This window comes from Xenopus laevis, chromosome 2S (assembly GCF_017654675.1).
Source record: "Xenopus laevis strain J_2021 chromosome 2S, Xenopus_laevis_v10.1, whole genome shotgun sequence".
In the NCBI taxonomy this organism is placed as follows: domain Eukaryota; kingdom Metazoa; phylum Chordata; class Amphibia; order Anura; family Pipidae; genus Xenopus; species Xenopus laevis.
Genome location: NC_054374.1, coordinates 134,401,792 through 134,545,970, shown reverse-complemented (window position 1 = coordinate 134,545,970; position 144,179 = coordinate 134,401,792). Strand labels below are relative to the sequence as shown.

At 38.9% G+C, this 144,179-nt stretch overlaps 1 protein-coding gene across 2 annotated transcripts; it reads left to right on the top strand.

Moving 5' to 3' along the window:
* Positions 1–55,614: 55,614 nt before the first annotated feature.
* fignl2.S (fidgetin like2 S homeolog) lies at positions 55,615–122,349 on the top strand. Of its 2 annotated transcripts, XM_018250111.2 has the most exons (3): positions 55,616–56,067; positions 112,895–112,993; positions 116,512–122,349. In XM_018250111.2, exons 2-3 carry the CDS (start codon positions 112,990–112,992, stop codon positions 118,692–118,694), a joined length of 2,187 nt encoding a protein of 728 aa, XP_018105600.1. In that variant the 5' UTR covers positions 55,616–56,067; positions 112,895–112,989; the 3' UTR covers positions 118,695–122,349. The 2 variants fall into 2 exon arrangements, with proteins under 2 accessions (XP_041440381.1, XP_018105600.1); XM_041584447.1 differs by lacking the exon at positions 112,895–112,993 and having other exon boundaries at positions 55,615–56,067.
* The last annotated feature ends 21,830 nt before the right edge of the window (positions 122,350–144,179 follow it).

Below are 144,179 nucleotides of genomic sequence, written 5' to 3'. Positions count from 1 at the left end.
CCAAAAAAACTGGGCAAACAATGCCTACAAGGTCAACGTATGGCAGTTGTTTAAAGAGAACAGTAGATTACTAGCCAGCAAAGCTACCTAAGCTAAAATGTCCCTCAAATCCCTGCAGACTTCTGTCCCTCCAATACAGAGCAGTATCAAGCAGATTACTAGCCAGCAAACTTACTATCATCTGTCCCTGAAATCACTAACAGCTCTCCCCCTACACTATCTCTTCCAAGCACACACAGGCAGATTTTTCAGATACATTTTTGCCCTTGATCCCCCTCTGGCATGCCACTGTCCAGGTCGTTGCACCCTTTAAACAACTTTAAAATCATTTTTCTGGCCAGAAATGTCTTTTCTAGATGTTAAAGTTCGCCTTCCCATTGAAGTCTATGGGGTTCGCGAACCGTTCGCGAACCGCTCGCATTTTTGCGCAAGTTCGCGAATATGTTCGCGAACTTTTTTTCCGACGTTCGCTACATCCCTACTCATTTCATAATATAATTATGTTTTCATTTATTTATATAGCGCCAACGAATTACGTAGTGCTTTACATTAGATTCTTATAAGGCTTGAACCTTTCCAATTTCCCCACAGCTAGACCTTTTTTGTTCTTCAGTCAAATGCTACTTGTTTCTTTTTATAAAAGCCAGCATTAACTTTTCCAGACTATGGGTACCTTCCTCTGCTGTGGCATCTGGATGCATCCCTTAAACCAGATACTGTATATCAGATATATGACTGCTCAGAGACAATGTAACCACTGACCAGATAGTTGTAGGTGGTGCTGGTTTACTAGATGAAGAGGGAATTTACAGATCCAGGATTTAGAAGAATAATTGGTTACACATCAGCATTGAGTTTCTCTCTGTCTCTTTGCTAAAAGTGTGGCATCTGGTTCTAAATTGCCATTCTGATCAGAAGACTACATACATACTACTTCTGACAAAATCCAAAACCACCAACCTCCCGTGCTTCCCCCCTACGTGTTCACAATATGGCCACAACGTGCCCCTTTGATTAGAATGATACCTAGTGGGTATAGAAGAAAGAAGAATATACCATAGTGATTACCTCAGACATAGGTGTTTCCTAACTGTTAATGACAAACAAATTAATGAGAGAAGCTGACATGGCATCATCAATAAAACAATGCAGAAGATGGGAGGGGTAAGACACCGTTGCTAGGCAGTAATTCGGTTCACTAGATCAAATGAAATCCTGAATTCCATCAACCTTGATATGTTCTTCGGGGAATTTGCCTTTAAAAAAAACCCAAAAAACCCTATGCTTTTTAGAATACATTCAGAAAAATGACAAGGGTCCTTCATTGGAGCCTTATCCTACATGAGTACTGGACTACTCTAAATAATTATACAGATTCCTAACAAACACTATAGATTAATTTGTACTCCAGTCCATTAAAGAATATTTTTCCTTCCAATATTTTCATTTGGCACAAACCAAGCAAGTTCATTGCACTAAAACCTTTGCAGATGTCCAGAAGGACAGTCCATGACTGGAAGTGATCCTCAGGTCTTAAAAATAGACAAGGGAAACAGGGATAGATTCAGTTAAATTAAGATTCACGCATATCTGGCCCATTATGTACTTTCACCATAGTTTATCAGCTAAGCCTCACTGATAACTCTCTTTCCAAGCAAATTTCTTTGTGTCCTGCTTCTCCATTTATCTCTATCACATTTCCTTTGAGGAAACTCAGAATCCTTCCCCCACAGGAAAAATATTGTAAGAGAACACAAGCATTTGTTCTTTTTTTTTTTAAATTTATGTTTACTGTATTTTATAATGTATTTGTATAATTTATAATGTATTAGATAGAATTTAAAAATATAAATATAGGTTTTATTGATTTCCATGAATTCCATAATACAGCTGAAGCCCTCATAAATCCTCCTGATGTATGGTTATAGCTACAAGCCTAATGCCTAATGCTTATACTTCTGAAATGGACTCAGCATACTGAAGTTGCAACAAATTCACTGCTAATTATATTTTTTATATTTAAAATGTTATGTAAAAATACATGCAGATACATGGTTGATTAAAAAATAGATATAGACACTCATTCACAAAATAGGTCAAACTGCAAAAAATTGGTAGTACTTGAAATGACTCAATGCAGTGTATTGCCCAAGAATTTCAGCTGCACACCACTAGGGGCAGTCAATGGTAGAAAATGGTTGCAACACCTGTGCCCATTATTTTCCCTTCCCCATCAGTGTGCAGAAAAGACACTAAACTTGATCCCTGGTCAAAGACAGGCATAAAGTACAAGGCTTTCCTGTGTCCTTCATCAAAGCTGCGCTAAATATGAAACATTGCTGATCCAAAATGACACAACATAGACATATTTTTAGCAGTCTGAAACTTCACACTTCTCTAAATGAAAAGATATTTGTTTTTAAATATCTTCTGCTTTGAAGATTTTAGAAAACATTAAATTTGGCCAATAACCCATAGCAACCAATCTGCAAGAGAAAGAGTAGTGATGAGTGAATCTGTCCCATTTCGCTTCGCCAAAAATTTTTTGAAACGTATTGAAGTCAATGGGTGTTTACGAGCAACAAATTTTAAAATTTTTCTCTCTCCAAGGCATTTTTTCTTGTGGAGACTTTATTGTCCTAATGCATTAAAGTCAATGGGCGTTTTTTCTTATGGACGACTTTTTTTCTCCTTAGGGCAGAGACACACTGGCAGATTAGGGTCGATTAGTCGCCTGGCGACAAATCTCCTCTTCTTTGGGGTGACTAATCTCCCCAAACTGCCTTCCACCGGCTATAATGAAAATCTCTGGCTGGAAAGCACTCGGAATGCTTCAATTTCCAAAGTCGCCTCACGAGGAAACTTCGGGCGACTTTGGAAAACAAAGCACTCCGAGTCCCCGGGCGACTAATCTCCCCAAATCTACCAGTGTGTCTTTGCTCCAATGCATTAGTCAATGGGAGTTTTTTCTTATGGTGACCTTTTTTCCTCCAAATGCATTAAAGTCAATGGGCGTTTTTTCTTATGACGACTTTTTTGTTCTGATGCATTAAAGTAAATGGGCATTTTTTTTGTCGACGAATTTTCCCGTGGTGAATTTTAGCAGCAGTTTTGCGGAAAAAAATTTGCACATGGCGAAATTCGGAATTTCGCCGTAAATCCATGGTTGGTGAATAAATTCGCTCATCACTGAGGAAGAGGAGTGAAAGAAAACCTTTAATTGGTCACTCTGGATTAGTGAACTAAAGCTTTGCCTAATGTTCGTAAATAAATACAAATGTCCTACTGGGTGACAATCAATTTCTGTGCAGCTGTAATGTAACTTCAACCCTTGTGTTTCTTATCACTGCATGCTGGGATTTGTAAGTAGACAATAGCTTCATAGATACAGGTTGGGTTTGTTTAATGTAAAGATTGGAACTGGCATCTCCATTTCTGCTGTTCATTGACATCTGAAGCTTTATTCTTATTTCCTTTCACCTACAAGGATACGAGCAAGGATACTGAAATCTTGTTGAAAAAGACTGGCTTCTGTCACTTGTTCAAGCAATCTATCCTAGGAATTATATCATCGGCCTTAGAAAGTAACATGTAGACTGCTACTGAATCGGTTTTTCCAAACCCTGAGCACATAAGAGGGAGACAGGAGACACAAGTATGCAAGTGATGAAAGAAGGCAGCACTTCCTTTCTGGGTGCCGAATGACAAGACACAGACAAAAAACAAAGATGCTTTATCTGGAATTATCCATATGGAAGAGCACCCTATAGTATTGGTTCAAGACAGATGGAACTTTTACAGCCCAATGTATTTGATTTTTTTTTTTCATTTTAATTTTGTAAAATATTCCCAAACATTATATTTGCATATAAAGTTAGTATTATGTCTGAGTATTTGGATGCTCTGATAGTAGCACTAATCCATGGCAAGCTATCATATCTTCATAGCATTTCCACTTACCCCACAAGGGCACAGGAAGGTCAGGATCTTCTGCGTCACATTGATGCTGATTATGTTGACAGGGTGTTTTATGTCCTGGTGCTGTAATTTCTATTTCTATTGTACAGCAGACCAAAACATTGTGTGTTTGCCAGGGTAGCATGTGCTTCTCTACTTACTGTGCCCATGGGGTTAAAATGGAAGTCTTAAATAAAAATCTCAATTTATGAATAAGACTACATAAATATGAGTTCCAAAATGGAAATTAAAGTAGAAATTGGCACAAAGGCAGAGTGGTTTTGATGTGTAAACACAAATTATGGTTTGTTTTTGAGAAAAATCAATTTAGAAAACGATATTGCTTTTATTCCAGTATACTAAATATTCAATATTTAAAGGCCCACCGCATCAAAATTCTGACTTGCTTGGTTTTAGAGATTTTAGAGAATCATGAAAAAATGATTTTCACTAAAGCCACTAAAGAATGTCAAGTGATTTTTTAAACTGTCCTAAAACAAAAATACATACAGAAAAAAAGAACCAATCCTCGAAATCCTGGTTGTCGTAATGATTTTTGTGTGACTACAAGCCTCTAAAAATACGAAGCAAAGAAAGAATTTACAATTGACAAAGGACAGCTCCCATTGACTTCTACATCTCCTCGGCAGCTTTTAGATGACAATGTTTTATATTACAGGTATGGGACCTGTTATTCAGAATGTTCTAGCCCTGGGGTTTTCCAGATAATGGATCTTTCCATAATTTGGATCTTCGTACCTTACGTCTACTTGAAAATCATGTAAATATTAAATAAACCCAAAAGGCTTCCAATAAGGATAAATTATATATTCGTTTGGATCAAGTACAAGCTGCTGTTATATTATTACAGAGAAAAGAAAATCTTTGTTAACCTTTTGGACTATTTCATAAGTCTATGGGAGATGGCCTTTCCATAATTTGGCACCTTCTGGATAACTGTATTGATTTTTTTAGGTTTTTACGATTCATAAATTATTATTTTTTTGTGGTTTAAAGTTAATGATTTTTTCAATTAAAAGTTAGACAATAATATTTTGAGATATATTTTTTTTATCAGCTGAATGATTGTGATTTTATTTGGATTGCAAGTTCTTGTGAGCAGGGACCTCTAGTCCTCAGGTTGGTTAAATGACCTTAATCATTTAAATTTAAAATTGTGCAAATAAATGATGATGATGATGATGATGACGACGATGATGAGAAATTAAAACCCATGCACAAGCTCCAATCAAAACTGCCCTCTTCTTCTCTAATGATATCAAGCCCCTTTCTATCAACGATTGCTGGAATCCATTGTCTCTATTTTTTTTAACCTTTAAAGGGCAAATATATCAAGCACAAAAAAATCATGCACAGATTTGCTGCAGATTAAACCAGCAACATAGTGGTACATTTTCTCCACCCCGCTGGCTCGTGAATTATGTTTTGCTGTAAATCACGGGATGCTGTTAAATCTATGCAATATGGTTGTCGTGTTTAACTTGTAGTGAAAGCAAGAGATTTATAACTTTACTACAGGGGACAGCGGGTTTCCACCGGCCTGCAGGAAGCTATGACACTGTCTATTTTAAGGGAAGACCTAATCAGTACAGGAAGATGTGTGACTCCTTACGCACAGCAAGGGAAGGTATGGACCAGTGCCAAATGCATTTTTAACAGAGGTAACGGTTATCTGGGACACAAGTAGGTGCCTGACCCCATTAGTGTCAAGGGCAGCCTTTCCACTGTGTGAGGAGAGCTCCCTTCCTACTGTAACATCACTCACGGGATCACGTTCTGTCTTCTAGGATAAGTTATGGGAATTCCTTGCTGTAAAAGAAGATCTCCAGTGTTTGCAAGTGAAGCGTATAGGCAATAATAGGATTTGGAATAAAGCTTGTGCACCACTCATTTGCTAACATAGGCGCTAAACTGCTTAGGTAGAATTGTCAACAGCAGCCACCAGAAATTTGCCTTCAAAAGTCTAAGAAATGAAAGCAGCTGCCTATATGTAACTGCACTGGTGTCAATTAGTAGGGATGTCGCGGACTGTTCGCCGGCGAACTTGTTTGCGCGAACATCGGCTGTTCGCGTCCGCCGCAAGTTCGCGAACGTCGAGCGACGTTCGCCAATAGGCGTTCGCGTCAAAATCGTTCGACCATTCGACCATTCGATCGCTAAAATCGAAGGATTTTCGTTCGAATCGAACGATCGAAGCCATTGGATTGAATGAAATCATTCGATCGAATCGAACGATTTTCGGATGTTCGAAGTTCGCGAACTGTTCGCGAACTGTTCGCATTTTTTGCCGGTGTTCGCGAACGGCGTTCGCGAACACATTATCGGCGGTTCGCTACATCCCTATCAATTAGTAACTATAATTAGGCCCTATTGGTACTTTCTATGTACTATATATAAAATTGTTTTCTGGAAACCTGTTATCAAGAGCAGGGCCGGGCCAAGCCAACAGGGTGCCCTTGGTCAGCTACACCCCCCCATCCTATGTGTGCGCACGTGCTTGTGAGTGCACGCATGCGCGCAAGTGCACAGTCACCATTATAGAAGAGAAGGGAGGAGAGAGCAATGATGGGGAAGGGCAAGGGAGGGAGGGAGGAAGGGGGGAGTGATGGAGGTGGGGGAGTGACAGAGGGAGGCAGAAAACCTTTGAACGGGTACCTGCCCAGCGCCCCCACACATAATTGTGCCCTAGGCAGCTGCCTCTTCTGCCGACCCATAGTTCCGGCCTTGATCCAGAGAGCTCCGATTTGTGAGAGGTTCATCTCCTCACTCCGTTTAAATGAAAAAATTTTTTTTTTAAAAAAAGCTCTCTTTAATAATAAAACAGTAACGTGTACTTGATCCTAGCAAAGATAAAATGAATCCTTATTGGAAACAGAATAATTCTACTGGGTGTAATTAATGTTTAAATATATTTTTTTTAGTAGACTTAACATATGGAAATCCAAATTACAGAAAGACCCCCTTATCTGGAAACCCCCAAGTTCTGAGCATTCTAGATAACAGATCCCATACCTGTACTGTAAGTAGCTCCCAGGAAATATTTCCACAATAAACTGTCAGGAAAGATAATGCCAAAGAGGGCCACGGCTGCTCAACTGCCTCCTTGTTGTTTTCATAATAGATGGAGGTAGGTCCATAGGTAGGCAAACTTGTTGCAAATGGCCACCCGTCAGGTAAACCAAAGAAGCCATGTCATTAATATAAAACAATATATATATATAAACAGTGAAATAAGCATAAGTACATTTCACTTAGAAAGAGAAAAGAAGTAGTAATGGTTAGATATGGAGAGCTCAGGGAGACCCAAACAGTATAAAATATTCTTTTTCATGGGGGGCCCAGGGTGGGCAAGTTATATATATATATATAAATTGCCTAATAAAAATCCTATATATATGTTCAAGGAACATTGTAGCTTGCAAACTCCACTGCCGACTACATTGAAGTCGCAGTGAAATATAAGAGTTGGCAAGCATTTCCAGATAGTTGCATTGGCAGTTAGGGAGGCTAAAAGCCACATATTTACATTCCCTATTGTTTTACAAAAAAGACACAAATTAATTTTAACTTTGATGATTTACCAGGAGGATGGTCTATATTTCCCATGTAAAGTGGTCACTGCATGGCCTGTACCCTGTCAGTGAGACCCAAAGACAGTGGCCTACTACCCTATTTGACTGGATTGGTTAGAGTGGCATTGGGATAGCAGCCATATGTAACTTTTTTAAGAACAACAGAACATGTTATAATACTTTATCTTCAGACCCCTGGTCTTAATAAGGGCCAGGAACTCCCTGGTCCAGAATAAGGGACATGATGTGTGCTGGCCACTGCTTCTCCAGGTTGAGCCACAGGAGGCAGTTTGGTTTTTCCCTGGTAGTTTATGGCAATGACGTTATCTCCTGTCTGTATTCTCTGGCTGACACCACCTATGACCCAGCTGCAGGCCCAATTAAGGGACTATTTAAGCCTGCCTCCTCCTATACTCTGTGCTGTCTTTGCTGTGACCAAACCTCCAGTTTGTGTCTGAGTATTCAGAGAGTTCATTAAGTCCATTCCTGCCCTTGCTGACTCTCTGGTTTTTATGACCCCATGCCTATTATTTGGATTTCTGCTTGTCTGCCACCTGCCCTGACCTTTCTGTCTGAACTTGCACTTTTTTTGTCTGACACCTATTAAAACCATTAACTATATTAGGACTTTTTTGCCTGCCCACTCCTAATATACAAAGTGCTGGACTAAGGCATCAGGGCCCACTGGGGCTGCAACTTCAAGGGCCCTTGATGTAGAGTCCTTGCACCCCCCTCCTCATTTGTGAGTGCAGGTTGACACCTACTTCTGTCTGTGGCTGTGATCAAGGAAAAGGGGATAGTGTGAGAGGTTGACCCATGAAGGCTGTTTTTTTTCCTGGTGTCCACCCAGCCCATCTGATACTGAAAAACACTGGATGGCAGAGCAGATTTATCCTTTGTCCCCCCCCACCACCACCACCGTTGCCAGTGGCCTGCAGGCCTGGCCACTTGTTTGTTTGCCGTTCATGGTAAAGTAAACAGCAGAATGGGCGACAGAAACTACTGCTGCAGCTCCCTTGTGTTTTGGGCCCCTTCTGCGATATAGTAGTTACATTTTCATTCCCTTAAACTGTTAAAACAGTTTAAAGACCAATTTAGCTGAGCCGACTAAAAACCTTCTAAATCATTGCTTGTTCCTTGGCCTCTCCACTGATATAGGAGAAGGTTCGAAGAGACGAGATCTGCATATATTTTGCCTCACACATCATAGTGTAATCTGTGGTTTTCTAAGCAGTAGGCAGATGTCTTTCCACTTGAGAATTCTGCTTTCTGTCAGTACAAATACAGCAGGAGTATAATATGATCTCTTCCTGTTCAAGGCGGGTGGCATGCTGCTTTTTAATTGTGATCCCAGATTTGCAAAGAAAATGATATGAAGCAAAGTACACGACTATTATGTACCTATTAATAGTTACACTAACATGTGTTTTTTTTATTTATGTTTTTTCCCATCCTCTAAAAATAAAATACTATATAGTAAATATAGAACGGTATGAGCACTTGCACCTTTACTTGGATTATTAGTGAAATGGTACCCCAACTGGAAAATCTCTCAACTTTCTCTCTCTGAAACCTCCATCAAAATATCTTAAATGGATATGATCAGTTATAGCTGACTCTGCAGCCATCAATTGATGCTTACTTATTGGCCCACAGCAGCAGAGTATAAATTTCAATATATAGCGTTAAGAACTCATCACTGACCTTCTTGGCTTTCTCACTCACCTCAACACTCCAATCAGCACTTGATCTCTGTGTCAGTCCATATTGCTCCTTCACAAAAGTCTCATTATATTTCACATATAATGGAAGTACCTACTAAGCACCTTGCCCAGAGCCAAAACCTTCCACACAAAAGACCAGAGCAGCTGTTGATCCTACTGACCCTGGGCTTTCTCTTTATTCACTGAGCTTCCTATCTATCATTCATTCCAGGTTCCTTCACACGTCCCACCATTTTGTCTTCATCATTATTACAAATTTTGTTTAGTTCTCAATTTAGTAATATAGTAATCCCCTGTCATTTATTATGAGCCTACATGGAAGGGTCTGGAGAAAATTGTAGTATTTTTCACAGCTTTTCATGCATTACAACAATGTAAGAGTGTTTGCATTCTCAGAGCAAAGGAACACCTGCTATTATGAGCACTGCTTAGGAGTGTAACTGTAGAAGAAACAGGCCCTGCAACTGCTTGGGGGGGGGGGGAACTCACTGGTGTACAGATTGATAATCAATTTACATAAATATCTTAGTGCCAGGACTATATTTATATATAGGGCCTGTGTCCTTTAAGGGGTTGCCTATACTATATTGGCTATTTTAGGCTATATATATACTGTGTATATATATATATATATATATATATATATATATATATATATATATATATATATATATATATTTCTTTATTTATTTTTTCATGAAAATCAAAAACCTTTCCTGCTGCGGCACTGGGGGGGATCAGCTGGAGAAAAGGCATGATGTCACATGTAGCAGTAGTGATGTCACTCGTAGTGGAAGTAAGGCTATGCCTGTACATGCGTGCATGTGATGTAACTTTCGTAAACTGGGGGCGCAGATACAGTAGCTACAGTGCCTATGGAAGCGCCGGACCTAAACACAGCACTGCTTATTGCCAACATTTTGTAGAGCCCAAGAGATTCTAATTACACCACTATCGCTGCAATAAGTATCAACAAAGTTATAAATTGGGTAAACGCGGCCTGATTTTTGCACTTTGTGTGATACCACATCTTGCAACCCGAGGTGCAGCTCTTTGCACTCCTTGTGTCCTTCGCAATTGTATCTGATTTGGGAAAAATGAACACAACTGTGCCTGCATTTCATAGCAAATTGGATGTAATTGTATGGAAGTCCACCTGGTGTAATATTGGGTGTTCAGCACCACTATTAACTGTCCGTGTGGCAATTGGCACAGAAGTGCTTGATTTGGAACAAAGGACTGGAAGAACTAAGGGGGTTATTTATTAAAGTCCATTTTTTCTGGTTGGACTTTTAAATGGTAAAAAATGAAACAAAAACTCTAATTTTTCGAGATTTATTAAACCCCATTGGTGTTAAAAGACTGAATAAAAAAATACTCCATCTCAGACCTGCCCAGTTCAAGTCAATGGCAGATGTCCCATTGACATTTTGAAGATACCCTGATCTGCACTGGCTTTCATTTAATAATCTGAAGATTTTGTCGATTTGGGCATCAAATTTAAAAACTTCACAGGTGTCGGGAGTCAAATCCGAAAAAGTTGCAGTTTTCGGCGACAATTTTATTGAGTCTTTTCCTGCACAAGAAATTTTCGTGAAAATATATTGATAAATAGGGGGGGGGGGAAGTCTGTGCTGATTTGGTTGGTGTGGTTTTCATAAAACAGTGAATTTGGGATTTTGATAAATAACCCCCTAAGTGTCACCTAGTGCAGCTAGATGGAAGTGTAAAGAGTACATTTTGAAGAAAGTACTTCTAATGCAGGGAAAGGTGTGGAGGCTACACTGTGCTTGCTGTGATAAAAGATCCCAAATGTCAAAACTCAGGAGTATGCTGTATATATTTTGGTAAAAGTGCACACAGCCTTTGCAATAGTTTACTTATGCCTCACTGCCCTACAGACAGTTTTGCTGGTAGGCACAACTCTACATTTCCTTTTCAAGTTATAGGGAAGTGGCTGTCATTGTCAATGAAGAAGTATGGGGTTCTCCCAGTGAGGACGACAGAGCGGCTCCCTGCCACATCTGTTCAGAAAGGCCAAACAAGCAGGCAAGTGCTATCTGCCAACCTATGTGCCATGGCATATTATTCTATTGTTTATTTTATATATTTATTATTATTTACAAAGCCAATTAAAATATATTAAAACAATTCTATAGAATTTTTTTTTCTTTTGGCACTCTGTGTATCTGTATACCAAAACATAAACAAACTACAGTAAGGTTACTACCTATAATGGCTGCTTCCAAGCCAGCCAAACCTAAATTATTTTTTTTTGCTGACTATTTCCTTTTGTTCCGTGACAGTTTGGGTTGCTGCTGCCTTCCATGCAATTTCTAATGGCTTTTTAACATTTGCCATACTCAACAGCAATGCTTCCTTACAGCCTAATCATCCCCTCGATCAACCTCTTTCTATTAAACTGATTTAGATTAATTGCTAGTCCATCCATATTTGCCCATATGCCTTCTCCTTTTGATTGCCCTATGACAGAGATTAATTGGAGTTGCTGTAGTTAGAAAGGTGGGGGCCACAATACATTGGAAAAGGCGGGGTCAACAAAATACCTTCCCCCCCCTTTATTTTCTTTTACCACCAGGCTTGGGAATTGCAAAACATATAGGCTTTTTCGTTCTGTTCCTTGTTCTAATAGTGTTGTGCCCCTTTATCCTCTATTCAGTCACCTTTTGACTAGTGGACACTGGATGTGCATCACAAAGGGATGTGAAATCTTACAAAAGCCGAGAAAATTAATTCTAAGGCAGCCTTACTACAGAGTATACGTGTCTCACTATAAATACACTATTTACTCTGCTATCTTCTAAGAAATCTAAGTATATAGAAGTATATATTCACTATACATTTTACACATGAAAGTTTTTGTGGTTTTGTGGATTTTTCATGTTTTAGGACAAAAGCTGTGAGACTTATTTACTGCATGTGGGAAACATAGATTTGACTCTGGCTGCCTTAAATTTATTGATGTTCTGCACATTTTTATACACATTTTTCAGAAAATAATACTGCAACATGGGCATGTCCTGGGTAAAATAAAATAACTAAAAATGTCAATACAGGCATGGGATCAGTTATCTGGAAAGCAAAATAACCCTTTTTAGTTAAATTGATGTTTACATTGCTATTCTAGTAGATTTAAGGGATGAAGATCCAAATTATAGAAAGATCGCTTATCTGGAAAAGGTTCTGAGCATTCTGGATAAAAGGTCCCAACATATATTTGTTTCTATTTGAGCCCCTACTTTGGTTACCTGATCTCTTCCAGTTTCTCATGGCTGGATAGACACAAAGTAGAGAGGACTGGGTTTGATACCACATCAAGCTTGAATGATTATTCTCACCTTTATTTTTACATTTAGAGCCCTTTTAATAAAGTTCGTAAAAATTATCTATAGCCCATCGGCCATTATCACTGAGAATATTCTTGCAACAAAATTATGTCATTTATTGGCCCTGAATTTGCAAAATCTCCTGGATTTCCCAAACTCGCAGATGAAGGGGCACATTTACTAAGGGTCGAATATCGAGGGTTACTAAACCCTCGAATTTGACCCTCGAGGTAAAACCCTATGAATTCGAATATCGAAATCGGTAGGATTTACTGCAAATCGAAGGAAAAATCGAACGATGAAATCCTTCGAATCGAACGATTCTAAGGATTTTAATCGATTGATCGAAGGATTTTTCTTCGATCAAAAAAAACCTTAGAAAAGTAATGGGGAAGGTCCCCATAGTCTAACATTGTACCTCGGTAGTTTAAACTACCGAAGTATGTAGTTTTTTTTAAAGAGACAGTACTTCGACTATCGAATGGTCGAATAGTCGAACGATTTTTAGTTCTAATCGTTCGATTCGAAGTCAAAGTTGTAATCGAAGGTCGTAGTAGCCTATTTTAAGTTTTTTTACTTTGAATCCTTTACTCGAGCTTAGTAAATGTGCCCCGAAGAGACTCTCAAAAGATACACTCATCACTACTCCTTCTTTATTTCGTTTTTATAATTATTTTCCTATTCTGCCCATTTTGAACCTGCAGGTGGGGCAACTAAAAAAAACATATTGAGTGTGAAGGTTTACTTTTATTGTCATCGTTATATTTAATTGCTGAATTGCCATAGAACACTTTCAGAATAAACTAAAATGTCTGATGTAGATAAGTGCAGTGCACATATCTCTGAGGCTTGTTCTGTAATGAGGGTCTCAAAGGTCCTCAGCTCCACAGATAGAGGTAGAGAATACAAAACAGAGGATAATGTACAGTTACAACACATCTAATTATATGTGACTGCTGTCAAATGTAATAGACGGTTTGTACATGCAGACTGTTGAAAGAAAGGATTAGGGAGAATTTTAAAAAGAAAAGTTAAGACCTTATGTCACCTGTGGGCAAATATTTTGAAGCCTGTTGTAAGATTCAGCAGAGCACTGAAACAAAAATACACTTCAACTCTGTTTGAGATATAAAATTACATTAACATTATTATGTTATAGAATCCCCATTGCACCTCCTTAGATTCCTCCCCTCCTTGGAGAAGCGCTGGAGCAGTAGGTTTGCGTATTGCAAGGCAAGATGGGATCAGAATCTGTGGCTTAACATTTAGGAGGTTATTTATCAAAATCCAAAAATTTTGTGACTTTTTCAGATCTGACACCCAAATATTGCACCTTTTTTGGATTTCACGCTCACATACCGCAATTTATTTTACAAACCCAGCGCAGATCAGGATATCTACAGGACATCTCCCATCGACTTCTACATGAACTCAGTAGATCTGACTTGGAGTACATTTTTATTCAGACTTAACAAATCCCCAAATCCCATCTTGTGTTTTTCCCCTTTAAAGGGAGAATGAGAAAAAAATCGGACTTTAATAAATAACCCCCTTATAGTCACAAGGTGCCATTAATGGGTAATGTAATGGAAGTAGCAAAGTTTAGTAACCAATATCAGTGAGTAACATTCTTTGGATCTGGTAGCAATTCATTATTAGACCTGGAACAGGCATGGGAACTGATGTCCAGAATGCGCAGGGTCTAGGGCTTTCTGGATAATGGGTCTTTCCAGAATTTGGCTCTCCATACCTTATGTCTTCTAAAAAATAATTTAAACCCAATTGTTTTTCCTCCAGTAAGGATTCATAATATCTTATTTGGGACCAATTACAAGATACTGTCTTCTTATTACAGGGAAAAAGAAAATTGTTTGGTTAAAATGCAGTCTATGGGAGATGGCCTTCCTGTAATTCGTAATTATTGGATAACACTGCCAGATAACAGATCCCATACCTGTATAGTATTTCTTACCTTAGCCCCTGTATCAGAGTTGCCCAGTCTGCTGACTTGTGAAACTACAACTCCCTATTGTATATATATATATATATAGAGAGAGAGAGAGAGAGAGAGAGAGAGAGAGAGAGAGAGAGAGAGAGAGAGAGAGAGAGAGAGAGAGAGAGAGAGAGAGAGAGAGAGAGAGAGAGAGAGAGAGAGAGAGAGAGAGAGAGAGAGAGAGAGAGAGAGAGAGAGAGAGAGAGAGAGAGAGATATAGATATATATATACCAATTATTTTCAGACCAGCACTCCCTGTTATAAAAACTCAATTATTTATTGTTGCATAGTATCAATGCCCGACATTTCGGTCCCCATTAGGACCTTTTTCAAGGATGAAAAGGTCCTAATGGGGACCGAAACGTCGGGCATTGATACTATGCAACAATAAATTATATATATACTGTGTATATATATATATATATATATATATATATATATATATATATATATATATATATATATACACATAATTTTTTATTTTTTAGAACTATTGGAGCAGCCCATTGAACTTTGTTGTCCTTTCTTAATTGCAGATGAAGGCTTGGGCTCTGCAGCGTCTTTCTTCTTCCTTATCTCCTACTCCGGCTGCTCCACTTTAGCTACCAGCAGGATATCTTGTCTGTTCTGGGCCGTGCAGATGTCTGGGTTATATTCTGTTGCTTGAAGCTGGGAAAAATATGATGTTTTTTGTCCTATCTGAGGAACAGAGACAATTTATGACAGTTGCTGTCCATGCTGTAAGGGCAAAACCACTTTCTTTTATTGAAACTATGCTTTACATTTATTACATATTCTTTTCTATCGGCCTCTGGAGACAATTACATTAATGCTCCTTCTGCTAACCTCCAGGAACAGAGGTTTAAGGAGGCTTTGTCAGGGGACAATAAAGAAAACATAAAAAAGGACATAAATATAAGCCAAGGCTGTTGAGTCTGATTTCAAGTGAAAAGTGTCATTTCTTGTTTAATTTATATCAATGTTATTTTATTCATATATACAACTAGTACTTTTATACTTGAGATTAATATATGTGTAACAGCATAGATTTATATATCTGTACAAAAATATAATTTAAGGAGAATAAAGAAATCAGAAGTGATGGTCAATGTCAACAGTTTTTTTTTATTTTCTAATAGAGTACACTGTATTCTGAGCCTAATCTAAAAAAAAAAGGGCTTTTGTGAAATAAAATGATGTCCACAAAATAGGTTTGTACAATCTTTATTCAGACTCTAGTCGAGTGTCCCTATTCTGTCAAAAGCCATTCGCTGAAGCCACAGAGACGGCACCGAGAGTGACTTTCCTATAATGTATAATGCTGGTTAATATTAGCTTCTCCTTTTTCTATGATTGTTCTCATCATGAAGGGTTTTATAGAACCATAACATTTATTATATTTCTTAGTGTTTAGAATTCAATCTGTAAGCAATTTTAAACCAAAAAAGGTTTTTCCTTCTCCTGAGAGAACATGAATATCCCCTGGATTCTGTTGATGAAGAGTTCATGATTTTCTGTAGGACCCACCTCAAGTTCTACCTGTTCTTAAAAGTCTTGTAAATCCTTATACAACAAAAGACATCATATTTTTGTTTTTAATTAACAGTACAAAAGATGATTAGAGGCATCACTGATTATGCTACATGGAAAATCACTAAAAATATCTCTTGGAGTGCCACATCAGGCCCAGGATAAATACAATTGGATCCGTTATCTGGAAACTAGTTATCCAGAAAACTCCAAATTATGGGAAGACCATCTCCCATAGACTCCATTTTATTCAAATCATCCAAATTTTTAAAAATGATTTCCTTTTTCTCTGTAATCATAAAACAGTACCTTGTGCTTGATCCCAACTCAGATATTATTAATTCTTATTGGAGGCAAAACAATCTTATTTTATTTTAGTAGACAAAGTATAATCATCCAAATTATGGAAATATCTCTTACCTGCAAAACCCTAGATCCAAGCATTCTGGATAACAAGTCTCATACTATATTAGCATGGAAGAGCACCCACAACCCCCTTTCTATGTTTGTTCCATTTCTTTTTCACCTACTGTAGCTCACAGGGCCGAGCATGCATACACATCTTATTTTATGTAAGATAGTTTCCAGGACCACCAACTGGGCAGTCTCCCAATACATGAATTTCTAGTGTTGTGACCATAGCAAGGCAATGCATAACAATCATTTAGACTGGCTTAGATTGAACACTTTAATATTCCATTTGTTCTTCTGAACATTAGCAGCAACATTTGGGATCTTTGTTTTCAAGTTTTACAGGTGCCATTTAGCTTAATGAGGTCACAACCCTGATTAGGGAAAAATGAAAGGCAAAATGTTTGATTCATTCAAAAAAAAAAAATTGGCATATGCATAAAACAATGGAAAATTGCATGTAAAGCGCTGAGTGAAAGGAAATACCTATTATACATTACCAGTATTAAGGCATTAAGTAGACATTTGGCTAGAACTTGACATTTGCATATATATGATGGCTGGCTATAGCCACTAAATGCCTCATTGGTTTTAAGATCTCTTTAAGACTTGCAGCAGTGTTTAATATTAGTACAATTAGGGTGCATGTCTTGCATATATTACAGGCTTGAAGGAAATAAACTGTTCTAGCCTGGCACTTAAATTAAGGACATAAATAAACTGGCAATAGTAAAGCTTTATACAATGTAAAACGTTTGGTTGCCTCATTTTAGTACTAAATAGGCATTGTAGTTACCACTAAATCACTGGTAACCTGCAGAGGGTTGTTTCTAATAATAGTATGAAGTATGCTAATACAACCCCAATTATTGCCCACCAATGTACCAATGTGTGTTCGTTCTCATGCAATAATCACAGATCACTCCATTGTGTTTCACATTGATATCAGGCCATACCTAAAGTGGAAATGGAAACCAATACAGGCCATTTTAGATTAGCCTTACAATTCTTCCTACAGTGGTCCCCAATAAGTGTCTGGCGAGCAACATGTTGCTCACCAACCCCTTGGATGTTGCTCCCAGTGGCCTCAAAGCAGATGTTTATTTTTGGATTCCTGACTTGGAGGCAAGTTTTAGTTGCATAAAAACCATGTGCACTGCCAAACAGAGCCTCCTGTAGGCTGACAGGCCACACAAGGGCTACCAAATAGCCATCACAGCCCTTATTTGGCCCCCCAGGGACTTTTTCATGCTTTTGTTGCTCCCCAACTCTTTTTATATTTGAATGTTGCTCATGGGTATAAAAGGTTGGGGTCCCTGCTATATACCAAAGAAATTTGAAGCAGGAACAGATAATGTATGCTCCTTTACTGTACAAGGTAAGGTGGATACATCTGTATTTCATAACAGTTAATATGCATTAAATCCATATGTAGATAATATTTCTGTTTGTTTTTTAACCATTGATATGGAAATGTGTCCCAATTGCTAACAGAATACTGTTTTCCTATAAGATAATGATCTGAGCGTGCATGCAGAATATGTTTTCTACTAAAGTGTTTTAACTTTACTGTCAATTTGAGCCGAATGGCACAAGTAACGGAACCTTCTGAGATTATCATTTATTTATTCATAATGTCCTAACATAGTCCTCTGTCTAACAGGCTGGGGATAAACACACACATATTTTCCAAGCATAGAGGAGTAAAGCCCACAGTGTTTTACAATGTAAAAAAGTACTAAATGTAAAAAAAATATAGGAGCAACAATCATTTACTAAACGTGTCTTACACAATTCCTCTATTAATTATTCATGGAATGAAAGGCATGGCAACCAAAATATTAAAGAAGCCAGTGCTGATACCTGTTAGTGGCAAAAGTTCTAATTAATATAAGTCACACAGATTAATGCTAATGTTAGTAATAAGCAGCTACTCACAGAAGAGCCAACCTTCAATAGCCAATGAGTCAATGATCTGCAATTATTAGTACAACCAATATATTTATTACATTTTGTTAAAAGTCACTTGCTTTTGATACTTTAAGGGGCACATTTACGAAGGGTCGGATTTCGAAGTGCTAAAACTTCAAAATTCGACCATCGAATTAAAAAAATTCGATAGTCGAAGTTTTTTTATTGATTAAATTTTTGATCTAATTCAAATCGTTCGATCGAACGTAGAAATTAGTGATGGGCGTCAAAATTTTTTTTTGAAAAAACGGACGCTGGCGTCAAGAACGGTCGCCGTTTCGCAAATTTTTCGCCGTTTTGCAAATTTCGCAAATTCGCCCATCACTAGTAGAAATCATTTGAATTGAACGGTTTAATTGATTGGTTGAGCGATTTTAAACAGACAGTACTTCGATTTTCGAATGGTCGAATATTCATCGTTTTTATAATTTGAATCGAATTTTGGCCTATTCAATGGTCGAAGTACCCAAAAATTACTTAGAAATTCTAAGTTTTTGAATTCGAAAATCAACTTCGAATTCACTTTGACCGTTAGTAAATGTGCCCCTTACTGTTGTTTGACTTCTCTGTGTCTCGCAAGAAACAAGTACATTTTTATTTCTTTGTGGTAAGTAATGCGAAAACTGTGCAGTTATTGTGGCACATATTTTTGGCTGAGGCACAGTAAACTGCTTTAACCAGTGAATAAGAGCTGCAGCGGCTAAAGCAGCGTGACCAGATGATTTGAAGTATCAGGGATACAGCTAATAAATGAATGTGGCAGGGTTTCCTTTAACGTAAATTGCAATCAGTGCAGCCCTTCTAGATGGATTTTCTAGACGTTTCCTTGAATTTTTAAGTGATCTTGGAACCCTTAACTAAAGTCACCATTACCATCATCAGCCCATCACTCTCTGGTCGTATGTGGGGATATAGTTTTGAATAATTACCCTGTGAGATCAATTGTGCTATTTTTATATCAAGGATTTTCTTAATAGGCCTGGACTAATCTGGATGCACTTTCTTCGTTAGGCAGCATATTTTATTTATGGGCTATATATATCCAGAAAACAGGTTTAATACACAAAAGCAGGTGTGATTGTTTTGCAAACCATATAGCACCCTGTATCCCTGTATTCAGCCGCATCTGCTTTCTGCTCACTTTCGTTTGTTCTTTCTGACACCTGAGTGAGCAGGAGAATTTCAAAGTTGTTTGAAACTCCCATGCACCTTGTTTTCTGAGTGTCAGAAGAATGAGCTCTAGCCAATTAAAATAGTGGATGGCATATAGCAGAAATGGCAAGGAGTTTTTTTTTAACCAAAACAATTCTTTTCCATTAAATCTGCACCACAGTGTGGACATATAATATAATATAATATAATGTAATATATATGGCATTTCTCCAGTCGAGAAGTTTCTAGAAAGCAACTTGCATGAGTCCCTATCACTCACTAGCTTTGTATTTTTGTGTGCTAAACCAAATTATTTTTAAAACTTTCTTGGTGCATGTTTCTAATCCAGTTGTGCTTTAGCAAAAGTGTTGATCAATGCGATTGATTATCTCTTCAATTACCTTGATTACATGACTACTCATATAACCTACACAAAACACTTGATTATATGAGTAAAATGCACCGTAAATATGCTGCCTTGTAATTAACTAGAGTGTTGGTTGTACCTAATAAACCAGCAAAAATCTTGGAAGTGTTATTTTACTAAAAGGGCTTGTGGTTCATTGGAGGCTTGTTGACCAGATCTAGATGTTTCCTAAAATACAGGTCATGTTTGAGAACCTGATAATGCATGAACTAAATAGGTGTAGTATGGAAGATTTGTACTACATTAAGGGGTAGATTTATCAAGGGTCGAATTTCGAACTGGAAAATACTTCGAAATTCGACCATCGAATAGAATCCTCCGACACTCGAATTCGAAGTCGGAGGATTTTATTCAATGTATAATCATATTCTGATCGTAGTACAATCGTACTCCGGTCGTACTTCGAATCATACGATATCGTACGATTTTCCTTCGAAACCCAAAAATTTAGAAATATGCTCTGGCATGTCCCCATAGGCTAACATAGCACTTTGGCAGGTTTAAGTTGGCGAAGTATTGAAGTCGAAGTTTTTTTAAAGAGACAGTACTTCGATTATCGAATGGTCGAATAGTCGAAAGATTTTTACATTGAATCGAAGTAAATTCAAAGTCGTAGTATCCTATTCGATGCTCGAAGTATCCAAAAAATTACTTCGAAATTTTACTTAGAAAATTCCCTTGAATTCACTTCGACCCTTGATAAATCTGCCCCTAAGTAAAGAGGAGCCAGTCTCTATTATTAAGAAAAGTATCCGTATGACTTGACAGTGGGTTCCATATTTACAGCAGCAAGTGTTGCATCTACTGGAGTCAAGAAACAAGGTCCGGCTACTATGTAAAGCATAAATCAGGCCACTGTATTATGTAAAGCATAAATCATGCACATGCACAATCATGATTTTTATGGAGTTTTCATCAAGTATGTCAAGTACAGCCAATGCGCAGCAATTTAGATATCACTGACCTATGTTCGAGACTGAGATATGTAGACTAGTGCTGAGGAAACTGACTTGCTCGGCTTTGCTGAAAATTCTGTGTAAAAATGTGTAAAATCGATGGGTGTTTTTTGGCTACTTATTTTTTCATGCACCAAATGCTTTGGAGGCATTGGCCATTTGCTAGCTTTTCCACTCAAGAAACCGCAAATTTCAACGCAAATCGGTATCAGGCAAAAACAGGGTTGGATGGCCCAGTGATCATATTCGTACCACTCCCCCCTTTACCCCTCACACATGTGTGTGCTGCTGTGTACTTCCATCCAGTTGTCATCAGACGAGAGGGGTGGTGCAGTTGGGGTCGCGGGCCTCTGTTGGCGAAAATTCACTCATCCCTAATATGGACTAATAAAATCAACTGGATCACTAATTACTGTATATGTCAAAGTAATATGAAATTGTGTGCTTGGTTCTACAGATATTGGGGTCATTTTCTATACATTACTCATAAGGTATATACAGGGCTGGTCCTATCACATGTGGGGCCCAATTGGGACCATGTTGGCGGGGCCCCTAGACAAAGTGTTGCTGGCTACTGACACACCAAGTATTTAGGAAAATAAGGGCATACAGGCACAAAATAGAAAGGAAAGGGGCAGACAAGGTAACATAATAGGGGCACACAGGGTAAGAGAGAGAGGGAGGAAATAGGAGAGTGGACTGGGCCAATTAGTTTGGGGCTGGGCCGATTCAGCTTGGGAGCAGGCTTGGTTGGATTGGGGGCAGGCAGGGCCTATCAAGGTTGGAGGAAAGCTGGGCCTATGAGAGTTGGGGGCAGGCTAGACCTATGGATTTGGGGATGGGCTGGACTCTCAAAGTTGGGGGCAGGCCAGGCAGCATCATGTGCTGAGGGAAATATTATCTGTGCTGCCCTGTGGTGCGGGGCCCCCCAGAGGTGCGGGGCCCAATTGGGCCCAATTGGTCCAATTGGCCTAAGGCCGGCCCTGGGTATATAGAATAAAACCTTCTTTCTTTTCTTTTGATTTAAAAGACAATTACTATTACTTCTCATCTCCCATATTTGTAATTCACATCCAGTATCCTTTGGCAAACAGTCAGTAGGGTTTTCAATAATAAGATACAATTGGACTGTACTATGCCATCAGAACTATTTTCTCATTACATAAATAGGGTGCTTTTTATTCCAAGTCTATCCATATGTTCTGCCCTGTATGCATGAAAATTCAGAAGATTATTATTATTATTCTTTATTTCAAATTCTGCAGCATTTCAGATACATTATTCACGAGTCTCTGTCCCAGTGGGGTTTACAAGACAAGTTGTCTATTAAAGACACACACATTGGAGGGTATCTCATTAAAGAAACTGTACTTAGTTAACTGAATTATTTATAAAATGTATACAGTTCTGCATACAATGAATACCTCAGTGTAAAAAACTTGCAAATTTGAGACTAATTAGATCTTGTGATGCTAAGACTCATATGTGCAAGCCCTACAACTCTATATGTGCTCATAATGATCAAAGGTTTGTTGTGGGCTGGAGGAGGAGGAATAAGCCAAAAGTTGTGATTCATTTGAAATCATGTTCATTGTGGCATCCTGAAGGATTTGTACAAATGGGGAGAGAAGCTTTATGTTCTTGTCAATCTGATCATAAATATAAAATAGATAATGAATTGGGACCAAGTAGTCAACACCTGAAGGCAAGACATGGGGAGGTTCATGCTGCCGAACAACAGATTTCTAAGCATCATCTTCTTCTCTGGCTCCAATATCAAGGCATCAAGTAGTGTGACTTTTGTGTTGTCCTTCCATTTGCGCTGGTATTAGGGATGTCGCGGACTGTTCGCCCGCGAACTAGTTCGCGCGAACATCGGGTGTTCGCGTCCGCCGAATGTTCGCGAACGTCGCGCAACGTTCTCCAATTTGGGTTCGCCTTAGCTGGCGCTTATTTTTGCCCTCTCACCCCAGACCAGCAGATACATGGCAGCCAATCAGGAAGCTCTCCCTCCTGGACCACCCCCACACCCCCTGGACCACTCCCCTTCCATATATAAACTGAAGCCCTGCAGCGTTTTTTCATTCTGCCTGTGTGTGCTTGGAAGAGCTAGTGTAGGGAGAGAGCTGTTAGTGATTTGAGGGACAGTTGATAGCAACTTTGCTGGCTAGTAATCTACTTGATACTGCTCTGTATTGTAGGGACAGAACTCTGCAGGGATTTGAGGGACATTTTAGGTTAGGTAGCTTTGCTGGCTAGTAATCTACCTTCTACTGCAGTGCTCTGTATGTAGCTGCTGTGGGCACTGCTGCTGATCTCTCATCTGCTGACTGCTGCCTGTAACCCAATAGTCCTTGTAAGGACTGCTTTTATTTTCTTTTTTGTTTTTTTACTTTGCTACTATAAGAGCCCAGTGCTATTAGTCTAGCTGTGTTGGGGAGTGGGACTGGTGTGCTGCTCCTAGTAGTTCAGCACCAACCAGAGTAATTTTTTTTTAATATACATATACATATTTTTTTATTTTACTTATCTTACTGTTCTTTAACGTGTCCAGTGCTGTTTGCTGTTCTTCATAGTAGTGCACCAATAGTAGTGCACTTGCAGGCATTATTTGCCCAGTGTGTTCTTCAAACAACTGCCACCTAGCTGTGTGAGCTTGTTCACATTCTGTCTAAATATCAATAATAATACCGTCTCCAGAAACACCACCTGAGTGAAGTTTTTCAAGCAGCAATAATATATTCCGTATCCACTGCTGTAGTGTATACGTTGACCTTGCAGGCATTGTTTCAATTTGTTTGCCCAGTGTGTTCTTCATTTTCAAACAACTGCCACCTAGCTGTGTGAGCTTTTTCACATTCTGTCTAAATATCAATAATAATACCGTCTCCAGAAACACCACCCGAGTGACGTTTTTCAAGCAGCAATAATATATTCTGTATCCACTGCTGTAGTGTATACGTTGACCTTGCGGGCATTATTTGCCCAGTGTGTTCTTCAAACAACTGCCACCTAGCTGTGTGAGCTTGTTCACATTCTGTCTAAATATCAATAATAATACCGTCTCCAGAAACACCACCTGAGTGACGTTTTTCAAGCAGCAATAATATATTCCGTATCCACTGCTGTAGTGTATACGTTGACCTTGCAGGCATTGTTTCAATTTGTTTGCCCAGTGTGTTCTTCATTTTCAAACAACTGCCACCTAGCTGTGTGAGCTTTTTCACATTCCGTGTCCAGAAACATCATCTGAGTGACGTAGTGTGATTTCTGCCCTTTACAGCACAAAACGCAGCGCTGTGTCAACAATGTATTTTTCAGAAACATTTTTGCCCTTGATCCCCCTCTGGCATGCCACTGTCCAGGTCGTTGCACCCTTTAACCAACTTTAAAATCATTTTTCTGGCCAGAAATGTCTTTTCTAGCTTTTAAAATTCTCCTTCCCATTGAAGTCTATGGGGTTCGCGATGTTGGCGAACCCTTCGCATTTTTTCCCTGAAGTTCGCGAACATGTTTGCGAACATTTTTTCCGACGTTCGCTACATCCCTAGCTGGTATTGCTCTTTATTGCATTCGCCTCAGAGGCTCGTGTTCCCATAGGGTGAATGCCTTGACTTGCAGGGTTCCCGGAAATGGAACGTTCCAAACATTTTATTTATTAAATAAAACCAACAAATCTTCATTCCTTCATTCCACACGACTCTTTGCAAACGTTTACATCATGAGAGCAAACTAAAAATACCGCAGAGATAGAGAAGACGGTACTATCAAAAATAGGTTTTGGCACCTTTTTAAGCAAGGATTTTTTTTCATGGGTAAGAGATGACGTTACAAACAAAAACTCATTAAGGGACATCAGGAGATTGAATGCAGGGATGACACTAGCGGAAGATATCATGCTGACGTCTGCCCGGTATTACAGCTTACATTCTGTACTATTTATAAAGTATGAGATCAGCTTTTGAGTGCTACACTGACATTTGTATTGGATATGAGCACTGAAAGATATGATAATGATGTGGGGTGTTTGTATAGGTGTGTATTTAGTTATTTAATTTTACTGCAAGTTACAATTTCTATATTTATGGTGCTATATAGATAATAGAAAATTACACAACCAACAAAAACTAGAAGCATTTCATGACAGATTGTTCATCATTCCAATCAGTGCGGAAAAACACATGGGACGAATTCACTAAGATCCGAAGTTGCGCCAGCGCCAGCTTCGCCGCACTTCGCCAGGCATAGTTTCGCCGGCGTTACGCAAATTCACAAAAATGCGAAGTTGCGCTTAGAGAGGCGAACGGTAGCGAAGTTGCACTACCGTTACTTTGTCAGGCAAAGTAAAATTATGCTAGCGATGCCTAATTTGCATACGGCGCAAAGTTAAAATATAATGGACGCATATGCTGCAGCAACTACATTACACTACACAAGCCCAGGAAAGCTTTAAAAAATAAAGGTGTTCTATTGCCCTACACATGTGCCCACTGTATCGTTAAGTTGCCACATGTTAGGAAATGTAGGGGGGAAGGAGGGTACCCCCAAAAAAAATTACGCTATTTTTCATACTATCACCCTTAAAAAAGTAAAAGACACCAGCGTTTTTTGGGACTTAGAAAAAATTTCAACTATTTTTGGACAAACTCCTATCTATTGTATTGAACTTAGCCTGGTCTGACTTGGTGAAGTAAAGTCTGGCGCAAGAGGTAATGTTTAGTTAAATGCACAAGTTAGTGAATTAGCTTAGTAGCGTCCCTTCGCCATAGCGCAACTTCGCATGGCGTAAGGGTGCGAAGTAGCGCTAGAGTAGGTCCACTTCGCTAGGGAATTTACGCCAGCACCCATTAGTAAATCGGCGAAGTAACAAAATGACGTCACTCTGGCGAATTTGCGCTAGCGTTAGCCGATTCGCGCTTTAGTAAATTTGCCCCATATAGAGAAGACTTCACGCACTGTAAAAACTCAAATAGGAGAACATTGTGGTTACATATGAATTTCTTTACCCTGAAAAACCTTCACATTCTCAAATCCAAATATTTGAACGAGACAACAAACGAGACAAAACACAACTTGACCCAACTAAAATGGAGGGTGCTAGATGTAGTTCAGCAACACCCTAGAGGCAGCGATTGCAAACACAGTTGGTTTTTATATGGATTTCAAGAACACATTGGATAATGGATCGAACCTTGAACTTTGGTTATACATTGTAAGTTTCAGGTTACCTGAGCACTAACAGGAAGGTTGGACTTGAGAATACCTACACCAATGTGTATGATGTTCACTTGATAAAGGGAGGTGTCCTGAAACATGGTGTGACTCTCAAAATAAAGGTGATTGCAGGTTAACCACATTATGTCAACAGTCCTTTAACTGTGTATACATCTGTATCCCCACTCCAAAGTACACTGACAGTGTAGGAAATAGGAACTGTACTAGGCCATAATATTTGAGAATCATCTCTTCCCCAGTGACGTTTACAATCTACAGTACATCAGAGTACCTGGAGGAAACCCTCACAGACATGGGGAGAGCATTCAATCTCCGTGCTGGGATTGAACCTAGGCTCCCAATGCCACAAAGCAGCAATGCTAATTAGTATACTATCATACTGCCAATATGGATTTTTATTTATTCTAACTTTAGCTGCTCAAATATACATTTTCTGGTAATAATCCTCCTGTCACCAGTGGTTTCCTCTGACAATAATGACAAGGTCCTTCAACAGCTTTGGGTATCTCTCTTCTGGCTGCAATTGCTGGCAGAAAATCTGTCCCATGTACCATTTGCCTTACACAGTACAACATTCCTGGGACCATACCACATGCCTGCTAATTGTACTTGCACAGGGGACCTTGACTGTCCTAATTTATCGGTAATACTGTTGCCAATACTGTGAGCAACTTGATAAAGCCCTTGATAATTGTTGGATCTGTGGGGCCACATGGTTGCCACCTGGAGAAGGTAGTGGCTGCCAAACTGACACCCAATTCCCTTTAATGTGCTCTCACATTTATTGCACTGTAACAGTTCAATACTGCAGTGATCACTGCCTTCAAATACTGTACAGATACTGTACTGATTCTTACCTGTAACTGGTATTAAATTTGTCACAGTAGAAGCTAAAATGATTCGCAAACGATATTATTTCTGTTATACGTTCAACACACGATAACAAGGGCATTGTGTTACACCGATCTTGCTGTTGCAAAGCAAAATCCTATCTTATCCTGGTTTCCTAAATTCCTTCCACCCCACTCTCACAACACATATATATATATATCTTTGGATATCGCATTACTAGATTTTTTTTTAATAAAACTTTTTTGAACCTGCTTGCCACATGCTACCAGATTCCCTTTCCCAAATGAATAGTTCAGGCAGTCTACAAATTCCCACTTATCCATGCATTTAATTACTAGCTTATGTCTAAAAGAGCCTTGGGGGACAATCCAATGTTTTTAAATAGCAAAATTAACTTTCTACGTTGTCTTTTATTTTTCTGGCCCCTTAGCCTGCAATAATTGTTTGAGCCAAAAACAATGACGCTGTTACATACATATTATAAAAAAAATAAGGAAAACAAAAGTGATCTGTCAATATCTTCCAAACAGAAAAAGAGAAAAATCAATCCCGGGAATGCTGGAGACTGGATCCTGCATTCCACAGTATAAATATCCAGCATTGTAGTGCTCAGGAATGCAGCATCTTGAAGTCTAAAATTAAAGAGTAGAGGAGCTTCTCAGGTTACCAGAAACAAGACGCCATTGTGACTCCCATTGGGCTTTGGAGTAGCAGAGAGAAGTGTTAGTTTTTTGGGATGGTTAGACCTTGTGGACAGATTTAGTCACAGGGGAGGAAATTTGTAGTTTTAATTTGAAGGAAAATCTTTTGGAATTTTCCTTTAGTGTGGTGTCAATGTCATTATATGTAAGTATCAAAAAATCCATTTACATGGGGGTCTATTTCAATGAATCAAGAACCTACATTTCTAGATTGAAGATGATTTGAAATTTACATTTTAGGCTTTCATTATTTTACCTTCTATTTAAAATATTGTGTAATATTTAACAGTGTAACAGGAACATCTGCATAATTTGTAGCTTTGTCAGAGGGGTGGTTCACCTTGAAGCTAACTTATAGGATGTTATAGATTGTCCTATTCTTCATTTATGTTTTTTATATTATTTGTATTATTATAGCTTTCAGACTAAAACAATTGCTCTCCAAGGCTACAATTTTATTGTTAGTGTTGCATTTTATCACCTATCTTAATATTCAGTCCTTTGCCTGTTCATATTCTAGTCTTTCACTCAAAACCCAATGCCAAGCAAAAATCTTAATAACTGAGCTTAATACCTGAAAAAACACAGAAAATAAAAAATGAAGACCAATTTCACATTGTCTCATTGTCTAATTAAAATTGAATGTAAAGGTGAACCACCCTTTAAAGGAGAAGGAAAGATCTTCTAACTTGGGGCTCCAAACCACAGGCCAGTGCTCCTATCAGAAGAAAACTGCACCGGCCCAGGATTCTTCCAGCAAGCACCATGGAGCGATCGTCTTCTGGCTTCTTCTATCTGCAAATTTCCCAGGGTAGATGCTTGTGCAGTATAATGGAATAGCAGACTTTTCCGTTAAAGTTTGGCTTTTCACGATACTGTGCATGCACAGCCACAAAAAAACGAAGAAACCAGAAGCCGATCGATCCGTGGTGCTTGCTGGAAGAATCCTGGGCCAGTGTAGTTTTCTTCTGATAGGAGCACTGACCCGGGGTTTTAGTTAAGTATGTGTAATCACTTTTGCCTCTCCCAAGTTAGAAGACCTTTCCTTCATCTTTAACAAATAAAATAGCACAAAATATATGGCATCCCTTTCCCAATAAACAATTTCATTACAAATATTCATCCTATAAAGAAAGTAAAATGAGTAAATGTTTATAAGTCTGCTATATAAGTATATATATTGTTTATTATAAGAATATTTGGACGCACCGAATATCCCCAAATCAAAATAAAGGCACAAGGCCAAAGGGTGAAAGCTTCTATATAGATATCAAATCTCAATTGACATGCACTGGATATGTTTGGCTGCATATGTCTGTTATAAAAGGTAATTCTGGTATCAGCATTTTAGTTTGCAGTAGAGATTATATAAATGCAGTTTTTTGAAAAGAATGGCAACCAAAAAAAGGTTGAAACAGAACATTCTAACCTACTTACCCATATATGTTAATTATATAATTTTATTTCAGTCAATGATATCATTTTATTTAGTCAGTTATACAATGTATTGCAATTGAGAGTTCTATTTGCTAATCCCTTTTATAAAATATAGCAGAAGTCAGTTCTGGTAAAGCTGGCTGGCTTCTGCCATTATCAGAATATAACCAAAAAGACTGACAAGGCTTTTAATAGCAATTACATTCACAAATATCTTTAAAAGTTCTGAAAATCTGTAATTCATACATACAGAGTATATATAAAGTTGCTAAGAATTCAATTTCTTTCATTATCCAAAAATAGTGGAATTCTCCTTTTAAAAAAAAAAAACTTGCAAATTGGAAAAATAACTTGCAAACGGAAATATTTTCATTAATATAAAAAAGGGAAAAGGGGAAAACGTTTTTACATGTTCAAAACAGAAACATGTAACTATGTAGTAAAACGGGGTGTTTGCAGCTGAACATTATAGTCAACAAACTGTAATGTCCTTAATTTTAAGTCCTGGAACTATATCATGGCACAAAGCTGCAGATAGAATTCCGACATGACTTGTATTTACCTTCACTGTTTTCAGCAAAGGGTGGCTTATATCCTATTATATATAAGTGGTAGTTTTTGGCAAAGCATTCTAGTCTTTGTCTTAAATAATGTATTATATTATTTTTTTGTCAGAGATATCCAACCTAAAGGATCCCTGCTGTAGTTAAGCTACAGCTCACACAAGCTGATACTGTGCTCCTTAGTTTCATAATGGGAGCTCCAGGCAAGTCATTTCTCATAAAACTGTTGGATTGTTGGTAGAGCACCCTTGGCATCTCACAACTGTTTTTTGAAAGGAGATTAATCTCCAATGTTTTGGCATGAAAAGATAAAACACCAATGGCAGTATTAGACTTTTGCCACTGCATTTTGTTTTGCTAGCAAAAACACCAGAAAAAACATCAACAGCATTTTTAGACTTTCTCCACGCATTTTTAATGCCAAAAAAGCGCCCATTGACTCCAATGCCTTTGCCCTGCAACAAATTATACAGAAAAGAAATGCTCATTGACTCCAATGTACTTGATGCAAAAAGAAAGAACAAGGGGAAGAAATCCTCATTGACCGTTTGGCAATGTTTTCAGAATAACGTGATGTCTTGCTTTTTTTTCCTGTAATGGATTTGTATTTTAATTAGGTATGCACCTTATATGTTTTATTAATTTAAATATAAATATATACATATAAAATATAATTTATTGATTTGGCTGAATAGGCAAGTCCCAAACCATGGATCAAACGGGTGTGGCATATATGAAAAAGGGTTGAGTGGATGGGCATGTTAAAGCAGAAGTAGAGATGGCCTGGGTGCACCTTTTTTTTAAATAAAATGATGAGAAAAATTATAATAACTAATCCATAGTTTACCTATAGCAGTCACAAATTAAAATGTAAGAAAATATTTGCACATGGAAATGAGAACATTACAATATTGAGTATCTCGAGGGAATGAGAAAGCATTAATATCTGGTTCTTTGTTTAAATATGAATGATTTTTTGGGGTTAATTTTTGTGGGAATCTCTACACAATAAAAGACATTTTATAGCCACTAACTGCGCACTTACGACATTAATTGAACTTCAGAAAAAAAGGGATAACATCTATTTGAGGACCACAAATGGCCCACAGTTTTTCCAGTTACACAACTCTGCACTTGTATAAGAATGGCCATTTTGCAACGTGGGAAAGTTTTATGGTGAGATGAGACCACAGCAGAACTTTTTTGGCTAAAGTTGAAAGTAAAATGTGTAGCTCAAGAACAAAAAGTCCTACAATAGCCAATAGCTCGGTGCAGTAGGAAATCAGGGAAATTAGTGACACCATACTGATGTGAGCAAGAATGATCTGCCTACCATGAGCAACCTGGACCAAATCTGATTGAAAGAATGGGCCAAAATCACACCTGGACACTGTGCGAAGTGGGTCCATATTTATCTACAAAATATTATAATGTTGGGAACAAATACCTTTGGAACACTACAGGGAATTAAGTCAGTGGATATAACAGTGAACAGGAACTTGCACATCAACATAATTCAAATTAGTGTGTGTAGATTGTATGGACTGTATCTAAATTACTTCTGGTTAATGTTCAGCCTCCTTCCTTAACCCTTATTATAGATGCAACTATAGCGAAACAAATCATTATTCAATTTAAGGCTTGATAGTTTAGCTCCTATACCACTTGTTAATATGTGCTAAGCTGCTAACCCAGTCTTCCTTAAGGCTATGTTTTGAAAAAAGTATTGAAGAATACTATGTAGGTTCTATCCCCTTTACTATGGATAAACATATTGCATACAGGGGCAGTGCAGGGTCGGATTGGGCCGTCTGACCCAGGTCCACTGTCTTGATTAGCCGCTCCCTCACGGTTTAGGAGTAGGAAGATGGTACAGACACAACATTGCATGTGCACACATGGAGGACTGCTGAGTATCAACTAACTGTATCAACTAATGTAGCAAATTGTAACAGTTCAGAATCTACACCTGGATCACTGAGTTGCCAGACTGAAATACTAGACAGGAACATTAAACTTCAATCTTAAATTTTGGGAAAATGGTAAAAAATTAAATATGGAAATTAATTTTAAAAAGTCTTTGTTTATGGTGAACTTAAAAAAAGTGTTTGGAAGGTGAACAGCCCCTTTAATGAGTTGGGATGAAGTATTAGGTCTTTTTAATCTCCTTTCCTGGAGTATGATTAAGGGAACAAGGAGACACCACAAGGCTGGAAGAACAGAGGAGGAGAGTTAGATAGTGGCGATTCGTCTAGGCTGTAGGATGAACTGGATGGATGTAAAGAATCTTAAATTTGCCCTTTGTTATGGATAATTTAAAGAAGAGACAGCAGGATATCAATCAAAGTGATGGCATGAACTTTTTTCCTGGACTATGGCTGAAAGTTTGCTACAGAGAAGGATTTAGATCCCTTAATAACTTGTTCCATGTGTGGGGAAGTGTGTTGGAAGGAATATTACCGTTTGCTTCTACCTTACTAAGGGTTTAGTTAAAGCAGCTTTCTCAGTACTCTACCAACAAAGGGTATTATTTACCTTGGAATAAATATATAAATATACAGTAGGGTGGGTGTCTGGCAGGAATAATATAATTGCTATTTACTGTTACTCATATATATCTATATGTTTATTATATTGTCTTGAGGAAGCTTAAACTCATGGCAATAAATTTCTTGCAACTATTTATGGTTTGGTGATTTGCACATTTAGGGGGTTATTTATCAAGGGCCGAATTTTTCTAAGTATTTGTAACATGAAAATCTGATCAACTCCGACTGCCCGAATGGACCTTTTTTTATCATTAAAAAGTCCGAAAAAATTGGGTTGGGCCAAAATCCGATCACTTCGGAGCCGTGCCAGAAAAAGTACGAATTTTTCATACTTTTCCGCAAATACTACAAATTTTTCTGACTTTTCTGACTTTTTATTCCAAAATCCCCGAAATTATTAGATATCAGTACAAGACAGCAGCACTGACACTGGGACCTTCCCCATTAACTTATACAGGACCTTGAGAGCTTTGAGATGCCGGATTTTCGGACCTTTTAAGACCATCAGGCTTTAATAAATTTCACATTTTATTTTTAGTCTGAAAACCACAAATTATTAGAATTTTGGATGTTCGGAGCATAATAAATAACCCCCTAAATCTAAACTTCAACATTCCTCAAACATTGCAACATGACTGAGGAACCGAGGAGACACAGGCTCATTGATGGCCACAATGTAAGTTCCTCAGTGGAAGTATAAAGGACACAAAGGTTGTGTGTATTGATGGTATCCATTATAGGTACACAATATGTTCTTATTGTGGAGCTAAGCACAATTGCATCTATCCAGTCTGTTTTCTGATAAATTGTATACCTTGAGGCTAGGGAACCCTGGCACTACCATCAACCTGGATGTAGCTGTAATTGCATGGATCCAACAATGGGTTGCACCAATAGCTGCAACAGACTTGCTCCAAAAGAATCACCTGATAATGTTGTTTTAGTGCTACACATTGAAACGGACTCAATCCTACAACCTGCACATGATTTGCAAAAAATGCACATGGGTAATCGGTGCATAACTATAGAAAAAGCAGAACCCACTGTCGTGGGGGACCTGGGGACAGGGGTGCCTGGGCCACTGCTTCCTCTATAGCTCAAGAGAATGGAGATGGCCAGGGAGGGAGGTAATGGGTGGGGAGGAGGGTAGGGGCTGCGTTGTGCACCAGGCCCCTCCAAACATTTTTTTCTAGAGGGGCTTGGTCCACTGTGGTTGCACAACTGATTGTGATGCACTTTGTGCAATGATTTTTAAATGCTGGGAAATTGTGTGAAAAAGATTGATTTGCCTGATTGAATTTTCACTTCACACACTGCACTGCATTCGTAAATTCTGAACGTCTTATAGAATATACAATGCTAGCATGATGGCAATTTTATGCTGGCAATATAAACTCTACAGCGGGTGTCATTTAAAGGGTTTAATCCCATGACCTATCTGTACTCTTTATATAAACGCACTTTGTATTTGTTAAGCCACCACCCAATTATGAAGATGCATGTACAGTGGCAACAGCGTGCAAATGAGGTCTGAGTTACTGTCTAATGGTGGCCATACACGGATAGATCCGCTCGTTTGGCGATGTCGCCAAACGAGCGGATCTCCCTCCGATATGCCCACCTTGAGGTGGGCAATATCGGGCTGATCCGATCGTGGGCCCTAGGGCCCAACGATCGGATCCTAGCGTTCGCCAAACGGGCGGTCGGATCGCGGGACCGCATCAACGAACAGATGCGGCCGCGATCCGACGGGATTTTTAATCCCATCCGATCGAGATCTGGCCGACTTTCGGCCAGATCTCGATCGGGGAAGCCCGTCGGGGGCCCCCATACACGGGCCAATAAGCTGCCGACACGGTCTGTCGGCAGCTTTTATCGGCCCGTGTATGGCCACCTTAACTCCATGTATAATATACACTGGCTCTCATGCCCAACAGATCATTTTGTTTCTGGCTAGTAAGGCTGGATGCTGGTGCAGTGTTCTAATGACATCCGATTCCATTGTTATCTGTCTGCTTACACCAGCAGGATGGTCACTAACCAAACAAAGCTTTAATAAATAGAAAGCAATTTATAATGCCCCAGAAACATAATACCTTCCAGTAGTTCCTCTGTAGTCAATTAGTATATAATAAACTTCAGGAAACCACAGGAAGAGGCTAAAGTATCCTGTTATGTGACACTCCATCATGCGTCTTTATTATTATATTTTGCACGTGTGGCGTGTGCTGCGCTGATACCATGTGATGATGTATTTGTGCTGAAGAACAATGCATTGTTTCAATGTTTTCTTGTATTTCCATGTTGCTCGGCTCTTTCCCTTTCCTGTCTGCATTACGGCAACTGGCTTAAATCCTAACTAATTGTTGACATTTTCTGTAAATAAGAAAGAAGTTAATGTCCCTTGACAATTTGTGTGTGTAGGGTGAGAGAGAGGGTGATAGAGATTTTTATTGCCTTAAAAAAATTATTTTACAATAAAGTCCCTGGGAAAAAAAAAAAAAACTGTCCGGCATCAGCCTGCTGATTTATATCCAGAATGCTTGGCACATGGGGTTTTCCGAATAATGAATCTTTCCAAATTTGGATCTTCATACCTTAAGTCTACTAGAAAATCGTGTAAACATTACATAAACCCAACAGGCTTAAGGATTAATTATATCTTTGGATTTTGAATCAAGTACAAGGTACTGTTTTTTATTACAGAGAAAAGGGATTTTTGGATTATTTGGATAAAACAGAGTCTATGGGAGATGAACTTTCCATAATTCCGAGCTTTCTGGATAACAGGTTTCTGGTTAAGAGATCCCATACCTTTATTTGTGACTTGATAGTCTTCCTTATTCTCATTTATTATTTCATTATTATAATGAGGGCTATCTTCACCTACATAAACAAATGTACTTTTAGTTCTGAGGTTTAAGAGTTTGGTGAGAAAAGTGGGGAAAATATTTTTTTAATATTGTATATACTATATTTAACATTTAAACTTAGTTTTTACTGCAGTGTGATTGGTTGAAGTGTTTTACTAGAACTGGATCAAAGTTTTATGGACTTGTTCATTGTAAGCATTTTTGGTAGGGCCCTCTTTACCCCTAATGTCAGTTATTGGTTGATGTTCAGTGTATATACCCATTTATTGTACAGCACTGTGGTATATGTTGGCACTTTCTAAATATGTGTTAATAATAACACAACAACAATAATACTACAACTACTACAATATTATTATGAATTGATAATAATACAGGTATGGGATCTGTTATCCGGAAACACATTATTCAGAAAGCTCCAAATTACAGAAAGGCTGTCTACCATAGACCCCCATTATAATCAAATAATCCAAATTTTTTGCCTTTTCTCTGTAATACAAAACAGTACCTTGTACTTGATCCAAACTAAGATATAATTAATCAAAACCAAAGGACCGCTCAAAGCTCGCCTTCCCTATAACTGGTCCAATTTTCCCTATCGGGTGCTCTGCGTCCCCACTGCTGAAATCCACATCAAAACCAAAGAATTGGACGGCACTCCAATCAAAAGCGAAGCAGATTTATTGCATACTCCTGCAGGGATCCTACGCCCTACGCGTTTCGGGATTCAATCCCTTAATCATAGGCCTGCAGGAGTATGCAATAAATCTGCTTCCCTTTTGATCGGAGTGCCGTCCAATTCTAAGATATAATTAATCCTTATTGGAAGCAAACCCAAGTTTATTTAATATGTACATGATTTTCTAGTAGACATAAGGTATGAAGATCCAAATTAGGGAAAGATGAAAAACATGGTCCTGAACATTCTGGATAACAGGTCCCATACCTGTAATAATATTCATCCCATTAGCAACCTCCACAACCAAAAGCTAAAGCTCTTACCAGTGTCCCTTGCATGTATTTAATACACAGAGCTTTAAAGCAGATGGTGTAAAATAGTTCTACTTTTGGACCCCCTCATTAAGGTATAATATACAGATTAATCCTCACCTGGTCTTTCCTATTTATATGTCAGCCTCTGATTCAAATCAATGCATGGTTGCTAGAGTAATTTGGACCCTAGCAACCAAAAATTGCAAACTGAAGAGCTGCTAGATAAAAAGCTGAATAAAGCAAAAACCACAAACAGAGAATGAAACCCCATTGCAAATTATCTCAAAATATCACTTTCTACATCATACTGAAAGTTAACTCAAAGTTGAACAAGCACTTTAAAAAGGGAGTCTGCAGTATATTTCCCAAATAGAAGTTAGAGAATGACCCACTGGGATTTTATCTACAAAGTCATGGTATATCTAGTATACTGTAGGTAAATCTAAAAACAACTGGACTTGCTGATTAATCAATGAAGACGTTTCACTACTCATTCGAGCAGCTTCTTCAGTTCAACTGACTGGTGTGGGAAGTTCTCGGCATATAAACTCTTCCACTAATCCAATCACAATGGCACATTGTAACTCTTCAAAGAGGTGACATCTGAAGAAATTCACAGAGGTGTAGATTCTGTGTAGTTAATGTGATAGGATTATCCAATGTGTCATGCAACTCCTAGAAACAGGTGTTACTTGAAGACGGAAAGTATACAGGAAACCCACTCATATGGATCAATAATTGTTGTTTGATTCCCACCATCCACTGGAACACAAACTGGGTGTCATTAGAAAAACATCTCGGAGGAGTTTTGAAAGTGTGTGGCTACCCAGACTGGACTTTTGTGAAAACAGCAGCAACCAAGCCCAACAGGAACACCAATAGAAATAACCGCCCGGAGACACATAGTAGGCGAAACATAGTCATCCCATATGTAGCTGGAGTGTCAGAGAAACTCAGGAGGATTTTCAACAAACACCATGGCCCTGTGTTTTTCAAACCTAGCAACAAACTAAAGACAAAAACTGGTACACCCAAAGGATCCAACACCAAAAGAAAAACAAAGCGATGTGGTATACGGAGTCCAGTGTAGCGAGGAGTGCACAGATCTATACATTGGGGAGACAAAACAACTGCTCTCCAAGCGAATGGCTCAGCATAGGAGGGAGAACTCTACAGGGCAAAACTCAGCTGTCTTTCTACACTTAAAAGACAAGGGACACTCCTTTGAAGACAGCAAGGTCCAAATCTTGGATAAAGAAGACCGCTGGTTTGAACGAGGCGTGAAAGAGGCGATTCATGTCAAGGTGGAGAAACCATCCCTGAACAGAGGCGGGGGCCTTTAACACCACCTGTCTGCTACATACAATGTTGTTCTAACATCTGTACCCCCAGAACACTTCACATTCATGCAACTCTCACTCTCACAAGTAACACCTGTATCTAGGAGTTGCATGACATATTGGATAATCCTATCACAGTAACTACACAGAATCTACACCTTTGTGAATTTCTTCAGATGTCACCTCTTTGAAGAGTTACAATGTGCCATTGTGATTGGATTAGTGGACTTCCCACACCAGTCAGTTGAACTGAAGAAGCTGCTCGGATGAGTAGTGAAACGTCTTCATTGATTACTCAGCAAGTCCAGTTGTTTTTAAAGTTACCTATACTAGATATTAATCTGAAAACATCATTTCATTTTAACATGCACATAGCAAAAGTGTCAATAACTGGATACATTAGTGCAAGCAAATTATTGTGTTATTTTTTATATTAGAAATGTCATTAATGACTACTTTAAAATTTCAGTGCATAAATATATCTATAATAGTACATTTACAATATACAATTCTGTACTATATATATATATATATATATATATATATATATATATATATATATATATATATATATATATATATATATATATATGCAATTAGGAGCACTCACGGTTGTAGTGATAAAGGAATGTCTTTTTATTGGAGTGTTACAAACTACCCCACATCAACGCGTTTCGGTTCTCTACAACCGTGAGTGCTCCTAATTGCATCTATTTGTTCTCCTTTGAGGAGCACCCGGGATTCGATTTACTGAGGGTTAGTGCCGGTGAAGCATCTGTCTATATATATATATATATATATATATATATACAAAAATGCAGATATTTACTACACTTTATTCTTCTTATACAGTAGTTAAATACCTTTGTATGAAAAAACATGTAAATATTATTCTGGAGAGTATTCATAAAGGCAGATGGAACATTCACAGATCTAAGCATTATTAATGATTTGAAAGCCACATACAACCACTGGTGGCTCCAATTTACTTAAAAGAAGAAGGAAAGTTACAATCACTGGGGGCATGCCAAAAGTTAGGGCCCCCCAAATGATTGCAATTACAGATATGGGATCCATTATCATGAAAGCCTTTATCCAGAAAGTTACGAATTACGGAAAGGCCATCTCCCGTAGACTCCTTTTTATCCAAATAATCCACATTTTTAAAAATAATTTCCTATTTCTTTGTAATATTTAAACAGTAGGTTTTACTTGATCAAAACTAAGATATAGTTAATCCTTATTGGAAGCAAAACCAGCTCATTGGGTTTATTTACTGTTTTCATGATTTTTTAGTAGCCTTAAGGCATGAAGTTCCATTATCCAGTAAGCCCAAGGTCCCGAGCATTCTGGATAACAGGTCCCATACCTGTACTAACATTCAGGAGAACACACAAAAAATCCAGGCGTTATTGAGTAGCCTTAATTCACACTGGTGCTCCGTCGCTGGCAACCACTGGGTTAAATTCAAATGTAGAGTATGTGAATTAAAAGGCTACCTGCTAATTATTGTTTATTGTGCATCCACACAACATGTTTCGGGCAGCCATACCTGTACTTACCTGGTAGCCCCGGCTGGTGCTCCTAATTGCAGAAAATTGCCCTGACCTCACAATCACAGAGTGATCCTCTATCTCTGCTTCTCCTTTCTACAAAACCCCAAGACCAGAAGAATGAAATGGTCGTTTTTTTTGTTAAAGTTCAGCTTTTCATTCTACTGCCCATGCACACCTGCGAGAAGAAAAAGGAAGCAGAAAAAGGATCAATCAGTGGTGCTCACTGGAAAACCCCCCAGGCTGGGACAGTTATCGACTGATAGAAGCACCAGTCCGGGGTATCAGGTATGTGAAAACAAGCACTGGGGGTGCCTAACTTTTGGCATCCCCCAGGCAGGCCCGGACTGGCAATCTGTGGGTTCTGGCAAATGCCAGAGGGGCTGCTGTATGGTTCCATAGAAAGTTACCATATAGTGGGCTGGTAGGGGGCTGTTTGGGCTGGTAAGGGGCTGTTTGGGCCTCTATGTACTTAGAATGGCAGGGCCTATTTTGACTCCCAGTCCAGGCCTGCCCCCAGGGATTGTTGTCTTTCCTTCTCCTTTAATAAGGAATGCCACATTTAAGTGAGATGGAACAGCCAAAGATGTGATAGAGAGATGAGATGCGACAGGCGATTTTTACAAGTGTGATAGGTAGGGTTGCCACCTGGCCAGTATTTTGCAGGCCTAGAATATCAGCCTACGCCTGGCCGTATTGAAAATTTACTGGCAATCTAACTGCTGGTAAATAACAACTAGTCCTCTGGCCCGGTCCCTAATCCACTCCTGCCCACCTCCAATTCCCTTTTCCAGCTCATGCCTCTACTCACTCAATTAGCGTGCTGTAGGCAGTGATGCCATGACTATAGGCCACCTAAATGATAATATTGTCTGAAAAGAAATACATTTTTTTTTTCTTGTTTTGTTTTTTACATTTATTAGAAAAAATTACATGATCTGGGTAAAAATGGGAATGTGTAAAAGTCGGGTCAGTACAGGTTTCATTTAAAATCCAATGGATAGTAAAATACTTGAATCAATGCTAGGATACTATATTTATCATGTACTATCTTTGTGCTCTTTAAACAGGTTTTTATGTTGTTCTTTCATGTCTCCATTGTAAGCCCTTGACTTTTAATAGTGTACATTGTACCCTGGGAATTAATTTTAATCTTGTAGATCACAGAAGCAGTTCATTTTGGGGCCCTGCCTATATTTCTTCCTCTTCCGTGACATAAAAATGAGTCGAGCCACAGAGAATATTTATGGCTCCTGAGATTTCTGCTAGGAAAAATAACTTTTTTTTTTCTCCTTTACCCACAGTGACAGTACAGGTTGTGTGATTTAGGGAATGGGCTAAATAACAAGGTGACCTCATCCTTGTGGTTCTTATCTTAATCAAGATTTCGCAGTTTATATAAATTGCTGCTCTACCCCTCAAGCTTCATTACATTTCTAATATTTGACCTGCTTTTGTACTTATATTTATATTGGTGTTGTCTTAGATTGTTTGCAGCAAATTTTTGCTCTGCTGTCCAAATGGACTTAAAAACAGTGATGTGCATTTATCATGCCATTAACTGAAATTATATCCATATTATCATGCGTAGTATACATATCATGCTGACGCAGAGGCTGACGTAAATGGAAGGAGCTGGATAAATGCTCTATAACGCATAGTAATAATAATTTAGGTCAGAGCCTTAATTTAAGTCCAACAAATTCAATTCTCTATATTCATGCTATTAAAAAAGTATATATTTATTACATCATTTAAAAGTATATATCAATTTCCTGACATGGAGCCTAACGCGTTTCATGCTTCCCAGCAATTAATCATAGGCAATTCATTTACTCTTGTAAAGCCTTCATTTACTCTTGTATCAGACTCTCCTTTTGTACAGCTCTGCTGGAAATCCATTCCATGGATTTGAGGTGACCATGACAAAACCCTAAATTTCATAGGAAAAATTCTAAAAATCCTTTTTGCGTTCACCAAATATTAAGAAGCCAGATGTGGTAGTACTATGGTTAGGGAAGCAGAGAACAATGAAGAATAAAGGTCATCATGTTCTGGAAATGTCCTTTTACACTTGGCAGAACCTCGAGCATAAGAAGTGTATTATGTGTAAAATGAATGCCCACTATGGCTTTAAAATGTATATTTTCAACTTATTTCTTCTGATCTTGAATAAAATCTTCCCCCCCCATTCTATTTAGTTTAGGTGGCTTGATCAGTTTGAAGACAATTGTATATTTATGCACCTTTTTTGCATAAGCCCCACTGAATGAACCTATTGCAAAAAGCTATAAAATACCTGGATTTGTACAACGACATAAATCCAATTTGGTTGAAAGTTATCTAACCCCTCTCAGGTTAAATTCTCATATTAGCCTTGCCTTCTACTCTCTTATGCAGAATATGGGGCTGTTCCTCAGGGCCAGACTGGTGGTCAGGACCCAACATAAAACTAAAAAAAATTGGTGGTCAGGTCCCCTCATAAAGCTAAAAAGAACATTGGTGGTTAGGTCCCCCCTATAGATGTTAAAATAAAAACATTGGTGAGCAGCCCTCCAAGTTAAAAAAAAATTGGCGGCCAGGGTCTCCCCCATAAAAGTGAAAAAAAAAAACATTGGTGGTCAGGCCTAGCCCCCCTTAAAGTTAAAAAGAACAATGGTGGCCAAAAAACAAAACATTGTTCAGGTGAACTTTGGCTGGTGGTCTTCTTCCTCCTTGGCTTCTTCGCTCTCCTATTCAGCCTCCTCTTTGGCTCTTTTTGGAGGCTTTTTCTCTTATTTGGAAGTTTGGCTTTGGTTCCCATTCGGCTTCTTTGGCTCCCATTTGGCAGATTCACTTTGGCTCCCTTCTGTGGCATCCTCGTTCACCTCCCCATTTAATAAATAGATTGGCCCACTGCCTGAATGGGCAGATTGTCAGTCTGGGCCTTCTGTTGGTATTGTTTAATTTTTGCTGAATTTAACTTTTTTAGCACAAAATTATGCAAGCATACAATATGTACTTTAAACCACAAAAAAATGTTATCAAGTGTAAAAACCGCAGAAAAAAACTCTAATACAAAACTTCTCCATCTAACAGCTGGTGAGGTCACAATGAAGCCAATGGGAGCTGGCCCTTTCCAATTGTAAAATCTTTCTTTGCTTAGAGTTTTTTTGGGGTTTGAGGATTGTGAGGTTTTGGCATCCTTATTCTGATCCATTTAATTTTTTTTATTTGTTCATGCTTTATATATTTGGATCTTTTAATAAGTAAGTAGGTATTCGCGTTTTTTTAAAACATGAGTTTAGCCGAGGTGGAAAAAAACCCCTCTAAAACGACACAAATTCTAATTTTGATAAATAGGCCGCTAGGGGTCATATTTATTAAGAATCTAATTTGTGAGTTGTTTAAGGGTTCTTCTACCTCGATAAACTCGAATTTCAAATGTTTTCATGAAAAAATACAATATGAACAAAAAACATTGGGGAAAAAACTCTAATGATCGACTTTATGTCCCGAAAAAATTTGAATCCCTTCATTTGTCCCGAAAACTTGAATTGATCGATAAAAACCCTCAAACCAACCAAAAACGTGGGCTTTGCCTAGGACAACTCCCATTGACTTCTACATGACCTCGCCAGCTTGAAGATGGCAAATTAATACATTCAAATTTTCAAGGTTTTTTTTGCTCAATGAATGCCAGACAAGTTTTCGAAAAGTATAACTTGAATGTGTAATTCAATGTGTAAAATAAATTTGAAATGTGGAAAAAATCAAGTTTGATTTTTGATAAATCTGCCCCTAAATGTACACACAAATAAACGTGTATATATTCTGATATACGAGCATAGGGTAAAATCAGTTTACCATTATATAGACTTTTTGTTACTGTATACAGATTTCAAGAAAGACAACCCATTACTGATCCATAAGGATAATTCCATTCCTTTCTGCCACAACAACCAGATTTCTTGGGGGAAGTGTCTCAAGATCCTCATGATTTCACCCCATATTACTGCTGTTACTAATACAGGTATGGGATCTGTTGTCCCGAAAACCCTTTATCTAGAAAGTTCTGAATTATGGAAAGGCCGTCTTCAATAGACTCAATTGTATCCAAATAATCCAAATTTTAAAAAATGATTTCCTTTTTCTCTGTAATAATAAAACAGTAGCTTGTACGTGATCCAAACTGATATATAATTAATCCTCATTGGAAGCAAAACCAAGGTATTGGGTTTATTTAATATTTACATGCTTTTCTACTAGACTTAACATTTGAAGATCCAAATTACTGAAAAATCCACTATCTGGAAAGCTCCAAGTCCTGAGCATTCTGGGTAACATGCCTGTATAAAGTAACACTACGAGGCAGATTTATCAGTACCTGAGATTGTGGTTTTCCCCCTAATTTGAGAAAACCCAATTTTTTCCTAATCAAACGTTTTAGATATATGAAACTAAAAAATACAGAAAAACATGCTGGCAAATAAAAACTGCATAGTTTCCAGATTAGTCAATGGGAGGTCAGTCGAAAGCATTCAAGAAAGCCAATGTTCAATTTTCTTTTTCTGAGTTTATTGAAACATCTAAGATTTTACAGCCTCGTTGACAATGTGCGTTTGCATTCAATTGTTTTTTCAGCAATTAAATACAAAATGAACCCATGTGGGAAAAACTGCAGCAAGACAAAACTTGGTTGTAATTTGTTTTCTGTATTTGCGTTTTTTTAAAAAAGCTGCCTGATAAAACCTCTACCCTGACAAGTATATCTTCTGTTACTGCATTACTGATCTGACTGATAAGTGCTGGTAACATACCTAAAATCCCAACTTATCCAACATACATTTTTCTATATGGTGCTCGCAGATCAGTTTCAATCATGAATCAATTAGATGGATTAGGAATCTGTTTAGTATCATTTGGTCAAATAGCTGGTAATCATTTCAATCAAAAATTCTGTGCAATTGTTGTATTGCAAATATCAGGGGATGTAGAGTTCTTTGGGTGGGATAACTTTGTGTGGCCCTTTGTGTAACAATTTGGCCTTTCCCGGATTCTCCACCCCAGGAATTCTCATCTAATCCACAGCAGCTCTCTGCCACGTTCTGATCTGCTATGGGAGATGTTGAGTTCAAAGACCATTGCAGGAAACATTTAGTGAATAATGGTTACCAACTGGCATTCATCCCCAAGGGCTACCAGAAAACAGAACTGGCTTGTGGACTTTGTGTGGCACAAACACTTTTTAATTGGTTTCAGTCAACTGTCATTTTTTCACAGGCTTTTCACAGGCTTCACATGAACAGTGCCAAATTCTGCCAACATAGATATTTGAAATGCAGTCACATCTAAACAATATGGCAGCCGAAAACAGTTATACAACTTTCATATTCCGGTGCAAAGTTGTTGGAATAAAACATTTGCTTTTTCTTTAAGTTGTGATTATAAAAAAAACTGGTGTAAAAACAATCCTTCTGGGTTTATTTTAATGTTTATATGGATTTTGTCAGGCTTGAGATATCGTGATTCAAATTATAGAAAACAAATCCCTTATCCAGAAAGCCCAAAGTCCCAAACATATACAGTATGAAAGACTACTACAGGTATAGGGTCTGTTATCCAAATGTTCGGGACCTGGATTTTTCCGAATAAGGGGTCTTTGTGTAATTTGGATTGCCATACCTTACGTTTGCTAACAAATCATTTAAACATTTTGGGGGTTATTTATTAAAGTTCATATGCCAAAAACTCTAACGGTTTTTTAATATAAAATCCGATTTTTTTAGTGAAAAAAATTATTTTTTTTCTACATTTATTAAACCGAGAGGATGGAAAAAGTCTGAATCCGAAAATCCGCCATCTCAGACCTGCCGAGGTTGTATATAAGCCAATGGGAGAGGTCCCTATCCTATTTGGAAGTTTTTGTGGTCTGCACTGGAATTAGCCTGAAAATCCGACTATTTCGTACTTTTCAGGCAAAAATCAGAAAAATTCTGGCTTCTCAGGAAAAAGCCTGAAAAAATCGAAAGATTCGGGAAAAAAATCTGAAAAAATAGTACGATTCGGATTTTTGCTCGATTTTTTCGTGTTTGTCCCCGATTCTAAAAAAATCGTTCTTTTCTATTAATAAATAAGGTCCAATCGTGGATTCTAGTTTGGTCTGACTTTTTTTATTGAAATAGTTAGAAAAATTCGGATTATGATAAATAAAGACCTAAATGAACCCAATAGGATTGTTTAGCCTCTGTATGGATTAATTATATGTTAGCAACAAGTACAAGGTACTGTTTTATTATTACAGAGGAAAAATTATTTAAAAATTATTTAACAAAAATTATTTAGTTATTTGATTAAAATGGATTCTATGGGGCAGATTCACTAAGCGTCGAATTTGCGCTAGCGTCAGAATTGCTCACATCGAAACACTTTGCCAAGCGTAAATTCGCCAGGACATTCACTAAAATCCGAAGTTGCATCCAGGGCGACGAACGCTGGCGAATTAGTGCTAGCGTTACTGCAGCAAGCGAAGTGAAGTTGAGCTAGCATTGGCTAATTTGCATACTGCGGGATGTTAAAGTTGAATGGACATATTTATTGCAGCAAATACATTATATTACACAAACCTTAATAAAATAAAATAAAGTTGTTATATTGCCCTACACATGAGCCCAGTGTATAGTTTATGTGCCATATGTTAGGAAATGTAGGGGGGAAGCCGGGTACCCAAGAAAAAATTTACGATCTTTTGCAGCCTATCACCCTGAAAAATGAAAAGTCACCATAATTTTTTGGGACTTAGAAAAATTTTCAACTATTTTTTGAGGAAGTCCTATCTACTCTATTGCACTTCGCCTGGTCTGAGGTGACGAAGGCAAGTCTGGCGCAAGAGGTAACGTTCAGTAAAATCTGCATCTTAGTGAATTTGCGTAGTTACGTCTCTTCGCCAAAGCACAACTTTGCCAGGCGTAAGGGAGCGAATTACCGCTAGAGTCTATCTCCTTCGCTAGCGAAGTTACGTCTGCGCGGATTTTCGCTAACATTAGTCACTTCACCCCTATGAATCTGCTCCTATGGGAGACTGCCTGTCCTGTAATTCAGAGCTTTCTGCAAAATGGATTTCCAGATAAGGGATCCCATACCTGTACTACAGAAAATGACACAGCACTCTACATTTATTAAAAAATGCATGGAATAAAAAATACACAATATCAGAAATCCTGAATAGGAATTATTTATAGACACGTGCTTATGCTAAAAGTCTTCTTGTAACTACAATTGACCAAAACTGAATATCATTTCAGTATATCACTTTTTTTGGAAAAAATACAAGTTCAGTCATTTGCTGTCTTGTGTTCCCTGGTGATCATTTGTAACATGGAATATGGATGGTAAAAAATGTGAAATATGACCCCAGATAAACGGCCATTGCTGGTATAAATCCACAGACAATTCCATTTGGGCCTGATTAGGTAAAAAGACAGCCCATAAATATTTTTTGTGTGAATCTAATATTACATGAATAATGGAAATACATTAACTGAAGTCAAAGAAGATTCAAAGCAACGCATTTGTTACCCTTAAAGTACATGACACTTTCATAGGAAAAAAATTCTATTCAAGGGCTCTGACTTTTGTGTAAATACTAAGATTTGCTAAGCTGACTTTGCCTTGGGTTTACCTGTCAAATATTCTTCATTAAAGGAAGTGTTCAGTGATGTGGGGCTACGGTACAGACAAAAGAGATACAGACACATGTGCAATTAATCTGTACAGACATTACATATATTCCCAGTGTACAGCCCATTTTCTGTGGTCATCTGTACAACCTGGCCATGTCATCTGACACCACATTTATCTTTGTGCACTAGTCTTCCCTGAGGGTATAGAATGCCTTAAAGGAAAACTATACCCCCCGAACAATGTAGGTCTCTATACTGCATAAAAAAGTTCATATGTAAAACCCTGTTTCATGTAAATAAACATTTTCATAATAATATACCTTTTAGTAGTATGTGCCATTGGTAATCCTAAATAGAAAATTGCTATTTTAAAAAATAAGGGCCGCCCCCTGGGATCCTAGTATTCACAGTGCACACAAACCAAGGGGCATGTTTACTAACATTGGAGATAAATATCTGGAGAAATTTCTGGAGATGTTGCCCATGGCAACCAATCAGCAATTCAATTTTAACAACCACAGCCAAGTTAGAAAATAAAAGCAAAGATCTGATTGGTTGCTATGGGCAACATCTCCAGAAATCTCTCCAGATATTTATCTCGAATGTTAGTAAACATGATTCTAAACATGTTAGGTCACATGAGCCAATTAACAGACAGAGTTCTGCCTTTTACTTCCACACTACTTCCTGTTACAGTTAGAGCTGCAGTATTTCTGGTCAGGTGATCTCTGAGGCAGCACACAGACCATCACAAAAATGTGGTTCAAGGCAAGAGATGAAAAGGTTAATATTTACTTAAATATATATTTCCAGTCTGGTAAGATTCTTTAATATGACACGGGAAATTATATAAATCTGTTGCTTAAGTGTTCATTTTGGAGTTATTCTTTCTGTTGTGGCCATTTATATTCATTTTTCTATCATATTTTTTATCATTTTTAATTTGATTATTCTACAGTATTTAGGACAGGTTTAGTTAAGAGCAGAATGAATATTTAAGCAACAAATAGTTTATATAACATTAAGGGGCAGATTTATCAAGGGTTGACTTTCGAGTTTATGGGAGATTCGAAAAACTCCCATCAACTCCCATCAATTCAAAATTTGAAAAAAAAACAACTAATCGAAACTTATTAAAGAATTTTTTTTAAAAACGGGTGAATAGGATTGAGCTACAAACTGGAATCAAATTCATTTTTTAAACTCAAATTTAATTTGGACTATTCCCTAGTCGAATTACACTAAAATAAACTTAAAATTAGAATTTGAAAATTAGAATTTTCAATTCGACCCTTAATAAATCTGCCCGTAAGTGGCATATCAAAGAATCTTGCCAAACTTGAATATATATTGCCTTTTTACATCTTTTCCCTTGAGCCCCAATTTTATGATATTATCTGTGCTGCCTCAGAGATCACCTGGCCAGAAATACTGCAGCTCTAACTGTACATGTGGAAGTATGGGAGCAAAAGACAGAACTTTGTCCATTAATTGGCTCATGTGACCTAGCATGTATGGTTTGTTTCTGTGCCCTGGGAATTGTAGGATCCCAGGGGATCCTACAATTGGCAATTTTCTATTTAAGAATTATTTAATTATGAAAATTAATTAGTTACACGAAGCAGGGTTTTACATATGAGCTGTTTTTTGCAATACATTTTTATAGAGACCTACATTGTCCGGGGGGTATAGTTTCCCTTTAACAACCCCTTTTTTTAGGGAAAGGAATCAAGAAGATATTCAAGAAGTCTTTTGATTTTCAGTTTTTAGGTCAGCTTCATCTCACTCTGGGGCAAATTCACTAAAGGACGAAGTGCCTAACGCTAACGTTAATTCGCTAGCGTAGCGCATTTTTGTTAATTCACCGTTTCACTAACGGACGCTGGCGAAGAAGAGAGAGTGCCGGAGCGGGCACGGGGCCCCCAGCTGCAAACTATTGAGTGCCACCAATACCGATATTGTGTACCCCCACCACATGTGCACGCACACACGTACATGCACGATTTGAATCTTTTCGTGCAGAAGAGGGAGTGCAGGAGCGGGACTGGGCTGGCAGGGTCCAAAAGAGCCTGGGCCCACCAGCTGTTTTCCCGGTGTCCCGCCGGCCCACTCCGACCCTGAATTCTCACTTTGCAATGGCACTTAAAATCTGTTGCAATTAACTTTAGATGGCAAGCTCTGCAGGTTAGGGACTCTCTGTGTTTAATTAATGAATGCACAGTGATGCTGTATAAGAATGTAATAGGAAGGGTTAATAAATATTGGATTAGACAAGGAAACAAAGCGGTGGTACATTGTTAACTATACTCCTATCTATGTTGGATTTCTTGGGGATTGGCCCAGTTTTTTCCCGATTGTCTCAATGTCCCAAAATAAATCCCCTAACAGGGATTTAATTGTGTTATCCAGGATTTCCAACATTTGACATCTGAAAGCAGTACTTTGGATATCCCTGATGGTTATTTGCACTATATAACAGTATCAAATCTGTGGAGCCCAAGTAGTACAATGACAACCTACTATCAATTAGTTGTTATGGCCTCCAATATTATGAATTTCTGAAATCCCAAGGAGCCAGAAGATGGACGTTTCTGACTGGTGAGCAATGTGATGCTTTTGGGGACAATGGGTGTTCCATACAACCTTTGAGGGCTGCTAGATTTATTAGATGGACTCTAGGGCCCTTGTGGGATTTCTGATGGGTTTTGAGAGAAATTCTAGGCCTTCCAGAGAACTTGGCAGCACTGTTAGTTATATGGTGGGCTCTACAGGGATTTGTGGTATATGTAATCAAGCACCGTGGGCTATTGGCTGACATTCTGGGGAATTGTGGTTTAATACGCCATGTGTTATCATACCGTATAATCTCCCAAACTTACTGAGAATAGTTTTGCAGAAACGCCTCCTATACTTCTTTTATTGGTTATAAAATTACAAATAAAGGTGTTAAAAATATTGGCATGTAAACAAATGAACATGGGCTGATAAAATACACAAACGATTAAAAGAGAACTGGGAAGACATGAACTGACAACAACATGCATAAGGGTTAAATGCTCATGATTGTGTAAGTAAGGGGTTAGCAGGGGATGGATGTAAAACCATATATTTATACATTTGTATTTAGCTGATATAAATATCTGGAATCTTGTTATTAGAATTAATACTTCTACTTGGTATTCCTCTTTGTTTTCCTCAGCCATCGTCTTCCTTCTTTTTCATCTCATCCCAAAAGCCTCCTGTCAGTGTAGAAACCCCTTTTTTCAATGGAGGTGGTGAAGCAGACAAGGGGTGTGGCTTGGTAACATAACAGGGATCACGTGGCATCCCTATTAATTTGACAGGTGGCACATGACACTGATCAAGCTGATATTTTCATTCATTGAGTAAACTAAGCGGAAACAGATCAAGTTAGTACCAGAATATCTGTGTATACCCTAACGCACAATGATGTCTCCTGAAACCTTCTGGGAGATGTAAATCATTTGTTTTCTTTAAAATAAGCTGCTGAGACATATTTTCAAGGACAAGGTATCATTACATTTTTACAAAACCAAATATTTCATATTTTGAGATTTAAAAATATATATCAGAAAAAATGTAGTGTTACAGATGTACCAATTTTATATTTACACACACACACACACTACACAAAAGCCATGAATATCCTGCAAATTATATCCTTATAAACAGCTCTCAGTGATGTCATCAGTTATAAATGGAGCTTAATGATGTCATTTTTGTCACATGACTCACTAAAACTTGAGTATTATAATATTCTCATATTTTCCAACATTATAAGTCACCTCAGAGTTCCATGACTTGTATAAAAGAATGGTCATAGAACTCCTCGGTGACTTATAAAGTAGTGCTACACAAACACTCTCACCACTTTTTGTAGTGTCGGGTGCCGTCCATGACTCTGTCTGCCCAGGTCTAATCCATATGCAAGAAAATATTTCAGCAGCATTCCGATTTTGGTGAAAAAAGTGTACTTTTATTCGTGCCTCAAGCTAAGCGGTTACATATTACATTAGATCGCTGTTTAGAAAGTGAAGAGCCTTACAGAGGGACTAATCAGACACTACGGGGCCAATTCATTAACTTCGAGTGAAGGAATAGAAGGAAAAAAACTTCGAATTTCGAAGTGTTTTTTTGGCTACTTTGACCAAAGGACCGAAGGATTCGAACTAAAAATCGTTCGACTATTCGACCATTCGATAGTCGAAGTACTGTCTCTTTAAGAAACTTCGACCCCCTAGTTCGCCACCCAAAAGCTACCGAACCCAATGTTAGCCTATGGGGAAGGTCCCCATAGGCTTGCCTAGCTTTTTTAGGTCGAAGGATAATCCTTCAATCGTTGGATTAAAATCCTTCGAATAGTTCGATTCGAAGGATTTAATAGTTCGATTGAACGATTTGTGCAAAATCCTTCGACTTTGATATTCGAAGTCGAAAGATTTTCATTCCCCAGTCGAATATTGAGGGTTAATTAACCCTCGATATTCGACCCTTGATGCATCTGCCCCTAACTGCAGACTTATACTAAACATCCTATAGGCAGTTTTGCCAGCTGTCAGCAATTATACTGACTGTCAGTAAAACAGAGGCTATATTTATGTGTCAGTTAAAATGGTATTCCCATCACATAAATACTCTTTATTTTTATAATCCCACTAATGCTTTTACAGAAGAATTATTTTTATACAATTTTGAAGCTCAGTGGTTTTGCTTTCTCGGTTATAGTTGATTTCTCTAGTCTGCTATGCAAGTTAAAGGGATGGTCAATTCTAAGAAACTTTTCAGTCGGTCTTCATTATTTTTATAATACTTTTTTCAACTATTTGCTTGTTTCTTCTGACTCTTTCCATGGTGGTATATTACCCCATATAAAAACAAATGCTCTGTAAGGCTACACATTAGTTGTTATTGCTACTTTTATTCTTTCTTTTCAGTCCCTCTCCTATTCATATTCCAGTCTCTTATTCTTATCATTGAATGGTTGCTAGGGTATTTTGGAGCCTAGCAACCAGATTGCTGAAATTGAAAACTGGAGCGCTGCTCAATAAAAAGTTAAATAACTCAAGAACCACAAATAATAAAAGGAAACCCAATAGCAAAATGTCTCAGAATATCACTCTCTAAATCATACTCAAAGTATCACATACAGTAAATCTATTTATGGCAACAACAAAAAAAGAAATGCTAAGGCCCTTGCTCTTTAAACATAACCCTTCAACGTAGGACTATATAGTATAAATGTGCACACATGAACATGGGGGCACCCAGGGGGCCAGTGTGATCAGGGTGCCATCTATCTTTTTTCAATTAATATTTCTATTTTCTTTTCTTTTAAAATGTATTTTATTTATGCTGCTGGGTCCAGTCGGGCACACCTACTGGGAGAAGAAGACAGACAAGATACATGAGTATGCCAAGATGCATGCATCTGGAGCCAGCAGTAGCCTAGAAGGGGAGCCTATGTGGATATAGTGTAGGGGCCCCACATGTCATTAATCCACCACTGTGGTTACTTCTGCTGCTTGGCACAGGCTCAGTCACTATTATACAATTAAGCTTGCAATTTATTCCTCATCCGTCTTTTTATTTTGCTTTTTCTGATTACTGTGTTGGTAGCTAGTTTAAGCACTGTGCCTTCTGTGCAATTAACAGCATATCCTCATTACAGTGCCTTTTTATATTATAGACGACCCGTGTGCAATTCTCTGTGCAATTTCTAAAATCCAGGCAGCGTGTGCTAAATTATCCCCCTGTTTTTTTGGTGAATTGTGAGTATTTATGAGCTTTCTTTATGCTGTTGACATGTTCATTTGTGCGAGCCATGTGTTACGCACGTCTTGCCTTGCACGCTGTTATCTTTAGATACCTCTCCAAATGTTTAACACTACTATTCTTTCCAACACACTCTGCCTAGAGGTTGTCCCTCAATTTGGTCTATTGTCCTGGAATTCTCAGAGGGATAGTTGAGAGGTAGGGGTCCTGTTGGTAACCAAATTAGAAAGGCAGCGAGCTCATTTTCCCCTTTAGCATAAGGCAGCTCCTGGTTAGTGGTGTAAGGTTACTCTCATTTTTTGTTGCTTGCCTCTTGCTACCTTCCCCTCCTCCCATGCTTGAGTCTATCTCACCCACCTCCCAGCACAGCTCCTCCTAACAAAACATGTCCACTTTTGGAAAGTAGCTGGAGGGGGACTAGCCACTGGTTTCTTGAATAGGCAGAATACATTAAGGCACTGCTGATGCTGAAGAAAGAACAATGCCGCTTGTGGCCTTCCATCCATGACGGCATCCCAAACTCCACCCAGGCTATAAGGATTTAAAGTTAATAGAAACCCTTTTAATAGTGTAAAGAACATCTGAAGTGTCTCACTCACCAGAATTCACTTGCTCGTTTTTCAGTCCATTTCTGCAGGCCCCCCTGGGCTACATTTGATCAGTGTTGAACCACTGAGCCCTGACCAACTAGTTCTTTTTTTTTCTTTTTAAAGCAAAAAAAAAAACATTTGTTTAATGATTCGATTAATTCCAGGAAAATACTGCAGAAACACCTACATGCTGTATATATAGTGGTTTAATTTTTAACACACTTCTTTATTCTTTTTGAATCCCACTGTTTTAAGAGTGTAAGCTCTTTTGGGCAGGGCACTCTTCCCCTATTGTTTTGGTTACTGGTCTCTATGTATGTAATTGTATGTGTTCTTTATATAAATCAATTTATTGTACAACGCTGCAGAATATGTTGGCATTCTAAAAGTACATAATAATAATTGGATGAGAACTCTGCAACCTCGCTTATATTAAGGTGGAACAGCAGCATTAGGCATTCTGGCAAGCACTGATAAATATAAGAATTCCTGGTCATCTCAGCACCTTTTTGCACAATCTCATTTCAATTTGAAAGGTAACATTTATCGAGTGCAGGCAATAATGCATTCAGCATCTAGTTCCTTCCACAGTAAGCGCTTTCGCTGGCCCCTTCTCTCTGACATTTATGGGGCCGCAGAATGTGCGCTGCGTTTTACAGAATTATCCGAGGGCATGAAATATTCAGCACTGAAATAATCAGCATATAAATGCACTCATATCTTATATATGTATTATAAATAGGCTCAGAGAGAGACTGCTATTGTATTATCAAGGGTAACTAAGGTTTGGTTAAATTATATTAAACTGCAATGCCTCCCCCCAGCCAGCTTGTACTGTAGGGAAACCTTGAATGATAACAAAAGGACATAATGAATCCACTACTATTACAATTCAATAAGCTCAAATGTACCAGATAGTAAGATAACTAACATTAGCTTCCATTTACAAGGCTGTTTCTTTTATTAGGTAGAAGGAGCTGCTTAGTGGTTAAGGCACTGGACTTAGAGGGCTGGGAATCATGGGTTCAAATCCTAGTCAATTTCTCATGGTTTAGAAAATTACTGTGCCTCTCTTTGACTCTCATACAGAAAAAGAAGCTGTTTACTGTATATAGAAATCAAATGAAACGGTCTGTCTGACTTTTGGTGCCAGATATTAGATTGTAAGCTCCCAATCTAATTTGGGTTTGTCCAACTGGAGGCCCAATGTGGCCTTCCAATATCTATTAAATGGACCCCCCCATCATTACCTTGTTACAGCAGGGGGCCCGGTTGACAGTGGGGCCCAAAAAGTACCCGTAACTGCAACCATGCTTATGGGTGTGGCTGAAATTTGCAGTGATATCATGTGAAATGGGACCCTCATTTTTTTTCTGCAGGGGGGCCCAGGAAAAGTTAAGTTATACCACTGGCCCCATTTTGACTAATGGCTTCATTGTCACATATTACATGTTTTTGTTAAAGTGCATTATAAGTGAAGTGTAACATGGAAAGTGTAGGATAGTACTTGTTTGCACTAAATGTTAATTGAAATTGCAGTTATAACAAGGACCAGAGTGAGAAAAAAGGAGCCCTGGCAAGTCATGAAGTTTGGGGGCCCCATCTATACGAAGAGGAATAATATATACAGTCAGTCAGTCAGGCCCAATGGGATACCAGGAAAACTCCAGGTGGGCCCAGATGTCAGTGGGCCTCTTGCTTCTAAACATTTGGCCTATTTCATGGTTATTCTCTATTTTTTATGGCAACAAAGAGGCTTAATAATGGAAGAATCGAGAATAGTATGTAGAGAAGAGAGTCTAGGAGAATTATACAGTTGAGTGAGGAGAGGAGGTATAATACTTTGGAAAGTGGGTCCTCAGCCTAAGATTTTTTGATGGGCCCCTGGCATCCCAGTCTGATACTGTATACAGTAAATCAGGCATGATGAAGTCAGGTGGGGGGAGTTGCAGTTTCACAATAACTGGAAGCCTGGGTCTATAGGCTAGGAATTTCCGAAGAAGGTATATATTGAAAATGTCTGTGTTCTTTGTACTTTTTCACTACATTTTATTCCGATTCTTGGTGCCTGGGAGAAGGGCCTTTTCTGTACTACCCCAAAATGCTGTTTAATTGGTGAGTAACATCCATTGTGACTATAGACAGGAGCAGTCAGGGAACATGGAATAGAACTGTTATTAGCTCATTACTGAAAGGTGATATTTGGGCACCTGATCTGGGCAACTTTGGTTGTCACTTGGCACTATACCGACTCATTGCCATTGTGTAGGCTGGTACCTGTGTGCAGGGCTCCCACCCCAGAGTCACTGGCATCTTCTCCTTGGTGTTAGGCAGCTCATAAACTAAAGCGATCAGAAGCTGAGAGAGAGAAAGCGCTCAGCAGCAGCAGCCTCCCTCCTCCACACCCTCCTCCTCCCCTTCCACTCTCCCTTCTTTGTATATCCCTCCACCTCTGGCCAAGCGCTATTCATTCCCCTCATTGCCCTGATAACAATCTCCACACTTTTCCTTGCCATGTGCCGCCTTTAGGACACCAGTAGCAGCAGCGGCGGCGCACAGAAGATCGCACTGTAGCGCTGAAGGAAGAGACGCGAACCATGAATGTTTGATTGGTCACTTTTCCCCCCTGCTGGCAAATATAGTTTTGGAAGGAGTGCAACGCTGAAGGGATGTGCTAAGGGGGAGGGGAAGCAGGGGGAAGCCCTAGCAGCGATTGCAAGCCCTGGCAGCCTGCTGTCACACACGCTCTCCCTCGCTCTCACACAATCTACTGAGCGCTACTAACGCTCCGCTTCCCATTGGTGCGCTCTCAGTGTGGATTTAGTCCAACCGCCTGGGCAAAGCAGTATGTTCCTGCAGCACAAGGTAAGCAAAGCCCTGGGATAATAAAGATCTCCTCTCTGTCCCACTGGGGGGGATGGCAACGCATTGCAGCATATTGGCTAGTGAGGGTGGCATCATTTATTTGCCCCTATGAACAACATGCTTTCAGCTTCTCCCACTCACATCTACAGAACTTTAAAAGCTGCTCTAATGCCATTCATTGCATGCAACATCCAGGTTACATTTAGTTCATTGCTGCAAGTTTTTGCCATTGTCTACCTGTATGTATATTTGTATCCTGTTGTGTTGCCCTATTGAACTGCAATTTAGCTGGCTATCACTCTACTTGTGAACTATATCACTTGGGTATCTGGCCTAGAATGTGTTCTTTCCCATCCATTATGATCAGTTAAGAGACATGGGGACATTATCAGCAGCACCAGCAAAACAAATGCTACAATTACAGCACAGGCTGTGCAGTGATGAAGTTGTGCATTTGCAACACAAAGCTGACTCTGTTGGGGTGGATTTTTGCTGTGTTTGCAAGGGGAGAGCCATGGCCATTGTAGGACGGCTGGTGCTTATTGCATGGGGATTTCTGTTCAGCTGGATAAACAGAACGAGTACTTTGGAAATGCTGCACAATATCTCCATCTGATTAGTATAACTCCTGGGAAGCCACAAAGGGGATGATGACGGCCAATTGGTGAGATAAGGCAATGCAGATGTTTCTGTAGGGAGATAACGCTTTGAAGGCAAGTATACCTTTACTGAACTGATTATAATACTGATACATTTTTAAAAAAATGTCATAAAACACTTACAAAAGCTGCACATGTGTTTGTTGTGTTCCGTTACAGTGTAATGAGCCTTTTGTATGGGATGCTAGCTACCCCTCAGTTCATGTAGTTGGTTGATTGAATAGTTGTGTTGATTTTAAAAAATCTGTGAATCACTAGCAAACTGCAGTTTTGCTGTACCATGTGCCTTGCTAGATGTTAGTGGTGTGACTGCAGAAGTAATAAGGAGACATCTTTCCCCATACAATGGCTGGCGAGCAAATCTGTTTGAACAGAGCCCTGCACACGAGCCAAGCAAGGCTTTTAGGAAACTCCTTCCAAATTCCTTGTCCAGGCTGCTTTTTTTTTTCTTTCAAGAATTCCTCATGTGTGGATCAGTGAAATGGCTTAACCAGTTTTATGGCCAAATATCACAGGGAGCCCGGAGAGTGAGAAACCTCATTGTGACTCCAGAAAACAATAAGTAACTGAACAGATTGTGCTGCTTTTCTGCAGCTAAAAAGTTGTACGCTAAAGGGGAACTATCACGAAAATGAAAATTGAATATAAGCTTCGTCATACTGAAATAAGACATTTTCTAAACAGTCAATTAAATATTCTGCATTGTTTTAAAATGATTACGTTTATCTTCACTATCCCTCTGTCAGCATCTGTTTTGCTTCAGTCTGTCTTCATGCAGCAGTTGGGTTATATTCATTTACAGTTAGATCCAATATATCTAATGGGGGGGGGGCTTCCTTTCCAAGCAGATGTATTAGGACTCACTCAAATAACTGATTCCAGTAGAAACCACATCTAAGAAAATCACACACAATTCCTGCATGTAGAGAGACAAGATTTCTGATGATTTTAAGAGTGAGCTCTAATACATCTTCTAGGCAAAAGGACCCCCCCCCCCATAAGATATATTGAATCTAACTGTCAATGAATATCTGACACCCAACTCCTGCAGGAAGACAGAATGAAGAGAAACAGATGCCGAGAGAGGAATAATGAAGATAAACTTGATTATTTCAGAGACAATGCAGAATATTTAATTGATTGTATTTAGAAAACTTCTTATTTCAGTATGATGAAGCATACAGTATATTAAATTTTAATTTTCACAATAGTTCCCCTTTAACAAGTCTTGCATGTTAACCGGTTATGAATAAAGGCCAATGATTGGTGACACCATTCACAAGACTGCTGTTCATTATTATAGTAACCTGAAAGGGAAGAGAAATAATAGAAAATGAGTGGTATCGAATAGTACTTTTCAAACCATCTCATTGGCAATCTATACTGAAATTATGTGAACTGGTAGAATTTACTGATACAGGAGAGGTTTGGCTGTTTGGGAGTGTGTTGCACAGACTACAATAAGAATTATGATGTAAATATTTTGAATAGGTGTATATATACTCAGTTCAATACAGTAAATGGCCCTAAGATGTGTTTGCTCAGTAGGCAGATTACTATCTACCAGTTGATATTGAGCTGATGACAGAAACAGAAACCCAACATTGTCCACAAACAGCTCTATTAGATCCCCCTGCTTGCTACTTCCCATTATTCAGGATTTAAACAATGATCTCAGAAGTGGGTTTTACTTTATTTTCACTTACATAAAACACCATCCGTTCTTATTTAGTGTAATGCAATATGGTTACATGTGCCATAACACCTCTCAGTGCTAGACCCTGACAATTGCATGGGGTGCAACTTAACTGGGGCACTCGTGTCTTAGGAGCTGGACTGGGATAGAATGGCTAGTAAGTTAGTTAGTTAGTAGGATATTATGATTATGATTATGAATGTGCGAAATAATGAGAGATGAAGGGTTGCAGTATGCAGAATTGAATGGTGACATATTTGTAGCAGAAGTGGAAATGTAGCTATGCCAGAATGATTTTAACATGTTGGGATAGTAATAATAAGCATGGTATAAGTTAATTGAATCTGCAGGAGGCAATGGTTAGAATGAATGGAATGGAATAGTTTCAAAGTGTAATGTTGACCATGTGACAATAGAACAATTACGGTGGTGAGAATATGTAGGGGAAATTCTAAGGCAGAATGGGATAGAATGCTTTGAATGCATATGATAGAATAGATAGAATGAGTGGGATACAATAGACTGAAAGTGTTGTATATAATGATGAGGACGTCAGGAATAACTAGCTGAGAAATGATAGACTGGAATCCTAATGCTGAGAAACACTGGTAAATATGTCTAAGAGCAGTCTGCTGAAAAGGAAGCAGAGCAGAAGCCATTCCCAGTGAACAGATAGCAGAGGTCGGAACAAGGAAATCCATAGAACAGTGATCCCCAACCAGTAGCTTGCGAGCAACATGTTGCTCACCAATCACTTGGTTGTTGCTCCAAGTGGCCTCAAAGCAGGTGCTTGTTTTTGAATCCCAGGCTTGGTGGCAACTTTATTGGAATTTAATCTAAGTGTACTGCCTAACAGAGCCTCCTGTAGGCTGCCAGACCACACAGGGGTTATCAAATAGCCAATCACAGCCCTTATTTGGCACCCCAGGGATTGTTTTCATGCTTGTGTTGCTCCCCAACTCTTTTCACATTTGAATGTGGCTCACGGGTAAAAAAAAGGGTTGGGGATCTCTGCCAAAGAAGTAACTCAGGAACCAGCCAGGAAACACAGGAACCAGGTAGGACCTATGAATGGCAAAGCAGCAAAAGGCAGGCTTATTAAAACCCTTGATGGGTAGAAACTTTTCTTTAATAAGATTGGAGTCAGACTCTGTTGCAATGAGGAAGTGGAATATTGTTATTTAGCTGCTAGTAATGATACGATCCAAAGTCCTTCAGTGGCTATAATGGCAAATGTGCAACCAGATCATCAAGCCAGGACTTTTAATCCAGACTGGTCTTGACTGAGGATAAGAGGGTTAGAGTTTGCAGAGTGTAATGGTACAAAAACACATGTGTTAGAATGTGTTTTTAAGATTGGGAATTTGTAGGGTAGAATGATGAGAATGACTGCAACAGAATTAGAAGAATGTGTTGGTTGAATGGTTAAAGAATGAGAATGTTCTGGTTAGACTGGCAAGAAGTAGTGGGATAGAATGGCTGAATGTGAAAGACAGAATGGTCAGAGTGAGTAGGATAGGGTAAATAAAAAAGGCCAGCTGGCCATGATATAACAGATATAACTATGCTCATATGTTTATACTTCATTGCAAGCATTTGGTTCACTCATAACTCAGAGAACTCTTGTACCTTTTACATGTTTACATTGTTATGATTTATACAATACACATTATGATTCACACAATGTTATGATTCAGTACAAAAAGCGCCATAAAAAACAAGTATTCTGAAGAAGACTTGTAGCTATTCTCTCTCGTCACAGGTCATTTCTTCCCAGTATAACCCTTTAATTTCTAGTGGATTAGCCTGACAAGTGTGCAACCCTTCAGAGTGACACTGATGGAGTTAAATCACATGCTCTGGATAATCTGTGCTGATAAACTGCAGGGTTGCGAAAGCTGAGCCAAGCAAAATAAAGCATTCTTGTCATTTCCAAAAATACATAATTAGCTATGAAAGGGGAAAAAAAAGAGAAGCGAGATCTCAACTGAGTTAAAAAACAAACAAATATTTTTTTTTCTTTTATGGAGGAAAACCATATATTTAATTGCAATGTGCCAGGCTTGTGAGTCTGGAAGAAATCTCTTTTTTTTCCAGGCAGACCTTGTGTTTCATATTAACTCTGCAATTATTGCACACATGGAGCAATCTATTTATATCAGTGCCTATTAGATGGGTCCTGTTGGAATTCTGTAGCACTGTGTCACCGAGATTACGCAGATTCCACGCCTCCTGCTGAATTATTTGATGTGAGCAATGGCCAGAATGACAATTCCTCTTTCCTTCCCCCCTGAGACGGCACAGCAAGCAGTCACAAATCAATATTTTCATAACTTGAAGCGTTTTGGTGGCACTGGTTTGATAGTGTTAAAATCATTATGCAGCCAGTTCCACCGGAATGACTTTGCTCTTTTTATTATACAACCCGCTGAGCAGTGCTGTCCACAAAGCAGGAAAACTAGGCTGACTTATTCACTATTGAAGGGTGAAATGTGATATTGACAGAGAGAATGAAGGAAATACATTGTTTATCTGGGAATTACAATATATCTATAATAGGAGCTGTACCTGGTTACATATCTTACTGTACGGGTCCAAAGGTGCTGTAATAAGCACACACTGTTACATCTACTCATTTCAGGTTTCTGATCTTTACCTTATTTGGTCAAATAGGGATCATCCTCTTGATTGGCCACAGGACCACAGTTGGATCACAATGAGACCCATTGAGTGATAACTGTAACTGTAGTTATTTTCCTTGGTGCTGGGGGGGCTCCTGCATAGGTCAGTAGGTGCCAATTCAGTCTGCAGGGGCTGAGTCAGGATTTCCAGGGGATGTCCAACCTGTGACCCTCCATGTGGTTTGGAACTGCCACTCCCAGAATCCCCAGCTGAAGGTTGCAGATATACCGTACCTAACAACTGTTATAAAATTGATTGTATATATTTTGCTCTATTTCCTACACCCTCCTTGAAGAGCCCCCTGGCTCCCCTAACTTCTAACCAGGCCCAGACTAGCAATCTGTGGGTTCTGGCAAATGCCAGAGGGGCTGCTATAAGATGCCATAGAAAGTCAGTATTTAGTGGGCTGGTGGGGGCTGTTTGGGCCTCTGCGTGGGCTGATTGGGCCTCTGTGTACCTGAAATGCCAGGGCCTATTTTGATTCTCAGTCCAAGCCTACCTCTAACCTGTCCCTAACAAATACACATATATTAAGGGGCATTGCAATTAAAAAAAGTGTTTGTTTTGCCTAAATATAAGGAGAATGGGTTACTAAAGAAGAGTAAAGCTGGGCATACACAGCACTTTCTGCTCATATAGTGACCATACGAGTAGAGTTTTCAATGTCATGATATGTATATGCATAAAGACGATAGAGAGGAGAAGAGAGAAAAGAACAGACAAATCAGGCTATTCAAATATCGATTTTCTTATTAGGACCAATCATTGTGCCTATACAGACAATTCCTACTAGACAAAAGCACGAAAATCATGAAAATCGATTCAACTTTATCTAAATACAAATATTTTTATTTTTTTACAATCTTTTTTTTTTAAATGACCATTTTCCATAAGATTAAGGGGACATGTGGGCTTTATTTTTTTTTACCGTCTGTAAACGCATGAAAATCCATTTCCAGCCCTCATTAATTGTGCAAGGGGGTGTGCGTAAAAAAGGCAGCAGAGGTAACAATTTTACATAGTACACATTGTCAGCTGACCTGCGCTTGATGAATGAAATGTGTAATGCAAATGAAACAGGCTGTGGGATTACATACTGGTGCTGATAATATATACAGTCTTGCCAAAACCTTCCTGTCTGCTTAGACCAAATGTTTATTATACTGTTGAATGAAGACCTCTATATTAATTTGCTACAGATACACAGGCTGTCAACCCCCCATCAAAAAAGCAATTGTATTGTCTGTGGGGCTTTCTTGGCCGTGTATTTTAATTAATGAAACCATAATCCTTAGGAGAAAGCAGAGTTGTTGGGAAGTGGGAAGTGATTCACTTACAGATGATTGTGTGAATTCCGACCATTGTACTGGCAAGAAATCTGCCCGTTCGCTTGAGCTGCTTAGAAATTTCTCTGACACTCACCCCTTAGAGCCAAATGAATGGCAAAATGTTCGTCACATGTGAAAAAAATTCCAAAAGTTTTAACTTTGCACCTTTGGATCTTTTTTTGCTTTGCCATGGTATTTACCCATAATGCAGTGCACAGGCTGTTTATTGTGCTGTTGGGAATCCTGTAAAAACCTGAATTTCTGAAAGCAATCCCTGCATTTTTCAGATGTCTGTTCCGCTGGATTGGTAGCGAGGATAATAATAATAATAAAGAGTGCAGCGTATATTTTACAAAGGCTGAGTTTGTTGTGCTTTTTTAGGGGGATTTGATGTGTAATTGGTGCAAACTCACATTTATAAATATGCTCAGGCAAAGAAGGATAATTAAATATATAAATAAATAATGTCATTAAAATAAGATGCCTCTTTAAAACTAGATTGTGTTTGGCTAATTAGCATTTAATGTCGATGCACTGGTTTCTATCCAAGCATATAGTATGAATATAAATGGCGTATCACTGTGCAGCATGGAAATGTTATATTTGGCTGATGTGAAAGGCAAAATGAAAGCCATTTAGACATGGTGTTAGTATAATGAATGGGCTGCTTTGAACTGAAAGGTGAAGTGGGCTCAATATGTTCTACACACCAAGTGGGTCTTCTCACAGCTTTGTTGTGCAGATTACCCACTTCATTTTCCTCTCTGCATTCTCTCTTTCTCTCTATTGTAACCCATACACTTCCATCATTACGTTTGTCTATTGGTAAAAATGAATCCTTGTCTATAATATATAATAGAAAGTGAAGCAGCAGCAAGATCAGACTGTGACTGGCTGCTTGCTGATTATTATTAAGGTGTATCTATAAAATTCCAACATATTCCTCTGAACTGTACAATAGAAATGAGTATAAACTTACAGATAACATATAAATAGTGACTGATACAGGGAGGTAAAAAAGGGCCCTGCTCATTAGAGCTTACAATCTAAAAGGAGAAGGAGGTCTGGGCTCTTGAGCAAATAACCAATAAAAATCACATTAAAGGGCACTTGTTTGCAAAATATCTTATCCCCAACCAAAGGTGTGGGTTAATAGAGCCACACTCCGGTTGGGGTAACAGTAGTTTTAAAAAAAAATGCCCCCTACTAGCGCTAGGCCACCCACAGCGAAAGGAGCTCCTGGTTCAAGCATCCATGTTGGGGAACACGCATGCGCATAATGAGCAAATGCCACAACCTGCTCATTATGCACATACGTGTGACGTCAGAAGCATGTTATGTGCATGTTATGTAACTAGCAGGTGCCCTTTAAGTTACCTTTAGTTATAAGCAACGAGTAAGAAAAAGTATGATTTAATTAAACTCTATTTCTCTAAAATTACAAATGGCACGTGGAAACTTCAGACGACTTCGGAATGCCGAAGCGATCCGAGTGCCATCCCGCCGGGGATTTACATTCTAGCCGACGGGAAGGCAGTTCGGGGAGATAAGTTGTCCATAGAATATGCGATTTTTTATCGCTGCGCGACTAATCTCCCAAAATAGCAGCGTGTGTCTCTGCCCAAATAGAGGTATTTATCATAGCGGGTGGGGGGGTTAATAATGGAACTAATAGAACACAACATACACACAACACTATCTGCTCCTGGCTTAAAAGGTAATAAAACAAATTATGTAATGATAGTTTCTGTTAAGTTAAGTATTGGTTCCTATGCTTTGCTGTCATCTCCTGGCTCTGCATTCTGTATGCTCCGAGCTGAAAGACTGCACAAGTGAAAGCTGATTTGTCAGTTGGACTTTCCTCTGAGGAGGAACATGGTATAATAGCAAATTACATGCAGCCTCTCCCAAGGGTGTAGAGCAGAACCAACAAGTCTTAGAAATAAATGTGTGTTCACTGAGGAGGTAATAATAGACTGGAGGATTGGCCTTTCATTGTAAAACAGCAGTTGGCCAAGATCTAATCTCAGTTTCCAGCTAGTCCTGCTGCCTACAGTTGGGAGGCATTTCATATATTTAAATATTATGTTCTATGACTGTGTGCTGTTTCATTACATGCATTTCTAAAAATGTTCCTATTATAGCAAGGGTTCTGAAATGTTGTTATCATCCCCAACTCAAAAACCCTTGGGTGCCTTGGGGATGTAAACCCAAAAATGCAAAAAAAAAAAAATATGGATATAAACAACTTTTCATTGTATATTTCTACATGGTTTACAAATTTTCAGCGGTTATTTGTAACTGTCATTGTGATTGAAAGCAGCGTCTTTCTGCCTCTTTCTGTTCTCTGCTCAGGTGGTTCTGACTACTGAAGCAATGTAACAGAAGCCACATGTGAACAGACGTGTGAAGAAGAACGCAAGGCTGGCTACATTGTTTCAAGCATCAGAAGTACAGAAAGGGACAGACGTGCTGCTTCAAATTGCATTTAAACTTGCAAATAAACTGAAACCATTCAAAAGTCAATATATAATGGGTTGTTGATTAGAATTGTATTTTCTTTTAGTTGTCAAAATGTTATTTTGGGTGTTCATGCCTCGCAAGGAAACCAGGTCCCTTCAGAAAAGCAGAGTAACACGGATGTTTTCACAATGTTGATTTACATTATTGCCACTGCGAAAAGCATTTGTAGGAGATTGGTTGCCTATGGTAGAGCACTGGTAACTAATCTCAACATGTGTATAGCCCTAACCATGTAGTTTGGTGTGCTGTGATCCTTCAATGCTTTCCGGAGAAACAGCATGGCATCTCCAAATCCACATGAGACAAAAGTAGTAGTAACCACGGCATTCACACATTCAGTACACCATCTTTTTTTCATTTCTCTAGTCCCAAGAGTCAGTGGAAGAATCCGACACATAGCATGCGTTTTACTGTTTTACGTCCAGTCTTCTTTATTGATGTCTGGGAATGCAAAACACTTACTGAGAAGCATGCTGTAATATTTCCCAGTATGGTTACAGGCACAGCTGGAGAAGAAGAGGGGTAGTATAGGGTCTGCCTCTTGGATTGGGTGCTGGGAATCTGAGAGCAGGCTGGTGTTAGCAAAGAGTGTCGGGTGCAGTAGCTGAAAACTATCCAAAGACAGAGAACTATTATAAAAGCAATGGACATGTGTAAATAGGGGAATAATGTTCCTAATTTATTGCAGCACCGCAACTATGGAACAAGATTTCCAATCAGAGGTGTGTATGTATGGGCCTGCTGTAACTGTAAAGGTGGCCATAGACGTAGAGATCCGCTCGTTTGGCGACATTGCAAAAAAGAGCGGATCTCGATGTGCCCACATTGAAGTGGGTGATATCAGGCTGATCTGATATGGGCGGGACTGCATAGACGCACAGGTGCGGCCGTGATCCAATGGGATTTTTTAACCTGCCCGAATGAGATCTGGCCAACTTTCGGACAGATATTGATCGGGAAAGCCTGTCGGAAGGCCCCACGCACGGACCAATAAGCTGACGACTCGGTCTGTCTGCAGCTTTTATCGGTCCGTGTATGGGGAGCCTTAAGCCTCCAGCTGTTGTTGAATTACAACCCCTCAACATCCCCTGATAGCAGATGAACGGAGCTGGAGTGCAAGTAGTTGTCTGACTTCTATATGATTATGTATTATTATAAAGTTACTGGCAAGGTCCTCCATAACCGTTTTGCTTGGCTATAGGAGTGACTTGCAGCCATCTAATTGTAGCAGGGTAAAATGGATTAATTTGTTTCCCGTGTGGGAACAATGTGAGAAAATATTCACAACATGAATATTCAACATGAGAGTTGTAGTTTAACTACAGCTGGGTGCTGCATATTGCATAGCTCTGATATAATGTGTTACCGATGCCATTGTGCCCAGCCATCCAACAGCTGCTGCCCCTTGCCACAAAAGGCATAACTAGTGTGGTGCAATGTAGTTTCTTTGCCCCTGCATACAGCTGTTGCTCTGCGCCCAATACAGACAGCTCTGCTGAACCCACATCTGAGTAATGATAGTTAATGAGGAGCCTTTGTCCGGCCATGCTGTTCTCTAAAAGACATGCATTCACTCTCAGTTAAGGATAACCTGAGACGGACTCAAAGCAGCAGTCTGGACTCATTTTACTTTCCTTTTTCCACATCAGCAGGTAGCGGTCATTGGCTGGCAGGGCCAGAATTTGGGCTTGAGGGAGCTTGAACTATAGAAAAATGTGGTGGCCAGAAATTTAGGATAATACATATAAATCAGAGGTGTTAAATCCATAGTCCTCCAACCTTTGGCCATGGTGGCATTTGTACTTTCGCCATACACACCACTAAAAACCCAACAAAACCCCTGATGAAACAAAACTACAGTGGTGTGAAAAACTATTTGCCCCCTTCCTGATTTCTTATTCTTTTGCATGTTTGTCACACTTAAATGTTTCTGCTCATCAAAAACCGTTAACTATTAGTCAAAGATAACATAATTGAACACAAAATGCAGTTTTTAAATGAAGGTTTACGTTATTAAGGGAGAAAAAAAACTCCAAATCTACATGGGCCTGTGTGAAAAAGTGATTGCCCCCTTGTTAAAAAATAACTTAACTGTGGTTTATCACACCTGAGTTAAATTTCAAAGGTTATAAAGCCATTTCTAAAGCTTTGGGACTCCAGCGAACCACAGTGAGAGCCATTATCCACAAATGGCAAAAACATGGAACAGTGGTGAACCTTCCCAGGAGTGGCCGGCCGACCAAAATTACCCCAAGAGCGCAGAGACAATTCATCCGAGAGGCCACAAAAGACCCCAGGACAACATCTAAAGAACTGCAGGCCTCACTTGCCTCAATTAAGGTCAGTGTTCACAACTCCACCATAAGAAAGAGACTGGGCAAAAACGGCCTGCATGGCAGATTTCCAAGGCGCAAACCACTTTTAAGCAAAAAGAACATTAAGGCTCATCTCAATTTTGCTAAAAAAACATCTCAATGATTGCCAAGACTTTTGGGAAAATACCTTGTGGACCGACGAGACAAAAGTTGAACTTTTTGGAAGGTGCGCGTCCCGTTACATCTGGCGTAAAAGTAACACAGCATTTCAGAAAAAGAACATCATACCAACAGTAAAATATGGTGGTGGTAGTGTGATGGTCTGGGGTTGTTTTGCTGCTTCAGGACCTGGAAGACTTGCTGTGATAGACGGAACCATGAATTCTACTGTCTACCAAAAAATCCTGAAGGAGAATGTCCGGCCATCTGTTCGTCAACTCAAGCTGAAGCGATCTTGGGTGTTGCAGCAGGACAATGACCCAAAACACACCAGCAAATCCACCTCTGAATGGCTGAAGAAAAACAAAATGAAGACTTTGGAGTGGCCTAGTCAAAGTCCTGACCTGAATCCTATTGAGATGTTGTGGCATGACCTTAAAAAGACGGTTCATGCTAGAAAACCCTCAAATAAAGCTGAATTACAACAATTCTGCAAAGATGAGTGGGCCAAAATTCCTCCAGAGCGCTGTAAAAGACTCGTTGCAAGTTATCGCAAACGCTTGATTGCTGTTATTGCTGCTAAGGGTTAGGGATGTAGCGAACCGCCGATAATGTGTTCGCGAACGCCGTTCGTGAACACCGGCAAAAAATGCGAACAGTTCGCGAACAGTTAGCGAACTTCGAACATCCGAAAATCGTTAGATTCGAACGATCGAAGGATTTTAATCGTTCGATTTTAGCGATCGAATGGTCGAACGATTTTGACGCGAACGCCTATTGGCGAACGTCGCGCGACGTTCGCGAACTTGCGGCGGACGCGAACAGCCGATGTTCGCGCGAACAAGTTCGCCGCCGAACAGTCCGCGACATCCCTACTAAGGGTGGCCCAACCAGTTATTAGGTTCAGGGGGCAATTACTTTTTCACACAGGTTTGGATTTCTTTTCTCCCTAAATAATAAAAACCCTCATTTAAAAACTGCATTTTGTGTTTACTTGTGTTATCTTTGACTAATAGTTAAATGTGTTTGATGATCAGAAACATTTTGTGTGACAAACATGCAAAAGAATAAGAAATCAGGAAGGGGGCAAATAGTTTTTCACACCACTGTATCTATATCTTTCTAACTATAAGAAATGGGTAATGTGAACCTTTTTTTGTGCAAAATAATGACCTTGATGTTCACTCCTTAGATTTGGACTGTACGCTTCTGTATCACCTGTTCACACATCAGTCAGACTGTAGACATTGTGTTATTGTACTGGTTCTGACCAGTTACTTGTGTAGTCCAGTTTCCCTGTCTCTACTTTGCCTGTGCCTACTCTACCTGTCCTACCCTACACTGCCTCTGTGTGCCATACTCTGCCTGTGGGATGTGAGCCTGGTGGGGGTTTGTTAGCATTTGGAAATAGTTGTTAGGGGTCCCTAAAGTGTTTCATTTTGTGCTGGGGTTGCTGTGCTATCCACGGGGGAGGAGGCATATGGATTTAGGGGCATTTCCTAATATGATGTAATTAGGGTTGCCACTTTTTCTGGAAAAAAATATCGGCCTTCCTATATATTTATCTTTTTTCCTGTTAATAACATTAGGATCAGCCATCATTTCTACCGGCCAGGTGGCAACCCTAGTTCTAATAAACTTTTTTCACATATAAGTGATATCCCCGCAGTGAGCACCAACCATTTCGTTTTTTGGTGTGCTACCACAATTAATGTGGGTATGATCTTAAAGGTCCTAATGGCAACATGGACATTGTTTAAAGTGGGTGTGGTTGAAAAACCGGCAGTGATCAACACAGACTTCCATTATTGGCCCTCTACCATGCAGGCCAGTAAAATTTCCCATAAGCATGAGTGGGTTTCATGGGCTTTGTGGGACTGGTTCTGCCCATGAAACTTGCACCAGCTGCCTGTAGCCAATAGCTTTAATCAGTCTAGTGCACTTAGAATAATGAATGCAATTGATTGGTTGTTATGGTGTAAATCTGACACATGGAAATACATGTGATAGGTTAAGAGCATGATTTACACCATTGAGGTGTACATAACACAGGAGGGGGTTTATTGTCTGTGGACAGAGCTTCTGATACTTGCTTCCAGTTGACAAGGCAAGGAAGGCACAGTGGGGCTCATTTATCAACACTGGGCAAATTTGACCATGGGCAGTTACCTATAGCAACCAATCAGTGATTAGCTTTTTTGAAGCCAGTACAACAATGAATGCAGCAATTTGATTGGTTGCCATTGGTTACTGCCCATGGGCAAATTTGCCCAGTGTTGATAAATGACCCCCAGTGAGTCTAAACAGACCCCTGATTAAAACCCAGTTCCTTGTGAGATATTTGAGGTCTCAAAAATATCAGGAGCGAATTATTGGGAATGACATGGGTCTTAGCTAGCATGTCTACTGCAAAAGCCACCGGTAGCAACGTGACAAAGGCCTATGCTTTAGCACACATACTGATTTCACATGTTGTGCCCTATATCTGTTTTTCCCACACTCATAACTCATAATCAAAATGCCCCAAACCACTCATCCCTCTTTGATGTCAATGGGAATCATGTGAAAACTCTGGCATGGGTGATTTTCACACGATTCTTGCCCCCACAATTGTTCTGCCGGGTGGGTGTTCTCTAACATTCAAAGCCATTTTCAAGTGCAATGATTAAACCCCAGCACTCTGCCAGCAGCCCATGTATAGCTGCACTTGTAGTTTAGGGATGAAAGCCTTACCTGTAAAAATAAACACAGGGTGCAAAAACCTTAGATCTCGAAAATTTAATTACCACATGGCCTGTTAAATGTCACATGAGCCATGTTCCTTCTTTCATCTAACCCTTCATGGTACATTGCTTCTCTCAGAAGGGGTTAAATGATGAGTGTCAGGTTGGATTGGGGTCTGTGCCTCTGCTTCTGCTCAGGAGCACTGACAAGTGAGGGGGGTATGGTCTAATCAGAACTTGTCTTGGCCTGAGCTTATGTACTTTATTGCCACTCTGTGTTTATCTCGAATATATGATCAGAATACATTTTAGGGATTAATTTCATTAATATTTTTATTATATTATGATTATTATTATTTTGGTGAGAAAATAGTTTCTTACAAATGTTAGTTTGTTTATGGAGCACCGGTATATTCCATAGCAGTGTACATAAACAAACTTATACATTAGTTGTTAAAGGGGTTGTTCATCTTCAAACAACTAGTTGTTTTCAGATAGATCACCAGAAATAACGACTTTTTCCAATTACTTTCTATTTTCTATGTGTCACCGTTTTTCTAATATTGAAGTGTAAAGTGTCATTTTTCACCTTCTAAAGCAATTCTGGGAGGGGGGGTCACCGACCCTGTAAACTGTTCTAAACAGATACATTTCTTACCTTTGTCCCTGCAGAGCAGCATCTCTGCCTTTCATCACAGGCAGCTGTTAAAATTGATACAATAGTTGCTAAAACTCCAGAGATGCTGCTGAGAAATGTATCAACTAAATGTTGCAAAATTTACAGGTGTATTGCAGGTATAGGATACGTTATCCAAAAAGCTCTGAATTAAAGAATACTAAGAAACAAATTCACTTTATTTTTTATGGTTTTCCTTTTTCTCTGTAATAATAAAACAGTATCTTGGCCTTTATTCCAGCTAAGAGATCATCAATCATCATTACGTATGAGCAAAACAAACCTACTTGGTTTAATGTTTGCATTTATTTTTTTGTAGATTTAAAGTATGCAGATCCAAATTACAGAAAGACCCTCCTTACCTGGCAAACCCCACACCCCAAGCATTCTGGATAACAGACTCCATAACTGTACTTCCTTATTATTATTATGAACCTCTTTTATCAGTGCTGCTGTAGGGCAGTGGTACACGGGAGATATTTTGCTCGTGATAATTTATGATTGATCGTGGGTGACAAATCTCCCGAAAATGCCTCTCCGTAGAAAATAATTGGAATCGCTGGTGGTCTGACCAGCATATCTCTAAGTTACCCAAAGTTTTCTCCAGAGGTAACTTTGGGCGACTTGGTGATTTGTTGGTCATACCACCAGCGATTTCCATTATTCACTATGGAGAGACATTTTCAGGAGATTTGTAGCACCTTGCTCGCTCATAAATAAACAAATCTCCCCATGTGCCACTGCCCTAAGGAAGAACCATGTTAGAAATTAGCAAAAGAAAAGCAACAGGTCTGATTTGGGCCTCGCGCATAGATATACATCAGGCAAGGAAGCCATCAGAGTCCTTGCCCAAAGGGATTTTCAGACTTGTCTGACATATTCCTGGCACATAGCAGGGACAGATCTTTCTTTTGCAATTTTCTTTAGCACCATTTCCCTTTCTCTCTCTCTCTCTCTCTCTACAGACAGACTTCATGACTAGTTTGTTAAATAAAGCCTATAAACAGTGCTTATTGGGGCTCATTTATCAACACTGGGCAAATTTGCCCATGGGCAGTTGCACATAGCAATGAATCAGTGATTAGCTTTTTGAAAACTAGCTGCAAGTAGAACAATGAATGCAGCAATCTGATTGGTTGCCATGGGTTACTGCCCATGGGAAAATTTGCACGGTGTTGATAAATGAGCCCCAATTGACTGGTATCACTTGTTGCATATAAGCACTCAGAAACAGCCAAACCGGTGCCCTCAGCCTGCTCTGGTGGGTGCACTAACAGGCAAGGTTTGGAGCTTTTTGTAGACACACAGAGCATTTTTTAGCATGGAAATGCCAAAATCTGCTCCATGTGTCTACACACAGGCCGACACAATGCCTGTCAGTGCAGATACTGGATCAGGCCAAGGCAGGAAGTACCCATTGGGAAGGGGATTAAATTCAGCAACTCCAAGGGTCTTGTTGTTACACTTTATAAATATAAATATAAATATATATATATATATATATATATATATATATATATATAAAAAATATATATATATATATATATATATATATTCACACACACAAATCTTCAAACCGGCACACCCTTAAAAAATCTTTGCCCCTTTATTTTTGATACATTGTATAAAAGTCAGTTTCGGTCCTCATTAGGACCTTTCTCAAAGATTTTATATAATGTATCAAAAATAAAAGGGCAAAGATTTTTTAGGGGTGTGCCGGTTTGAAGATTTGTGTATATACAAATTGTAACTGTGCACCACCCCAATCACAGAAAAAGGTTGTTTAATTTTACAAGTCAATAGTTCGTCAGGGAGAACAGAAAAGTGCATTAACATATGCTTAAATACATTTATTGGCGCCAAATACCGTCGCTAGGTAACCAGGCAACGGGTATAGGGCTAGCAGACCACTTCTTGGAGTGTCGTCACTTGATGGAGTATATATATATATATACAGAATTCATTCAACTCCTGCTTTCAGAGCGCCAGGGAAGAAGCTGCTCCCACGATTTGCTGCGTCTTCTGAAATGAATTATTATAGCTTAGCCTTCACGTACATTCATTTTGCATCCAAATCTCATCAGCAATTTATGGCAGCAATTTGTCAAGCAGTGATAAACTGGAATTGAGTTGAGAAGACATTCCTAATGAATGCTCACAGGAGCAGATTATTATGTTTTTCCAACCCTTCCTCAACAGCCTGACCATACTATTTAGCCTTTTCAGCAAAAACATGCCGTACACTGATTGCTCTGTTGTTTAATTCAATGATTTTGAATCATTTTTATGTTATGTGTTTATATGATATTAATCTCATGCTTTTTAGACCTAACGTTTCTCATGTTTTTTTTCCATAACGGCTAAATTGACCTGATCCTGGTCTCTTATAGTTTGCTTTTCTTAATTTCCTGCAGTTCCGATCGTTCCTGCTGTCAGACAAAATAAAATAATGGAATGTGTCCATACACATGTTTGGCCAGTCATAAAGTATCTGGCATAAGATTATCGGATACCACAGCAGAACAGCCAGTCAATATCAGTCAGGAAGGACATTATTTCAGCCCCTTACAGAATCCTTTATGCAGACTTGGTCAGCAGTGGTCAAGCTGGCAGCCAATTTTAGCCTGTGGACCTCCAGATATTTGTTACCCTCCATATCCACCAACAGCCTTTGATGTCCCATATACCTGTGATGTCCCTTTCTGGATCTAGGACCATTGACTTGACTTGAATTAGCCCTGGTGGCAGACTAGAAAAAACTTTTGCCCCATTTATTTGTAGAGAGTTGACAGCTGGAGGACCACAGTTTGAACATCCATGAATCATATAGTTTTCTCCCAAGTTGAGGTGGCTGCTGTGATATCCATGGTCCCCTTTTCTCTGACTTTGCCCCAGTGCATAGCTGCCATGATTATACTGGGACTGGAGTGTCTATCACTTTAACATGTGTTTAGCTGGCCCAGCTTTAATGTGTTTATTTTCCTACAGTGACAGTAAATGTGACAGAAAGCAGGGGGCTCTAGTTGTAAGAAAATAGTGGAGATACCTTTAGACAGTGTGCAGCCATGTGGAAAGCAACTTTGCTGTTTTCTACCCCCCTCCCTACCCCCTGCCTATTTTCCCTTTGCCTCCCCCCTCTCCTTTGCTTCCATTTCTCTCCGGCCGTTCCCTTTTGTGCAGCTGCAGGGCATGCCTCCACTCTCCAGCTTTGTCCTCCTCGCCTGCCCTCAACACTCGCCCTTTGTTTTATTTTGACTCTTTATCATTGGAGTTAAATAGCAATGCAAGCTGCACGGCATATTGATTGGCTTAGCGTTTCCTTATCTTCTGGCTTCTCCTTTTTATTTTTATTTGAAACATATGAAGCCGTAAACAAGGGGATAGGGCAGGACCTACTGGAACCCAACTATTCCATCCTCTGTAATATTTCAAGTATCTTTTCATGTGTGTCACTAGAATAAAGTATATATTAACAATCATTGTATATGCCAGTTGCCTATTATTTGTTGGTAATAAACATGGACAGAGATTAGCATTTCTGTACACAGACAAATTCAGGGAAATTGGGTCCCTGTGCCAGAGAGCTTACAATTAATACATCCCTCAATTACAGAACACTTATCAAATGTGCATTTAGGTAACAAACCATCGGTAGGTTAAATGTTCCATTTATATAAATTCAGCCTATCAATGCATTGCTGTGTGAAAAAACAGGCTTTACTCTATAAAGCCTGTGGCCCAAACAGTTATATAACAATCATTTACATATTTGTGGTCTTTCTAGATGTATCCTAGAGATTCCATTTAAGACCATGCTTCTCCTAGGATACAGCCCACTTTCCCAGGATCCCATCTCACCTCCCCTATTATTACTTCCTTCCCCATTAAGCTGAATTGTTTTTGGTCATCTTGCATCACCATGCAATGACATAGTTTATGTAATTGCAGAGTTTTAATCTAGCAAATGAATTGATGGGCTTACCTGTATAAGGGTTATATAAATAAGAAGAAAAACCATGCACATCACTAAAGGGTTTTCAGTGATCCACATTAGCAGGTGATTTCAGCTAGCTCCATGTCAATGGCCTGAAGCTCCATTGGCATGGAGCTAGCCAAAATCATCAATAGCTAGTAAAAATATCTGTTTTTCCCCCATAGAGGATTTTGCTAGGTGTCATTTAAGACATTTAAGTGGCATCTGTTCTGGCCATAGATGTTGAGATTTTTAAAAGATCAGATCGTGATCGCGAGACCACGATCTTCTCAGAACGATCGTATGATCGTACGAATTTACCATCAACTAAAAAGACCAATTTGCCAGGAAAACAAAGGAGATCTGCCTGCTTGGCCCTGCAAACATAGATACATTGCACTGGGACCGACAAAGATTTTTTGACCTGGCCGATCAATTTCCTGACAGATGTCGGCCGAAAGATCGTTCGAATCCCACTAACCGCACGTTAATTTCGAAGGATTGGTCGGACTTCCCTAAAATCGGTCGTTCGGCAAGAAGAATCGTCGCGTCTATGGGGAGCTTTAGTTGAGAAGGATGTCAAACCTCTTCTTTTCCCAGTTTTTATAACTCATTCTGTTTTTTCACTTTTTAACTGCACAGAAGTCAATCAGTTTGTTTGATCATCCACCTTGTCTTAAGTCTACTGTCATATTTTTAAAATAACAAACTTTTTTTTATTGTTTTTTGTGTTCTCTGTAGAGTATGGGACATGTTAGTACACCATTGCCAGCATGCACCCCGTGTATAGTGAATACTTTGATTTATTGCATGGATAGCGATGTTCTACAGAATTTGATTCTGACAAAAGCTGATGTGATGTGGATGCTGGATTGGGGCCAGGTCCTGCGTTAGGATTGTTACCTCTATAAATATATAACATACCAATACGTTTAATGCAATATTTTTAGATGTTATTGTGATCCCCATATGTCCTTATTTGGAAGACACTTTTTTGCATTTATATGTTGCCTGAAAATCAGGTGTTCTCCAGCTGGACAACAGAGAAGCCTATTACTAAGCATTTCTATATACAGTAGCTGATAGTATAGCTTGCAATTGTCATATATTTCTTCCCCAGCCTGCAATTCTTTACATCTTTAAACAGGTGGTGGTGTTCAGGACATTGGCATTTAAAATAGAAAGATCAGAGTTGATTGACAAAGAGAAAAAAATGAATTTGCTGGGAGGCATGGACTTGAGCATCTTGTCTTCAGCTGGGGGACAACTTAAAATCTGCCAAAGCAAAAAGTCCTAAAATGACAGATTTATATTATTTCTAGATCAGTAAAAGATGAATAAGTCCTAATTCTCCTGTAGGGCAGAGACACACGCTCAGATTCGGTGAGATTAGTCGCCCAGTGACAAATCTCCTCTTCTTCGGGTTGACTAATCTTCCTGAACTGCCTCCCACCGGACAGAATGTAAATCTCCGGCGGGATGGCTATCGGTGCGCTTTGTTTTCCGAAGTTGCCCGAAGTTGCCTCACAAGGAAATTTAAGATGACTTCAGAAAACGAAGTGCTCTGAGTGCCATCCCGCCGGCGATTTACATTCTAGCTGGCAGGAGGCAGTTTGGGGAGATTAGTCGCCCAGAAGAAATGGCGATTTATCACCGGGCAACTTAATCTTCCTGAATCTGAGCGTGTGTCTCTGCCCTTAAAGTCATCCTCTGAATAGTCACCATGATCTTAAACCAACAATGTGAGCAAACTCTTAAATATGCAATGGGTATTTTCTCCTTTTCTTTCATGTCTACATTACCTCCCCATTTCCAGGAATGAACAGAACAGTAGCAACGTTATTAGTGCTGGGACAGCAAACATTAACAAAGGCGGCCGTGGTTCTCTGACAGATATAGATGTTGCTGTATGTTGCTAACATCTGCAACTATAGTTAACATTGTGGTATCATGATTCATAAGATACTACAGCTGCTATTGATTTATCCAAAGCCCACACATCTGCTGACAATTCACTTGCTTTCTAAAGTCTAGAAAGCTCTTGTGTTTGTAAATGAAACAAAACAGATATGCTTGAATTAAATCAGGGCTAAATGGCACTTTTGGTGCTGGGCTTATTGTTCATGCACAGATCACGTTATGGAATACTGTTCTAAGCCTACGCAGTTCAACTTGTTATTAAATCTGACTGTTCTGGTGTAAAGGAAAATATAAAATACTCATGTTGAAAAATTGTAAGCTTATACTGAAGCCTTCATTAGACTGCTTGTAATTTTAGTTTCAATAATTTATTTACTAGACTCACATACATGAAACCTGGAATTCTATTCTTGGGGATTATTGGGGTTCCTTGAGAGGAGCAAATCTATTTCCACTATGGTACTCTGGAGCTACTGCTGACCCTGGTGGTAGGTTTTCACAGTGTTTGCACCAAACAGAGCAAACATTGTTTTGAACACACGCTCTCAAAGCGACACAAACCCTAAGGGCTGAACTCCACGAGCGTTTTCTGATGGATGGTGTCGCCGCGATAAAAAGCAGGCGACAAGTCGGATGTAGTAAGATGCGATTGAAAAATCGCAGGTATAAACTACATTCCATCCGACACGACTGTTGGGCGTGAACGCATGCTGCATCTTCATCTGACAGTCTTTTTTGTTTGTAGTTTATACCTGCAATTTTTATATCAGTTCCATTATATTTGCTACATCCAACTTGTCGTTTTATCGCCTGCATTTTATCGCCTGCATTTTATCGCGGCGACATCATCCATCGGAAAACGCTCATGGAGTTCAGCCCTAACTCTAAAATGTTAGACTCAACTTGTAACAAACGTGAGGGTAAATGCATCAGCTTTGGCACATCAATTGTGGCAGACCTAACTTGGAGTGCGAAATTATGATGAAATTATGAGAGGTAGGGGCCGATTCATTAACTTCGAGTGAAGTATTCGAAGTAAAAAAACTTCGAATTTCGAAGTGTTTTTTGGGCTACTTCGACCATCAAATGGGCTACTTCGACCTTCGACTGCGACTTCGAATCGAAGGATTCGAACTAAAAATCGTTCGACTATTCGACTATTCGATAGTCGAAGTACTGTCTCTTTAAGAAAAAACTTCGACCCCCTAGTTCGCCATCTAAAAGCTACCGAAGTCAATGTTAGCCTATGGGGAAGGTCCCCATAGACTTTCCTAAGTTTTTTTAAAATCCCTCAAATCGTTCGTTTCGAAGGATTTAATCGTTCGATCGAAGGATTATCCTTTGATCGTTCGATCAAACTATTTGCACTAAAATCCTTCGACTTCGATATTCGAAGTCGAAGGATTTTAATTCCCAGTCGAATATCGAGGGTTAATTAACCCTCGATATTCGACCTATGGTGAATCGGCCCCTAAATGTGTTCGTAAATGCCCCCCTATGTCAGTAGCAGCAGACAAAGGGAATGAGAGAGGAAAGATCACGAGCAAGAGAACAGAAAGATCTTATATTAGAAAATAACTCACTGATATAACTCATATCCTGTAATGGTATTTAAGGAAATTGCTTTGAAATCCAATGTCTGAATCATAGTTTTAGTCACTGTGAAATAACAACATAATGGTTAATTTTGCAACTAATTGTGTTTTCACAAGTGCTAACTAAAATCAGAGTAAAAGTGATTAAGTCATTGCACTTGGGTTTATGGAAGCCTGGATTCTATTCCATGTGCTGACTCCTTGGTTAACTCTTTGTGCCCTCAGCTAAGCCTGTATCATCAATTACATCTATAATCCTGAATTATACATATGTTGCTAGCAAAAATCTTGACTTTTACGGCATGAATGTTCCTGATGTCAGGCTTTTCTCATATGCAAATAACTACACAAAACTCAACACTTTTATAATGACAATGTCTGGGTGAAAGTAGTGCTTTCAAAGGAGAAAGGGGTCTTGAAATGCTTTTATTTGCTACCTATAAGTTGCCTTATAGTCAACTTCCAGTTGTTGCCCATGAAACGTGACCCATGAAGTAGTGGCTGTTTTTTTATCTCTTGTGGCATGCTCCTAAATGGTAAAAGAGAGAAGGACAGAGCTATCATAAAGCAACTTATTCGTGTAGAGTGGCACTCATCTACCTTAGCACATACATTGGCCCTAACTATGTTCAAATGATGATGTAAGCAAAAAAAATCTGTGAAACTCTTGATCACATTATGTGCCATGAAAATCTATTAAAGATTGTCTCCTGCTACTTGGGTCACTAGTTTGACAGCCATGGCTTAGTTTATTGGAAAAGAGTTGCTTTTCTTATACAGGAAATGAGATATGTCTGGGCAGTGGGTTAGGGTATCTGGTCCATATAATTGAAAAGGGAATTGTCTCCAGAAATAAGTCCTTATTGGCTACAGTTTCCATCCAAATGCTATTGCAGTATAAATCTCAAGCAGATTTGACAATTGAATCATGTAGTTGTTGGGCCTCAGAATTTTGATTTAAAATTATATTTCTGCACAGTCAGGACTAAATTAGTCCATAGCATTTACTCCTATACCACCAGTAAATGAGCCCTTGTGTGCATTATTGGTTTGATTTTTGAACATGTTTGAGCACACATCCTACAGACCCTGCAGTATAAAAATATCGCTGGTTACCTAGAAAAGGAACTCTGGGTTTAAATTTAGGACTCTCTCTAGAACAGGGGTGCCCAAACTTTTTGCAACAACAGCCAGATTTGGTGAGGTGAAAATGTGTGGGGGCCGACCATTCAGCCCGACATTCTTTGAACCATTAACATTAAATTACAGGAATCGAGTAATCGTAGCAGTAATATTTGGGCACATTAGTGAAATGATCTGCCACTTGGTCTATACTGCTGCCTGTGTGCTGAAGGTGTTAGTAATAGACATGTACTGGAATGTAGTGATGCCATACTTCTTTAGTTTACTGTACTGGCATGTCAGTACGTCTATTGACACCTTCAGCCCTAAAGAAGTATGTGAAAACAGTGCGTCACTACGTTCCAGTACGTGTCTATTACTAACACCTTCAGCACACAGGCAGCAGTATAGACCAAGTGGCAGATCATTTCACTAATGTGCCCAAATATTACTGCTATGGGATTCCTAAACGCACTGTGCTGGGAGGCCTCATTATTATTCATTTCATGATGGAGGCTGAGGGCCGGTGTAAATTTGAAAAAGGGCTGCAAATGGCCCCTGGGCCACACTTTGGACATGCCTGCTCTAGAAATACAAATGAAGGTCAAACACATCATCTTTAGCTCTTACTGTAACAGGGGGAAGGGATATTCTGAGTGCCTCCACAACCAAACATATTGGTGGCATTGAAAGCCGGGCACGTGTGTCTGCTTTAAGCATCTGCTTTTTTCAGAAATAGGAATATTTGGGAATTGTATCCCAAGGCTGGGGGCAGGGAAGTTTGCTGTCATCTCCTTTTCCCCTGAGGCTGACCGTGAAATGCATGTGGGGCTGTGGTGTAATGGATGCTAATTATAACACCTCTGGGATTTGCTTCATCTGGCCAGTTAAATGTTAGGGCCCTTGTAATGATATCCATTTGGCCCTTTATAATTACTGTAAATATATTCTGTGTGTGTTTAAAATGTGCTGTTGATGTAATCATGTTGCTTATTTTACTAGAACTTGCTACACATTGTGTGTTTTGCTAAGGAAATTGATCTCACTTAGTTCTTTAGGGAGTTGTGTGTGTAATTGTCAGTAGTATCTTTCTATGCTTTTATCTATTTATCTATCCATCTATCTATCTATCTATCTATCTATCTATCTATCTATCCTTTATCTATCTATCTATCTATCTATCTATCTATCTTATCTTCTATCTTCTATCTATCTATCTATCTATCTATCTATCTATCTCTATCATCTATCTATCGCTCCCCTTTATATCTGCTTGTGTATCTATTGCTGTACATGTATCTACTTATTTGGCTGTGTTAGTAATTATAGACAACAGAACAGTCTGAAAAAGATCACAGCACTGTCACCCATAATTAGATGACTTTTTATAAAAACAAAATCAAGCTTTTAAGTTCATGGGTTTGAAAGACACATACAGAAATTTGGGTGTTGGATGATGTGCAGTAGAAACACACTTCTCACACAAGCTCATCCAAGCATTCTGGAGTGTGTTGCTTAATAGAAATATAAGGTAGAGGTTTTGCTTTTCTGTATCATATAAGATATCATTAGGCACACATCACCAGCACATGTCATTTTAGCTGTTGCAGCAGAACTGTTATTCATATTAACTTGCTGATGCTTCTATTTATTGCCACAGTGCTGTTAGGAACAACATGTTAGTGCCAGACAGGTGGGCAGCACATTACTGGGATGCACTAATCTCTGGCAAATGTCAGTGTCAGTTTACCCTGAAATGTGGCCTGTATGTTGTGTGTGTATGTGTGTGTGTGTCTGTGTGTGTATAGAGAGATGATAGATTTATAGATAGATAGATAGATAGATAGATAGATAGATGATGGATGGATAGATAAGATTAGATTTGTGTTTTACTGTCATAGGACAGTTTCTTAAAACTGTGGGTACAAGTGTGGCGGCATTGGTGGAAGAGGTTGGGGTTTTTCTTCATGAGATGACAAATAGTTGTGGGAAAAAACAGTGATATAATGTAATGGACATGGAACAGAGTGGAGTTGCTGTGGACACACCCTGTATTGTGACAGATGCTTTTATATATATATATATATATATATATATATATATATATATATATATTTATACATCCATTGATTTCGTCATGGAATGAAGAACGCCTGGTGATTTGATTAAGAGTTGGAGGGTCAATTGGCTGCATGACATTCTTGTCTTTCAGGTCAGGGTGAGTGCACAATATCACTTGAAAAGCACAAAGTGCCACACTAATTACACAGCACTTCTTGACAAGACTGCATTTTAATTCGGTAGTGTATAGACAAGATCCTCATACGTTCCACAGTGTGTAATGCCTGGGAATAATATTCTTTGCTGTAAATATCTAATCTCAAAATATTGTATTCTTATGGTGTAAACTCGCAGGCTTATTGTTTGAAACAATGACATTATGCCTCCTTGTTTCCTTTGCTTTATGAGATAATAGGTTCAGATTTCTGGTGCTGTATTTCTCTTGCTCCTCAAGCTTCTGCAACCAGTGTCCTAGATGTGACAGTGTCCACCAATGGAGTAAGGCACATGAGTGTCTGCAGGGACCAGATTCCTGTGATCCGATGGGAATTTTTAACCTGCCCAATCAAGATCTGGCCGACTTTTGGCAGGATATCGATCTGGGAAGCCCGTCGGATGGCCCCACACACGAGCCAATAAGCTGCCGACTCGGTCTATCATCAGCTTTTATTGGCCCGTGTATGGGGGCCTTTAGTGACATTTTATATCACCTTTTCTTCTCTATAACTGCCAGGCTATGAGCTTGCACAACAGCCTTGCCATTGGTCACTGCTTAAGGGGGTGCTGCTCACTGCTTCTTATTGTCAGGCCTTGCACCTTATTGAAGCCATTACTTGTTCAGATTTATGGAAATATGCAACAATGTGATATTTCCAGAAAAAAAAGATTCAAACACATTTTTACACCACATTTATTTATTATGTTTATGTATCTGTCTCTTAACTCCATTTAATGCCAAGAAAATAGTGTAGTAATTCTAATGACAAGATCCCATAACTGACTGCAATGGACAAGTGATGTCTTGGACATGGACTGCTGTCATTCAAAAAGCAAATGACTTCCATATTATCCCCTCTAAATATATTTGAAACCACATAATCAACTAAAGAACACACGTAATTAGCCTAAAACCAGTATTTTCTTTTTTTTAAGATAAATCAGGTTAAGTAGATAAATTGTACTTTCTGTAAATGTTTTTTTTTTTTTGCCTTTTGGGAGCGCTTGTGGTTGGCACTGGTAATTAATTAATTGGCAGATTTAATTGCAGTCGCTAGAGGTGAAACTTGAGGCTTCCATCCAGTAGAATAAATAAGAAATAAATATTACTCACTGCTGCAGCTGTTGGAGGAGAATCAATGAAGAATAATTTGTCTCTAATTCTCCACACATTGCAATAAAAAGAACATCAGCGCGAAATGTGGTGGTCAACAAAAGGAGCTTTGGGCTGCAGCGGCTTTGCAAATGGGAGCCAGATTGGCTGGGTTCCACTCCAAGGAGCACAAAAGGTGAACAATCTAGCCGGCAGACCACTGTTAAAGGAAAAAGAGGGCTTCTGTATAGCTTATTCATCTCAGATGGAAGTGTCTTTCCTGTTCCTTGCTTTTCTCGCTGCTGAATTGAGTTTGTTTTAGCGTAGAGAGCAGAATTGCTTGCTCCTTTGAATCAGTTTTGGATTATATACTGCTGTTTTGCTGCTGGAGCTTTCATCTTAGCCTTCTTTTTCAGCAACTCGGTTTGCCTTGTCTCTGTGCCTCTCTAAAATTGTTTGGTGAGACTGCTGGCATTTATAATGGGGCACTATAACCTTTTTTTTTATTTTTTCATTTATAAGAAGTTATATTCTTCCTGGCAGGACAGTGGGGTTATACAGGAGGTTGGTTCAGTTTAACTGCAGATGCATTTATATGATATTATATTTTATGCCTGTTACCAAAATAGTTTTATTAACAGGACATTTGTTAACTTTGTTAGTGTACTTGTCCAGGGTGGTGAAGAGGCAGTGTAAGCACAACTCACTATATACAGGGTATCCTGTTATGTTATGACTTTATAAATAAGGTGCCGGCCAGATGAGAAGGCTGAATCGCTTCTAGGCCATTTCATCCTTGACCAGACATTGGCTGCCACATATACCTGAGCCTGCTGGTCTGTATATGTTTCCAAAATAATGTCCTCCCAAATTGATATCATGGGGTCTGATTGTTGGGCCATGGAGGAAGGCAGAATCAATGAGATATGCTCATTGGGACAGTTCATCATCTTCCTAAGGAGGCTGCCCAAATAGCTCTTGTAGTTTATAGCAAGATTAAAGGGAAGATTAGGGAAAATATAAAATCCACAGAAATTACACGATGGAGCTGCTGGGTCCAAGTATTGAATCTATTAGTGCAAAAATGTCACTTTGAGTTGCCCAGACCTTCACAAGACCAAGGTTTGGATTTGGTCAGGCATTTGGGATTCATAGTAGTGCTGATAGTTTGCTGAATTTGGCACATCCCTATCAAGAACAGCTGGAGGGCTATGAGTTGGGTAGCTCCTAGGTAACTAATTCATTACTCCAATCATAATAATTCCCTATATTTAACAAGCGAGCTCTTGAGTCAGAACTCCTAGTCCTTATCTGCCAGCTCTGGTTATTAATCATTTAATTCCATTACCTTGTAAGTCACCTCAAGGATTCAGCAGAAAGAGCTGATTGGGGTAGCTCAGCTGGATAAGAATCTTTATGCACACTGCTTGGTACTTAGGCTGCCTGTCTCTGGGGGGCTTTTTATATAAGAACGGCAATGAATTTTATGATACAAACCATGTTTTTTTTCTTTTTAATTGTAAGCATTATTTGAGGACTTTTATTTAAAAAAAATTACGTCTAGAATAAATAGGCATTTGTGGTTTGTTGTGGTTTAATCTGCACAACATCTGGGGCAAATTCTCTCTATCCCATTCACAGTTTGACATGTTCCTGGCTCATTGTGTTGACTTTATCCATGTACTTTGCTAAGCGAACTCACCCTCTACCATGTGATTTAACACGGGCTTGGGACCTGGATGGAATGGATACACTAATGTTAGAAGCTTCTTATTACCTCTCATAACTGTAAGCTTTCAGCTGACCTTCACTGTGTAAGAAATGACAATGTAGGTAGTAGCTATGTTCCTGTCGCTGCTATCTGTTACAGTCTCACAATAAATCCTCACTCCCCCCTTTATCTAAAGACTGTAGTTCTTATAATAGACTAGTTTATTACTACATCGTCTGCCTGATTCCCAGCACACTCTGATGACCTCCCATCTGTGACCACAATCTCCATTTTGCAAAAGTGTCTTCATAAATTTTGGTTCTCCTTGCCCACTCCGGCTTGTCATCATGAACACGAACTAGACATGACATCTTGGTCAAACAAATACAGAAAGTTTTATTGTCTCACTCTGAACTGTCTAGGAAATACAGTAACTCTCTGTTTTAGTTTTATCAATGATTATTTTGCAAAGAAAATGCTATGGTTTAATTTTTATGCAGATGATTAGAGTACTTTATTACAAAGATAGATGAACTATGGTGGCCCCCAATGTTATATATCTATTATAAACAATAATCCATTGCCTGTTCAATCCCAGATATACATGGTATTTATGTATTCTCAAAAACTGGAGCTAGGTACCTGTGAATACTTTAATGAATATGATATTTTAGTTGCATTACATATACAATTAATATTGATATTGATATTACATAGATCTGGTTGGTTAGAAGGCTGCAAATTTTAAATGGTGTTGAAGTACCTTAAGGCTTAAACGGTGATGGGACTCAAAGGAAACTCACCATCTGAAGTTCCGTGTGAAATGTGATAAAAACTATAGATTATAAACTCCAGTGGGGCAGGGTTTGAGGCAGATTCCAGCATTACAGGACACTCCCCTACTTCAATAGGGCTATAGATAAAAAAAAATAATAAAGCATGTTGCTAGAGCCAGAGAACAATGGATTCTTATGCAACTGAAGGCAGAATAAAACTGCTGAATTTAGTTTGGCCTTTCCAGTCAGACACAAAAGCCACACAATTTGATACTTTTAGGATACTCAGGACTTCAATGGGTCTTATTCAAGTTCTCTAGGCAGTCAACCCTTTGATTAACTCAGGCATCTCCTAAATCATTTACTCAAATAAAGCAGGAAACACATCCACACTTAAGGCCGAGTCGGCAGCTTATTGGCCCATGCGGCGGCCATCCAATGGGCTTCCCTGATCGATATCTGGCCAATCTTGATCAGGCAGGTTAAAAAATCCTGTCGGATCGCGCCCGCATCTGTGCATCTATGTGGTCTCGCGATCCGACCGCTAGTATCGGATCCATTATGCACTAGGGCCCACGATCGGATCAGCCCGATATTGCCCACTTCAATGTGGGTGTATCAGGGAGAGATCCGCTCATTTGGCAACATCGCCAAACGAGTGGTTCTCTACGTCTATGGCCACCTATATAATCCCTGTTTTTTGTCTTCCATGTTTGAGAAAGATAGATAGATGATAGATAGATAGATAGATAGATAGATAGTAAACAGTTTCTAGAGGCAATCTTGTGCAAGGTTCATTGCTTGCAGAGAACTTTACTTTCTGACAGCTTTTATGTGACCAATATGAAATTTCTTTATGGGTGCTTTAATGCATGAGCTGTTAAGCCCATAACAATCTCACATTTTAGATCCGTGTGATGTAATACACTCTCAGTCATCTTCAGCATCAAATGTGTTCCCCTGTTCAAGGTCATTGACTTTCCTGAATGTTCCAGAGAAACATACTGTAAGTACCTTGGGACTGTTAAGCACCTAGAGCTATGATGCATGGATCTAATAGCAAAACCCTTTATTGCAGGCATTTAATACCCTTCAGGCCCATTTGCACGGGAGACAACTGTAGCCCCTGTAAGATAGATGATACAATATAGGTAGAACACATGTTCATTGTAGTCTTCATATAGCCACATTGCAAGGCCTAGCCCAGGTCTCAGTAATCTAATTTCAGCAAGATGCTGAAGCCTGCAAAAGTTGATCTAACTGAAAAATATACAAATTTTTATATATATATATATATATATATATATATATATATATATATATATATATAGATATATATAGATATATATATAGATATATATATATATACATATATATAGATATAGATATAGATATAGATATATATATATATATATATATATATATATATATATATATAAAGTTACAGTCTATTTCTAGAATCTTTAAGCAAATGCAAGTGCTGTTCTTCAATGGTCAAGGAAAAGACTTGTTCATCTATTACATGCTTCTGCCAACTTGGACAGTTGATTACGTGTTACTGTCAACTCCTTATTGCAATGTACTGTTTTATTGATGATTATCTGTTAATGTTAATTCATGCCCCTTCTTTTTGTCCCTTTAAGTCCTTTAATCTTTATATAAGGATGAGTAGAGTTAAACACAGCTGCCAGGGGAAATGAGTAATATAAAAAATGCAGTACTGGAATATCTGCCAATCTCCCATTTGGACATTAATGGTCAATAGTGTAGCAGAATAGTGTATGGATAACAATTTAAATCAGGCACTTTTCCCAGAGCTGCAGGAGAGCCTCCAGGGATTATTTAAAGATAAAGATTTATTGTTAGAATGCTGCGCTTGGGTTAGAAACCGTCAGGAAGAATACAAATGGTCATATTCTCACAGCACAATTATCCAAGGTACTTCTATTTTTCCTTAAATGAAATCTTGAAAGTCAAGACTTTATAATGATTGGTATTATGGTTTGTACGTGAGCTGTGTGCTGAATGCACGGTATTGTGAGGAGGTGTATTGGGAGGGCGACTTCTACGAGTCAGGGACAAAGCACTTCTCTGCTTCATGCAGGAACCTGTAACACATAAAACAATTCAAGCAGATTTACCAGAGTTCCTGAAGGTTTCCATTAGTTAGAATTTTATTTCATTTACTGAACATTTTTCTGACTGTCAGGAGAATTTTCCAGACTGGAATGAGTTTAATGAATTCATAGAGTTGATAAATGTGTCAGTTCATCATAATGAATTGACTGCTTTGCATAGTGGAGCACCATTCTGTTCAGTGGTAGTGTTAGAGCTCAGTGGCAAAACCGAAATCAACCCCACTCCAAAATGGGACTAGCACTTTTTTCCATGGTGGATAATAAATTGTGGATCTGGTAGCAGAGTTGGACTGTGGCCCACTGAGGCTGACTCCTCAAGGGCCCATATAGCCCCTGGGCTTCCTCCCCAGCAGCAACCCCTCGGACCCCAAATCCCAGCGACAACCCCTCCTCCACACCAGGCCTCCTGCCCCAGCTTCAACCATGTCTGCTAGTTTGACCTGCACCTGGAAACCAGCAGCCCAGTGGTGTTCATTTGGTGGTTTAGAGATGTATCTGTGTATATTACAACATCCCAGTATTTGGTTCATCCTCCATGGTATTTATAGTTAAAGGGATACTGTCATGGGAAAAATAAATTTTTCAAAATGAATCAGTGAATAGTGGTGCTCCATCAGAATTCTCCACTGAAATCCATTCCTCAAAAGAGCAAACAGATTTTTTTATATTCAATTTTGAAATCTGACATGGGGCTAGACATTTTGTCAATTTCCCAGCTGCCCCTGGTCATGTGACTTGTGCCTGCACTTTAGGAGAGCAATGCTTTCTGGAAGGCTGCTGTTTTTTCTTCTCAATGTAACTGAATGTGTCTCAGTGGTACATGGGTTTTTACTATTGAGTGTTGTTCTTAGATCTACCAGACAGCTGTTATCTTGTGTTAGGGAGCTGCTATCTGGTTACCTTCCCATTGTTCTTTTGTTTGGCTGCTGGGGGGAAAAAGGGAGGGGGTGATATCACTCCAACTTGCAGTACAGCAGTAAAGAGTGATTGAAGTTTATCAGAGCACAAGTCACATGACTTGGGGCAGCTGGGAAATTGACAATATGTCTAGCCGCATGTCAGATTTCAAAATTGAATATAAAAAGATCTGTTTGCTCTTTTGAGAAATGGATTTCAGTGCAGAATTCTGCTGGAGCAGCACTATTAACTGATTCATTTTGAAAAAAATAATTTTTCCCATGACAGTATCCCTTTAAATAGAATTCTTATTGTTCTTGAGGGCCAGAAAGCCACTGTTTCTAGGAATCCATGCATTCCTGTTGCATATAGTTTAAATTTGCAATATTAATGTGCTGCCATGCATTAGCATTTGAGAAGAATAGAAGATAGGAATGTATTGGTTTTTAGGGTTATAATCTATTGGCTACATTGGGTAGAATCATAAGATTCCTGGGCTTGTTTCTTTATAGGGCGTGTTAGTGCTGAGTGGATTCTGGAAGAGAACATAAATAGAGAGTGTCATTTTAAGGAAATTCAGCTTTCAACAATTTACACTTTCATACGATTGATGGTTTCAATGGTATTTTTCTTTTCACATCAGAGACAGTTATAGAATTAATAGTTTTAATTCTCTACAGATATTTCCATTAATCAGGATAATCAGGAACAAAAAGGCTTGCCAGACGATTCTCTGTGGAAGTTGTAAAGGAATTTGCCATATGTTATGTACATATTCTGCATTCCAGTTATCCTTGTTTCCTAAATGCAGGACATTCCTCACTCCCATCTCACTGACTTTTACAGCCCTGTCACAGTGTACTGGCGAAGTTATGACCAGCTAATCCCTTGATAGGGTCCATAAGGCCCCCCCATTGATGGTTAAGCTTAACTCCTATGGATCATCATTGAAATACCACATGGAACTTGCATGGACAACATTGGAATTTCTAACTAGCGATTTCAGACCATGACTAAGAAAGCAAAGGATCAATTAATGCTGCGCGACACATTAGAGCACTTCAATAAAATGTGCCTCGGACATTCCAATGCGAAAATCATAATATAACAAGCAGCTAAATACATGAAATAGTTCAAATATTGGATTCCATTTCTGTCCGCAGTGTATAAGCTCTTGGAACATGGAATCAAATGCACTACAATTACTATCACCCCTACACAGCCTTCAGGTGTCAGTGGGATGCTGAGAGATGTAGTACAATAATATCTTGTGGGCCACTGTTTGCCCAAGTCCAAAGCAGAACCTTGACTTGAACATATCCACAAAGAGCTTTCCAGCTGAGGATTCTGTTAAACATAAAAAAAATGACCAGTAAGTTCCATGAGTTCCATATGAAGGTACAAGGATTTAGGACCAAGTGCTTGTATACTGGTCTTGGAACTCCAGACTACTAGTCTCCTAATTTACTTTTAATTTTGAGTTGTAACTTAAATTTCATCACTATGTCTAACTGATGACCTCAGAATCAGTGTTTATATGGTGAATAAAGTACCCCCTATTGTTTATATAGTGAATAAAGTATCCCCTATCCTTGTATTTTCCAACAAGGGGTACTTTATTTATTGCAATACACAAGTTTTAGTGAGTCATGTGACAAAAATGACATCACTACTGACCGTTTATAGCTGATGACATCACTAGTCACCGTTTATAAGGATTACATTTACAGGATATTCATGGCTTTTGTGTATTAAAAAGATATATCTGAATTGTTATTCATGGCCTTCGAGTATTATATACTTTCCCAGGATACTACTGTCCACAATTCCTTGAGTTTGAATTAGACGAAGGTTATGCTAAGCCTTTCATAGACTTAAGCACTTATGTAGTGCATTAATAGGGAAAATGTAATATTGGTCATTGGTATTGGGCAAAAAACTTTACTTTTCGTTCACAATGCAAATAAATGTTTGCAAAGTGACAAATTTTGCCTTTGCGAACACTTCGCCCCTCACATGACAGTATGATAGCGATTGTGAATTTAATAGTTTTACCCAGGTCTGTTGCCTATCTGACATTTTCGATGGGTAGCATATAAATAGAATATAAATAGCAGATAGAGGGTCAGGGAACACTGGCAGATTCGTGGAGATAAGTCGGCCAGCGACAAATTTCTTCCTCTTCGGCGACTAATCTCGCCAAACTGCCTCTCCTTCCTTCCTGCCGGCTAAAATGTAAAACGCCGGTGGGATGGCACTCAAATCTATTTGTTTTCCGAAGTCGATCGAAGTTGCCTCACGACCCTTAAAGGGCATGTAAAGCCTAAAATAGAGTAAGGCTAGAAATGCTGTATTTTGTATACTAAATATAAACATGAACTTACTGCACCACAAGCCTAATCAAACAAATGATTTATGCTTTCAAAATTGGCTACAGGGGGTCACCATCTTGTAACTTTGTTAAACATCTTTGCAAGACTAAGACTGTGCACATGCTCAGTGTGGTCTGGGCTGCTTAGGGATCATCATAAACAAAGCTGCTTGAGTTCTGCATGGCTGGGAAGTAAGGCGGGGGCTCCTCCTGCTGTTCATAAGTATGATTGTTTCCCTGCTCAGCAGTTAGGGACCATCTGACAATTACTATCCACAGCAGTAAATGAAGGGAGAATTTCACTGCATACAGTCAGGTTTCTTATAAAAATGGTACACATTTTTTAATTTAAGTATATTGCGGATATGTTTCTTTTTCATTAAAGAAAGTAAAAATGGGATTTTATTTTTTTTTTGCCTTTACATGCCTTTTAAGTCAATTTTGTGAGCAATGGAACAAGGTGAAAGAAAAGCCAGTTTGTGTATGTGAAGTTGAACCACAGCTTCTGGCCACAGTGTGTTAGCAGTAATACTTGACTCCACAGTGACTTATTTGTGAGAGTTTGAAAGTTGCAAACATTTTGTTAAACAGCCCCTTAAAAGGAATTAAGATTGGAAAACACAATCCAAAATCTTATTTTTAACCAATGCCACCAAGTGATATCACTGTTACAGATTTAAAGTGAGCCTATTCAGCTGCATTATAATTATTATCTGTGTGGCACTAACTAGTTATTCACTTCAGTGCACAGAAATCATAGCAGATGGAAGATAAAAATAAGGAGATACAAATAGGAAGGCCTTTAGGACCACACAAAGCCTTTAAGAAATAATGATGGGGGATGTTAGGGGTTTGTGTTTAGAAAGTGTGTTAGCATGGGAAAGAAGCAGTGGAACAGAATAAAGAAGGGTGATGGATTGGAAATATGATAGGGAAGATGTGTTGTTCCTACTAATGGTTACTGGTGGATGCACATTGTGGGGGGGAACTTCTGAAGCAGTAAAGAGTAATGTTATAGCTATGCATGTGAAAAAGTAACAAATGAAAACCATTGAATAAAAAGTGTAGATCATAGATGAGAACAGTTGGGAATATTTGCTTTTCAGGGGATGATGGATACACCAGGAGGATTCATGTTGGATTGCCTTAATTATTACTGATGCAGCCCAGTCCCTGAAAAGAAATACAAACCAGCCTCTGGGGTCTCACCCATGCTGGTCTCCTCTGCCTGTATCCGATTTAAGACCAAGGGCTCAAGGCTATTGACTTTTGGAAGTAGAGGGAGTTATGTCCAAAGCAGGGAAAATGATTTATAATTACATTTATGTAATTGAATAAATGTGTTTTTTTTTATTGTGTTGACTTATTTTTTTCTAAAATGTTTTAGTACAAATGTACACATAGAAACATAAGAGTTCCATTCTCACTTAATAATTTCAGGTTCCATGGATTAGTATTTCCTATTTTAATGTCTTTACTGTAAGGAGTTTTGAGAGCTACACTGATTTTCAAGCCCATTCCATCTGTATAGCTCCATATAAGAGAGACAAGCTTATGCAGCCCTAAGATTATTTAATGGCAAATCACTGGGTGTAAGTGCTAGAGATACAGACTCAGAAACTGAGCTTTGAGCTCTCTTTTACGAAGTGATGTTAGGCTCCCTGTATCTGCCCTGTCAAAAGGAACAGATGGAGGATGCTCAGCTGTCTTCAATCAGCATTGATACATATTCATTTTCCCAATTCTGACTCCGACTCCTGAAACAGCACAGATGGAGAATGGCCTGTGGGTGAGTCTCTATTTCCTAGTGATGTCCAGCTGCTCTGAATTTGATATATGAGTGGACAGAGTGGACATACACTGCACCCAGTCCATTTTAGTGCCCCTGCTCTGGGAATAGAGACTTGTGCTTGTGGGATGGGGGGATGGGGAGGAGATGTTTACCCTTAACCATTTGTAAATTGACTCCGTTTTGATTTAAAGATCCATCATGCCCATTAATAAAGATTAATTTTCATTGGAGAAAAAAAAATGGTGTTTGCGTCATTAGCAGATTCCTGCTAATAAAAGGAGAGGGTGCTTAAAGAAAGAATGTGCTTAAAGACATATTTAGGGCACTGCTCTACCCATTTATAACAGACGTATAATATCTGAGATCCTACATGTTGGCCAGGGATCCTATAGGGCACAGATGTTGCATATTTTTGCTTTATCCTTGCTTTGTAATTATCTGTAATATTTTAATCATGTAGATTTCATTTAAACTGAAAATGTGCAAGTACAACTGCTTTCTGCAACGATAATGAAAAGGAGAGCAATATTTTATATGTTTATTAGTAAAAAGCATGTGTGGATTACAAAGCCCTTTGGGTTCTTCTACTTATATCTTTATCAACGATTATACACAAATTAAGTCATGCCTTTAAAGTCAGCACATTGAGCAATCTCCATGGGGGTAAAATCTGGATGTCACATCTTTTTGGCAGGGCCTTCCTCGTGTGGGCTGGCAATGCTTTGTGCAAGTCATGGAATCGCAGCAGAAACCAATTCTGTTTTATTCTATTTCAGAGAACTGACAACTCAACTCAATTACTCATCGCCTTGATCCAGCATTCACCCTATATAATAACAGGAATCCATTATTTATTTGTTCTTGAAATAAATGCTATGGAAATGCAACGTTCTGTTGAGAACAGCAGTATCCAGTTGGTTGCTATGAAAAAAATATATTTTTGACCACAGCCATTTTGTGGCCACACCCCCTAATTACCATGTTCATTTTACAAAATTTGGCAGGTTATGAAAGTTTGAACATATTTCTGTGGTTTTTTTCAGTTATTACAGTTTTGCTAATTGAGGTGAATTGCCCTTTAAGCTGTGAGTCTAACTTCTCCCAAGAGAACTGTTATCTTATATTGTTACAATTACTTATTTGCATATCTCGAAATTGTTACAAAAGTATCTTATCTGCAGCTGTGGCTGTTCTGGGCTCTCAGCCAAAGGCCAATTTAGTTAGAAACATTGTTTCTTTTTCTGGCTATTCCAGTGCAGAGAAAATTGGGACTTTCCAGTACAAACGAGGGACTGCGGGTTGAGCTGTCAAAAGAGAGACTGTCCCTCTGAAAACGGGACAGTTGGGAGGTATGGATTATGGACCATATTAAGACCCAAAAATGATTATCTATAAAATATTGGCTCACAGTGTATAAAGCAGTTTTAAAGAGATAACAAATATAACTCATCAAACTGAATCATTGACCTAAAAAAAGATTCTAATTTCCCTGTTTTTTTAATATATATATATATATATATATATATATATATATATATATATATATATATATATATATATATATATATATATATATATATATATATATATATATATATATATATATATATATCCTTTTGTTTGACTTATATCTCTTCCCCATTTTGGTGGTGATTCAGGTCCAGTTATCCACTATCTGTGTATTCTGGAGAGTTTCTGATTGCATATCCTCTAAAGTTTAGCTCCAGCCTTCCTGAATTGCCTTCTACTGGAACGGATGGTAGAGAGCTGTGTTTTTTTCAAATAATGTGGTGGAGCTTACAATCTAAGTCCTTAACACATACTCACACACAAGGGTCAGTTGCCTTTTCCTTGGCCTTAAAGTACTAAACTATTGATGACGATATTCCCATACAATAAATAGCACTGGACTAAAACAAGCCATAAACTTTGGAATCCCTTATCAGCAGGAAGTTGTGCTGCACACCAGCTATTTTTGGTTTTCATCATTTGTAAAACGGATGTGTGATTGATCCTACATATAGAACTCATTCCAAATTCCATAACGTGGGTTTCAAGGAGTGCATTCACTTGAAGGTGGTTACTTTAAGGCCCAAAGAGACACATGCTGGCCTCTTCAAACATCACACTCACATGGATATAGGACTATAGGAGTATGACACCCGAGGGGAAACATAAATAAATTCAACCCCGTGAAGGGATTGAAATGATGTTCTGCTCTGCTAAACAAATAGTGTAATTTCTTCCCACTCAAACTGGTGTATTTTTATTTTCTTTGCATCACACACTGACAGTTTGGTTTCTTCATAATGCTTGGTTAAAAGATGCAGAGTATTTAACTCAATGAATTATTAATTTGAACACAATATTGTTCTATACAGTGATATTATATAGTCTGAACATGAATTATATCCATAAGCTAAAGCAACAGAGGCACGGGATCTATTATCCAGAATGCTTTTGGCTTGGGGTTTTCCAGATAAGGGATCTCTCTATAATTTGGATCATCGTGCCTTAAGTTTGCTATCACTATTTAAACTTTAAGGTGGTTATTTATCAAAATCCGAATTTATCTATAACTGTTTTTGGAAAGCCACTCCAAATCCGCACTGACTTTTCTCGCTATTTATCATTAAATTTTCCCGAAAAATTCTTGTGCGGGAAAAGTCTTAATTAGATTGTTAAAAAATCCAAATCCACGAATATTTCGGATTTGACCCCCAAATACTGTGGCGTTTTTTGGATTTGATGACCGACTACAATGACTTTTATTCTGACTTTTAACACCATGGTAGTTTAATCAAGGACAAAAAATTCTAGGTTTTTTTTTCTACAGATAAATTGTGGTTTTCCCCTTTAAAAGTGCAACCAATCGGACATTGATAAATAACCCCCTAAGTAAATCCAATAGCATTTTTGCCACCAATATGGGTTCATGGAGCTAAGTTGTTTTCAAGTACAAGGTACTGTTTTAATATTTCAGAAAAAAAATATTTATGTATATTTATGTAAAATCAAAATGATTTCCTTATAATGGAATCTACAGGAGATGGGCTTCCCATAAGGGCAGAGACACACAAGTAGATTAGTCGCCCGGCGACAAATCACCTTTTCATTTGGATGACTAACTCCCCGCAATGCCTTCCCGCCGGCTAGAATCGAAATCAACGGCGGGGTGGCACTCAGAGCACTTCGTTTTCCAAAGTCGCCCGAAGTTTCCTCGTGAGGCAACTTTGGAAGACAAAGTGCTCCAAGTGCCATCCCTCCGGCAATTTAGATTCTAGATTTGGAACTTGGATAACAGGTTCTGAATAAGGGATAAGATACTGTATATGTAGAATACTACTTCTCATCTAATTGATCTACCATATTTCTTGAATTGGAGGAAGGGTTCTTTCTCAACTGCGACAGTAAAAATGAAATCTTTGTCACAGTAAGGTGAGCTGTTAATGCCATCAGTAGAAAATACCAAGAAAATATCCTACTATGTGCAAATGTAAATATGCAGAGAAGGTACTGCATGTTTTTTCACTATATAAACAATATACTTTCCATTTAATAAGATTATATCATTAAAGTATAGGGGGATTTAACTGGTTAACGTGGAGGACAAATGGAATCAGCTGATGTATAATACAGCTGTTTCCTGGAAAAATGCCCATTTGCTTTTTAAGGTGACAGTTGTGTTGTGCCATACTGCTGGTATTTCCAATAATCCACAATGGGCAGCAACTAAAGATCGTTTCAAATGTCTGTTGCTATTAAAAGTGGAAATTGTTACATGCAATTCTAATCAATCAATTTGATGATTTATTGTTTTGTGTTATTCTTTTTTTGTTTGAAACAAAGATCTTGGAAGTAAACTAAGGCATTCCATAACAGTATAAAGCCAGGAGGCTGGAGGCCATAGGCTGATTATTTATACTGATAATGGAACACCAAACTTTCTTCTGATATTCTCATGTTTCTTGCATTATTTCTTACAGCTCACATATATACACACACATATATATATATATATATGTGTGTGTGTATAAACAGGCCATCATTGTGTTTAAGGCTCTTTTGGCCCATACTAGGCATCTATGAGACATGTTAACCTTTTATCATTTATTTTAACACTGTGCTTTAGTCGTTTCAGTTCAGAGTATCAAATGGTCCAGCTTCACACGTGTTCTTTCCCTTTCTACTTTATCACGCGCTTTACTTTTGATTTCATTACTCGTTGCTAGGGATGCAGCGAACTGTTCGCGCGAACTTCGACCGTTCGCGTCCGCCTAATGTTCGCGAACGTTTGGGAACGTTCGCATTTTGAGTTCGCGTTCGATTCGAATACAAATCGTTCGACCATTCGACCGCTAAAATCGAACGATTTCCATTCGTTCGAACGATTTCCATTCGTTCGAACGATTTCCATTCGTTCGAACGATTTCCATTCGTTCGAACGATTTCCATTCGTTCGAACGATTTCCATTCGTTCGAACGATTTCCATTCGTTCGAACGATTTCCATTCGTTCGAACGATTTCCATTCGTTCGAACGATTTCCATTCGTTCGAACGATTCCATTCGTTCGAACGATTTCCATTCGTTCGAACGATTTCCATTCGTTCGAACGATTTCCATTCGTTCGAACGATTTCCATTCGTTCGAACGATTAAAATCCTTCGAACGTTCGATTCGAATGAAAATCCTTCGATCGAACGATTAAAATCCTTCGAACGTTCGATTCGAATGAAAAATCCTTCGAACGTTCGAATCGAACGATTTTAGCGGGTGTTCGAAGTTCGCGAACGTTCGCATTTTTTGCCGGTGTTCGCGAACGGCGTTCGCGAACACCAAATCGGCAGTTCGCTACATCCCTACTCGTTGCTTTCAGAAGCAAAGTCGTAAATGAGGTCAAGGGGGAGCATCTGTATCTCCCAACATCCTCAGCCAAGCAACTGATATAGATGTTGGAGAGGACACCTTTTATATTAGTTTCTTTGTTTTATGCCTGCAGACAAAGACAATTCCTTATGGCAGCAAACACTCACTGGTGATGGAATGTTTTTTACAGCCTAATACCTTTCCCAGCTGTGACTCTGCAATGCGTATGAGTACAGTGGTGGTTCTCCCTCCGACTGACTTTTACAAGTACACCCAACTGAGCTGATCTTGTTACCTATGCGTTCGTGCCTCTTGCTTTGCTGCAGAGACAAATTGTTGAGAAATCAGATGGCCTTGCATGACTCCACGGCTGCATGCTATCAGGAAGATTAAGTGTGTGGGTTCAGGATGCGATTTCCCTCTTACCCCTTCCTCCTGGGAGATGGGATTTAATCAGTGCAGGTTCTGAGGCAGCATAAACAAGCACTTGGCATTTCTACCTTTTTAATCTTCTCTGTTTTGCCTGGACGTTGTTATGTGTTTGAGTCTAATAATAAGGAAGCCTATCTGTATCATAGAGTGGACCTTGTTAAAAATCTCACCCTTTGGTCTTCAGAATGACAGGCTTTTAGTTATCTCGGTCATTAGAGAAGAGAGCAGTGGCCTAGCAAAGCGTGTCACAACTCTGACATCTAGACACTGTCACCTGTTCGTAAATACATCTTCTGGCCAGCTCCGTCCTGCCAACTTATATAACCAATCATATAGACGTCAACAAGCCAGCACGTGGATAATTACTTTAGCTCATGTTTGTTAGCCTCCACGCCTCCAAGATGCAGCTTAAATATTTGTTGCTTAAGTATTGGTTGATTAATGTAATTAAACTTCGCATTCGTTCACCAAGGAAGGTAACTTTATCTGAGACATTCGACCTATGTAAATTTCTCATGTTGTATCTTCAATCACATAATTTGTTCTAAGCGTTAGAAAAATATAGATTTCAATATAGATAAATACATTGATTTTAATAGTATTGCACAGTTAAAGAGAAGAATTATTTAATATTTGGATACAAATCCCATGAAGCCACAGAAAGGTTTCAAGTAACCTCCAGGGAACTGAGAAATTCTTTAGCTGCCCCCTGCCAAGTTAGCATATTGAATGGGGGATTACTATTAAGTTTTATTTTTCCATTAGCAACGTTGCATAATTAGTGGGCTTAGTGCATGGAGGGCAATAATGCTGCTTTTTTTTTACTTAGAATTTTTTTTTATTTATTGACTTAGGGCATCAGTTACAGAACATGATAAAAACGATTGTACATATAGCAGGTTATGTACTAAACAGTGAATGCAAAAATTACTAGAAATTGGTGATTTTTTTTTTTTTTTAGAAAATTTGACTTTTAAAAAAACATGAATTTTTCGGAAATTTTGAAACCCAGAGGATGGACAACTCCGAATCGGAGTCAATCTAAGTCAATGGGAGAAGTCCCAATGATTTTTTGATGTGTGCTGGGTTTTCATTCAAAAATCAGATGAAAAATAGGGAAAATCAGATGAAAAATCCGAAAAAATTATGAAAATCCGATGAAAAATATGAAAACAAACCTTGAAAATCTGATTTTTTTCTTGCAAAGCAAATTTCAGGAAAATTTAATAATAAAGAAGTGTAAAAAACCGAGCGGATTTGATCAGAGTTTGTAGCAGAAAATATTTAGATAAATTCAGACTTTGATAAATAACCCTCATAGTGTTGTAGTATACCATACATTTTACTTTCAAGACAGTATAATAGGCTAGATGTAGTACTCTAAGACATTTAGTTTAAGCTACCATACATGGCAGTTTACCAACACCAGTACTTTTAAATGTCCCCAGTTTTCCCATGTCTTTATTAATTTAATCTCTGGGAAGAAAAAAAAAGTTAGTATATAAAGTACTATGTGTCTTGGCCATAACTTCACAGTTCTGCTTTCAATACAGATTCTTTTATTTTGAATTGTGTATAGGCTTTCAAAGGCTTTTTTAAAGATCACATAAGGAAAAGACCTTTTGGTGGTGGCGACCCTGGTGTGTAGGCAGAACCATTGATGTGTTTATTATGCACTGCAGGCTGCAAAAGTCAGTTTATTTCCATGGTTCTGTCAGTCACTTGCACAACAGTTTCATGTTTGAGCCTTAGAACTGATTCCTATATAAGAAGTCATATTTTTTCCCTAGAAGAGTAATTAATAAAGTGACCTTTAAGTGCTGGCTTCATTATACCACTATTTTGTTAAAAAAAAACATTTTGATTTATAATTGTGCTGTTATTGAACAGGCAGCATTTCCTTCCCCGTAACACAACTATTTCAGCAGTGAACCACATTTGACCCAAAGAAGCCATAAAACTATTGAACGGTTTACAGTGTGTCCTTTTGTCTTAATTTGTGCCTGCTTTTGCCTTGTAACAGGAGAGACACTTTCCCACAGCCATTAATTGGGAAGGTTCCCAAATGGTGACCAATAGACATTCTTGTGACACATTGATTGTGTGATTAAAATGAATCTGTAGTCTCGGTGTTGCTGAGCACATTTCTCCCACTTGCAATATTTATATTTCCCTTATTATTTAGTTCTAGAATAAATAGGGCGAGCAGTGTGATCAAGCATGCAATGCAATCAATCTTCAAACCTGATCTGAATAAGTGCATGTCAGTTAATTAGTTGGGTCTGTTAATTATATACAAATGTTTGTCTTTATATGTATTGGAATCTAGGATTTGTTGTTCAGCAAAACATTAAGGGAAAGCGCACATCTGGCGATTCGGGGAGATTTAGTCGCCTGGTGACTAATTGCCTCGTCTTTCCGGCGACTAATCTCCCCAAACGCCTTCCCTCTGTCTTGCGCCGGCTATAATGAAAAGTCGCCTACAGCATGGCACACGCGGCACTTCCTATTCCGAAGTCGCCCGAAGTTTCCTCGTGACGCACTAAGAATTGGTTGTATAGACCTGGTCTAGGCATAGGCTGGGGTACAACACTAAATTGCCTGGTGTAGTACTGCCAGTGGAGTGAGCTGTGTGCAGATTATTAAATACATTGTAAAATCATTGCAGATATCACAGTAGTAGGCTGCACTGCTAAAGATCTTGGCACTTTTGTTGCTGGTTGAGGCTGTGTGCTACTATGACTACAGGCTGCCCATTGTGAACTCAGACTCATTGTCAAAAAGCAAATATTCCTGTGGAAATACTCCCTGCTCTGCTGATACTGTTTTTGTACCCTAGGACCAATTATTATGAGATTTTTAAAGGGGGCCAACATGCAGCTCTGTACAGTAGAAAGACACACACACATATATATATATATAATAACTTCCAAGTGCAGTATAGTTGATGCTCCCCAGATGTCTGTACTGAGATGCATGCCCAATTGCCCATTGCAGAATCATTCTAGATCTAGGTGGACATGCAGGAATTCCAGTCCTAGGAATGTACAGCAATAAAGTGGAGTAAAGCAGGCCCTGGCATAAGTTGCATTCATATCAAATTCCACACATTAGTAGCTGCAACTTTCAGCTGACACTGCATGACATGAGACTTATTCACCCTAATAAAATGTTTCAATAAATAATAAAAGTTCAGTGGCAGAACTGATCCAGGGCCTGCACCCCATCTGGGTCTGACGGCAGTTTGCATGCAGTCCGAACCGCCATTGAGAATCGTCTCGGGGGGGGGTTCTGCGCTGCCTGCACCGAAGCATATAGTTTCTGTTTAAGTATCACTGTATGAAATGGAACTGTAAATGGTCTATGTTCTGTTTATCCCAGGAATCTCTCCATTTAGTTGTCCCATTTTACATATTGTAAAAGGAATATGGCAAGGGCGAGAGTGATGCTGAGAAAGGTACAGCTGCTGTCCCCATGGGAATCTGAGTTCTTAGGGATCTCAGTTCTTTGACAGGACTTGGCAAATATTTGTGCCCTTAATTTCCCTATGACATGTTGGATGGACACGCCAATGATTGGTAATGGCGCAAACTGCATTGTGCCGTAAATCTGTTGAGAACTCTGTGTGCACCAGTTGCACTGTGTTAAGAAAAACTCAGAACAAAGGATCAGTTAAGGATGCGGCTGAATAGATTAACAAGATTTCCATAATTAGGGTGAACGAGGAACAATGGGACCCACCCCTCCCCACTTTCTCTCGCTCTTTTGTCTTTGGCTACAGATAATGGGCAAGCAACGAGGGTGGGAATCGCACTTGCCATTTGGTCACTGGATGGTCCTTTTCTCACACAGCACGGATGTGCATCCCAACATCTGTCTTTTTCCATGAACTTATTTATATTTTTCTAAAGGCGCTCGCTGTTCTTCCACCTGGCATGCTGATTATCTGGTTTACCAAGTATAAAAGTTATCTATAACCTGTGTATTTACTTGTCCAATTTTTAGCAGACTTGTATTTCTCCTAGTTTATAATATAAATAAGTAGGGAATGGATGGGGATGGGATGGGAGTAGATGGAGTAGAAACTAGAGGTGTTGCAGTCAATCAGACAGACCCCTTAGTGCCTCAAAGCAGTTTTACATGCTGGTTCTTTTTAGGCAGGTAAATTGTGGGCAAAGATAGCATTTTGGCTGTAACTGGGGTGTCATCGTATTCAGTAAAACAGACACAACTGTCAGTTTGGTGCAAGGTGCAACTACAGAGGAGCATGTAATGGCACGATTGTTGCAGTTTGTGCTTTGCCCTGTATCTTGCCCTAATGTCTATGGGAAATGATGTATCACTACTGTTCTGAGCATTGGAACAGTAGTTTTTAGGGTTTATTAAATTTGATTTTTTTCGTGAATCGCCTCTTAAGTGCTCGAGGGAAATCTGAAAATTAAACAATGTTGTGGTTACTATGATAACACTTTTACAATTTGAAGCCAAAGTTGCCGCCACTATAGACTCCTGGATGGAGTTTAGTGATGGGCGAATTAATTTGGCAGGCGTGAATTCACAGTAAATTTCCGCGTTTCGCTGCCGGCAAACAAATTTGTGAAACTGCCGTGAAAATTCACCGGCGCAAAATCCGCCGCGTCGGAAAAATTTGGGCTTTAATGCATTTGGGCAAAATAGGCGCGAATATAACAATTGTTGCAGGCGTCGAAATTGAAAAATTATTTTGACGCCCATTGGCTTCAATGCGTTTTGCGAATTTTCCGGCAAAGCAAAACTGGACAAATTCACAAATGATGTTAAAATCAGTGGCATACAAATGGAGAATTATGGACAGTACACTTTATTGTATAATATAAGAATAGTACAAGTGATTAGCCAATATGTCCAGTTTTGCTTCACCAAAAAGAAACTCAATCGGTGTGTTTTCAGGGTGACTTTTTGAATGCACAATACATTGGACTCCATGGGCATTTTTTTGCGGAGAAACCTGGACTAGTGCTGATTACATCACTAAATAGCACTAAGGATATATTAAAAAACAAATCTCTAGTGCATTTTTATCATTTTGGACATTGGAAACAGACTTCAGTGTTGAGAAATTAATTTCCATGATCACTCAGAACAACCTTCAATTGTGCATGTGAGAGACTTGCCTGTTAATGCAGGTAACCAACTGGGGGGGAGGGGTAGCAAAATATAGTGACTAGGCTGGTAAACTTTTATTTGCTAAACTTTAAATCAATAAATATGCAATATGCATTTTTTCACAATGTAGGATAATTCTTTATAAATGGAATAAATATCATCAACCACATCCACTATCAGTCAAAGTTGATATTAATCTAATTTTATTATTATTAATGTTATTAATAACAATAATATTAATAATAATAAACTCCAGGAAACTGTTGATAGATTCCAGGCATTCATCTTTTTAATTTTGCTTAATAATATCTGTCACATCATTTATTGCCTAGTAAATCTCCCGGCTGTGTGGGTGCCACTCATGTCTGCCAGTGACTGTTGGCTTTTCCAATTACCTAGGTCGAGACTAGAATCTACCATCCCTAAGCACTGGTAATGGGACAAACCTGTTTAGCTTCTAGTACCCAAAAAACATGACTCCTGTAAAATCTTTGAAAATCTTTCCAACTTCCTTAAGAGTTAAAAAAAATAGACATTTCTATTTCTGAGTCGTCAATAAGATCTGAGATCTGGTACAAACAATCAGGTTTTCTGGCCTAGTGGCTTCATTACTAAGACCTCTGGGAAAAGAAAGAACTCAAGTCTTTATAGTTAGCTGGAGGAAAGTGAGCACAGTGAAATTGGTTTTCATGTGAGTTTATCTGGATGTTGCCATTGATTTCAGATCATGTGGACTTGATAGTCCTCTGTGTTTTACCTGCTCTCTGGTAACTCATTTACTCCTCGACCAACCCCAAGCGTAGCTTGACAGCAGCAACCTAAAGTACACTGAGCATGTGCAGTGTCGCTGACACACAAAATATGAACAAAATCCAAGATGATGAGCTTCTGTGAAGGCCTGGATCATTATTATCTTAACTGTAGTGTTCTTAAACTCTCTGCTGCTACAATAAATTCAGTATAATAAATACAGTATTTCTATCAATATTTATATGTATGTTTTAGTCCACCTAAACATGGTACATGGTACACTTCCTACACTACAGTTGAAATGTTTTGGTGATCTTAATATTTCTTATAAACCACTGCTTTTTCAGTAGAGCCAACTGTATCCATGTATATAGTACGGTACAGCATTCTCCGGCAGTGGCAGTAGAATATACTGTATATATATAAATATAGTTCAAGACATTAGAATAAAAACAAGCGGTTTGCCAAAGCTAGTATCCTCAGGCCAACAGCATGCTTCATTGCCAACAAGGTGATTTACGAATTTGATAGAAAGAAAGTCACACACTTAAACTATCTGCTGAACGTTTAGCCTCGACAGTTTATTTATAGATTTCCTTTCATTTTAATTGTGTTTGACTTAGCATTCTGCAAACCTAAATCAGGTTAAATTTTTTTAATGGCTGTACAGACTGATCTGAATGCCACAGTGTGACAGGCTCGCTCTTTACCAAAGCATGGAGGACCCACAGGAACGAGGGAGGTTAGAGTCGGTTACAGGAACTGAGGGCTCGGACGTGACTCAAACCCTGCAAAGGGATATTATTTAAGAATGTTTTCCATTTGATTTCCCATTTGTGATTCTTAAACGTAATTGTGTTTAGTTAGTGTAGATATTTTACAATTAAAATACCAAACAGGGAGAAGATACAGTATATACTGTAAAACCTCCTACCCACCTACTGAGTAACAGTCATTGAAATATCCTTTTAAAATAGGAGGGCACTACTTATTGTAACAGCCCCTCTCTGTAAATGTGTATAATTTGTATGTATACATCTAGATTGCCTCAACTTTCGTGTTCTTCATTGTATCCACCATCTGGCTTTTCTGTATAGGCACCCAAGGGCCCATGCTTAGTGTGACAGCTTCAGAAGGGCATCCTTAACTTTATAGAAAAAAAGGAATACACACATAAACACTGTGCACATGTGCTAGTCAGGTGGAAGAGGAGGCATATCTAGAGCACTGGCTGTTACCAAAAATAGGGCACTATCTGCATGGATTTTGTATGTTCTCACCCTAGTTCCACCTACGGTTGCCACCTTTTCCAGAAAAAAATACCGGCCTTCCAATATATTCATCTTTTTTCCCTATTAATAACATTGGGATCAACCATAATTTCTACTGGCCAGGCCGGTAAAATACTGGCCAGGTGGCAACCCTAGTTCCACCTAGTGCTCGAGTGTCCTTCTACACTCTAAAACTATACAGGAAGATAAAATTGGCCATAGTGAGCTGCTATTTCATTGCAGGGCCTACAGGGTAGGTAGGGTTGACACCTTTCTGGATTTCATCCGGACAGCCCAGTTTTTGAAAGGGCTGTCCAAATTTCCAAATTCGGAAATCCAGACAGGACATTGAATTAAATGACATGGCTGGCGATTAGCCAATCTCTGGCAGCCATGTCATCAGTCCCGCCCTGATTTCACCAGCCACACCCCCAATGTCACTGTCCTGCCCCCATCACCATTCCGCCCCCTGACATCATTGGTCCCGCCTCCTGCCAGCCAAGGCAAGTGCCCAACCTCGATCACCCCAACTCTATCCCCTCTGTCCTGCACATAGGCCTCTACTTGCACTCCATACACAGACACTGACACACACCTCCATGACTTGCACGCTGAATCCCCCACTGCCACATCAGCAGGGAGATTTGGTACTTAGATAAGGGCCAAACCTAGGGGAATGTAGGCAGCAGAGGTATGTGTCCAGCACTCCCCCCTAGCATTGCACTTTAGACAAGTGTCTCTTCTGCCTAACCCTAGATCCGGCCCTGTGTGAGAATGTGATAAGCTGGTGGCAGGTGGCAACCTTATAAACAAAAAGGCAACTTTATCCTGTAAATAGTGATGTGTCCCCAAACTGTTGTTTTTCTCTTATTTTGAGTTCCAAGTAAAATACTGTGTTTTTATTTGTATTATTTAGAAAGAAAGGAATCACAAAGAGAATGAAAACAATGGCACAGCATGGCTAAATCCACACAGAACTTTCATTTGTGTTCTGTGCCCCCCTCCACCAGAATGTTTTGTTTTCAATGGGATAAAAGCCCAATAAAGAACAAAAATAACAATAAACACATTTTATATGTGTTTATTATTATATCTACTGATAGCAATGTCTTGTGGAATTCAGGATGGTGTATCCTGTGAAATACTGTGTTTGCAAGTGACAACTAACCAGCTATTTTTGTAGTGTAGTCACTGTGTATGCCAAATTGATTGTTTCTTTGTTTTGGGGCGAGGGCTATATAATTCATAAAATGATTGTGCATGTTTGGCCAGCTCAAGTCTATAGGGCAAATCGACATTACAAAGTCATCAACACAATAGTCACAAAATAGCTGACTAAGAAACATGACATCACCTCATTATACAGCACTATGTACACATGCACTCATATATACAAATATTGTGTAGTTGCTAAACACTGCCTGAAATGTATCCCAGGTCTTTTCTCCATTGTGTTATGTACTGTGTCAGCACTCGCTCAGAAAGAAAAAGTCAAATAGTTAAAGCCATGCCTGGGGGGCAGGACTGCAGATAAGCCCCGGGATGTCAAATTTGGCATCTCAGCAGGCACATTGTAATGGGTTAGGCTGGAAATAATAGTATGCTCGGTGGTTCTTTTTATAAGTGTAAGAGTTTGACAAGGGATTGCCTTTAAACAGTGCAGGGATGAGCTGTAATGGAGTGATTTTCAGACTTCTGTGGTTCATAAAGTATTTTGGTGTCAACCATTGAGACATTGAGTACCATCGGTAGTGAATAAGTGTTCGCTAAAAATCTCACCCTACTTTACCTTCAAACTGGGCTATCGGCTGTATCAAGGGAAAACCAAAGTTATAGGGCTCTTATACACGGGCGCTTTTTCCTGCGCTCCCCTGCATTGCGCTTTCTTCCGTTCAGCCGCAGGGATTGCAGAAGTAGACGCACTCAATTATTGTGAATGGGGCTGTACTCACACAGACGCATGTATGCGCCGAACGCAGGTGAAATGCAACGTGCGCAACGCAGGGGAGCGCAGGAAAAAATACATGTGTGTAAGATCCCTTACTGCTCAGTAGTTCTGCATCGACTGTAATTGTTAGGGTTTTGTGTATTTTCATGGACTTATTTTTAAATTACAAATTGGTAATTTATAGTGAACAAGTTCTAAATGCTTATTCAAAAACAAGTGTAATGAATGAAAATGTCTTTATTAGGGCAGGGGGAAAAAGCTACTTTTTCACTTGGTCCCATTATCAGTTTCTCAAGATTTTACAGGGAAGTTCTATTTTGTCCCAGTTCCCAGATCTCTTGTATAAGAAACTTTGTTTAACAGCAGGAACGGCAAATACTAAAAGATCCAACTGTTCCCTAAAGCACTGTGTGTTTTAAAGGAGGGGGGGGGGAATTCAATTGAAAAATCTGCCCTCATTTTCATTAAAATAGAGCTATTCGGAAGAAACAGTTTGCCATCACTAATAAGCGTTAACCTATCCGCGGCACGCTTAATAATAGCGCATCAGTGTTTGGCTTTGCTGGATAAAGGCCCACAGAGCCGCTCTTTGGAATCCTCTTGTGTAATTTTAGTAGGCAAAATGAAAGCCGTGATCCTGTATAAGTCAATTAATGCATTAGGTAATCTAATTGTGCTCTAGCCACAAAGTGGCTTAAAAGCAGCTCTGTCAGTGAATAGTACTCTGGTACCTCCCAACCCCCCCAAGCTTTACTGTCCCCATGCTCTATAATATATGAGAGGAGAACATACGCTGCTGAAGGACAACAATAGGTCCAGAGGGACGTGCACATGCAGATGTTGAGAAAGCCAGAACTTATCCGCAGCCCCTAGCCACAGGGCTAGAAATACAAGAGCAGATCAGTATGCATGTAATATAAGCAACACAGTGGCAAAAGAGAGAGGGGGGGATGGAGGCTCCAGCTACCACCAAAATTTGGAATTTGTTTTGCCCTCAGCAAGTTTCTCAATCTTGTCTCTGTTCATTAGTTGGAAGGGAAACTGATCGGTGGAGAAACGGTGCAATTAAAGTTACTTATCCCGCAGACATTGATGTGTGATTAACATTCCTACATGCTGATTTGATTATTGGCTTTGTTCTATGTGTATTCTGTTGAAGGAGCCACAAACCCAGCGAAAGGTCTTTCAATTGACAAAAATGATTTCTAATTAAATCCCAGTAGAACAAAGGCATTTTTTTTGGGGGGGGGGGTGATGGAACGTTTAGTTTAAGACTTAGAACAAGTCTTTTTAAAGGTTAAAAACAGTTACACCAAAACTTCCATCGGAGGGATACTTATAACTAGGGATGTCGCGGACTGTTCGCCCGCGAACTAATTCGCGCGAACATCGACCGTTCGCGTCCGCCGAATGTTCGCGAACGTCGCGCGACGTTCGCCAATTTGGGTTCGCCTTAGCTGGCGCTTATTTTTGCCCTCTCACCCCAGAGCAGCAGATACATGGCAGCCAATCAGGAAGCTCTCCCTCCTGGACCACCCCCACACCCCCTGGACCACTCCCCTTCCATATATAAACTGAAGCCCTGCAGCGTTTTTTCATTCTGCCTGTGTGTGCTTGGAAGAGCTAGTGTAGGGAGAGAGCTGTTTAGTGATTTGAGGGACAGTTGATAGTAACTTTGCTGGCTAGTAATCTACTTGATACTGCTCTGTATTGTAGGGACAGAACTCTGCAGGGATTTGAGGGACAGTGAGTTTAGGTTAGTTAGCTTTGCTGACTAGTAATCTACCTTCTACTGCAGTGCTCTGTATGTAGCTGCTGTGGGCACTGCTTCTGATCTCATCTGCTGACTGCTGTAATAACCCAATAGTCCTTGTAAGGACTGCTTTTATTTTCTTTTTTGTTTTTTTACTTTGCTACTATAAGAGCCCAGTGCTATTAGTCTAGCTGTGTTGGGGAGTGGGACTGGTGTGCTGCTCCTCCTAGTAGTTCACCACTACCAGCACCAACCAGAGTCGAAATTGTTACAAAGTATCTTATTTGCACCTGTTAGCTGTTCTGAGCTCTCTGCCAAAAGCTAATTAAGTTAGAAACTGTTTTTTTTCTGGCTGTTCAGTTCAGAGAAAAGAGGGACTGGTGTGCTGCTCCTCCTAGTAGTTCAACACTACCAGCACCAACCAGAGTCAAAATTGTTACAAAGTATCTTATTTGCACCTGTTAGCTGTTCTGAGCTCTCTGCCAAAAGCTAATTAAGTTAGAAACTGTTTTTTTTCTGGCTGTTCAGTTCAGAGAAAAGAGGGACTTTCCAGTACAAAAGAGGGACAGGGGGTTGAGTGGTCAAAAGAGGGACAGTTGGGAGGTATGCAAGTGCCACCTAGCTGTGTGAGCTTTTTCACATTCTGTCTAAATAACAATAATAATTCCGTGTCCGTAAACATCAACTGAGTGATGTTTTTACAGCAGCAATAATATATTCCGTACCCACTACTGTATACGTTGCCCTTGCAGGCATTGTTTGCCCAGTCTTTAACCAAGTGCCACCTAGCTGTGTGAGCTTTTTCACATTCCGTGTCCAGAAACATCACCTGAGTGACGTAGTGTGATTTCTGCCCTTTACAGCACAAAACGCAGCGCTGTGTCAACAATGTATTTTTCAGATACATTTTTGCCCCTGATCCCCCTCTGGCATGCCATTGTCCAGGTCGTTGCACCCTTTAAACAACTTTAAAATCATTTTTCTGGCCAGAAATGTCTTTTCTAGCTTTTAAAATTCGCCTTCCCATTGAAGTCTATGGGGTTCGCGATGTTCGCGAACCGTTCGCATTTTTGACGCAAGTTCGCGAATATGTTCGCGAACATTTTTTCCGCCGTTCGCTACATCCCTACTTATAACTTCTGTTTCGCTGCAGCTGCCAATGCGAAGGCTACAGGCAACAGAAAAGATTCCGAAATATCCTAATTTATAGGTTTTGATTTCAATTCTAACATTTCTGGAGAATTGAGGGTGTTTTCAAGTTTGTCATGCTGTTAAATCGACAGAACAGGGAGTGGCTTACCTTTATAAACTTCCACTATTCCACTGAACCTAGATACATATGAAATACAAATAAAACACATAAGGAACACATTTCTGTGTGAAGCTCTTGTACAGCTCAATCATTGTAACCACCGTTATCTATGGGGCAGAGTCACCTTTGAAATTGGGTTTGTTCTTCTTTGCTGCAGTTTTACCCTGAAATAAAAATATCATTGTCATTGTCATGCAGTGAGGTGTACACTTGATTGTATATAGTTTGTACAGAGTGTATTTAAGGCCTAACAAGGCCTTTAGTATTAAAGTATCACTAGCCATGCTGCACATGCTGAGTACTCTCATTCACATGCAGATTAGCCTTGCCAGCTTCTCTCTTTCATAAGCAAGAAACTTCCCCAGACTTATATAAACTGAATATACAAAGGTGAACTGTTCCTTTAACAGCCTGCAGTTACATGTGATTTTATATGTTGAATTTGTGAATGCACCAACATATGAGCTAAGGCTGAAAATGATTCAGAGGGGCTTTTTTTTGTCACTTTCATGGTTAATTTCAAATATGCTGGTCAGCCTCAAATGTGGATTTACATGGTACTGTATCTGCAGCCTTTGTGGGCAGAGCAGTGTGTCAGGATCACAAAATGACCCCTGCAGGTATATTTCTCATATGTGAATGCTATGCAAAGCGAGACAATCTTTGTTTTGCTTGTTATCACTAGTGATGGCCAAATCTGTGCCGAATTTACAGCAAAATAAGCAAAACGGCGAAATAATTGCATAACGCATTGATAATTTTGACTCGCTTTAATTTTAACGTGATCGAAAATTTTTATACCCTTTACGGGCGACTATTTGGTATAAATGCATTAAAGTCAATAGGTGTCCGAATTATTTTGATGCGCAACAATTTTTTATGCGCGCAAAATTTTTTATGCGCGCAACAATTTTTTTTTCACTGGCGAATTGTTGCCTCAGTTTCGCGAATTGATTCGCTTGCAGTGAAAAGTCTGGCGATTTTATTCGCCCATCGTTAGTTTTCACAGTCAGTCAGTCCCTGGATCAGGCCCGGACTGGCAATCTGTGGGTACTGGCAAATGCCAAATGGGCTGCTATAGGGTGCTATAGGGTCGGACTGGGCCTGTGGGACACCGGGAAAAAACCCAGTGGGCCCCCCCCTCGCTCTTGTGGGCCCTGCCGGCCAGATCTGCAGCCTACGCTTCTGGACTGCTGCTACCGGCCCAAGAACACATCATGCAAAGGCATGTGCAGACGTGCACGTGGAAGTACGCACACACGCACACAGATGGTGCAGGGAGGGGGGCCGAAGGAGGCACTGAGGCGGCAGCCCCGGTGGGCCCCGGGCCCCCCAGTCCGACCCTGGTACCATAGAAAGTCAGTATTTAGTGGGCTGGTAGGGGATGTTTGGGACTCAATGTGGGCTGATTGGGCCTCTGTGTACCTGAAATGCCAGGGCCTATTTTGATTCTCAGTCCAGACCTGTCCTGGATCATAATTTTTGGAAAAGATTGATTAAAAAAATTTATAAATCCCCCAAAGTGCTTTGCTTTTTGAGAAAAAATTTATCACATGAAAACCCATGGATGAGATTAGTGGTGTAACTAGATGTTACTGGGCCCCACAACATATCCAGAGGTTGTCCTGTTTTACCAATATATGTTGACATTTCTCATTAATTAGGGCATCGTGGGGCCCCTATTCCACCTGGGGCCCCATGCAGCCGCAGGGTCTGCTTCCTCTGTAGTTACGCCCCTGGATGAGATTCAATTTGAGATGCAATTCAAATCAGCAAAACTTATATCACAGTTTATTATACAAAAACTCTATTGAAGTCTATGGGAAAAAAGTGGAACTGAATTTGGAGAAAAGTTTTTCCTTTTCAAATTGAATCTCTCCCATGAGTTTTCACTGGATAAACTAGGAGATAACTTTTTTTCTTACTGAATTGAATCTGGCTCATAGTTTCTTAACCAATGTTAAATGTTACCCCTGGCTGTGAATATGACACAAAAGGGCATCTATGGTAAGGATATAAATCCACTGGCTGTGGTCTCTTTCTGTGTTCCAGTGTGTTGCACATTCTCGCTTCTTCCTGTTCACAAAGAAATGGGCTGAAATGAATAGGGTAAATGTGGCAAAGAGTTAAATGCCTCCAGCTATTAAGGGAATAACCTCTTTGCAAATAACTGGTGCCAGGTCAGTAGAAATATATACTCAAAATCAGAGAATGCACAGAGGGATTTGCTGATCAAATGCCTATAATTTAGAAGCCCTCATATATATATTGTAGTGTTGCATACACTGTCCGCAGGCAGATTGTTTAGACCATTATGCATGGGTGAAAACCTATATAAAAGCATAATGTGCAACTCCCTGTATGAATCCTCTGCTTAATGGTTTTTGTGTAAATATTATAAATACAGGTTATCCAGAAACCTTTTATCCAGAAAACTCTGAATTATGGAAAGGTCATCTCTCATAGACCAAATTTTACTTTACGTTATTTACTTTTTCTCTGTAATAATAAAACAGTCGCTTGTACTTGAGCCCAACTAAGATATAATTAATCCTTTTTGGAAGCAAAACCAGCCTATTGGGTTTATTTCATGTTTACATGATTTTCTAGTAGATTTAAGGCACGAAGATCCAAATTACAGAAAGATCCGTTATTGGGAATACCCCTGGTCCCGAGCATAAGTTTGCATATAATGCACGCAAATTCGCAAATAACAGTGAACCATGATTGTTGTTGTTATGCGTTGTGTTCCTTTCTAGCGCTGTATTAATAACTGAGGATGGAGTGAGTTTAATGTTTTATGCCAAAGGGTTTCAGATTGGAAAAGTTAGACCGACATAGTTGTATTGTAATATTTCTCTTTATGTTTCCAAGATTTAATGCTGACATTGTATTAAAATTCACATGTTCTTCGCTCTCCAGATTCGCGGGTTTGCAGCTGACGCCAATTTGTGATTTGGAAGCTGATTGTTTACATCAAGAAATGCACTTCAATCAGATAAATTAATATTGATTTAATGGGTAAGCTTTTTCCTCTTCAGCATTAACACATGGTTATTGTGCACTTCTCATTCCCATCCCCTTATTGTGGTTGGTGAATTAATGGGAGGAAGGATAGCTGTATTGTTCAGAAATTTTCAGAATATACCAGCGCGTTTGCTTATCTCTAAAACGAGGGATAGTTATGAACCCATCTCTTGCCTTAATTCAGTGACCCTAAGGATCAGTGTTCCATGGAAGTTAAGCAGGCCATACATAATAAGATCTACTTATTTAGAAAGGTCGTCAAACAAGTGTATTTTTCACCAATATGCCCACCTTGAGTCGGGAGATAATTGGTGTTATGCCAGAGGTCAGATCTAGGACTGCTTCTCGGTGCAGATACGGACCTTGATCCGACGGGAAAATCATTGCTGCACAATTAATGTCTGCCTGATTTTTCTGTGAGATTGGCCCGGTGGAAGGGCCTCTACATGGGCAGATAAGCTGACAAATTGGCCTGATGGGCCCAAATTGGCAGCTTAAAAGGGACCTGTCACCCAAAAAAATGATTGAAAATCCTATTTTATCACATTAGTCAAGCAAAATAAACTTTAATTACACTATATCAATTATTTGAATCTTGTTTCCTTCAGTCTGGGAACCTGTAATTATAGCAAGCAGGCAGGAGCCATTTTGTGGACACTGTTATTAAGGCAAGTCTTGCATCATCTCAGAATCTTGTTTGTGCACCAGAATGGGGGACCTGATGTCCATCCCCATGCACTGGCTACACAATTAAATGGTTAAGAGAACAGGGGAATATGGGAAGAGCAGTGACATCTAGGAAGTGCTGAATGGAAAGTGAAAGTAATTGTCTGCCCCGCCTCTATGCCTAAGGCATAGAGGAGGAGCAGACCCCTGCCTAAGGCATAGAGGAGGGGCAGACACTATTTGATTGACTTCTGAGATTTTTAAACAGCTATGAATGCTTTAATAAAAAATTTAAAATTTAATTTGAAAAGGACTTTTATTATACAGCTTTTTGTGTCTGGGTGACAGGTCCACTTTAAGTCTGGGTGTGTATGGCCACCTTTATTCTTGGGGGCAGATTTATCAAGGGTCGAATTTAGAGTTTATGGGAGTTTCTAAAAACTCCCATAAACTCGAAATGTGGGGGGGAAATGACTAATCTAAATGTATTTAAAAAATTAAAAAATTTAAGTATTTATAGTACAGTACATGATAAATTTCGAAATTCTAATTTTTTTAAAACTCGAATCTAATTTGGACTATTCCCTAGTCGAATTACACTTGGGGGCAGATTTATCAAGGGTCGAATTTCGAGGGTTAAAAAAAACCTTGAATTCGACCCTTGAAGTAAAATCCTTCGAATATCTAGCTTAAAAATCGATTCGAACGATTTTAAGCTATCAATTGAAGGATTTTTATTAGATCAAAAAAAAACTTAGAAAAGTGCTTGGGAAGGTCCCCATAGGCTAACATTGGACTTCGGTAGCTTTAATCTGGAGAAGTATGAAGTTGAAGGTTTTTTTTAAAGAGACAGTACTTCGATTATAGAATGATCGAATGATTTTTACTTCGAATCGTTCCAATCATTCGATTTGATCAAATTAGATAGAATTTCACCAATTCGATGGTCGAAGTACCCAAAAAAATTCGAATATTTTTTTTATTCGAACTATTCACTCGAGCTTAGTAAATCTGCCCCTAAAATAAACTCGAAATTTGAATTTAAAAATTACAATTTTCAATTTGACCCTTGATAAACCTGCCCCTAGATGTTGAAGTGATGGTAAGGATGTTTACCTATTATAGGGTATGTTTGTAAATTCTGAAAATTCATGGGCACTTGCAGTTTTATTTCTATAGTGCAGCCAAATGAAGACAGTATAGGCATTGGTGGGGTTGCTGCTAACAGAAAAAATACCCACATTGGGAAGACTTTTCATTTGTACAATTTTCCCCTTTGTTCCCATTTCATAGAAGCTGTAGTGCATCATCCACTAGCAGAAAATCTTTAAAAATATGTGATGCACAATTTAAATTTTCAGTGTCATTAGTCTGCTGACGAATATCAAAGTTTGTTTTTGTTTGTTCTTACTACTGCAAAACTGCCCCACTGAAGTTCTAAAACAATTCAACTGTTTTTCTCTCCATGTTTGACAACCTTTCAACATTGTCGTGCTCTTGTTCCTAAACTCATGTTTTCATGTTAAATAGCCAGTTTTAAAGTGATTCAGTTCATTGCAGTCTTGGTTCTTTTTTGTGTCTCCCTGTTCCTCACAATCTCTGTGTGTCAGATCCAGTGTTCAGTGTTTCAGTTTCTTGTTAGTTGTAAGATACGCTGCTCAAATTCTTATTTGTTTCGTCTGCTAGAAAAATATTTGCAAACTATACACCATTTTACAAAATGTATATTATACAAACGAAAGAACCTGCAACAATTTGACCAAAACTGTATACAAGTCATTGCATTGAAGGGAAACCATATTGCTCTGGTGTAAAAAACAAAAATAGTAGATTCTGGCACAGTTAGTAAGATTGTGTAAAAAAATTGTCGATTTTATACAATTTGATGTACTGTGCCACTTTTAACATAGGTTTTCTAGACTTCTCAGCATTTTGAAAAATAGATTTATAAAGCATACATATGCAATAATAACTAATAATTACACAATGGGACATTATACATGTAGGTCTACAATAACTTTTGTTCATTGCTAATTGAAATTCTTTTATTCACAAGTTCATAAGAAATGTGATTATATTTTCAAAATGCAGAATCCAGATGTGTATGAAAATGAATATAAAACAACATACAGATATTCAAGTAAATTTGAAAAATGTTTGTGTTGAAATTTTTAAAGGAGAACTAAAGCTTAACCAAAGAAGTAAGGTTGAAACTTTGTACATTATGTTTTGGGTCTCTGTACCTGCCCAAGGCAACCACAGCCGTTTAGTAGGAAAGATCTGTGTCTCCAAAGATGCCCCAGTAGCTCCCCATCTTCTTTTCTGCTGATTCACTGCACATGCTCTGGGCTCCCAGTTACTCAGCTTCGACTCACAAAATACTGAATGTATAGAATATAAATATACTGTAAAAGTAAATAATTCAGATTATGAGTGAAAGACAACTCAGAAGCCAGCACAATTAGCATTAGAATTTTAGCCCTGTAGCGTCAGATTATATGACAAGCAAATCTCATTTTCTGCTTGATAATTTGAGACAACACCCTAAGCTTAGCTTCTCAACAGCTGCACAGAGCCCACTGAGCATGTGAGTGTCACAGACACCATTAGCAAGATCCAAGATGGGAAACCCCTTAAGACAAGTTTGAAGGCCTGGATCATCACTACCATAGAGATGCTGAACCTTTTCGGCTGGTTCAATAACACCAGTATATAGTTCTTCTTTAATTTATTAGCCTGAACTCAAATAACTGTATTGGCAACATTTTATATTTTAGGCATCTGTACTATTGTTATGTCATGGTAGTAAGAAAACCTGTTAACATTTACTTTTTTTTTTTTATCAGCTCTCTTGAAGATGCACTGGACACCGGAGCATGCCCAGTGGCCAGAGCAGCACCTTGATGTCTCTTCAACCACCTCTTCTCCAGCTCACAAATCAGATGTGTACCACAACAGCAGGCAAAGGTTAAATTATGCTTGGGCCAATGATGATATATCTGCACTGACTGCTTCTAATCTCTTGAAAAGATATGCAGAGAAATACTCTGGGGTCCTGGACTCACCATATGAGCGATCTACACTTAATACCTATACAGATGGAGCCTTTGGACCTGTTAATGGACAAAAGGGGGACATTGAGTCTTGGCAAATGTCACATGGGTCTGAGAATTCTTATACAGTGAACTCCATACATGATAGCTTGGCTGGCTCTAAATCAGGCAATGGTCCAATTGGATTGGTTAGCCCAACAGTGGCATCTGGTAACCTTCCTGACCCCATTTACCCTGGTAGTACATGTGGGGGGCCAAACGCAACAGGTGGTCTTGTAGCTCCCCAAGATTATACCTCAACCTATAGTGGCACCTACCTTCCATCAGGCTACTGTAGTCAACCGGCACTTCCACCTACCCATCCCTCATCTCTTCACAGCTCAGGACTTCAGCCAGCACATGCATCACCAGCTTTGGTTCATGGATACAGCTCTTCAGGCTCATTATACAACTACAGCTCAAGTGGTTATCCAACTCAGCCTTCCATTGGTCCTGGATATGGTGGAATGCATCCAACTCATCCTCCAGGTTATTTGCCATCTGGTATTGCTGCTCCTACACCACTTCCACCCCATACCACATCATCAAGGCCCCCAATGGTCCCGGGTTATGCTTACCAAAGTTCTACATTAGCACCATTGTCAGTCCCTCCTCTGAGCACAGAAACAGCAAATTCCGTGAAAAGAAAAGCTTTTGACATGACAGCAGCAGAAGAAAGTGAGGGCAGGTATAGAAAGTACAGCTATGAGCAACCAAAGTCTACCTCGGATGCTTCATTTCCAATATCCGATAGTGTTCCAAATGACTGCAGAGGCAATGGCTTTAGCCGCAATGGTGAAGCACAACAGGTGTCCTTTAAATCTGGAAAACGCCAAGTAGAAGAAGAGCAGGCAGGAAAATATAACAACCAGTCAATGAAAGTGATGATTTCACCAACATTTAATGAAGAAAGACCATTGAGATCTGGTGAAACATTTGGAAAATTCACTCCCCCGGTAATAAATGGTGAGCATAGAGGTAATGAGCCAGGCCATGTTTTTGCACAGAGAATGCAAGTTCCAGGTATAAAACAGACAATGTTTTGTAATTCTTCAGAAGATCGTATAAAAAACATGGATCCCCTTATCATGGAGCTTGTTAATAATGAAATTGTTGAATGTGCCCCACCTGTGCAGTGGACAGATATTGCTGGCCATGCATCAGTGAAGGCTGTAATTGAAGAAGAATTGGTATGGCCTATCTTGAGGCCTGGAGCCTACACAGGAACCAACAGGCCACCAAAAAGTATTTTGTTATTTGGTCCCCCAGGTGCAGGGAAAACACTGCTGAGTAGGTGTGTTGCTACACAGCTTGGATCAACGTTTCTTAAGCTCAGCAGCACTGTTCTTCTTTCCAAGTGGAAGAATGAAAGTGAAAAAATCTTGGAGACTGTGCTGTACATGGCAAGCTGTCACCAGCCTACTGTAGTTTTCATTAGTGAAATTGACCTGATTCTTTCTGTTCATGTAAATGAAGAAAATACACATTTGAGTAATCTTAAATCTCGACTTATTTCATTCTTAGATAACATAGCTACCTCATCTGATGATAACATCATTTTCATTGGGACGTCACAAAGGCCTGATGACATTGATGAAGGTGCACACCACAGGTTTGCAAAGAAATTTTACATTTCACCTCCAGATAGCCTAGCCAGGAGGCAAATCCTCCATCACATCTTGGCACAACAAAACTACTGCCTTAGTGAAAGGGAAATGGCATCGCTTGTCAAACACACAGAGGGCTATTCGGGCAATGAGCTGATTCAACTATGTCAGCAGGCTGGAGCCAATCATCTTCACAGTATTTCAGGACAGCTACAGCCAACATCCTACAAAGACTTTGAAGGAGCATTTTGTAAACTCCGAGCCAGTACCTCTCAGAAGCAACTGGACTTATACATGGATTGGAATAAAATGTATGGTTCAAGACACTAACAGTGAAATGACTCTGATGGAACAATTTGACTCTACACTGGTGTTGTTTTTGTTGTGTGTGCGTGCGTGAGACCTCTACCTGGAAAAAGGTCAACAAAGACTATTTGTTTTCACAAAAATCTTAACATGAAAGCTGTGTACTGTATATATGTATACATATATGTATAGATATATGTGCTCTGTTGAATGTTATGCAGAGGAAAAAACATTCAGAGGTGAACCTTTTTCTACACATTTCAATATTAGCTCTATACTGTTCTCAGGATACCTTCTATTTATTGCCAAATATTGGCAGTACCATTGTGGTTTCACAAACAGGTGTTTGGATGCTCTGCAAACGTTCTCAAGGTCTTGTTTCCACTGAGTGACCTAAATTGCTATTTTACATAATACCTGATTTTTTTAGCAGCCCCTTCATGGCACTTTGGGGAACCATATTACCATAATTCAGATGACCAGCCAACAACACAGCATTGAAACATGAGGCTCAAGATCCACCAACTAAGAAGGGATGGAAAGAGAAGTACACTGCTAACTAATATTAGTTTTATTTTATTTTTTCCATTTTTTTTATTGTGTAGTCTTTTTATGTTCTAAATACTCAGGAAATATTTACCTCCAAAGGAATGTGTCTATTGAACTCAACATTCTCATGAAGATCAAAGAGTTAGAGACCACAAAAAAGTACTTGAAATTAAGAATTTAACATTGAATGTATTGTAAATGCTCTCACTCACATTATCAGGAACAAAAAGATCCCACAAAGTCTGTTTTACTTTATTTTTTTATACGTTGTTATTGTAGTGTTACATTTTGAAAACATGTTAATTGCACGGTAGGATGACATACTTTCAGTACCACTTTTTGGATGTTCTTTAAGTCCTGAGAATTATTATTTTATTATCTAGCCAGGACCTTGCCTCCTATGGCAAACACTTTCTTTTTTTATTTGTAAGACAAAAAAACCCATAGGGGATTTGACAGCTCAGTCTTTGTTTACAACTGGAATTTGCTGTTGTGCCGTTTTATAGCTTTTATTGACCATGTCTCACAGCGTGCCATTACGTTCCTTGGGCTTTATTTCACTCGGATTGATGCTTGGTAAAATAAATTTGGATTTACTTTGGATTAAATAGTTAAACAGAATTATAAGTGATCCCTTTAGTGCTGGAAGTAACACATCACCTAGAAATCAGGTGTGTTATGCCCCAGTTGGCTGTGAGTTCTGGTTGTAGATATAGCTTCCAACTACTAAGGGACAATGAGTCTCGCATACCAAGTCTAGATAATCATAGAGAGGTATGAGACAACCTTTTATTTCTTCCAGAAGATGCCATCCAGTAATAATTCTACTTGGTGCCACCTCCCAAAACCTTTTAAACTATTGCTTTAATACAGAATCTGCATCTTTCTATATATAAGATGCAAATTGCCAGAATGGCCAAAGAACTCTTTAGTGTCTAAATAAAAATTGTTAAATATAATATACCAAAGTTTTGTAGGAATACAGGGGCTAATTTACTAATGCTGAGCAGTCTCAGATTGTGGTTTCTAAGTTTGGTTAGATAACAGTACAGTGGTTATTTACCAGTGTGCAATGGCTCTGATACTTTGCACTGGAGAAGAGGGCATTCCGTAAACAGATGCACCTGAGAATTCTACCAATGCCTCTTGTGGTGGGATCAAATCAAACAACATTTTTGAAAACAGCTTCTGAACATGTATTAGTGCTGCACAATTTTAGTAAATAAGCCCCCAGTGTTCTTTTTTGCACTGGAGTAGATACAATTAACGCCAAAGGATAGTATGTCCCAAAGTATTTAAGGGTTTATAATACCTGTAATATGTTCCAGGCCACTTCGGTACTCAGACAGTTAAATTTCCCAACTTTAGAGATGAGGCATCTCTCCAAAATTGTTTACTAATTGTTCAGAGGCTTCTCTCTCTGTCACTGTTTTATTTTCCTGTGTACATATGTTTTCTCTTTAAACCAAAGTTTGTTAATGAATATGATTTGAAAACATTGTGATAGAACACTCTAATAGTTTTACTGTACATATATAATCCCTTCCTCTCCCCTTTCCTCTTGTACGTTTAAAAAAAAAAATACAATTTAAACTATGTAATGCTTGTATTCTCATGGATTCAAACCAAAGATACTGTACTGGTTGTAGCAGTCGGCATGTATAGGTTACTTCCTAATGCCGCCGTTGTCTGATTGTATTGTTTGTATTTACAGCTCATTACATGCCTACACAGTGCCAAAATGAGGTTGGTTCCAGTGTTTCTTTCTGATTTTGTAGATTAGATAATGCTCATAACTCCTGACATTGGTTTTATAAGATCTGACTTAAACATGTTCTGATGTTCCTCAACTTATTTTCAGATTGGGCATGCCCATCTTCAAGCCAAGGGTGTGGGGGAAAGGATGTCTTTAAAAAATGGAAGTGTCTTAGAACTAAACTACTATCCTACTTCATATCTTCTTCTTTGATGCGATGAAATAGGAAAGTCAAAGGTAAAGTCACTGGGCTTGCTGGGTTGTTAGGCACCCCCTAGAGATACTAATGGTTACCTATACCCCAGATTGGCACTTTTCTTTAAAACAATGCACTAGCCTGGGGTTCTGCTTGCAGAGTGCCTCTAGTCTCCACCATTTATTTTATTCTCACAGATGTCCCCTGCGCAGAAAACAGTACCCCAGGCTGCTGAATTTTGCAAAGAAGAAGCGATTAATCCACATTTTCTGCTCTTTAAAGAAAAAGCTCTATGCATATTTCTGGCATTTTTGGAGACACTGTCCCATGATCATAGCACACAGTATCAAGCAACCATTAGCAAACAATATGAAAAATCTGGGTTTACTGTTATCTACAGCCCAGCTAGTCTTGGTCTTAGCAGGTTCTGTGCATTGTACTATCTTACAAGCTGGATGTCAAAAATCTTTGTAGTTTATAGGGGCTGTGACCTAACTGGTAACGTATAGTTTTCTTTTCTTGTACCCAGCTATTCTAGGAAATTTTTAGAACCACTGCTAAAGACTTCAATTCTGGGAGTAGAGAGTGCCACTGCCTCCAGCATCAGAGGGGCCCGTTGGTGGGAAAGGATAGATTAGAAAAGTTCAAAGGATATTTTATTTATGTATAAACACTGTTTGATATTTTCAGTATTGTCATTGTGTTATTCATTTTACAGCCCTGCAAGTTCAACAGTAGCTGAAAGGGCGACCCCTGATTTCTGTATTCCTCCTCCTTGAATTCGACCCCTTGTTGAGTTGGTTTTATTTATTTTTTTCAACTCAATGTGTAACAACCTTGTCTTTTTTTTCATTGGCTTTTCCCATTAACTCTCTTTTAAATCTGTAAACAGCAGCAGGCCCACGGCTATTAAATTCAACGTAATTCTCTAATTGAGAGGCTTGAGCTTTGGGCCAGGAAATGAATGCATCATAACGCAGAATTCTCCATTGGCAGAAACAAGGCTTATCTTGCCATGAAACACAAGCTTTCTGTTTCACTCCGAGCAGATTGTGTGAGAAGCCAAGCACTTCCCAACAATAATGTCTTTGTAATTGTAATGGTTTCCAACTGTTTGTGGCTAACACTGCTAAAACTGTTATGGGGGTATCTCCCTTCCTCTTATTCTCCTCGCCATTAGCTAGACCAGTGGTCCCCAACCTTTTTTACCTGCGAGCCACATTCAAATGTAAAAAGAGTTGGGGAGCAACACAAACATGAAAAAGTCCCTTGGGGTGCCAAATAAGGGCTGTGATTGCCTATTTGGTAGCCACTATGTTGACAGGCAGCCAACAAGGGGCTCTACTTGGCACTATACTTAGTTTGTATGCAATTAAAACTTGCTTTCAAGCTTGAAATTCAAAAATAAGCACCTGCTTTCAGGACCCTGAGAGCAACATCCAAGGGGTTGGAGAGCAACATGTTGCTCGCGAGCTACTGGTTGGGGACCACTGAGCTAGACAATGCCACCTTGTTTGTTTTCAATATTGCTACCATCTTATAGAGAAATTCCATCTATAATTAGGCTTGATGTTGTTTCCTTTCATTTATGAGCATGAGTGCAAAGGATACTGCATACACAGCACATTCCTTTTTCTGCTTATTTGCATTTATTACTATTGACAACTGCCCTGTTGTCAGCTGAGGTTTTAAGCCTAGACACAAACATCAATAGCTCATCATATGGCCATAAAGATATTGTAGTGACCTGACTGATGTACCAAGGGCCAATAACCTGATCTCACACACTGCTGCCTTTTTTTAAGGAGATTAAATGCATTAACCCTGCTTATCAAGTAGCAGATAGTTCCCGATATATTAGCAAGAGTTTACTACTGCATAAAAACATATTTTGAAAGGGGAAGTTCATCTTAAACTAAATATTTAAGGCTAAGGCCACACAACATTTTTTCACCTGGGTGATTAATAGCTCTGATTGCTGGTGACAAAGCACAAATATTGACATCAATGGAAGGAGGAATGCCCTCACTGGTCCAGACGATTACCATTAAAAAATAATAGGCATGCGTTTTGTAGCCGCCTGCACAGCTGTTAATCACTCGATCAACAATAAGCCGTGTGCCATAGCCTTAAGTATCTAATAATACATCGCTAGTCAATGCACGGCACTGGGGCGGTGCCAGTCAATGGCCGGCAAAAGGGTTAATACAATCTCATGTTTATATCTGAATACGTTGATACATGGTTATTGGTTTTTACATATTTATGTGCAGTGATTACCATCCTGCTGAGATTTAGGAGTGAATGGAAATGACTTTAACTGCTCAAACGCTGCCTTGACTAATCTGTGTAACTGCCATTTATTTGTGCGCACACATGTCACAGCTCTGTACAGTTGTAATGTATCTGGCGAAGAGTGGTAAAGTAACAAACGTATATTTGTACAATGTATTCATTCTTTTATATAGGAACAATGGCAATGTTAACTGTAGTTTCCTAAAATTCCTTAAGATTCTTTAAAACTCTGGACTTTGAGTTGTATGTTATTCAGGTAAAGAATTAAATGCAGTGTCTAATTTCTGTTGGGTACTGCTAATGCCGATCATCTGCCACGCAATCCAACTTCTAGCACAATAACTTATGAAATCCAGCAAGCAGCCATTTTTAGTTTTGATGCACAAAGCTTGTCAACACGCAGGCCATTATTTCCTATTACGTCTCATTACGTTGTGAAATTATAAACAGGTCTTTGTAATAAATGATCCCATATTTCTTTATTCCCGAATTGTTCTTTGCTTTCTGTTACAAGAGGGATAATATAGAGTCACTAGTGAGATCCGTGCATCCTTATTTTACCATCCACACACTGAGCACTGGCCTCCTGGTGCCTTGCAGGGATGCTTTGTGCGCACTTTGAACTTGATTTATTAGAAGTCATTAATCACTGGCTGATGTCTCAGAGCAAGTGAAATGTAATGGAGACTTCTGTCTTTTTCAAAGCCTTTAAAGTATGATGTACAAAATGTAGATGCCCTCCCTGAGAGTAATCAGACATGCAGCATTGGAGGAGACTGATACAGTATGCATATTAGCAATGCCAAGCACAAATGAAACCCAGCTGGCACAAAATACAACTGAATTTGTTTATTAAGCCAGTCTTGTTATTGGCTAAATTCAGCAATGTATTTAGAGTGTTGGGATTGTGCTTGTGATTGCTACACCATATCATGACCATCCTCTGTGAGAATATGCTATAATAGCACATATAGAGAAGTATCTTAGGGTGCATTTGCATTGTAATAGTTTAATTTTCTCATGGTCCCATTAAAAATGTCAAGAATAACACCTTTAACAGTATGCACCCCTATACAGAGCCAGTGCAGAATTAATTGTTAAGATACTGGGGGGTCATGCCCCAACTTATTGCCAACTTATTTCTACAGCAAAATAAAATCATAATTGAGAATTATAGCTAACACAGCAAATTGTTGCAGAAACACCCTGTTTGTAGCTCCTATCCAGTCCAGTTACCTGTGGTCAAGGCATTGAGGTCGGGGAAGAACCACAGAAATAAGTTGCTTTTTGTTTTAAAGCTCTCGGGCTTGAACTATAAATTGTTATTGGGTTGCTAGTGGTTCATTTACTCAACAACCAGGAAAGCGTAAGAAAATCGATACGGAAGCAATACAAAAAATAAGTATATTAATATAGGGGAATCTGTTTTTAGTTGCCGAAGTCAGTGAATCCGCCTTTCAGTTCCGGTCTGGAAAGTAGACAGATTTGTAAAACCAATGAAAATAAAACCAAAGATGATGCAAAATAAATGATAAAGGCCAAATGTAAAGGTGCTTAGAATACATACTCAATTACAAACTCAAAGTTAATATAAAAGTGAAATTCCCCTTCACTTTTACGTTAAAAATTCATTTCGATTAAAAAAAATCATTTTTAAAAATTTCAATACCTTTTTGTTTATACATGTCCTAACTTCCAGTTTGCCGCAGGTCTTGTCACCCATAGTGACCATTCAGATGTTTGTTTTCATACAGCAGATCAACAAATATTGTCTATTGATTGGTTGCTATAGGTTACTAGAACTGATGGGAACTTGGAAACTGACAGTTTTTCATATGGTAGAATGAGCATGTTGCTTGGTCCCCTCCCAGGCTTGAGAAAGGGCAAGAGTAAGCCCAAAAACATTGCCTGGTTGTTTGACCTAATAAATTCAAGTATTCACTTTTTGCAACAAAGAGGTGCTGCAGCAGTATTTTTTTTTTCGCACCCAGAAAAAGCAGGTCTGCAGTTGTAACAATAATGTGAAAAAAAAACATATTGTGCAACAATTTTTCAAAATTTTGATAATAAACATTAGACCTCCACTTTAATTATTGTGGAGAGTGCTTGAGGTGGTAATAAAGGTGGTAAATAAATGAGATATACATAGCTGTATCGGCTCTTTCTGTGCTTTCATACATTTCCATTGTTCTTTGGAGGTCAGTTTTCCAAAAAGTGGTACTGTATTCGTAGAAAATTCTCCTCTGACCGTGTTACATGATCTGGAACCATTTCTACCTCATTCTACAAAGTATTTTACATGAAGTATTTATTTCATGTCTTTTTAATGTTGGGATGCTCTTGAGCTGTAATGGTCTACCTCAAAATTACTGTATTTAAAAAAAGAAAGTATTGCGCAGTATTAAAGAGATTATGTGAACTTCATGCCTGGTGACTTTTTTTTCCATTAATTATTTTCTTCTATTCATTCCATCCTCTTTATTCATATATAAATAAAAAGATGTGTGAGAATAGGGTCAATATGGAGACGACAGAACGTTTCAGAGACACTTGGGGGCAGATTTATCAAGGGTCCAATTGGAAATTTAAAATTTTGACTTTTATTTTAGTGGGAATAGTCTAAATTCTGTTTGAATTTTTTAAAAAAACTGATTTTGAAATTTATCATGTACTGTCCCTTTAAGAATTTGAACTCGACTATTTGCCATCTAAAACCTGCTGAATTGGTGTTTTATGGGGAACCTCCTACAATCAATTTGTAGACTTTTGGTGGACTTTAAAAAAGAAAAAAAAATTTTGAATCAAATTCAATTCGAATTTGCGGTTCAATCCTATTCACTCGTTTTTAAAAAATTTGTTGTTTTTTTTAAATTTCGAGAAAATTTGGAAATCAGTGATTTTGGAGCACAATATGGATAATACATGGCCCTTAGCATAAGGACTGAGAGAGAGAGTGCAAGAGCAGGTCTATAGAGAGGAGCAGAGGAATGCAGAATTCTTATTATACTTTTCTTTACCACTTAACTGAAAACCAAGACAAAGCCTTTAGCAATCGTGGGGAGGACAGTCGTTTTATGGGGATGATATTATACCAGTAGTTGCATTAAGCATGGAATGTAGATTTTCTACACCCATTTAATTGGATTTCTTCTGGAAACTAGATGAATAGTATTCAAGGCCTTTTTTATAGGGTAGGGCTAGAGAACGTACCAAGTGGTTCAACTTTGAGTTAACTTTTAATATGTGATAGAATTGATAATTCTAAGCAACTTTTCAATTGGTCTTCAATATTTATAGTTTCTTGATTATTTTCGTTCTTCTGAGTCTTTCCAGTTTTCAAATGTGGGTCACTGACCCCAACTAAAGAAACAAATATTCTGTAAGGCAACACTTTTCTGGTTATTGGTACTTTTTATTATTCATCTTTCTATTCAGCCCCTCTCCTATTCATATTCCAGTCTCTCCTTCATATCAGCCTAGCAACCAGATTGCTGAAATTGCAAACTGGACAGCTGCTAAATAACTCAAAAAACACAAATTATAAAAGTAAAACAAAAAAAAAACGATTGCAAATTGTCTCAGAATGTCATTCTCTTCATCGTGCTAAATATGAACTCAAAGGGGTGGTTCACCTTCAAGTTGACTTTCATATAATTTTGATATCATCATGACATGCCACTTATTTTCCATAAATACATTTTAATTCAAAGTACTTAAAGGGATCCTGTCATCGGAAAACATGATTTTTTCAAAACACATCAGTTAATAGTGCGCAAATTCACTAAGATGCGGATTTTACTGAACGCTATCTCTTGCGCCAGACTTGCCTTCGCCACCTTTTCAAAATCCCAAAAAACGATGGCGTCTTTTCCTTTTTTCAGGGTGATAGGCTGCAAAAGAGAGTAAAATTTCCCTACATTTCCTAACATATGGCACACAAACTATACAGTAGGCCCATGTGTAGGGCAATATAACAACTCTATTTTCTTTTATTAAGGTTTCCTGGGCTTGTGTAGTGTAATGTATTTGCTGCAACATATACGTCCATTCAACTATAACTTCCCGCCGTATGCAAATTAGCCAACGCTAACGCAACTTCGTTTCGCTTGGCGCAGTAACACTAGCGCAACTTTGCCAGCATTCGGCGCCCTGGACGCAACTTTAGATTTTACTAAATTAGCGTTGTCCTGGTGATTCTACGCCTGGCGAAGTGTTGCGCTTTGGATCTTTATACCTTAAGGGGCCGATTCACTAAGGATCTAATATTGTGGGTTAATTAACCCTCGATATTCAACTAGGAATTAAAATCCTTCGACTTCGAATATCAAAGTCGAAGGATTTAGCGCAGATAGTTCGATCGAACGATTGAAGGATAATTCCTTTGATCAAAAAAAGTTAGCCAAGTCTATGGGGACCTTCCCCATAGGCTAACATTGACTTCGGTAGCTTTTAGATGGCAAACTAGGGGGTCGAAGTTTTTTTTAAAGAGACAGTACTTCGACTGGTCGAATAGTCGAACGATTTTTAGTTCGAATCCTTCGATTCAAAGTCGTAGTCGAAGGTCGAAGTAGCCCATTCGATGGTCGAAGTAGCCCAAAAAAAACTTCGAAATTCTAAGTTTTTTACCTTCGAATCCTTCACTCGAAGTTAGTGAATCGGCCCCCAAGTGTACTAGCAAATCCTTTTAACATTAAATAAACCCAATAGGCTGGTTTTGCTTCCAATAAGGATTAATTATATGTTAGTTTGGATCAAGTACAAGGTACTGTTTTGTTATTACAGAGAAAAAGAAAATAATTTTTAAAAAATTTAATCATTTGAATAAAATAGAGTCTATGGGAGATGGCCATCCTGTAATTCAGAGCTTTCTGGATGATGGCCTTCCAGATAATGGATCCCATAAATTATCTCACTAAGCCAATAAATGTGCTCAGATGACAATACAGGTATGGAACCTATTATCCAGAATGCTCTGGACCTGGGGCTTTCCTGATAATGGATCTTTCTGTAATTTCTTCGTCTTACCTTAAGTCTACTAGAAAATCATGTAAACATTAAATGAACCCAATAGGCTGGTTTTGCTTCCAATAAGGATTACTTATTTATTTTTTGTTTTATTAATACAGAGAAAAAGGAAATCATTTTTAAAGATAAGGATGAATTTATTATAATGGAGTCTCTGAGACGACCTTTCTGTAATTCTAAGCTTTCTGGATAATGGGTTTCCAGATAAAGGATCCCATACCTGTACTTTTCCTGCTGCAATGAAGGAATTTTAGCAAGGGGAAAAACTGGTAGAATACTCAGGAAGGATCAATTGAGCTGATGTTTCTTTCTTTGTTGATCATTTCCCCTAGTGTTACGAAGGTGAAAGGAATTAGCTTTCTGAACAATTACATGACTATGGCATTCATTCTCATTCAATATCTTATTTGTAACCGGGAAGGCATAAGGGCACTGCCGCAGGAATCTGGATGCATGGAATCTGGCTGGCAGGGGTTAAAGGATAACAGCTTTTTCAACACAAAAGATTGAATGGCAACAATTGAAATGGTTTCAGGGCAATAACAAATAGCAAAACATCTGTGTTCAAGCGCCACAGTGGAATATAAGCCATTTCCTTATATGTTTTAATACGTAGCCTCGGGACTACCTCTTATCTATTAGCCCTGGTGTTCTATGACCAAGCCAAATGCGCAGACTATAACAAGCACAATGTTTTGGCTTTGACCAGGAGAAAAGAGCTGCTATTAAAAGATAAGAGCTCTCCTCAGGACTTGGATAGCACATAATAATATGAACCAACCTATGTTGGCTTTCCTTTATGCTGTGCCCAGGTAAGTATGGGAGGGCATTTATATTTTCACAGGGAATGTTATCAATAATCCTGAAGATGATTACAAAATAAAAGACATTTATAAACTTTATTATAAAATACACATTTGTCTTTAGTAAAATACATGGTTAGTGCAAATGGACGGACCTTTCCAGTAATAACATATTAAACAACTGGGTAAGAATTGAATCACTATCAAAGCTAGTTATCCTACTTATTTTACACTTATGTTTCCTGGCACAGTAATTCCAGAGAAAATTTTACTGAGACATATGGACCTGTGCATGGGACCCGAAAGCCTGAAATTGGAACAGTGGGAAAGACTTGGAAGAATAAGCAAAAACTTAAAATACAGATAAATCAAATGAATCACTGTTATACTTACACTGCTGATCGGTATCTCTTGCTCTTCAGTTTCAGTATTTATGGCCCAGTGGAGCAGTGATCAGCACTTCCGCTTTTCAGAGCTGGGACTTTTGGGGTTAATTCTGACCCTGAGACTATTTATATGGAGTTTGTACTTTTTCTCCAAAGTTTCGGCAGGTTTCTGCCAAGCCTACTTTTTCTTCTCAGAGTGCAAATACAAATTATGTTCAACTAATCTCCCTGAACTGCCTTCCCGTCGGCTAGAATGGCACTCGGAATGCTTAATTTTCTGAAGTCATCCGAAGTTGCCTCACGAGGAAACTTTGGACAACTTGGAAAGCCGAAGCGATCCGAGTGCCAATTTACATTTTAGCTGGTGGGAAGGCAGTTCGGGGAGATCAGTCGCCCACAGAAAAAGCCATTTGTCTCTGGGCGACTAATCTCCCAAAATAGAAGTGTGTGTCTCTGCCCTAAGAGGGTCAGTCCCACAGTTTGGGATCCATCACTCTTAACACATTAGTTTTAGGCTCTGTTTAGTACTGAACATGTAGAGGCTACTACATATGACTTATGGCTACTGTATATGACTTGACTACAGATAAAATCACTTGAAGAGTATGGATCTGAAAGGCTGTTGCTTTTAACATACGCATGTGATTAGCAAAAACTGAAGGTGCTGCTTTATGCTATTACAATCCCAGAAACTTTTGGCACATTTTTTCAGGGGTAAATGAATGCAAACATTCTTGGGAATAAACGCCGTATAAAACACACTTTTTACATCACTCAATAGTTGTAAAATTCACATATATGATTTGAAAAAGACATAGATGGTGGATATTCTTACTACATGGAGAAAAAAACCCAGATGCATTGTAAATACTGTATCACCAAAATCTTATATTGAGGTTGAGACTGACCCAGGGAGGGGGGAGAGGGACACTTTAAACTAAAGGGCGAAGTGAGTAATGCTGGGGATGATGTTACTGCTTTCAGGCACTTCTCCGATTTACTAACGGGCGCAGGCGTAACTTCGCTAGCCAAAGAGACAGATGCTAGTGGTCATTCGCACTCTAACATCAGGCGAATTTTCGCTCTGGCAAATGGCCGTTACTCCGCAAATTCACTACGATGCGGATTTTACTGAACGTTACCTTTTTGCCTAGACTTGCCTTCGCCAGCTAAGACCAGAAGAAGTGCATTGGAGTGCATAGATCTTCCTCATTCTTCTGTTACTTACATCATATTTTTAGTGGAAAAAGTTTCTAAGTCCCAAAAAATGCTGGTGTCTTTTTCCTTTTTTCAGAGTGATAGCCTGCAAAAGTCCTTACATTTTTTTTTGGGTAAGTGGGTTCCCTCATACAATTTCTAACATATGGAACATAAACTATACAGTGGGCTTATGTGTAGGGCATTATAACAACTCTTTGCTTCCCTGGACTTGTGTAATGTAATGTATTTGCTGCAACATATATGTCCATTCAACTTTATAATTTACCGCCGTATGCAAATCAGCCTGAGCGAAGACCTCTAACAAAGTTGAGCTAGGCATAATTGAACGCTAGCGCATCTTCGATTTGATTGCCGAAGTAACGCTACCGAAAATTCGCCAGCGTTTGGCGCACTGGACGCAACTTTGCATTTTAGTAAATTAGTGTTGTCTGAGCGAATTCGATTGTAGAAGTGTATCGATGGGTGCTAAACCATCGCTGGTGATTTTTGTAGGATAGTAAATTTACCCCTAAGGCTTACTGTATTCCAATGTAAAATAGAATATCACCCCAAGGATTATTCAGTTATACTTTATATATTTAAGTATAATGAGGGTGTTACTGGTAAAAAGTGTTGCAAACAAACACACACACACAAAGGGAATTTATCAGTATTTATAATCTCCAGTGTCAAGTTATACCAGTATTTTATTCTCTGCAAATGCATAATTTTTAAACTCAGGGGTTTTTAAGCATAAGTTTATGGTCTTAAAATTTTCATTTTTCAATTGCCATTTTCAAGTCAATGTAAACTCTATTAGGTGGTCCTAACTATTTGCTTCTGCCCATATTTGTCATAGGTTGACACCTTGCTTCCTGGTTGCATAATGTATGATCATATACTTGTGACCTACTTTAAAAAAAAAACACTCTTTTGGGATTGTGGATGAATTAATCACCTCTTGTATGTGTATATTAAAAAAATAAACATTAGCTCCTTCTCCATGGTCCTCCTGACCATAAATAGGTATTGCTAAAGATAAATGTCATAACTGCATAAATATACGTGCACAGGGTGACTTCTCAGTTTGTACTGTCTCATGTATCTAATTTAGGTTCTCAAAAAATCCAAGAAAATATGGGAACATGCAAAATTTAAGACTTTGATGATTAAAAGTATTATCTATAAACTAAGCATCTATTGACATAGCCTCTGATGGTAGTTCCAGATCAATAAAAAAATATCCAGTACCTGTATCACAATTGAACTTTATATTTCATTTATTACTGATGATGTGTTTTCTCGCACCTTAAGGAGGTCCAAAGAGAATTTGATATGTCTTAATATTATTTTCAGCTTAAATAACTAGTTATTCCAGGTTTTGCCAGCCACAGACCCACCATTGGAATCTAGTGGAGTACTAAACACCCCATGGCATATTAGTGTTCAACATAATCTGATCGATTTAAAATCACCATATTAACCACAAGGTAACCATGTAGTTTCCAGTTTTTTTTTATCCGTGTATATCTAATGGTTTTCTTTTCATAACTAGCTATCATTTGGGATACTTGGTTGAATACTTACTTGACATTCCAGGACACATGTTCATTCAGCTTTGATTGATGTTCGGATAAAAGTTTGTAGAGATTGTCTTCTGAGATATTGCAAATCTGGGTGTGTTCCTCTCCCTGTGGCTGTAAAACATGGATGACATTATTATGATCTGGATAGGACCAAGGAATTTGAGCTTAATTAAGATGTGGCTTTACCACAAGATGTAAATGCTTTGCAGAGGCAATAGTACTTGATGTTCTGCTTATCATCACTTGTCTTAGCCATACTGTATGCAGACCTACCTCAGCTGCCTCCATCAAAAATAAGCAGGGAATCGTTCCTACAAAAAAGAAGCAAGTAACCGACTTCATGGATATCCTACACAGACCTTCAAGTGAGGAAGATGCCAAAATGTAGGAAGTAAAAATAGACAGCAACATTCTAATCTGCTCCACCAGAAAAGTAGAAATTATAGTAGCTGTGAAATTTTAACAGGAGTGGTATCCATAGATTGGACATGTGCTGAGGTGTGATTCATACTTGGTCACCTAGATTGCCCTCTACAGGACACCATAGGGTGACATTGATCGACATTGGACACTACGGGGCAGATTCACTAAGGGTCGAATTTCGAAGTTAAAAATACTTCGAAATTCGACCCTCGAATTGAAATCCTTCGACTTCGAATATCGAAGTCGAAGGATTTAGCGCTAATCCTTCGATCGCACGATCGAAGGATTTTTCGTTCGATCGAACGATTAAATCGTTCGAATCGAACGATTCGAACGATTTTAATTCAACGATCGAAGGAAAATCCTTAGATCAAAAAAAGATTAGCAAACCTATGGGGACCTTCCCCATAGGCTAACATTGACTTCGGTAGGTTTTACCTGCCGAAGTAGGGGGTCGAAGTTTTTTTTAAAGGGGAAGTACTTCGACTATCGAATGGTCGAATAGTCGAACGATTTTTCGTTCGATTCGTTCGATTTCGTTCGAATTCGAACGAATTTAACCAATTCGATGGTCGAAGTACCAAAAAAATACTTCGAAATTCGAAGTATTTTTCATTCGAATCCTTCACTCGAGCTTAGTGAATCAGCCCCTACGAGTGTGGATCACAATTTGTGCAAATGATGTCTCAGAAGAAGTGCCGAGTGCAGAGTTCATAATGTGTCTGTTTTACGTCTCAGGCACATCAGATTCTCAGAACTGCTATAGGGCAGATTTACTAAGCTCGAGTGAGGGTTCAAATTTAAAAAAGTTTGAATTTCGAAGTAAATTTTTGGGTACTTCAACCATCGAATAGGCTATATTCGACTTTGATTCGAAGTAAAAATCGTTCGACTATTTGACCATTCGATAATCAAAGTACTGTCTCTTTAAAAAGACCATACTTTTGCCAAAATTAAGCTACCAAAGTGCAATGTTAGCCTATGGGGACCTTCCAGAGCACTTTTTTAAGGTTTTTTTGGTCGAATAAAAATCCTTCCGCTAAAAATCGTTCAATCGTTTGATTCGAACTATTTAATCATTCGATCAAACGATTTTTATTCGACCGCAGGATTGCCAAATTTGTTGAAAAAATGTCGAATTCGATATTCAAATTCTAAGTTTTTTAATTCGATGGTCGAATTTCGACGTTTTTTGTACTTCGAAATTCGACCCTTGATAAATCTGCCCCTTCTAAATGATCACTATGCTGTCAAACTATATTTTCTTCCATAGATATATACCATATATGCTTTACATCTTTTAAGTGCTCAAGACACTTATGAAACACTGGTAATATGGTATAATATGTATAATCCCTCCCATTTCCTACTCTTTATACTCTGATATGTTGGCCATTTGTGTATGAACTGTATGTAGGCTAAATAAATCACATTATTGCACCAAGCAAGCTCTTCGAGTGCTGTTCAAGAAGTGCCTTCCAGATACCAAAGTATATTATACAGTAGTTGAGCTTCAGTATCTGCTATAGTGTATTAACACCGGGGAAGAACAAGGCAATTCAACTAAAATGAACTTGGTCATTCACAGTAAGATAAGCAGAAGTGGAAGACCTTTGTTGCTACCTTATCATCATCACTTAATATGCCAATGAGCATACTGAGTGATGACTAGTGATGGGCAAATTTGCTCCGTTTCTCTTCGCCGAAAAATTAGCAAATTGCGTGCAAAATTCGCGTTTTTGACGCGGCGTCTGTTTTTGAGCGAAAATGCGTCGGCGTCTAAAAAACAGACGCTGGCGTCCATTTTCGCAGCCATTTCGCTAATTTTTCCGCCGGCGCGATTCACACAAATTCGCTGCGAATTCGCCCATCACTAGTGATGACGATGATGATGTTGCAACTTTCTTTCTAGTCAATTCTTTTTATAGCAAACAACCTGAAAACTATGATTTATTCATTTATAACTGTTTTGTTCTAAAACATTGTTGACTAATATACGTTCCAAGAATATTGTGTATTTGATTTTTCTCCTTATTTTCTAAATGACTTGGTCTTACGAAGCCCCACCAAATTTCCCAAAAGTTTAACATGACATAAAAATGATTTTACTTGCTACCGTGATCAGACTATTGCAGCATTGGCTAATATTTTGCCGAGTCACAAAAGTATGGCTGTGCACTTTATTACACTAGATATTGATAAGGCATCGGCCTAATCAGGATAATTGGCATAATGTTAATACAGCAATAAAACAATTGGATTTTTTTCCGCATGGTGAGATATAAATTGACTATTTATGGATGGTGATTAATGACTTACCCACTCTATTTGCTTAATGTTTGCTGATCCTGTTATTATTAAAACACATTTGGTTCTTTCTAAAATAATGTGGGGCCTTGATGTTGTTAACTCAGCACAAGAAATAACTAAGGAAAACTTTGTTGCAAATAATCAGTGAAATAAAATCCTTCTGTAAGTCCAACTGTCCACATAATGTACATTTTGTCAAAATTGGTTTTCTGGAAATATTTGTCATGTTTAAAGGAACCAACCAGTACAACCAGGCTGCCAATCAAGTCATAAGATTTTCATGCACAGTGATAAGTTGGCCCTACAACCACATCATGGAACTCACCTGCTGAGCCTAACATTGCTCTGCTGAAGACAAATTAAACTGGCAAGCCATTAGAAACATACAAATAAATACATACATACATAAATGGCCTACATGATTTTGCATAGGTTGAGAAATCATAGCATTATAATGACAACTATTAAAAAATACCTGTCTTCTAGAATATGTTTTTTATTAATATATTGTTTCCCTGCCTACCAATGACTAATATGTTTTTCACTTAAAACTTGATGGGATGCTGCCTCCTCACTAGCATAGCAAGGACTAAGGAATAAAAAATGTTTGTACTGAGAAATTAAATTTAGATGGTTTCTGTGATATTCTGTACTTTCCTAAACCATCCAGCCTCCCAGGCTGTAATGCATTGTGGGTCTACAAACAAAATGTATGGGCCATGTTTACTACTACTACTACTACTACTGCCCCTGCTGTAAGTGCAGTACAACAAGTAGAGCAAAATTACACCCATTAGTGAGCAATCACTTTGGACTTGCAGCAGGGTAAGTGCTTCTGGTGGGGGCAAGGCAAAGTACAACTTATTTAAAAGGGCAGGTTATTCCATACCTCCTAACTGTCCCATTTGGAGCGGGACAGTCCCACTTTTGACAGCTCAACCCATAGTCCCGGAATTGTGCTATTTCCTGAGTTTCTCTTTGATCTGCTGTACTGAACAGCCAGAAAAAGTTACAAAGTTTTTAACTTAATTGGCTCTTGGTAGAGAGCCCAGAACACATACTTTTGTAGCAGTTTAAGATAAGATAAGAATGAAGACTCACAGCTTAAAGGGCAATTTACCGTCATCAGCAAAACTGTAATAACATATAAAAACCATAGAAATGTGTTCAGACTTTCATAACCTACCAAATTTTGTAAAATGGACAAGGTAATTAGGGGTGTGGTCACAAAAATGGGCGTGGTCAAAAATTATATTTGTTCCTCTTTCAGTTTCCAAAATGTTGGGAGGTATAGTATTGCATGATTTTTGCACATTTAAAAGGCCTACACCCCCTATTCCTCATGAATACATTGTTTCCTGTATATAGAGAACTTTTAATCCAGCATGAGGTTCAGAGGGCAGCACACAAGTCCGAAGTGAATAAACACTAAGGGGTGTGATTTGCCACCCCTCATTCTCACCTTTCCAGTGCCATGGTGGTCCTGGCGGTTCACGGGTACACATTGACTGAATCTCTGAACATTACTGCTTTTTGCCCCCCTTCCCCAGGTAACCTCAGCGCCGGATTTGCTGGGTGGGCTCCCCTAGGCCGTGCGCTCTGCGCGGTCCTAGCGCCCACCCGCACTACCACACGCTGGCGCAAAAGCGCCGGAGCACTGGGGAGCACAGGCTCCCCACAGAGCGGCTGGGCAGCATGCCGCCCTAGGCCCGGGCCTATGTGGCCTAGCCACAAATCCGGGCTAGGGTAACCTGTTGAGCGCTGCTGCCTCAGACTAGTTTCTCAACTTGCCCCATTGGCACAGCGCCCCTGAGAATACCTGATCCCCCTTAGAAGAAACCTTTCTGAATATTTCTTTTTTTACAGTCCAACGTCAGAAGGGTCTAGTCATACTATAGTTATATACAGGGCATTATCACTTGGCAGAGGTTGTATGTCTGGCTTCATGCTTTTATTTAGTGATCAGGGACACTCCTTTATTGTACTTGCCTTGCCATTCAAAACAAGTACTATTAAATATTTGTGTTTAAGGTTCAAAAAGCCATGGGTTCCTAACTAAATACCACCCTACCACGGAAACTGATCAGATTTGGTTAAACTGACCAATATAAAATGTCATCTTAGCAAATGCCGAGATCTGTTAGTGGTTACGAACACCTTAAGTGCTCGAGTGGCCTGCAAAATATTGTGAAGACATATCCCAAGAGGTAAAAAGTTCACCAGTGTGCTGAGCTACAGAGATCCGATTAATTGCAGGATTTATGTGTACAGAAAACAAAGCTAAGGGATTTCTGGGAAATTCTGGAAATTTGTGAACAGGAACTGATCTTATGTATCCAATGTGAGGGGAGATGGAATCAGTATTTTGTACTCAAAGCTCCAAACAGAAGGTTTTAGCTAAAAAGCTTTTAGAGGAAAGCATAAAATTAAATTAGATTTGCTGTAGAAAGTTTTGCTTTTTCTGGGATGCCCCCAATGTTCAACAATCTGTTTATTAAAGCCTTTCTCTGCATTACATGCTTTGGGGCCAGCACAGAGACAAAAGAACAGAACCAACTCATAAAAAGGACATTTATTTTGATGTAGCTATAACACAATGACAAATGCAGCCAGTCTGGAGAGACCTATTCATTTCATTGCCAGTTGGCATTTTTAAGAACTATTCATTTGTTATGGGAGTTTTCTGTGCACCAGAGTTACAATGGGGTCCAATGACATCTAATAGTCAATGCCTGAATTTTAGCACCAAAAACAACCATTGTTTTATGCCAGTGGGAAGTTTTCAAAATCACTAATGAAAAAAACAAACTGCCTTAGCAAAAAAACTGTGGTTGGAAGACAAAGACACCAAGCTCACCAATCTCTTTAATGTTGCTCCCAGTGGCCCTGGATTCTGACTAGGAGGCAGGTTTTGGAAGTATAAAGACTAAGGGGCACATTTACTAAGCTCGAGTGAGGGATTCGAAGTTAAAAAACTTCGACCATCGAATAGGCTACTACAACCTTCAACTTCAACTTGAACGATTCGAACTAAAAATCTTTCGATTATTCGACCATTCAATAGTTGTCTCTTTAAAAAAAACTTTGACTACATACTTCACCACTTTAAACCTATGGAGGTACAATGTTAGCCTAAAGACCTTCCCCATCAGTTTTCTAAGCTTTTTTTGATCGAAGAAAAATCCTTCGATCGATCAATTAAAGTCCTTCGAATAGATTTTTACTTCGATTCGATCGTAGTATTTGCGCGAAATCCTTCGAATTCGATATTCAAATTCGAAGGATTTTACGTCGAGGGTTGAATTCGAGGGTTTATTAACACTCGATATTCGACCCTTAGTAAATCTGCCCCTTAGTGTACTGCCAAACAGAACCACCTGTAGTCTGCTAGTCCACATAGGGACAAATAACCAATTACAGGTAGTGATGGGCGAATTTATTTGCGCGATTCGCCGCCAGCGAATAAATTCGCGAAACGCCCGCGAAAATGTTTTCGCATAAAACGGACGCCGGCGCCAAAAACGGGACGCCGGCGCCAAAAACGGGGCGCCGGCGCCCGTTTTTGGCGCCGGCGTCCGTTTTTTGTCGAAAAAACGGACACCGGCGCCAAAATCGGGCGCCGGTGGGAAAAAACCGGGTGCCGGCGTCAAAAATGAGACGCCGGCGCGATTTCGCAAATTTTTCGCTGTTTCGCGGAACTCGCAAAATTTACGGCGAAGCGAAACGGCGCAAATTCGCCCATCACTAATTACAGGCCTTATTGGGCACCACCTAGGATTGTTTTTTTTCATTCTTGTGTTGTTCCTTTACTTTTTTATACTTAAATGTGGCTCATGGGTAAAGAAAAGATTGGGGACCCCTGAAAGAAAAGTTGATGATAAACACTACAAAATGATGACCATGAAATTGAAGAACCCACTTGGGCCACTAAATACATTTAGGGTGGGTTTTGTGGACACCAAAATATCAGATGCCTTCCACAGTCTCTGCAGTCAGCACAATCAAACATCATTGGGAATGTGAAGTTCAGGAGGGTGAATATAGTTCTACGTTCTTCAGCTCACTAAGAATTTGAGAACTTTCTTCTTAAAGAGGGGTCAAATATCTCACTGTACACATTCAGGCCTTTGACTTATTCCAGAAAGGATTAACAACCAATTAAAAATATAAGGACTCCTCTAATAAATGTATGTTGCAGAACTGCACTACAAGTCTGCCACCCTTCTAGCTGAATTTTCTAGATGTGTCTCTGAGTTTTCAAGTAATATGGTAACTCTATTCCAAAAAGCAATGAAGCTGTTCTGAAGACCGGCTTTATCTAAAATGAAAAAAATAGAATATATTGTGTACTCAATTAATATTATGATAGGTACTTCTACTAAGGAGAGTACAAGCAGTGACAAAATCTCCACATCCATTGAACGCAATACAGTGGGAACCACTGGAAAAAATGTCACATTTGGCTTTCATTTTATTGCACTTAATCCATTCAAGAACAGTAAGTAAATTTTATTGCAGAAGATTTGTACATTTGGTGCCTCAATCCAACAGGATTTTAACAAGTGTTAAATGAATGCATAGTACATAGATTCCAAGCCTATCCCTGGGCCTGCCTAGCAGTGCATGATTTCTAGGTGGCCACACAGCATTATAAGGGGATAGTAAGTGGATAGTTAATTCTGACATATTCACCTGTTTTACAAACTCATAAGAATTAATTTTAAGTAATTCTATTACTTCTTTTTTCCTATGCACATGATGGCAAACTCTAGTCTTTGGCATTTAAAAAAATAGTTGGTTCCACTTACTAATGTAAGGAATGGGAATGTGATGGTAATGGACTGGTAAGGGATAGGTAGAAGATTGGTAGGTGATGGGTAAGTTATGGGTTGGGGATAAGTAGGAGATGGGTATGGGATGGGTAGGGGATTGGTAGGCGATGGGTTCGGGATGGGTAGCGGATTGGTATGGGATGGGTAAGAGATGAGTAAGGGTTGGGTATGGGATGGATAAGGAGTGGATATGGGATGAGTAAGGGGTGGATAGTGAATGAGTAGACGATGGTTAAGGGATGGGTAGAAGATGGCTAGGGGTTGTAGGGATGAGTATGTGATGGGTAGGGAGTAGGTAGAGATGAGTAAGGGATGTGTAGGACAAGGGTAAGGGGGGCCCCTTCATTCCATCCCCACTCCCACCCCTCATAAATACAGCACTGCATGCAGTCTTTATAGGAGCAATGCAAGTCCCATAAATCTTTAGAAAATCAGAGAAGTTACAAAGAAAAATATGTCTGATTTTTGCATGTTTTTTGCACTTTGCACCTTGCCCTGCACTTCCTCTTAATTACCCCAATATCTTCTGTCTTATCACTGAATGTCAGGGAACAAGAGTGTAATCTCTCATCTGACAAGGGAGAACAATAAAAGGTTAATCTGACAACCAAAAACATATAGTTTCAAAAAAGCAAAAACAACTAAATCCTCTGCTAATTAATTTTTACTCTATTTATTTATTTTATTTTTTTATTTATTCTATTAATATATATATATATATATATATATATATATATATATATATATATTTATATAATATATGAATATAGTAACATAAAGAAGCTGGGCCCCATTTATACATCCAATACTGTGATGTCTACTGAAATTACACAGCACTTTACAAAAATATTAGAACAAGTATATATCAAATGTCTCATTAGCACTAATGTAAAATGAGCCATAAACTCTGGCCAAGGAGTTCCACTGTTTCCTAAGACACTTTTCTCAACAAAGAGTTAAGCTGCCAACACTTAGGGATCAGGTATTTGAAAAGGGAGATTTCACTGAGCTGTTGATAATCAAAACCATTTTAAGGTTGCATATGCCATTCCCGAGGGATAAGGCCTTTAATAGCCTGCAGTAGACTATTCCTGTGCATTAATACCATATGTTGAATTCTGATTCAGAGGAGCAACGGGAGAGGGAACACACTGCAGTCTCTCATATGTTTGTATTCTGTTCAGGGACTGTAAAAATACCACTTTGTAAGAGATCCCTTGTTATGGCAATACCATAAATGAGGACATAAATGTTATCACCAAAATATATGCACGGCTTTCAGCACTCGCTTAAATAATGTTACAGAAAGCGGCCTTGGTTGGTTTGTAATTGTAACACTACATCGGCTGCTACTATTTTGGTACACATTTCAACGTGCAAATGGTGTGTTCTACCATAAACTGTGCAGCATTCTGTATTTTGCATTTAACTTCTACATGCTGTTTATTTTTAGAGCGGGAATGTCCCAGACCAGATGTGGATCCCAAATGGCTTTTGTGCAGCCGATTGTATGAACTTCCTTCCATTACAAAGTACACACTTTTTAGTGGCAGTTATACTTGATTGACTTACCTATGAAGGATATACCTTTTTGTTGTATTTGTTTTTATATTAGTGCCAAAATAAGCTCTGTTAGAAAATACTGTCAACCCGAAAGCTTGCTAGAACTAAGGGTATATGATTTTGCATGTGTTCTAATTAGGCAGTTGGAAATAGAGTGTTTATTTATTAAAATTATCTAAAGGTGGCCATACACGGGCAGATTAAAGCTGCCGATATCAGTCCTTTAGACCGATTCGGCAGTTTATCTGCCCATGTGTGGGGGCTCCGACAGGTCTTCCCCAAAAATCGGCCAGATATTGATCGGTCAAGTATGATCCAGGACCGCATCGGCTAGTTGATTCGGTCTTGTGACCCGTCTGCGCCCATTCGCAGCATTGTAATCCGATTGTTTGGCCTCAGGGCCGAACATTCGGATTCACCCAATATTGCCCAGCCGTTAGTGGGCATATCGAGTTAAGATCTGCTCATTAAGGGCTGCACGCAACTAAAACCTCACCAGGATTTTAGAATATCACTCATGAACAAGAAATATTAGAAAGGGTGTTACAAATGAACTCAGGCTGGGTATGCACTGGACAGATGTGGCCCTCCTAATAGCCCTCCTATGATCCCCTAACCTGCCCAACAGCTCCACTTATTTGTTGGACTTGAAAAGTGTCTAGTTGATAAGTATCTATTGATATAAGGAATTTAACAAATTGCCATTCAGTTAATCTGCTTCTTCAAATGCAAGATGTTTAGAAATGCCATATGGGATAATAGGTCACACTCCACCAGTGGGTTTTCTGCTATTCCATTTACAGGTACCATATACTTATTTATGCTGATTATTAGTGAGAATCAGGAGCAGATTAATGAATAGCCTAGGGACCCATCTAGCTTTTTAAATTATTATTTTTCTTTTCTTTAAAAAAATTATTTTTATCTGTACTGCTGGGCTTGGGTCCAATCAGGAAGGACATGATGGGAGCAGGGCACCTGCTAGGAGAAGATTAGGCAACCAGACAAGGCATGCACCTCAGTGCTCTATGATGCGTCACGTTCGCGTGTGTGGAACCCTACACGTCGTAGAGAGCTCAGGCGCACATCACACATGCTCCTTGTCTTGTCTGGCTGCCTAATCTTCTGCCAGCAGGTGCCAACTGGACCCAGACCCTGCAGCACAGATGAAGATAAATATGAAAGAAAATACAAATAATAACTGAAAAAAGGCAAATCATGGGCCCCTTGAATCTCTAGTTGCACCCATGACCCTGATTAATTGTTGTATATTTGTAAACTTGGAAATGGGAGGAGCCTAGAGGGAGGGGCTCTGAAAAGTGTAGCCTAAGGGGCCTTATATACCATTAATCTGCCACTGGTGAGAATTATTAGATCTATGATCAATTAAGGTTTTAAATGACCAAATTGGGCATTATAGCTTTATAATACACAAAAGCCATGAATATCTTGTAAATTATATCCTTATAAACAGTGAGTTCTGATGTCATCAGTTATAAACAGTGAGTTCTGATGTCATTTCTGTCACATGACTCACTTAAATGTGTGTATTATAATAAATAAAGTACTCCCAGTTGCAAAATATGAGGATATTAGAAGTTACCTTGGAGTTCCATGACCTGTATAAAAACACTCGACCTTCGGCCTTGTGTTTTTATATGGTCATGAAACTCCTCTGTAACTTATAATATCCTTAATAATAATTTACAAGAGGGAGTACTTTATTCACCACTGGTATTTATAAGGGAGGATGATCTGATATTAATGCTTATACCAAGAGTTGCAGTAGACATGCTCTGCCTAATTACATTCTCACTTCTTACTGGCTTCTGGTAAAATATCTATTTTTTGCCAGTCACTTGGTTCAGGTCTTTGTACCAAATCTCTCAATTTGCAACTCTGCAAGGAGTTAGGACCTCCCATACCAACCCAATTATATCTTATATCTGGACCTGTCTGCTTGGATTCAATTGTTGATCAATATGTATAAACTGGTAGACAAACAACATCATGGTAAAAATGTTGAAGTCCTGAACTCACCACTTCTGTGTAAAATGGTCTACCATAAAAAATTACCCTGGAAATGAGTGTTAAAAAAGGACCATAGATAACATTTTACATTTGAGGCCATAAAGGAGAGGTTCCTTCACAACAGCAACAAATAGAAATGTACTACTTAACCTTGCTATTGTAACCATTAATTATACAATACATTGGCACAGTAATCATTTCAGTTCTACCCACATCCAATATTGTGAACAAAATCACTCAAGTGACTAACATTGTGCTCTGAACCTTTCAGATACTGGTGTAAACCTTCTGCACTTATTCACATACTTTACCTCTCTCTCTCTTTCTCTCTCTGCAGGATCAGCTTCAATCTCCTCATTAATTATTCTTTGGCTAAAAATGATCAGCCTGTTATACACGCACCACTTTCACATTGCTCCGTTAACCTTTTATTCTTGTCCTATAATACCCCAAGCTGAAGGGACTCTCATTCCTCCAACAGAGAATCCAGTAATGTATTTTGGCTGATAAAACGATATTATTTTTTAAATGGACATAGCCCCATGAAAGAGAAT